The sequence below is a fragment of the Hippocampus zosterae genome, chromosome 6, assembly GCF_025434085.1.
Source record: "Hippocampus zosterae strain Florida chromosome 6, ASM2543408v3, whole genome shotgun sequence".
Classification (NCBI taxonomy): Eukaryota; Metazoa; Chordata; class Actinopteri; order Syngnathiformes; family Syngnathidae; genus Hippocampus; species Hippocampus zosterae.
This window is the reverse complement of record NC_067456.1, coordinates 16,244,886-16,384,356: the sequence shown is the minus strand read 5'-3', so window position 1 is coordinate 16,384,356 and position 139,471 is coordinate 16,244,886. Positions and strand designations below refer to the sequence as shown.

Genomic DNA, 139,471 nt, shown 5'->3' with positions numbered 1-139,471 from the left:
CCCTCCAGATTGAACAAACCTCATTTATAAAGTCATATTGTCGTAAGATGATGAATGTCAAAGTGTTTGAAGATAAGATTAAATGAGAGCCAGTTAACGTGTCAATTCAATTCTCAAGTCTGAAGATTTCCATGAGAACACAACACACCTACACACCGATTTAAAACGGATGCCATTTAAAAACAAACAAATAAATACCCATTTAATTTAATTTATTTACTCTATTGTGTGGAATACATGTTCATTTGATCTGCGGTTAATTGCATTTAAAACTACTGAAATGGAGTACGCAAATTACTAGACACTATTAGAGACTATGAGTTTACTTATGTAGCGTCATAGAAAGAAAAAGTCATACAATAAATATCTCATCTCATCTCAACTCATCTTCCGTACCGCTTGATCCTCACTAGGGTCGCGGGGGGTGCTGGAGCCCATCCCAGCCGTCTCCGGGCAGTAGGCAGGGGACACCCTGAAACGGTTGCCAGCCAATCGCAGGGCACACATAGACGAACAACCATCCACGCTCACACTCACGCCTAGGGACAATTTAGAGTGTTCAATCAGCCTGCCATGCAAATTTTTGGAATGTGGGAGGAAACCGGAGCACCGGGAGAAAACCCACGCAGGCCCGGGGAGAACATGCAAACTCCACACAGGGAGGCCGGAGCTGGAATCGAACCCGGTACCACTGCACTGTGAAGCTGACGTGCTAACCACTGGGCTACCGGGCCGCCCACAATAAATATTTTGAGGATTAAAAATAAGTATGAGCAATTTTGGCGCCACTTAAAAAAAAAAAAATTCCCACTTCATTTCCCACTCATGGATTGTGTGAGTGTGAATGGCGACCTGTCGCCATACTGTATGTGCCATGCGACTAACTGGCGACCAGTTCAGGGTGTCATTTGTCATGATTCTGTTTTTGTGTGTTTTCAGCATGTGGCAGAGGAGGGCTTTCCTTTCAGTATGCACACCTGCCGCACATCCCAATGAGCCATGGATTTCAGGACTGTCAAGCCGTTGTCGGATTATTCTTCAATTTGCTCATGACTTTGTCTCAAAGTGTAGAATTCTCTCGATGTTCTTTGTGATTCATGCCATGTAGTTTGGCTTAGTCTTTTCACGACAAGCTATTTACGTTTTACGTTCCTTGCCTTTTCCAAGTGTTTTTTTGGTTTGACTCCTTTTTCCTGTTGTTTGTAACCAGCATCATTTTTTTTTATACTTTGTTCGGTTTTGCTGGTTCTGTTCCTTAACCCCTGGAATAATTACATTGTCTCTCTACTGCACATAAATCAGCTGGGATAGGATTCAGCACCCCTCGACCCTGAACAGGATAAGTGGAACTGAAAATGGATGGAGGGCAAATCAGGTCCCATCCTCTCGATTACAAGAGTTGCAGATCCAGATGGGACCTCTCCCATTAACTCAAACTGTACTGTACTGTACTTACAGCACTCTGCATCCCCTTCCAACAACCAAGAGACTTGCGCTTTCTCTCTCTCTCTCTCTCTCTCTCTCTCTCTCTCTCTCTCTCTCTCTCTCTCTCTCTCTCTCTCTCTCTCTAGCGAGAGAGAGAGGTGATTCAATAAATTGTCGGAGTGGGTGTGGCAAATTGAAAATCGAAACAGAATTTGTGGACTTAGATCAGGTGGTGTGATGTCAACAGAAATGCTGTTTCTCTGACAGCTACAGACTTAATGTGGGATAGCCAGTTGACGCATCTTAAAAGACAATACTGTTTATCCATCCATCCATTTTCTGGACCGCTTAATCCTCACTAGGGTCGCGGGGGGTGCTGGAGCCTATCCCAGCCGTCTTCGGGCAGCACAATACTGTTTATATGGAGTCCAAACATTTGAAGTCATACTGTACCTGAGACCATACATACTTGTTAAAGCAAGCCTTGGCTGGTTGATGATGTGCACCTTTAGGTGTGTTTGGCACCAAGTTCATTATAATTCATTAAACTGTAGCAGCTATGATACAAACCACGTCAGATATTTTTGATTGGGGCTATAACATAGAGGCCATTGCGGGACTTCCAGTTCAATGCGGCAGCCATTCAAGAGTGACATGTCAGCCACTCAGAATGAAGGCTTGAGATATCGATGCCTGAAATGTATGGGACGTGTTTATAGCCAAAGATTCTTTGAAGTAATTTTATTCAAAATAAACAATTGCGCTTACTCTTGATCCTCACCCACCATGCAATAACTCTCGCAAGCAGTCAAACGCACACCAGGTGGGGCCCACCTCTGCCTCACTCCCCAGGGAGAGGATTGGCGCACTGCTGCTCGCATCCCTTGGACAAATAAATGTATAGATTTAAAAAAATAAAAGCAAGAAGATAAGAAACAGATGGCCAGATTAGAACCTTGTCTTGGATATCTTCTGAAGACCTCCTTACTTGTTAATCATAGCCATGATAGTGAAAAGATAAAGACCTGGCGCTGATCCTCAAGTCAGTTTTATGGCAGTGGGAGGGTATTTTGTTTGGAGTGAGAATTTACTCACTTTTGTTTCTAAATTAAAAAGTTGAAAGAAAGGTTTTCCCTCGAGCTGCATGGAATTTGAAGACTGTTGTGGGTGTTTTGACGTTTTTCAGTGCAAAGGCAAAAGGTTTGTGAGCTTCAGCTATAGGGAGCAAAAAGGGACATGGGAATCGTTTATTATAGCTGCAGGTCAGCCCCAGTGTGATCAGAGGAGCAGATAGCTGCGAGGATTGTTTGAAGTGAAAATTGTTGCTGGTGCACGCTCCCCTTTACATGATTTGCTGCCGTGAGACCCCACAAATCAGGCAGCGGCATTTAGTAAGGTTAAGGGTTGCCTCCAGGGTCATGGTGCCGTGTCATTTGAATCAAACTGCTAACAAGGTTGGACACAAGGCGAGAGTCATCCCTGCTGGACCACATTATATGACATGAAAAGAACAATAATTCATGCTGCTCTCCGATGTGTGTTTCCACCCAGTTTCGTTTCGATCGGGCACCTTTCACACGGGCTTGCTAAGTGCCGACTCCTCTGTGTCAGACGAAGTCACACACTTGCGCCATGGAGCCAGTGGCACACCCCCAAAAGTGCGAGGGCGCTGCTCCTGCCGAGGAGTTTGCTGATTGGCAGTACACCTTGCTTACGTGCCAGTTTGCTCTCTTGTTTGACCATACAGCGATTTGTACTCATGTATGTTTACATTTTCAGGGCATTAACAATTAAGCATCACCTAATAACTAAACTACGACTGGTTGTTTAAACTTGGAGCAGTTTTTATTTTGAGTGTCCCCCGTTTAAACTCTTTAACGTGAGGGCATGACACCACATACTGTATATTCCTCACACCTGACAACTCTTGACCTCCATCAGAACTAAACTCCAGCTCCTGCCATCTAGTGATCATTTATATTGACACCCTTTTGTCTTAATAGGCAATGCATACTGTGTTTAAATAGCATTTTATAAGTAATGCATCATCAAGCTCAAACATAAGTCGCATATGTGTACCTTTTTTATAGCAATCAAATGTCAGATTTTTTTTAAAGCCCGTGCTCTATTGTGGATGATTTCATTGTTGTTCAAACGCTTTTGCAGTCACTGAGCTTAAATTACCCCTGAAGAGGGGGGGCGGAGGGGGGGGGGGGGGGGGGGAATTAAACTTTTATCATGCACATATTGTATGACAATAACATGTTCCAAATTACCGGTATGTTCCACAGCAAGTACCTGTACTTGTGACAAGCTCAAGTAAGCTTCATGTGCAAAGGGGTCAGCAACCTTAAATACACTGAGAGCCATTTGGACCATATCCCACAGGGAAAAAAAACAGAAAAAAACAAAAATGCAGAAGATGCAAAATCCTTTTGACACCTCAATTATATATAATACACACACACACACATATATATATATATATATATATATAATCACATTTTAATTAATTAATTAAAGCCGCTGGAATTCTCAATGTTTATTTGAGTCCTCCTTATATTTATTAAACTGAGCCAAATTTAAATTAGTCACTTGCAGGGAGCCAACAATGTTAACAACAACAAAAAAATGCTGACTGTTTTCCATCATCATCACATGTCGAGCTTCAAGTCGTCAACTTGAATTAAAAGGAGCTATTTCACCTAACAACGTAAAATATATATTCATGTGAAATAATTGCCAAAGAAAATATTTATTCACCCTGGTTCATTTGATTTTGACACCTGAACTTCAGCGCAGAATATGGTATCGGGGCTGTTGACATCACCTTCATGTAGCAAGTAAGGTGCTCTCCTCCGATAACATTTCTTTTCTTGGAAGCATCCATAGTATACCTACGAGGGGACCAATAGCTCAATAATCGGTGCTTGTGACTCTTAAAATGATAAAAAAAAATGTTTAAATGTTACACAAGAGCACCAGAACGTTCACACTTAGAATTACATTTGAAAAATGAAATAACTAATGTAACGTCAGAGGCAGCTACAAGGACGAGAAAGCCACGTGCGGCTTTGGAACTGCTGGTGGCAGACCCCCGCCCACAGCGCAAATAGAGACTGCAAGTAAGAGCATCACCAATCAACCAATTAAAAAACTGCCCGATAATCAAGAATGCACAGGCTCAAAGTATTGTTGGTGTTCACCCATACTGTTGATTCCAAAAAGATCTTAAGCAACATCTTGGTTCAATTCTTGGGGATAATTCTGTATTATAACCAAACAGAAATACTTATTGTAATTATTCACGTGTACAACTACGCGGACAGTGTAGCGTGCATCAAAAAGAGTGCAGGATGAATCCAAAATGCGCCATGCATGTGGGAGACACCCGACCTTCCAATCCACATGAAGGGCTGCCAAAACAAAGCTGCAGCAACCTTTGTGAGTTGAAACTCTTGATTGTTTCGCCCAAGCTCTTGCTCCTTTATCATTTAAATGATGCGTGCATTGTTTCTCTTGCAAATGTTCAACTCTGATCAATTCAAAATGTGCACTTTCCTTTGCGTGCTGCATCAACTCTGCAGTGCTCCCCCATTTATGTTGTTCCGCACCCATAGTAGCTCAGTCAGGAGCGACAAGGTCAGAAGGTGTTTCCATTCTCGCTATTTTAGGCACCAACCACCCCCGCAACCATCCTTTCGCCCATCGACAGTGATCTCATCCAATTGCCTTTATTTATGTTACAGACTGACTACCCACATAATATTATACATGAGATAAATAATACCAACCGGACACATTTGGTTGGGGTGCCACACAGGAGACGCTTGGGTTCAAGGGGACGACCTGGAAGGAAACGGTGTAGAAAACGCAGAGGAAGCAACAACACGGGAGAAAATAAAGAAGCGGGAGATGAGCCAAATGACAGAGAGGATGTCGGGGAAGAAATACAGGGACAAAGGGACAGTGTTGACGTTGATGAGAGGGCATTGGCTGCCAAGGCGGCCCAGTTAATGACGGGGATTAGAGGCCCGGCACTGCTGGGATCTCGGGGCTCTGCTCCACTCCATGCCGGGACCTCCCACCCCAGGAGACCTGTGAGAATCTGACACCATTTGCTCTTAAATCTCTTGACAAAACAAAAACCCCGTGGCTCACTTAAGGGGAATTTGGTCTCTTTTTACATGAAAAGTGTGACTTGAAAGCTTTCATATCACGTTCAATCCCAAATGGGTTACTTTCTGTTTTGTAAAAGTGGATATGCTTATCCTGCTGGCGAAGGGACCATCTGGATTTCATGATTAATAAGAACGCCGAGCCGCAGGTGTGATTCTTTCTGCTTGTTGTAAAAAATGCACCCTTACACCCCAAACATGTCCCCTGTTAGGAAAATCCAAGGTGAAACTGTAGGCCACGTGAAAACCAGGGGCTGTTCAGACTTTCCAATCCCCTCAAAAGTCTTCTGACAACATCTGACCGCAATTTTTCACTGGAACAGTAATAATTTGGTCCAGAGCACGAATACAAGAGCTGTCACTGAGCTGCCTGGCAGGGAGAAAGACCAGAAGCTAGCACCTGAGCAAAATAATCTGTGTGCCAAACCACAAACACCGCAAACTTATCACTCGCAAGTTCCATTTTAATATCGCTGCAGACTACAAAGCACAGATGGCTTTTGGACGTCTTCCAAGGAAAACAAAGTATTATTCCTGCAAGCTGCTAAAATGAGAAGTTGTGTCCGTCAATATGGGCCCAGATGGAATACTGCAGACTGTTAATATTAGCCCAAGATACACCCACGGATAAGGAGTGATGTGTACTCTTATTTTTGGTCAAGGTCTGTGATTCGCGTGTGATGGATGGTGAGCAATCTTGGGTTAAAAATACATTTAAAGCTTTCCTCAATGTGGATCTTTGCCTACTGGCGGTAAAAAGAATTGTGCACGATGTTCGAATGAACAAAAGTAGAAGAGTAAAATGTTTAATTTTGTTGTCCTATTTTTGTATTTTGTGCAGTTGTTGGTATTTTCCTATCTTGACTTTATCGATTGACTGGAACCCTCGCGAGGATAAAGCCGTTCAGATAATGGATGGATGCATCGATGTTGCGGTTGTGTTGCATTAAAGTTTGTACTCAGCATGGCCAAATGGCCTTGTTGCTTTTGCTGTTGCGTTCGGAAAAATGTGGGTTTACTTTTAGTTCCTTTATGATAGACTTATTAGGAAAGTGATTTGTATTTACGTCTAAAAAGCTGTGTTTTTGAAAAAGAGTTTTTGACCCCCCACCCCAAAAAAAAAACATTGCTTGGCTTGATTTCGATGAAAGTGGGTGTCAGCGGTAAAATGTGTGTCCCAGAGTGAGACCATTTAAGAACCTCTATTCTTGGGCAAGTATGGATAAAATATGGAGATGCATATCTTAATTAAGTTATCATTCAACAATAAGACATCACAGCCCGTGAAAAAAACAAGAGTTCAAACTCTTATTCCCACCCTTTTAATTAATCTCCCAAGACCATATAAACAATGAATTGACTTTGTGGCAACAATTTGGCAAGGTCGTGCTTGGAGGAATTTGGTGCGGAAGAATCTGAGAGCCCTGAGCCAGATTAAAAAAACAAATATGGCATTAACTGGCAAAGGGATTGATTCACTGGAAGAATAGCCCCAAAAAACCTCACCCCGACAGCTCTTCTAGAAAAGGGGCAGCTCAGTATTCGCGCCACTGATGGAACCTCAAAGCACGTTGCGGTGACGGCGCTGTGTCGAAGTTTGCACTGTTTCCCATCTGTCAGCTCTTTGACAGACACCAACAAACTGTAAACTGATCAACTCTCACCCCCGACCGGCCCTCTCCCTGTTCGAACAAACAAACCGAGTGTGAGCGTGTGGGTGTGAGCAAGTGAGTGTGTGCGTGTGTGTGTGTGGGTGCGTGTGTGTGTGTGTGTGTGTGTTGTCCACTTTCTTTTACCTATGTCATGTGGGGCCTAATTTCTGCATTACCATAATGGTACAAGACAGCAAACAGTTTATACAGACAAAAAATAAATGTTAGCTGTGTCTATATAGCATACATTTTTAAATAGGTTTTGACACTGTGCCCTATGTGAAGGGAGTCTATTCTGAGGCTGTCAGCTTGTCTGCAGACAGAGGCCAAGACCCCGGGATCCGACAACTGCTTTAAGGGAGCAAACAATAAAATCAACTTTTACACTCTGTTGACAACTTTGATGTGCAATCACAAGGCGTGTGTGTGTGTCTGTGTCTGTGTGTGGGATGTTGGTGGCTGGGGGGGGTAGCAGCGTAGAAGTGAAAACATCCTCTGACTCCTTCTAATTGTTTTGGCAGTTGTTTTGCTGTTGCTATCACCAAGACTCGCAACGAGGAAAAAAAGTTACCACGGAGTCCATTTCCTCTAATCAATCTCCCTTTGCAGTGATGAACTGCCATGCAACAATTGCTTCATATGACTTTGGCCTTGTTACGTGACTTACAGAACGACCCCTTGAAGGTCATCAAGAGATTTTAACATCAGGCCGAGAGCCTGATGTCAAAAAAGAAGATGAAGCTTGCAAGCAGGTTAGCATTGCCTAGAATCCCCCCCCCCCCCCCCCCGATTCCCCATGGCATGTTCATGAAATTAGAGCAAGTGGGTGAGGAACGCGGCCTTCCCATTAGACGAGAACTTCAGGTTTCTAAAAGAGGAAGCGGGACACTGTTAAAACACAGTAAGGTCCAGATACGAGGCTCCTTGAAACACTTTTCACCATCTCTCTTGTGGTGAATGCCGACAAATTGGCTTTTAACGATGCTAAAACAGGCTCTGAGTCAATGTCAAAGCCATGTGTCACTCTTGAGAATCTCGTTCGGGAAGGCTGGCTGCCTCCAAAACGAAGCTGGGACTCTAAGAAAATATTTGGATAAAAGCCCTGCGCTATTTCAGCCCTTAAAATGGGCTGATCCAAATCATCGCCACTCGGCCCGTGTTGTTGCACTTTCTCTTTCAGGGACTGAGGGCTTCAAAACACAGATGGGGGATTTAGCAAGACATTTTACATCCATAATAAATGCAGACGGCATTTTTAACCTTATGAGAAGATTTACGTGTGACCACACACTAATTTGGCATTTAGTCTAATCCTTCAGCTACTGGGATGTTGAATGATTTCTTGCAGAGAGTTTTGTTGGCCGTGAATAACTCCAGCAACTCAAGCCAAATGCCTCCATCAGATATGATTTGGCTGCAAACCGACCCCAGGTCAGTACATGCACATGGAAATTATCGATGCATTTAGTCACGTACACACCTTCCATCAAAATAAAATACTAAGGAGACATATCCTCTTGATCAGTGCACATTTCTTCATAGGCTCGTTATACATCGCACAATTCAAGTGACACAATTCTAAATTTATTTCATTACTTGTCGTGTACTTCTTCGAACATGTCAGCGACCATTAGTTCTCTTTAACTCGCCGCGATTATAGCTTGGATTGGACTTGAAAATGAGCGTAAAATAGGACGCGTGTGAGATGATGAAACTCTTCGGTCTAGTGATGGGTTGGTTGCAAATCGTCCTTTGCGAAAGCGCCAGTCGGCCCTTGAAAAGGTCTGGGTTTGTACATACCAATGTTAAGAGACCTTTTTTGTCAGTTTTAAAGAGAAAATATATATATGTTCTCGGGGGGGGGGGGGGTGCTCGATGGTTCAGTGGTTAGCACGTGGGCTTCATAGTGCAGAGGGATTATTGAGTTCAATCCGGCCTCCCTGTGTGGAGTTTGCATGTTCTCCCCGGGCCTGCGTGGGTTTTCTTTGGGTACTCCGGTTTCCTCCCACATTCCAATAACATGCATGGCAGGCTGATTGAACACTCAAAATTGTCTCTAGGTGTGAGTGTGAGCGTGGATGGTTGTTCATCACTGTGTGCCCTGTGATTGGCTGGCAATCGGTTCAGGGTGTACCTCGCCTATTGCCCGATGACGGCCGGGATAGGCTCCAGCATGCCCATGACCCTTGTAAGCATAAAGCGGTTCAGATGATGGATGGATGGATGTGTTCGTAGGAGTTTTCAATGAAACTCAAGATTCTTTTTCAACGTGGCCTCATAATTCATTAATATCTATATTCTGAGCCATAATTTACAATATATATTAAAGTGAAACCAGAAATAACAAAATCATTTTTTCTCAGTTCACAAACAATGTAGATGTCTGCTTTTGTGGTTGACCTCTTCAAATGTTCTTATGGATTAATGGGCATACACATCCCACAGACACACTCAATATTTTGAGGAAAGTCTTTCCAGAAAGTGGAAGCTACAAATGACCAGTTGATTTTATGTTCTTCCATTTTCTCTTCACCTGTCGATCAAGTATCCTAATAGGCCTTGTTTTTAAGAGATATTCACTGAGAAACATACTGTATTATGCAAGTGGCATACTGTACTGGGTACCCTGAATATGAACTATTGTGTCTAATGTCTCACTCATTCCAAGTCGTCCATATGGCCAGTCCGCAATGGAAACAATCTGGAAGAACAATTTTGAAAGACGATCTCAAAATCCAGCTGGGAGGGAGGCACATTCACCGCAGTTGAGCACCTCTCCTTCACCTTTTGCTTTTATCTGTAACAAATTGCGTTTGGTTTGAACTTAATACTAAGACCTGGATTTCGTCTGTCTGAGCTATCTCGACTTCAGCCAATCTCTCTGTGCTTTGAATGAACCCACAATTTTTTCACCGCATCAGGAGGATGAGGAAACCTTCCACAATCTGCCAATGGAATACGCGGTGGAGGGTAAAAGTGCAATGTTTGTATGCATTTTAGAAGAAATCAAAGTTCATGATCAACTGCAGTTCTTCAAGAAAATATCTACATGTGAGATGCTGACCGTGTTCAAAGCTGCTAAAGCGAACATGCTTAACCTTTTGGCGGGGACTGGCAAACCGCAAATTTATCAACAAAAAAACGCTCTCTTTGCCCAAATCATGTTTTAGTTCGGAAACTGGGATTTTCCGTATATGGTTTCACATTGACTTCAATGCCAAAATGTGATCCTGCACAGACCACAAGGATCCACTGAGACCAATGCACCAAAGTGTTTGACAACAACAAACTTTGACATGCTCCTGGCACTAAATCAAACATCAATAAAAGTGAAGCTCTTCCACGTTAAAAGCCACGCCTGTCGGAGCAATTTCTTCGAAGCTGTCTCTCCCGAACAGTAAAACATCTGACATTGGGCTGCCTCACCCAAGAAGCATTAAACTGTGTCCATTTTGACCCGAGTGTTCACTCAGGTTGTTTACGTTGCAGTGCAGACTCTCTTGGAGCCTCTGCCTTCACATGGCTTGTCCTCTGAGAATAAATTCCCAAACAGGAAAAACAATCTTTCTTTGCCCATCACACAGTACTGACACCCGCCAACCGTGCAAGGGAGGATTTGGCCTGGGTATAAGGTTCAGCGGCTCAGCCCTTCCTGTCTTTGTTGGACTTTGTTTATGGTGGTACATCTTCATCAACCAGGGGAGGCTGCTTGCGTGACCCCTGCTCCACAGGTTCCTCCAGAAAGTTCAGTCTTTACAATACATTGTAATGTCAGCTCATTTCAATTGTAAATTGGGCAGAACCTGGAAGAGGTAATTTTCTTGAGTCCCATGGAAACTGACAGCTTTCTCAACAGAAGGTTGAGCTGGTTACAACCCTGAGGGCTTTTGAACATTCGGGCTTAGGGGGCAAGTCTAAACCTGATCCCTCACCTCCTGTTCAGCAAATACACACTCGTGGACATCAGCACAAAAATGGTGCGGAAAGTATTGAAAATGTGAACCAGAAGGTATTCGATAAAAGTGTCTTTTTTTATGACGCGTGGAGCCCAGTAAATACTTCCCGAATATCCTCCCCGTTACACATGCAAGTGAAAGCTTGTGTGGGGACGAAACGAAAAGCAAGATCAAGGCCACAAAGGTTCACAAAAAAGTGAGCCGGTTGGCCTGGGGGTGGTGATGTTGGGGAAAGAAAGGACGACACCTCGGCTCCTTTCAGAGATAATCTCCAGCTTCCAAACTATGGAGTGACAAGCTTTCACGGGCCCAAAAAGGCAAACAGCTTTCAACATTCCAACATGACAATCAGACCTGTCTATTCATAAGCCCAGTGACTGGCGACTCATCGCCTCACTAGTCCCGACATTTGAGGTGGGAGGGGGTCCAAAATGGAGCCTCACCTGTCAGGGTAAAAAAGCCAGAGGGCCAAGATATGAAGCACCTAACTAAGTCTGAAAGGACATACTCATGCGAACGGGCGGAGCTTGAGCGCCAAATCGCAAAATGTGATCGAAACATATACAAGAAAAAAATATGCAAGAGTAAGCAAGACTGACTGAGGGTCAATACAGCCCAAAAGCAGGATCAAAACCTTGGTCTTAAGCCAATATAATATGACATTTCCGATACCGTCAGCCGTAGCAAAATACGCATGTGACGTGTTTGTGTTTCTAACTTCTTTTAATTACACAAGAGTAGAAACTCACTTCACCACATTACTAGATTAATATTGCTGCCCTTTATGTTTTCCCTTTGCTCCGAAGTGTTTAATTCAGTCCGTTTTATTGTGTGTATGCAGGGTGGTGGTGGTGGTGGTGGTGGTGGTGGGGGGGGGGGGGGGGTATTGCTTTAAATAAAACAATCATAAATCCTCTGCAAAGATGATCAATCCTTTGCAAAATGTTGATTTTTTTTTTAATCAATTGGAGAATCAACACACAATCCATCAAAATCTAAATATTATTTGGATGTTTGTTTATCAGTTTGTCTTTCAAGCACTGCATTGTTAAGTGCTCTGTTTGGGAAGAGAGCGTTCATTTGATTTGGGGGAAATGAGAGTTTGTTGATTTTCAATATAGAAAATCAGAGAGAGACTCCAACTGTTTTCGCTCCCACTCCCCCTGACCGTCTGCGACTATCAGCACGTCTCTGGAGAAGGGCTGGTTTCCGTAAACGTGATGGGGAGATGCTTCCTGTGGCAGGTCTGTCTGCTGCTGATTAGAGGGCCATCCATCAGCCAGACCTCCTCGGAGCCGAGAGGTGAGCATTGGTCAAATGTGCCACCGCGTCCACAGAAGCCATCCCACAGAAGTCTGCACCCTGCCCCCTTTTGCACTGGACAACATGGCCTAAAATCCCCCGGGGTGTTACATATTGGAGGAAAGAAGATTTAAATATCGAGGTGCACTCTCACGAAGGAAGGATTAACAAGATTGAGCTTGCAAATGCAAATAGAAATATAACTATCTCAACGAAGAACGGTATGGTAATGATACAAGTATGAGTAAAATGTACTGTATATATTTCTAAAACATGAGCTTTGCTTTCCATATTTATATGCAGACTCTGCATTGTTTGACAGCTAAGTGTGCAACCTGATGGTTTGTTCTTGACAAAAACCATTGTTTTCATTCATGTGATATTCAGGTGGACATGAACATCGCTATCAGACTACAAAAATGATTGCTTGTTTTCCCTTTTCCTCGATTTAACTCGACTGTTACGAGCTACAGTAAGGTGGGATCTTGATGGGTGTGGCACCCAAAAGACGGCTGCCTAAAAAAAGACCCCAGTTTGTCCTTGGTGCCCCAAATTTTTGTTGGGCTCCAGTATAAACAGGAAGTAGTGAGGCATCCTCCTTGAGCGGGCGGCGCAAATCACACAAGGTCAATGTCAACTGGAAGGCCAAACTGTGAAAGTATGTCACAACCTACTCGGTTTATTGTGCTGCTTGGATGTTATTTGCGAATAGATGTTTAAAGGGTGTGACCGGGCATGAAACTTTGCTCCCGTGCTGGCACCGGTGATGTTCCATTATAAATAAAAAGGGAAAGACCCCGGTGGATATCAGTTTTGGGCATTGAGACACAAACAGGATATACAGTAGCTAATTCAATAACAAAGCTGCTCTAGCTATAAGTGTAATTTGACTTTTGTCTCAGGACACGAGGCGTTTCCCTTATAAAACCTCAGAGCTGATAAATTGGGCTGCCGTGTAAAAAATGATGCTGTGCTTGCTATTTTAAAACTGAATACAGTGAACCCTGCTAGAATGCAGATTTTTTTTTCCAGAATCATTTTTGGAAGTGGTTTTGACAGTCAGCAAGCAAGTCTGAATTTGGAGTTGTGCACCTTCAGATTTTATATGGATTTTAGATTTTCTTATATATACCGTGTTGTGCCACAAGATGCCAGGTAGCACAGAGGTCTACTGGAAGAGATACAGCATTATTAACAGCAAGAGGAAGTGTAACACGGGATCGCATTTTGCAGTTTAAATCTCTGTTGCTCCCAGAGGGCAGAAAAAAAAACAATCTACACCCATGTGTATTGTTCTATTCTCTATTTGTATGTGTTGCTGCTCCACGTGTGTTAAAGTAGCATTTTTTCGAAGACTTGAAATGATCATAACAGCCAGGCTAATTGATCTGCCGTCTATGGCATTTGTCATTATGTATGAGCATTACAAGGAGTGACAAAGAACTTCAAAAAAACTTTGCGAGTGAGTCTTTTTTTGGGGGGGGGGGGGGTCCTCAAAGTGATCTCCCGTGATCATGGAGGTGCACCGCAGACATTAAAGTTCTTGTTTATACAGAAAAGCTAGTCCAACTGTGTAACAACACAATCTCAAACTCATTAGTAATACCATACTGGATTTATTTCTCTATCATGATGCATAGTGCCATTGATCCTCTTGTCTATTTCTGTTAAAAAAATGTGTAATGCATGTTTTCTAATAAGTGTGTACTAAATTGTAAATAAAAATATTACTAGTTTTGTAATTTTTAGTAGCGAAGAAATAAGTAATTTCTAGGATCTTAATGATGACTTTAGACTCCAGTGATTTAAGTTGCCCCTTCCAGGCATGTTTTTATGGATGTCCACACAGCACTAAATGAGGGAGCACCATTGACCATTTACCCCAACCTGTCAGGCCGTTGATCCTGAGGGTGACTTGAGACAATGCTCAGGTCAATGTGGCTCCATCACAATAACTACAGGCCGGTGTTTCCATTCCTTAGTTATGACCTCTTGCCTTTTAGGGAATGTTTTGAATAATCAGAAAAGGTGAAAAGTGTCAAAGCATTAGTCTCATGACAAAGACTATTGAGGAAGTGGGATACGTCTATAAACGGGTGCCCTGAGGGTGGTTACATTTCTTTTAGGCAGGAAAAGTTTTCCTTTATCTTTTTAAACTTTCATGTTCAGACAACAGTGTTGTCAATACAAACCACGTGAACACAAATCTACAGACATCCCAAATCTACTAATCTACTGACATCCCGAAATAATTGGATACATAATGGAAGCACCGTTACATCAATCTCTGGTTATTCTTCTCCCGTACACAGATAAAACCAACTACAATTAGATGCTTGACTACAGCCTGTGAAAGAATACACGAGCAAGGTGAGTTGAAAACCAGCCTGAGTAATGAAATGGTAAAAACTGTCAGAGGTGGGCATCAAAACAACAAAAAAGGTCTTATCTGACAAAGAGACAGAAGAACTGCGTTCTTCCCAGCTCCACTGCAGAAGTGGGGAAATAAGAAACAAGGTTGGAAGGATTTATAGTCTTCATAACAAATTTCAGAGGAAGGATTACAGCACGTCATGGTGAGTGTGGATATAATGGAGGAGGCGGTGGGATGGTTCTGTTTATAGCTTGGCCACTGGTGCTGGTATTGTTTAGGGGACGCTACAGCAGGCAGACGCGCCTTTAGATCCCGTCCAATAAAGCAGATGTTAAGATTTCCTTACTCCCATCCAGCTGTTGTCTGCCATTAATGAGGGCCACTGAAGTTTCAACCAGCTGTTGCTGCAGATCAACTCCATATATTCTGCCTCACTATAGCCGTCTGTACAGCGAGACAAGCCATGCCTAGTGTTGGAGACATAATATATGGGGATATAATTTGGACAAAACAGCTCCTCAGCAGCCCATTCCTTGCCTCTTAAAAAGGGTCCACATATCTGCCATTCCGGTTCAACCTCGATTTGACCTCGATTTTGCACCAACAGTCTCACCAAATTCCACAGCTAACAAGCACCATGGGGCAGAAAGGGAGGTACGCCCACCGAGTTTTCACAGAAGAACATCTTATCACACAAAATTCCAACAGCATGCAATTAGCTTGCAAGCTTGGTCATTTACGCACAAAAAATGCAGTAGTACAAAGTTAATTTGCTGTGATAAAATGACTTATGCACATTCCAGTCCTCATGGGAAGTGTGCAATTTTGATGCCGTATCTGCAGCCAAGCCACTTCGAGTGGCGGGCTGTGCATTAAGTACCCGGACCTTCGGTCAACTTAATCCACCTAATCATGTTACAGAAACCATCACTACTATTTAAAAATACAAGATAAGAGCATGCAACTGTGCCATCGAGCAGTTCAGAATCAAATGCATCGAAGAGAATAACAACATCACACTCAGATGCTGATTATTAATAAATGTATTAATCATCTCAGGGCCCTTATAGTTAAGGAAAACTAGCCAAAAAAACTGAAACAAAAATGGAAAAAAACACTTTCGTTCATGAAATAAAATCAACAATAAATGACCTTAAAAGCCAAAAACTAACGGAAAACTACATCTTACCTTTGTAAAACTCAACTCTCAACTCATTGCAAAATGTCCTTTGTTTCTGTTTTTGTCTCTTAATATTACTCAGGAGATTTTGGTTTTCATTTTAAATTTATTGAGGTACAGTATTGCTGTATCTCCGTATATTACAAAATCTGACACACACACACACACAGACACACACACACACACACACACACACACACACACACTATATATATATACCTGTATATATATATATCGGTACTCGCCATCCCTAATTACAAGCCTGATGCAGATCGCCGCAGTTATGTTATGCTCGTCGAAATTGGCTGTAACATATTTTGCTTTGACGAACCAATCAGATGGTGGAAGATGAACATAATTAGACATCTGATTGGTTAGAGAAACAATTGCGTTGATAAAATAGTTTAAGTTACATCTTTCAGCACGACTGATTCTCAAGGCATGACTGACAAGGCATCATAAAGAGGCTGAACTCTGATTGGACCGCCTACACAAAAGCCCACAACAACATCCAAATGTACTGTAAGCAGTGCAACCATGACAATTGCTATGAAATGAATAATACACTTTTGGGAATAAATGAATACAATTTCATGGAACTAGATTGTAGTAAAATTTAGTCTGTGCTTCTGATACAGTTTAGGACAGAAGAGAAGGCCCTGACTGCTCACCACTATTGGAATCACGAAAGACAACCATCGAGAGTCTCATTAATGTGGCATACAAATTCGATCCAACAGCGGTGAACATAGAGAATGTTCCCAGTTCACATCTGCCCTCTCTTCTATTGTTACCCAGGCGTGGGTTGTCACATTGCATGTCTACTGGCTGTGGCGCAAGCTTGGTGCGAGCTGCAGCAGCAAGCCGGCACCGTGACCTGACGCTGGCCCCTGACTGCCACCCAATGGGATGCAAGTTCAGTTACAAGACGCCACGATCGACATGACAGCGCCCACTGGGTGGAAAGTGGGCCTCACCCGCCTGGTAGCAGCCTGAATGCTTCACATTCCTGCAAAGGTCCAGAAGCCCATGAGATGGGAGGTAGACCCCCTCTGGAGCTACTCAGTGAATAACACGACAGTGTGATAAATGAACCGAAAGAAAAACATTCATGTTTGCAACTGGTTGGTTGACACACACCTTACAAGGCCCACATGCATCAGCACGTTTCAGGTAGCATGTCAAACACATTAAGCTCACAATATTGTCAAGGGACACAATGCCCACAGCAAGAAGTGCAGCTCGGGGGCTGGAGCATGCCCTGAAAGCAATTATACTGACACGTGCGCGCACTCACACACACGCGCACTCGGACGCAAACACACACACACACACACACACACTTGGCCAGTGAATGGTGGACGGCATGACTCCTCAAGCTCTGCTTCTCCAAACACACCCACTTCCTGTTTTCACAAGGAGAGAATGGGAGCAGCAGCGGAGAAGAAAAGGGCAAAGGTGAGGCTGCGGTGTCACAGCACCGCAAGGTGCATTAAGTGTGTTTGGCCACTTAACTCTTAGGAATGCTATTAAATATCATCATTCATTACTGAACCTGCGGTTTTGGCCTCTTGGCAAAAGAAAAAATGTTTTATCGTCCCAAGTTTTTAATTCCATAGGGGACTAATTCAAATTGAGGTACCGGTATATGCTTGTGTTGCACGCATTACTCTACACAAAGAACCAATTCACATAAATGCAGCCAAGCAGACAGAGTCATGTTAGATTCAATGTCGTTTTGTGTTGGGACAATTCTCAGGAAGGAGACGAGTTACTTGTTTTTTTTGTTTTTTTTTTGCGTACGGCAGCTTCTCGGTAGCACCTCGACTCTAATATTGACTCAGAGGAAAGTGGTGCTGTGTCTGACCAACTGAAACATTTTCTTACTTCTTAAAATCCATCGGCGAACTGCTAGCCAATAGCATAAAAATTAAGCTATGATGAAATGAAGCAAAAATGAGGAATCATAAGGATAATGTTGGGTGTCAGTATTCTGTGGTAGATGTTAAGAAATGTTCTGCGTCCTGGTTTAAGCCAGGTAGTTACACCATGTATATTAATCACTGGAAGCTCTGTGCAGCGCGCTCAGAGCTCAATCAGGGAGACATGGAAGGGATTGGGTGAAACAAAGCATTTTTGAAACAAAGGTGGGATGTGTTATAATTATGTGTATTACAATTACATTTCAAACAATTACTGGATGGTTGTAATAAGTTTGAAAAACCTTACTTCTCGCTTGTTTAAAATTGACATACCAGGACATTGAAACAAAATAAATGAGTTACTGCTCAAATTTTAGGGCAGCTGGCATTTAATTTGGGGTTTAAAAATGGATTAGAAATGCCTGTGTCTTTCTCTATCTTAGTGCGGATTTTTTACATTGTATCATTGGCCGTGGAGGTCAGACGTAAAAAGGGTACAGTATTTTGAAAAAGTAACAAGTAGAAATCACAGGGCGGCCCGGTGGTCCAGTGTTTAGCGCTTCGACCTCACAGTGCAGAGGTCATGGATTCAATCCCAGCTTCAGCCTTCCTGTGTGGAGTTTGCATGTTCTCCCTGTGTCTGCGTGGGTTTTCTCCGGGTACTCCGGTTTCCTCCCACATTCCAAAAACATGCATGGCAGGCTGATTGAACACTCTAAATTGTCCTTAGGTGTGAGTGTGAGTGCGGATAGTTGTTCGTCTCTGTGTGCCCTGCGATTGGCTGGCATCCAGTTCAGGTTGTCCCCCACCTACTGCCCGAAGACAGCTGGGATAGGCTCCAGCACGCGACCCTTGTGAGGATCAAGCGGTTAAGAAAATGAATGGATGGATGGATAGAAATCACAGATATCGGTTTTAAAATACAAGGAGGGAAAGTTAAAGGTCATTAGAAAAATAAATATTGAAATAAAGCACATAAAAATATACTTCAAGACAATAACTTCTCACCACTTACCATGTTCAACATCTACTAGATTACACAAGAAGTGCAAGACTATTGTGTCCTTCTGCCTTTTACCAGAGACACCAAGGAGTACAAGTACATTTTAGGTTCATATAACTGAATGAAGGAAAATTCATTTTCAGTGGTATCTTGCTTTAAACACCTTTTCCCGTTTGGATTGCTGGATTGGTAGCTGGCAATGGTAGACAAGTACATATTGCAACTCAAAATCTTAAATATTGACAAAAATCATTGAACCTGGACATCATTTTTTCATTTGTTAAATATGACCATAGAATATCATGGTGCAGTGTTTTACAGAAGATGTATGAAGCAATTTCAAAAACAAACAAACACTGCTTATCAATAATTGTTCTGTGCAGATTCACAGATTTTTTTTTTTTTTTGGTGGAATAGCATCAAATTATTGTTATAGAGTTTTTTTTAAAGCACATATCACCCACCCTTACTCTGCATTTAACCCAGCATAGCAACAAACGGAGCAAACACATTGTTAGTGAATGGAGCAGGATGACTTATGTCGAGCCTCGGGGAACAGTTGAGGTTTATGGTGCCTTGCTGAAGGATGATTGTGGTAATGGTTGGTCCATCGCAGTTTTGAAAAGATATAATTTGTTGGACCAATAAGATACCTGACTTTCATAGCACATGAGAATGGGGCAAATGAGAATAGTAAAGACACCAACCATGTTTTCGCAAACTTGTCTTCTTGTAATAAACAGCCATTTGAAAACAATCTCTTTTTTTTCCGCTCGCATTCACTATTAACGCCATAATGAATAATATACAATGGATGTACTACGCATTCAGTCATTTTCTGGCACACAAAGTGATATAGACAACACTCTAGTGATTCTAGCTGGCCTGGATAATGCCATTTGAGATTTCCACATCATGCAAAAAATAAAAATAATAATAATAATAACAACCCCCCCCACTCCCAAATAAAAAAAACATCTGAGGAAAGAGGAGGAATCTGTTAAACATTAGTACTTGGAGATTGACGTCATGAAGTGACACAGGTTTGAGCCAAATGTGTGACATTCAGCAACATGGTTCACCCACTTGAAAGCAGCAAGAGATGAAAAACCTCCGAGCTTTCATCTCGAGACATGAGGCGAACAGACCCAGAGATTTCAATACAGCGTCTCGAGGGTATCACACAACATTGATCCGAGCTATGACAGATGTTACTACTGTTTTCTTTGCGGGATGTTGCGCACTAAACCAGGATTTCGGCGTGATGTATTACAAGCCTGAATTTTCAAACTACCAGAAGAGGACTGAAGCGTAGCTGCCATTGACCCAATCTGAGCTCGTGTTCATCACTGAGCTAGACGCCCAACTTGAGTTAAGGTTGAGTGCATGATTTTTAAACATGAACATGAGTTCATTTCATTTTATCCTTGTATTAAGAGTTAAGAATGTTAAAACATTTCCCGGTATAGATTCCTTTGACTCGTTTTATGACCTTTTCTCACCTCAGCTCAAATTGTATCATCGCTAATTCAGATGTCGAATTCAAGGGATATCTAAATAAAATGGGAGCTCACATTTATTACCTTGACGACGCCATTGGGGTCGAGCCCTCCTTCCAAAGGACTCTCATGTGTGCTGCAGATGCTCCCACAACCATGGTACCAACACTGGGTTAGTCATGCTAATGAATGGGCTACTGTAACTGACACATCATAGTCAGTTAAGTAGTGACAGAACCTTGGTAGAATATATTTTGCTAACAGTTAAAGCTAGCTTATTCCATCATACCGATGAAGTAAGACTTCAATAATAACAGAACACTTTAAGTGTAGTGAATGTTTTCAGTGATTTATCAAGAATGTTCTCCAACCTTATGATTATTTACTGTATATTATTTATATGGGTGGCCAGGTAGTCCAGTGGTTAGCACTTGGACTTTACAGTGCAGAGGTAACGGGTTCAATTCCAGCGACTTGGAAAATGAATGAGTGAATGCATGAATTATAATACATTGTTTATATACTTTTTTGTCTTCTACTTTCTCCCTTTCATAATTTTGCAGCTATAAATTGGGAAATTCTCCATTTTCTTATGTTATCTTATCAAGACGCCGCAGTCCACAATGGACAGCTTTGAAATAATGAATTCATTCCATTAGGGAATCCTTTCCTCTTCCCTTTGTCAGTGTGGAACAAATGTTTTGCAAGAAGGAAACATGACACTGATGGTCACAGAGAGCATGACGTGACCTTTGGCTTGGACTCTGCTTCATGAGCTTCTGTAACTCAGTGTAATCTCCAATAAGAAATAGGGAATAGCAAAAACCTGCGTGGAATTGACAGCCCATTGAGAAGCCTAGAAAAGTATAACCCCACTCCCTCCCCCACCAACACTGACAAAACTCCAATATGCGTTTTCCATGAAAAACGGGGGGTGTATATCTTTTTCACAGCAAACCCTTTTGGATGGATGAGTGAACTTTTTTCAAGAATAGCTGTAGCATTTGTTTAGGGGACTTAGTCTAATAGAGAAACTGAAAAATAATTATTTGGTCAGTACCGCATGCAATTATGGGCTCAGATTTTGGTATCACTATACTATATCCATTGTACTTATCATGGTTGCCTTATATTTCTGCAGTATACCCGTATGACAGAAACAAGTGTTACTTAAATGTTGCTTGCACAGTTGAAACCGTTTTATAATTTTAATTATTTTCTATTGGGAAAATTTAAAATATAAGAAAATCTGAGGTTGATCAGAGTCATACTGGACAGATTGTGTTTCAACCTTCCTGAATTTATTCAATTTTATTTCATTAAGTGATTGCATTAAATTAAAGTATTTGGATCCAGATATATATTTTTAAGCAAACTACAGTATACATCAATTTAAAAAAGGTATCTGGATCCAGAAGATTTTATTTTGTACAACCAATGGACAAAATAACAACGGAATAAATTCCACACGCCGTTTTTTTTTTCAGTGTTGGAGGTTGCACAGATTTTTGTCTGAGCGGCCCTGTAATATTACAAGGATAGGTTCACATCTTTCATTAGCTGCTAGCTTTAATCAAGCAAGACTTTTATGTGTATTTGTCAGTTCATTAAATTCTACCCACACTCTTTCTGCAAAGCTTAGCTAACTTTTAAACGCCAGTTTAGGCTGACTGGTCCTTCTGTAAACAAAACAGCTGGGTAGGGCATGTATGTGAACATATTAAAGCTTGTGTGGGAGTTGAACTTCACAAAGACTCTAAGATTGGTTTATACCATATATTGACCCCATCTGGCCACCAAAGCTGTTGAATGTGCGCTACTGAGGTTTGCTTATTAAATGAGCTCTCTCGTCATCTTATTTCCTGTAATCTTTATTCACTTTCTGCCACAACTTCTATTAGGAAATAATGAGCAATAACATTTTATTTAACCTTAAAGCAAACTTAACTGTCCACGGCATTTTTTTGTGGGTGGTATGTGTGTGTTTTTTTAAATGGTTTAATCACTCACAGAAGCTCCTGCAAGATGTCTACCCCCTGTTGTTCACACGCCCAAATATCGCCAGCGGACCTGCTGCACACTCCGCCTTGCTGGTTCTACTTCTTTGATCAATCATTGCATGCTACCCTTTCAAGCCTTCAACATGTGCACCAACTGCGGCCCCATTGTCAACTAATTACAGGCCTCCAACCAAGTGAGCAAGCAACTTGGCGAGTGCGGTTAAAAGTCATCCGGATTGCGCTCTTTCTTTCACCTGGAACCAACAGCTTGGCAACAGAGCGGAGGCAAACAAACTTTCTTCTGTGCACGGCAGCTCGGAGCATCCCATTTTGGGAGCACCTGCGACATCTGGATGGGCTCAAGATGAATAACACATGAGCTCATCTTTAAGAAGTGGAACATGAAGACAATAGTGAATATAACCAGGATAGAGACAGGGACCATTTGAGTCATCGTCAGGCTGGATGTGAGATCAAACACAACAGGATCTCTTTACATGTACTCTATAAACCTCCGCATGCATTTATTGTACATCGGCAGTGTTTTGTTATGGAACTATACTCCTCTTTCCTGTAATTAGCAAAGATGACAAAGGCTTTATTTGAATTGAAAGCTGGAAGTAAATCAGTTCAGGATGAAAACTGAGCTTTAGGCAATGTATGGGCTGCAATAAACGCAATAAACCCAAAAGAGACAGAAACGAATTTCTCCTGAGGTAAGACTTGGCAGAAACTCTCTCCGGTATATTATCTTTCGCGGTGTTATCACTGGCAACACCATCTTGCTCTCTTCTCTCTTTTCTAATCTGCATGTCCAGCGCCGTTAGCACGCCATCCCAACATAACTCCTCTTTGGCAAGGGCTGACTCCCTCAGCCCTTCACCTTTGTCTGAGGTCAGTCCACTCTATGTCCCTGCTGTACACTGTATAAGTCACAAGTTGATAAAAGCAGTATCACAGGTTGCACAACTTGGAAGTCAACCAACGTTTTTGAGAAAAAAATGCCTCTAAAATCTCACAAAGAACAAGAGCTTGAATTATTATGTCTGTTCATCACAAAAAGTCAGCCAGGTTAAGACTCGCCTCTTTCAAATAAGACGGCCTGAAAAACTATCAAGTTCAAGCTAATAGCTGCACAGAATTTAGTTTTATTATTTAGTTTTTTTAATTGCAGAAGCATTCTGGCTGTAGAAATGGTTCCACACAGAATCAAGCTCCTCCCATTCCTGTTTCAGTCCCCAGATCTAAACCTGATTTCAAACCCGTCGAGTGAGCTGAAGAGGAGAGTGCAAAGGGCCCAATAAGAGCCTATTTTCTTCAGGAAAATATAGTGCAGCTGTCTTACTCGAAGATTAAGAACACATCTTAACCAGAGGTGCCAATAATTATCTCCATATTTATGAATGATACTGGCCCCAAGTGGACAAGCCATGCACCAGAAGAAGCAGTAGGAATGAGTTAACCATGATACACAAACTGTTTAACTCTTTACATTATAAAAGATATATTATCATTGTTCTGTTTTGTTTTTAAACAAAATACAATATTGTACCGTAGTGTTTTTTTATTTATTTAAAAAAAAACATATTACAAATGTTGTTCTTGGGAAGGAAGGCTGTAGTGGCTTATTGCCATTCCCATTCATTTCGATCAGGAAAGACCGTTTGAATTACAAATGTTTTAGTTACAGCGTACTCACAGAACAAATTAAATGTACCAAGGCACCACTGTCTGTCTCCTTAATAGACTGTTTAAGAGGGTTTTTTTGTTTTTGTTTTTTATAACCACTGGTTAACTTGTTTTTACACATGTAAGACTATTAGAATCTTAAAATGCTGCTTGAAACATGTCTGTAAAAAAGGTAAAAACTTGACCTTGGAAAAAAAAAGATTTTTACTATTTTCAGTTGGAAAAAGTGCAAACAGATTGGAGCCAAACAGTTTAGAAAGAAAAGCAGTATCACTATGCATCGCAAAATATTAGGTGTGTGACTGCAATGTATGTCTATGCGTCACTCTGAATATAACTTTTATCTACAGCAATAAGGCTTACATGTGTCAAACTCGCAGGTCAAAAACAGCTGGAAGAGTAGAGTTTCATTTGGGTGAAAAGCATGCAATCGCGTCTATAGGAAGATTTATAATGTGGGAAAATGAGTTTCACACGTCATAATGTCCTTCGGTTACCGGTATACGTCTCTGGCTTGACAGACGTTACTAGGTCCTATGAGGAAGCTGGTTATTGTCACAATGCAAGTCAAAAAAAGGTCAAAAACATCAACCGTGATGATTGAAAGGCCATGTGAAATTTCTATCTCCATTTACAATAATGCTGTACTTAATGTGCCGTTTGATACAACGTATGAGTCTCTTGTCTGAATGAGGGCTTTATAGTGTTGACACAGTACACCACAATGTGTGATGAATTCATTACATTCAGATAAAAAGGGCACTTTGGGGGATTTACACTCCGATGTTAATGTAGCTGGAGCTCCACAGTCTAATCCATCTGTAAACCGCAACACTGCACTGTTGGTCCAACGTGAAGGATCACTGCTTGCCATTAAGAGGGCATACAAAGAATATTTCATATATCTTGGCAGGAATGATTTAAGGAGTGCTCATGAAACGTGCAATTCTGTGCATAGAACAGGATTACTAAAATTATGTAACAATCAATGCTTGTGACTCCTAATCCTGAATAGACCGGGCATATTTTGCAGCCAGATCCAGGCCGCGGGCTATAACGGGAGTCTTAACAAATCCTGATCCCCGCTACTCACACCTCAGCCTGGAGATGAAGAGACTTCATTCATGCACCTATCAATATGCATGAATGAAGCCATCCTCTGTGTTGACACATAACATTGCTATTTCACCTCTATATTAAACATGGTAAGCCAAAGTCCAGCTTGGTATGAAGGAAACTTCAACCACTTGAACCACATTTTCCATCACTCTAGGTCATCGGATTATGAGTGTGTTTTCATATTTGATAGATGTGTGGTGTATCAGCTATGTAATAAGCATTAGTGTAGACCCCGAAAAAGGCGAGATCTTTTAAAAACACATTTTGCCATTTGAGTGACTACGGCGCTAACGGTCCAGTCCAGTCCAGTCCAGAATCACAATACATTACAGTAGTTTCACAGTATCAGTACTGTAATTTTAGGACTATAAATCAAACTTTTATTTCATAGTTTGGCTGGTCCTGCAACTTAATACTTTAGTGTGACTTCTATATAATAAAGTTAGAGCTCGGACTGGCATCCAAAATCCCCACTCCAAGACAGTGTTGCCTTTTTCTATTTTTTATTTTTTAAACGCTTGGCAAACACTTTTGGTGCATTATTGTCGTTGGACAGAAGGTGGCATTACAGCACCCAAAATACTTGCCAACCGCCAAAAGACAAAGAAGAAGAAAGAATGAAAAAGATGGAAAAAAAGCCGAACAAAAAATATGAAAAATAAGAAAGAAAGAAGAAAAATGAAGAAGTAGTATTCATACACGCTGACAACATTCTTTATAACACGCCAAGAAAGCTGGTGGTAATGCACCATAAGTATTTGCCAACCTCCAGAAGAAAGTTGAAGCAAAGGAAGCAAATGCAGACGAGTAGTCAGGGCAATTAATGTCTGACTGCATAAGCAGTTCAGATAATGGTTTGATAGTTTAGCATGCGGCTTCTTTATCCAATCAAGAGTCTTGAAGAAATCTATGCTGCATGTTTTTGGAATGTGGGAGGAAGCCGGAATACCTAAAGAAAATTCAAGCAAACATGAGAATGTCTCGTGTACATGATGGTCGCGGTGTATCTAACAAGCATGAGTCTGGGGGAGAAAAAAAACAACTCCCCAGCAAGGAGCCATGTAAATCATCTGAAGCATCATTGTTTTGGCAGTTCTGATTATGGAGCTGTTGGCTTAGAGCCTCAATTCCAAAAATATGTATTGCGGCTATAGAAAAGAGCGCTGGATGAAAGCATCAAACATTCAGGTGTTTACGTAAATCCTCAAGTGTAGAGAGAAACCGGTCGGTCCAGCCGGGTGTCGACAGCGGGAGTCATCAAAGAGACTTTGCTACCAACGTATCTCACAAAAGACCCGGACAATGGCAGGAAGGGGCTGTAAGTCTTCAGGAGATGAGCCACACACAAACATCTTCAAGCACAATTCATCCGACTGGCGCTGTGCTTGAGGAAGAGTGTGGCGGGTCATTCCATTTCCTGTTTTTACCTCTCGGCTAAGTGGTACGAGGGCCTGCGTGTGCCAACCCCGCTAATGACTCAAACGCTGCGCGTCGTCATTCACACAATCCTTCACTACTCAATCGTGCCCACAATGGAAGCTGTGGAGACATGTACACATCCCGTGGTCCACATGTACATTATCTCATCATTAATGGCGATGCCAAGTGAATGAACACAATGGCTAGTTAAGAGCCTCCTCACGCAGAGGACATCCTCCCCATATGGTGGGGGGAGTCTGGCTCCACTACTAATCTTCTCCCACTGTTTATAAAATAAACAGCTCCCTGAACGCTAACCTACAGGCTGCCCCAGTCCCCCCTCCTGCCTGATCCCTCACATTGCATCTGGCTGACCTATGGCCTCCACCATTTTTAACTACGTTTCCTGTATGGCATTGTGGCAAAATCTGCACTGTAGGCATTTTCCATACATCGGAAGAGGAGATTGCCAAGATCCCCGTGGAGGTGGTACACACCATTTTCCACCCACTGAAGGTTAAAGAGTACATGTTGGATTATGAATCATGAAGTCACACCGCAAGGTTTAACAGTACAGATCCTTCGATAAAAGTACAAGTAAGTCACCATAGATAAGTTGCAAAATATTTCATACTACAGTAATAGCATTCCTTTAAACACACATTGATCCTGAGCCTGCTTGGCCCAGCGGTGGTGGAATGAGACGAGATAAGCCCATGGTTGTGCTCCATCAACACATGAGGCTTGCCAAAAAGAGTAGAGTTACAGACAGCCACTCCTCTGGGGCTCAGTAGGAGTGGGCTTGTGGAAGGGGGCTACGGCAAAGACGCGGCAGGCTACTAATCTGCCGCCAGCCAGCCTGCCTGCTGATGCCCACCATCTGTGTCTGTTACTCATCACCTACCGGCCCAGCCAGGAGCCTCCGCTACCTCACAAATGAGTAAACAAACACCCGGAGGGAATCATTTAAAGGCTAATTCTCTACCTGGCCACGTGTTAATGAGAGTGCCACTCAACAAGAGCGGCGACTACAGCAAGTACAAAGTGTGTACTGTATATAATAACTTGCATATTACCATGTAGGCAAATGACATAAAAGTTAGGACAAGGCACTTTGCATATGAGGCAGGTTTCGGACCAGATCTATGTCTGAATGTTTTTCATCCTTCGTTGAGCAGGTAGTAGCCCGCTACCTAACAATACGGTACGGTAGATGGACACAAATATCACCCTCTATGAATTATCTTCAATTTTACCAAGAGTTCAGTCTTGGTGGATTTCTACATTCTAGTTATGATGATTATTCTGGCAAAAACGGAATGCTGGCCAATAGACTTGCAGCGTTTTGGTGAGAAAAGTGGGCTGAGCACAAACACCACAACGGCGCTGTGCTCTGTTGTTGTATTTTTGTTTGAGACATTGACCCTGAAAACTGAATATACATGCGTAGATCCTCCACTGACACCCTTGTATCTTTTCAGTTTTATTCTCAAACTTCCACTCCGAGAGCAGTTTTGCATTTACAGGTTCCAAAGGAGTGTTAGTAAGGCCAAATCCGCAGATTATTCACTGACTTCTTCAATAAAAACGGAACTATACTATCATTCTAAAGGCTTTTGATACATCTGTAGGGTGACAAGTGCAGGATGCACACCACCTCTCGCCCAAAGTCAGCTGGGATAGGCCTCAGCCCAACTGTGACCTGAGTGACGTCAAGCGCGATAGAAAATGGATTGATGATCCATCTCTTGTACTGGATCTACTAATCGGATTATCTTCCAACCCACCCAGACATGAGACGAATTCCCAAGCGACCAAATACCGAATTCATTTGATCATTTATACATGCATATAATACCAAAACATGTACATCAGTGAGGTGCAGTTATTAATATTGCCCACTTGGCGTTAACATCCTCACTTTCTACACTGCACTCATCTATAATGCTGAATGTGTGTGTGCCTGTAAAAGGCGGTCCTGGTCTGTTGAGTGACGCCTAAGTCACAGAATGACGATGCAGAGTTGGCTTGCTGTTAACCGGCTAAACTCTGCGTGTTCAGTTCTGGTGTCAGTGGAAGCCATTGGCAGGTCATCAACAAAAGTGTGTTTACTGCAGTCCAATAAAGCAATTGAAATTGTATCAAGCAGCTGCGTCTATCCTCCCTCTATCCACTAAACAATTTTAGATGGATTACATTTCATTCTAACTCATAGTTGTAGGCTACATCATATTGACTAACAATGTTTTTTTTTTGCATACTTAGATGCAGGTATGTCATTTAAGACAGTTGTACTTGAAATGAAATAATACATGAAATAATACCAAACTTTGGACATTCTCTGTCTTTTACACACTGTCCTCTCCTGACTCGTGTTGATTGCTACGTGAGGGTGTAATAACAGCTAGTGCGGAAAAATAATTACAATAATCCACGATATCGGTCCGATTAAAAATAACATTTCTAATGACTGCATGGCAAATACTGTAACATTTGTTTCTAAAAGCCACCAAAAAGTAAAGCGTGAAATAGTGAGTGATGACTGAATACAGATTGCGTAGGCGCGACTCGTTTTGTGACCAGTGAGTGTAAATAATTTGTAAATTTGGCTGCTTCGGATTGACTCATCTTTTGGAAAAACATGTCAGATCAATCAGCACAAACCTCAATCAGGTGTTGGGAAATAGGTATCCCTCTCACGCTTCATTTACTGGACGAGACCGGGTCGTGCATGCCTCTGGCACTGCTGTGGCGGGAGGCGAGGAGAGCCGAGAGGTCAGGAGGATGGGAGGGGGAGAAGTGCACTGATGGAGATTAAATGAATTGCGTGTAAGTCCTCAAGGAGCAACGCAGGTGTGGAGTACTTACCCGCCGCATAACCCCTACGCGCCCATCCTTGGGGGGAAACTATCCTGTAAGCATTGAGTCAAGCAGGTAATTAGCAGGCACATTTTCTCCGACTCATTTAACTTTATACTGTCCACTAACATTCACACAAATGACTTGATGTAATGCTAGGTTGGGCAAATTCACAATAAAGGGAGATCTTGCCTTGCATCCAATTTCAATTTCGACCTCAATTCTTAAAAGTGGTGGCTAGACAATGTACAGCGAGTTAAGTTTTCTGTCAGTTTGAAAGCCAGATACAATCTCCATTTTGTATTGCGTTTTCTGAATTGAATTTATTTTCTCATTACAGCAATGGACAAAATATCAGTCATGTACTGTATGAGTTATTGCTTTGTCGAGGTGTTTGAGGCTGTCAGACATCCTCGAGAATATGAAACATTTCTGTCAATCATTTATAAGATAGATCAGATGGCGATCCCCCCCCCCCACCCCCCGCTGCGCCATCTATATATTAAGTTGTATCTTTCTTCAAATAAAAAGCAACAATAAAAATCAAGCAGGCTCCTCGACAGCATTCATCTGGTCAGTAATCCAAGCAGGCCTGTGGGAATTCCAGGAAAAGAGAGCCATGATGATATTTTAAGTACTTTGCTAAATACGCCCATGAGACTGTTGGGTTGTTATCCTACGTTAAATTTACCATCTACCAGCCATATGTGCGGCCATTTGCGGACCATAAATGGAAGCGAAGCGACGCAATGGAAACATCACAGGTGTTAAGACTCCATTTCAAAGGTTCCATTTGGAAGAGCTGCGCAAAACTTAAACATTAACAAACATTACCAGAACCCCCCCCCCAAAAAAAACATGCTGCAATATAGTTGCCTTTTAAGATGGCCAGATATACTTCATGAATATTTCTGAGGCCATAAGTGTACGTGAAAAGGGCTGTCATGTTCGCATACAGGATGGCTGCAGTGTAGAGAAGAGTTCTCATGAGAAACAGTAATCACAGTGCGGAAGTACAAAAATGTATCGGAAAATCTGTAAACACAATAATAATCTTGCTGTGTAACAATGTGTCATGAAAACTCAAAAGAAATAATTTGACTTTCCACGAAACCTGATGGTCAGAGAAGACTCCATCAAAGGTTGCTGGTGATTCAGGTAAAGGTCGAGATTAAGATAAGAAGCTTTTCATCACTTTTCTTCAGCATCGTGAAACAACGTTTACATTTTCAGGGCAGCGCAGGGAATATACGTAACTCAATGTTAGACATTTTGGTCTGGATCCAAACACTAATTCGGCAGTGACAGATTTAAAAAATGTTTCTCTCTGTCCTCGATTTATTATTCTCTTCGTCATGTTACTTGCGGTCGATTACACATTGACTGATTAAGCAGCTATGGCTGGTTTGAGGTTTGTGCTTTTCTGAGGGCTGTTTAATTGTGCGCAATAACATCATCGATATGGTCATGAGAAATCATAGCAAGTCCAAAACCCAGAGGAGGGAAAATAAAAGCATTGCCTTTTCCCTTTGCATATAAACACATGAGGTCCACAGTCTGGGATGATTCAATTATCCACCTTGGCTCTCGCACTGGGATTCCCTCCGCATGCTTCCTTCACAAAGATGAATGATTTCCCTTATAGAGCAATAAATCTTGTTTTATTGCCACTGCTAGCCGAAAGCTCACCTGCACCACAATGGCCACAATGTCTGCCCTCACATTTGTTACTTGTGCCTGTTAATTTGACCTGAGCCAACCTGTTATGCTCCATCAAACGTGGGAATCGGATACCTGGTGAACGCGGGGGCCTTTTGCTTTGCACCCCCCAGCTCAATGCCTGAACACATTGAGCCTCAGAGCAGCGAGAATGTCAGCCGCGTCACATGAATCAAGCATTGTGACAGGGGGGTCCGTTGGGTCTGGGATCACACGGGGCATCACAAGCCTCTCCTTTAACCGCTCGCTCGAACCGGGGACGGGAGGCGGGACGGCCGAGTCGAAGCGTATATTTCCGTTGATGAAGAGATAAATCAGATCATCTCTGGAGTGAGGAGCGGAGCACAGAGAGGGCCTTCTTGCTCGACCTCCTTTGACATGTAAATGCAACGGTGGCACTGAAAGAGGGCCAGGTGTCCCAAGCAAAGAGGCAAAGCGTGACGGTGCATGCATTCCTGCGGGACCTCCGCCGTTAACTGTTGCTGTGCCTCATATGGGTACACACCAATGCGATCTCACAGGCTGTGAGGGAAGGACCCCTTATAGCATTGTACTGGTGGGGAGAAACAAAGTATAAATACTTGGTAACCGCAATGCATTAAAGTAGATTTTTTAAGTATCCATACTTCATTTCAACTCCCTTTAAAACACATGTATGCAATTTCTATGCCTCTTTTTGTGAAAATAGAGGCTCGTCACCTTTTTTCAAATGATGCGAATGACCACACAATTGGGAAAAAAAAGACTTGATGGAGAGAGATCAAGTCAATCTTGGGGGATCTGATTGATTGAGATCTGAGGGACTCACAGTCTCTGAAATACAGTTCAGGTCCTTAAATATTGAGACATGGACCCAATACTCATCTGTTTGGTTTTCAACACAACCATAGTGGATTTCAAATTAAACAAACAAGATGCTCTTTAACGGCAGACTTTGAGCTTTAATTTGTGGATATTTCCATCCAAAGGAGGCTTTATGTTGTAGGATTTACATTACATTACATTTAGTCTGTATAGAATGTGTGCTGACCAAAGGTAACGGGACAAATTAAGAAATTGAATTCTGGAATGCAGAGATATCATCAGATGCTGGATTTCATCCTTGGTGATGCTCTATCAGGCCTCTCCTGCAAGTGTCTTCAGTTCCTGCTTGTTCTTGGGGCATTTTGACGGCAGGTGTTCTCCGTCGAACGCAACACATAAAATGTCTTGCTATGAAATGTAATCGAAACAGAAAGCCCCGAGCTGTGTGAGATACACCGCTTCCTTTTGTAATCCGACCCTCTGAAGACCAGAGGGTCAAAAGTCAACAGCTGCAGCTCACGCCTTGCTGGACGATTAGGAATAAGTTAGCCGGCTTACCTACATCATCATGGTGGCAACTTGTGTGAATTCTCTTTGGTGGCCTGGGGCAACAGACTAAATGCCCCACACCTCCAAGAGGAGAAAATGGCTTGAACAATTCAGTCACGAATTAAGGAAACAATGAAAGACCGTCATTAGTTTAAAGACAGGGGCTGACACCGGGAGTGACCTCCTGAGCGAGGGTGGAGTCCAAAGTCTTGATGTCAAAAGGTTAAATACTTGTACAATGAACGAACACACTCCTCACACGCTACTGTCCAAATCTTGCTGTCTCATTAGCAGGATGAGCAGAACTAGACGCCAGACCAGCAACGGGTCAGAGATAAGAGTTTGTACCAGGCAGTCCTATCTGCGATGACACATTTGACACTGTCCGGTTGCATGGAGAATTTTATCACTATTCAAGGTTGTATAGGACAATCAGTCAGACAAAGACAACAACAAAGGTATTGCGCAACTGTTGTTATTCCAGCTATGCTTCTACAACCACCAACTCCATTCGAGTTGGGATGTAGTATAAAATATAAATAAAAGCACAATACAATGAATATTGAAAATCTCTTCCAACCTATATTCAACTGAATACACTACAAAGATAAGATAATTAATGCGCAAACTGATTATTTGGGGGGGGGGGGGGGGATTCACTCAATTTGAACTTGATGCCTGCACGTTCCCATAAAGTTCAGACAGGGGCATGTTTGGGACTGTTGCATCACCTTTCTTTTTAACTACACTCAATAAGCATTTGGCAACCGAGTATACTAACTGTTGAAGCTTTAGCGGTGGAATTCTTTCATAATGCGCCATACATTTTTAATGGGAGACAGGTTTGGACTGCTGGGCAGTCAAATACTTGCACTCTTTTACTACAAGGCCAAGTTATTGTAACATATGCAGAATGTTACTTGGCTCTGTCTTGCTGAAATATGGAGGGACATCCCTGAAAAAAAAAAAAACATTGCTTGGATGGTTAGCAAATCGTATGCTCCAAACCTGTGTGCACCTTTCGAAATGAATTACACTTCCACAGATGTGTCAGATCCATGTCATGGGCACTAACCTCCATGATTTATAAAAGGAATGTGAAATGTATATTCATCAGACCACAGCATACTTATGCACTTTGCGTCAGTCCATTTCAGAAGAGCTCAGGCATTGAAAAGCCGGTAGCGTTTCTGGGTGTTATTTGGGTTTTGCTTCACATGGAAGGTTTTAACTTGCATTTGTAGACGTAACGATGGTCGCTATAGTTGACAATCTGATGAAGTGCTCCCAATATCTTTGATACAATGATGCCAGATTTAATGCAGTGCTGCCTGAGGGATGATTTTACTCTTTGACGATTCTGTGCAGAGATTTCTGCATATTCCTTTTATCTTTTGATCGTATAATGGACAGTGGATGATGAAATTACAAAATTCTTTCCAACTGTATGTTGAAAAATTTTGAATTGTTGGACTAGTTGCGAAATGAATCAACAATCTGTGCTGTTACACATTCAGTACATTTGACAATAAAGTTTATCCAATCCAAGACAATAACATTCAGGAATTTGAACATGACATATTTTGCCTTAGTATTCAACTGAATATAGGTTGAAAGTAATTTGCAAATCGTTGTATTTTGGTTGACACAGCAAAAAAGGAGGCTAATTTCAAGTCAGATGCATATCTACGTGCAGTACTTACCTGAAAAAAAACCCTCCGATATAGAGAGCTCTAGGAGAAGAAAATGTTTTACTTACTTTTAGAGACATGTTTATATATTTTAATTATTTTTTTCTCCTTTGGCTAAAGTGATTATCTATGCAAAATGAAAAATCACCTGAGAATAAAAGTGTGATCATCATTCCAAAAAATCTTAAACAATGTCCTTCAACAGTTAAAAATGTGTAAACCATGTTTTGGTTTCTTAGTACAAGATCGCAGGCGAGGTTATTAAATGAATGCAGTCATCAGGCTCATCCGGTGTAAAACGTTCTCCATAACTGAAGCTTCGTTTCTGTCACGACTATACTGCGCCATCTACTGGTGATCGGAAGATATCTGGCACATATTGAAAAAGCTCGTCCTTCTATTGGTTGTAAGGGGAGACATAAGTAACCTCACAGAGCTGTTTTAAAATTGAACAAAATTGAAAACTTTTTATTAAAAAAAAAAAGCAATAACATGTTGCAAAGCGCTTCTTTCAGAACCCACCAAAGAATGGTATCGTACAATGAAACTATTCAGAATATTTTCCAGATAAATGTTTATTTATAGCATAAACATTGTTTCCCAATTCAATGACAGTCACGTTTTTCTCTAGTATTGCAAAGTTGATACAAGGTTGAAAATATACTGTTTGTGGATATAGTGAAGATGTTCCAAAGTAGTTTAAAAATGTGCGGTCTCATAGAAATGACAACTACCGTGGAAACATGTAAAGATGTTTGAAAACATCCAGTTGCTTAGTAAAAGTGTCACCAAATATCGTTCAAAGTTTTACATCTCCCAATCAAAAAGAAGCCTAACCACAAGGCTTGAAATCAAAATTATGGAACAAATGGATCAAACAAGGAACAGGTGGGGAAAGGGCCAAGCAATTGCAAAAGGAAGGTCAGCACCATTATGCCACTGGCAAGTCTCGAGAGAAAGCACATGCACAAAGTCATTAGTTATACTGATTAGCATTTGGCAAACAAGCACGTTCAGGTTAATTAGCTCTTAAGACGCCAGGAATGTTGGTACAGTTTTCTTGTGGCTGCTGCCAAGACACCAGTCCTTTTCTGCTGTTCCAAAGCTACAGAAAGTGGCACAGTGTTTGTGGGTTAAGTTATCCACGTTAAAGAAAAGAAAAAAAAAAGCCAACCATTTGTGCACCACCAAGGCTTTTGTGACAGAGTAGAAAATAAATAACTGTGATAAAAAGATCCCAAGTACAATGTCTGGACAATTTTTTTAAAATGTAAGACTGTAAAAATGAAATGCTCAAGTGTTCAATGTGCATGTTGAAAACAAAGAGCACTCATGAAAATAAGATTGTCTCCCAACAGACTGTGTGGTGAGAAGCTTTCCAAACAGGGAATGTAAAGAGGAATTGCAGCTGGACTGCAGACAGACCAAACCATCTGACTGAAAGGCTGCCCACTGCAAAAGGAAGTGTTTGCGTATTGATTGCATCAAAAATCCACTGTAGTGTTTTATCCGAGTAGACAAAAAAAACAACAACACATCCCCATTACTTTGGCAATTTACTTCCACGCATCAAAAAAGACAATGTTGTCCCAGGAAGTCAGGTGTTGCGATGTAGAGAGCATCAAGGCAGTTTTACGCTGTAGTTGGACATCAGTCTTATCATAAGCCAAACTGGTATTTGAGGAGGAGTCAACAGTCTAATAAACTCATCCATGGCTGGTTGTTGGCTGAAGGGTGCTGGTGCTGCTATTACGCACACACTGCGCGCGTCAGAATTACAGGTACGTATCCTGGTCTGTGCTGCTGAGGCTGTGTGTGGATTGCTGTAGGGGAGTCTCTTTGGCAGGCGGGAGGTCTGCAGAAGGCGCGTGGTCCTGGTGAATTGGGTCTGCTTGAGTCTGTGGTACAGTCTCCGGGGCCTTGTTTAGCAGTGGAGGCGGGGCTGGTGGATAAGACGGTGGGGGTGGCGTGGCGTTGGGAAGAGGGTAAGGGTTTGGAATCACCTCAGGAAACTGCGATTTCTTCAGGGTTTTCTTTCTGCTCTTGTGCTCTTTGCCCTTCTTCAGCAGCGGGCTAAGCTCCGCCTCTTCCAGTAAAATGGTGGGGTGCTGCTGGAGGTCCTGGCGCCTCGGGGGATCGGCCAGCATGATGAGTCGAGCGCCGTGCATCCTCGGAGGAGATTTGAAATTGAGCTCGCCGTGGCTCTTCCTCCAGCGCTTTAGCTGGGTGTGATGTTCCCGTTCCACGTCTCGCGCCGTAATTGGCACTTCCAAGATCTATGTCAGGAAGACACGCGTCATTCGGATACAGATGAGTCATTGAGATCATTTTCCAAAGAATAGACGCGCCCTTTATGGGAAATACAGTAAGCGCCAGCCATGTCTGGTCTTTGTGCTAAACGTTACAACTGAATAAGTGAATGCCAAAGTGCTCTGGCAGGGTCAGCAGCAGTCAACTCATACAGACAGCTTATTATAAAGACTGGATGAGCCCTTTTGGATGTGAACCCCCCCCCCCCCCCCACCCCTTATGTGCTGCAGTTTGTTAAGTTACTAATACAGTGCACTCCGCTTAATAGAACACCATTGGGCCGAAGCGCTTCTGTTCTACTAAGCGGAGTTTCTATTAACCGGAGACACTTTATTAGGTACACCTTCAGACACGTCGACGACCAAGTTATGCACGCAGAAAAACCCCTGCTGACGAGTTAGAAGAGATATTTCGACTGTGGACGTCCATATCTTTAATCAAACAACAAAACAACTTTAATCAACTTCAGTCAAACATCTCAAATCACGAGAAAAATTTCGTTACTTTTGTCTGGAAACAGGAGTCCGTAATTTTGCGGTTGACTTCCCTCTCAATGCGCTGGATAAGAGGGAAGTCCTGGAAACCGCGGGCGTACCTTCTGAGAATCCGGCAATGCATCGTATCGTCTGAGTATGTCCTTCTTATCCGCAGGTGATAGCCCTCGTCTCTTGAATGAAGTTGAAGCCATTGTGACGTGCGTGTGTCTATGTGTGGAGTGACGCGTGCTACCTGTTACTGTATACGGCTAGAACTACCGCGTTTTCTCGCGATAGTGGTACAGTATCGCGATAGCTACACTTCGAAAACCACTAGTTTACAATGTTCATTGCTTACGGCCTGTTCTACTAAGCGGAGTATCTTGATAGGAAATTGCATTAGGCAAATCCGTTCCAGATCCTTTTGCTCTATTAAGCGGATTACTCTATTAACCGGTGTTCTATTAAGCGGAGTGCACTGTATCCATTCTCTAAGGGCTCTGTCTGTTCTGCCCTGTTTGACATGCAGCTACAAATCACAATTCTGGACTAGAGTGACAGCAACAGTCACAGTTCAAAAGTGACAACTTCACATTTCAGTACATTTTCAGAGCAAGTAAATATAGAAACACTTAAGTTCACTCAGAAAAATTTTATATTAGTGAGAATTCAGCAGTTATTCTGAAGCAAGTAGACTACTGGCATGACAGTCTAGTGACTCATACAAAAAAAAAAAGGCCCGCAATTTTGTGCAAGCACTTACTCAAGAGTCAGCTATAATTACTGTCATTTGTTTTGAGTTGATGCATGCTGCAATGGAGCTATATTCTAAGTTCAAAGCGCTGTCCGCAAGCTCGCCTGTTGGGGACCAGTACACAGTGGATGAACTTATTTCTTTCTTTCCATGACTTTCTATGACTTCATTCGGTGATTTGTCAATCCCACACAATCCCCCCATGTGTCATGTGTGGGATTGTGTGCATTTGTACGATGATGACTGAGTGAGTTTCCAGTAGTTCTGTTGCACAGATAATCCAACACCCACTTTGCTGACTTTATCCAATGAATTATTTGTCTTGAACCTTGCACTAGCTGAGTTGATGGTAACGAAAGGATCATCACTTAGAGTTACTATGCTTTGATAGTAGCATCCACTCTGGTGTGGCATTAGAAAAAGACTGAGCTTTAATCAAACCGACTCAATAACGTTGCTGCTTTTACCTCTCGGACGAGGAAACCCTCCTGCATGTATCGAGGCTCCACAGCTCGGAGAAGCTCCATGGTTTCATATTGGCCCTGGCAGGCCTTCAGCTTCTCACGACTTCCCAGCATGCACTTTAACAGCACCAAGCCGACTCTGAAGATTATTTTCACACCTGATTTTCACAAGAAAAAGACAAAGTCTATTAGAGTTATTAATCGGGTGTTTCTTGTGTATGATTTTTTTTCCCCAACTACACAGTCCTTAAACTTTTTTGTTCTTAATTTTGTGTTTAATTAAAAAAAAAAACATTCTTAGATACCCGTAATCAGGAGGTGGTACAGCGTATGCAAACACTACTTAAGCCATTTTAGCCAGTTGTTCAGCCAAATTACTTGGATTAATTGTGTAACATGGCTCTTCCTTGTATATTTGCTCTGTGTTCTGAGCATTGGTCGGTCCAAGGAATGCTGCTGGACCAATTGTTTTTATGTCAGCATAGAAAATCCAGGCTGCAGTAAAAGATGATCTTTAAAAATAGGGCTAGGTTAATAGGGCTTGTTAGGTTATGCTATTTAGAACGTTCAACAACTTATCCAAAGCTCTGAGTCAATTTAGGTGCATACAGTCGGCTCCATAAATATTGTGACATTGACAGGGTTTGAAATAAATTAAGATGAATTTTAACTAGATAAACCTCCAGCTTTAATTTTAGGGTATTTACATCAAAATCAGGTAAACGGGGTAGGAATTACAACAGCTTGTCCCTCTGTCTCTTTGAGCCGTGATGTATGATTCTGTCCCTAGCTAGACTGGAAAAAATCCTAAACAGGAATAGTATTATCACGACAGTCTGGAAAATGAATTATTCCAATAAAAATACATCAAATGCCCCAAATATATCAAAGATTCTTGCACATGATGAGTGGATATACAATTCTGGGAGTTACCGTCACAGAGGAACATGTCCCAGACACGCAACACGGAGGCCCATGGCAACGTTCGAGAGAAGGCACACATAAACCATTCAGTCATGTAGAGGATGGGGTCAATCTTGTGTTTCTCCAAATGGCGGAAGGCTAGTGGGGAGACGCGTCGCAGCAAAGCAAAAAGGATCTCTCCATCCAACTGTATAGCTTCCTAAGAGACACAGAGAAGAGAACCATTAATGTGGGGTTTGGAAACCAAGTGCTCCTCTGCATAAGCGTGTGGATGTTCCACGATTAAAAACCAGTCCAGTCGCATCATGTTGCTGCACGTTTCAGAAAGACAATGGAGATTACATAACATCATCTTGATGAACAATAAATCCTGTTTCCACTTGAGAAAAATCACCGCTCATGCGATATCAAAAGGTAGGATTCATCATCCATAAACCACATTCTTGTTACACAATTACATCGTGACCATGCTTCTTGGTGTCGGGCTGATTCAGATCAAGTATTGTGTCAGCCTATAAGATACAAGCTGTGCTCTTGTTTCAGTCATAATCACATCTGTTGCGCAGTGTCTTTCTCACCAGGCCGGGGCTGTAGTAGCCGGGAAGGTATTTCTCACATATTTGTACCAGCCCCCAGAAGGCATCCTGTAGGAAATAGACAATCAGGTCAAGCAACCAAATTTTTTACACTGGTACCTCTACTTACAAAATTGGTTCTGGAAGACATTTCTTAACTCGAAAATATTGTAAGTACAGTAGACGCGTTTTCCATGTAAATGCCCTAATACGTTCCAAGCCTTTCGATTTTTGAAATTTCTTTTTTAACAAGAGGCAATATTTTCCTGTTGAGGCGTTTCGTAACTTGAATATTTCGTATAAAGAGACGTTCGACAGTAGAGGTATCACTGTACATGAGACATTTGATATTTTCATGTCATTTTTGACACCGCTTCTCCTGTACAGGGTCGCTTCATAAGATGGGAGCTTTCATTTTCAATCAAGCCACAGTAGTGACACGTGACTTCAAGGCGTTTCCCTTCTTTCTATAGGGGAGCAGAATGTGGTGTTTTTGAGATGTCATCTAGCAAATGACATCCACGTGTTATTCCCAACTCTCACATTTAGAGTAAGGCGTATCAAATTCATTTTTAGTTACGGTTTCACGCAGAGGGCCATTATGGCTGTGAAACCATACAAATGTTTAATCTCCTCATATTACCGTATTACATATACACCACAACTAGCTTGGAAATCACGTCAAGGATAATCATTTATTCAGGATCGTTCAAAATACCGTAAAAAGGGGCTTGGGAACAAAAATCACTTGCAATCTCTCTCTTTTGTTTTACATATGACATTTGAGAAATTTTGGATGAGATTTCTGCAAAAATCATGGAAGCTGACGCACAAGATTTGGTTCTGCAGGCCACAAAAAAATTACCGGTAAGTTGCAGACAAATTCGACTCCCGGTCCTAGAGTTTGACACCTGTGATTTACAGTGACAAAAAGAATCTGATCAGAATCGGCGGATTCTCGAGCCTGCATTATTGATATTGGCATCAGATATGAAAAAGTAATTCAAGCCATGCCTAAAATAGATCTGCAAAAAAAAGGTTTGTTCAAAATTCAAAGACATTCATCCCCAACACAGATTGGTCCCTTCATTACTACCCCTGAGCAGTGTAATAATATCCAATACTTCACAAGAATTTGGCCTGGCTGTCAGAGAAGTATTAAATATACGTTTATTGCTTGCTGTACTCGTGTCCCGAAAGTAAACTGTACAACACACTTTTTTAAACCTAGAGGAAGTGGGAGGTTGGTGATTAATCTCAATGGAGTACATTGTGATTACAGTGACAACCAATGGGGGCTGTAAATAATGTTGACATGCAGCTGGGAAATACATTAGCTGAAGGGTCAGCAAGGTAGCCCTCAAGGACCATGTGAGTAGCTCGAGGGTCTGTTCTAACAAGAGCTCACCAGTCATGGGGACAGTGTGAATTTTTAGGAAGGCTGTAGAAGTACTCATTCGAAAATGCGAACACTGGCAGAGATTTATGAAAATAAAGTTGTGCGTGATGATATTTATCTGTTTCATAATTATTCTGAGGAAGTCATTAAAACATGAGCAATGTCTTCGCACAAATGATTACCACCAATTATTAATTCCGTATAAAAAGTGATTTGAGTAAATGTGTGATTTGAACCAAACTACCACAGTAGTATTAACATGAGTTAGTACCAAAAAAGTAGCACTCTATTTCAAAAAGGCTGCGTGGGGACCCCTGCATTAGTCTTCTAGGTTACCAAAACACCCGTTTTGTCCAGAATTATTGAGTGGGTGAAGAACGTGAAGAAGAGATACTGATCAGATGAGCTCCCTGAGCAAACTTCGCACTGCTCCCACCTCCACAGCACTGATGGCTCAAGGTTATATTAAGTCTGAGCTGTGCAATAAAAATATTTTATTTAATTATTGTTTTGTGGGAGTGATGTACCTCAGCAGGCATGTGCATGAGTAACACAGCAGCAATGGGAGCTTGTGCTTGACAGTATCCCTCCTCTGGTCTGTACAGAGTGTAGGCCTTCAGAACACGGAAAAGATCCTTCTGCCTGTGGACAGATTCACAACAGTGGTCACAACCACGTACCAAACTGGAATTTTTGTGCATGTTCCTTCTGGTCTGGGGTCTTACCCGTGTCCTCCCCGCGACACAAACATCTCGTGGAATGGGAACTGTCGATGGAGATCTTTCTGAATCACGTCGCTCCATTTGGGATCCCCTGGCTGGCTATCCAACTCCTAAAATGAAACACATGGACGAGGCTGTAAGTCTGGTTTTGTACAATGCACCTAACCAAGAAATAAGTCATCCAATTTCAATAAACACTTTCTACGAAAACAAACTAAGCGCTTAAGCAACATATTAAAAAAAAAATTGGTGTCAGGGGGTGTTCACTCATGCTACATTTTAGGAACTATTTGTATTGAAACTGAAAAATGACATGAGACCAAGAATAGAGTGGAAGTGAAAGGAGGATGTCCCCGACCTGAAACTTTCCTTGGTTTTGCTCTTTCTTGCCCTTTCCTCCTGAAAGGTAGAGCCACGCACGGCCTCGGAGAGAGGGAGGAATTCCTTTCTGGCTTCGAAGTCTCACCTGGACCAGGGTGAAATATGGGGTCACAAAATACAGCACGACAAAATAGAAAAGTGCAACCAATGGTACAGGTTTGTCACACTAGCCGTTCAAAGAACGAATGAACAACATAAAAAGGCTAAGAATGTAGCTTGCATGCTGCTTGTGCAGCGTGATCATGTCACCATGCACAAGTCCGTGTTGACAGAAGTGACGGAAAATTTCCCAAAATGCATTTCTTGATACTCGGCACAACACAAGTTGTATTGCGGGATCAGAAAACAATGACTTTACATCCTGAAACTCGCAGTAGCTGAACTATCAGCATTATCTCCACAATGAGCAAATAAACTCATTGTTCTGTGCAATTGAATTTGGTTGTTGTAGTGTGGACAAACAGTCTACATACACAGAGGTTTGTTTGGACAATGTCTTCTATCAAGTCAGTTGAGCCCCACCCTAAACATGACTCTAAACTGTTTTTGTCACAAGGTGTGTATTGTGTGGCAGGGATAGGTCAAGTTCTTCCCTACTGCTGACTCATAAAAATGAGGCCAAGTTGCAGCAATGTGTTAGATTGCTTTACAGTCTCTCTCACTCAGTCAACTCGCAGTAAAAGGCAGTCAGTAAAACATTAATGTGATTACAGAATATGCTATTTTATGCACTGCATGTGTGCTCATTATAAACATTTACCATTTATTATATCACTTTCACAATGAAATTGTCAATCTTTTTTTATTATTATAATATATACCGGGAATATAAAATGCTGGTTGCGATTTTTAATGCAACTTTTGCTGTACCAGTGAAACTCAAATACAATTCATTTTGTAATGCAGTTTTCATAGATGAAATAGTTGAAAGTGAATTTATTTGATCCAGGGTTAGTGTTGGAATTATGAAACTGTCAGCAATTTAGCAGGCAAGGTTTTGTAACTAACAGTTCACATAAGGTGACCACTGCATTATAAATAATGTCATCTTTAAAGACCGCAAACAGACCCATAATGGAGCAGTAAAGGCCCATATAGCTTACCGAGTGATGAAGGTTTGCAAGTGCGAATGTTGTTTTTCTTTCGTCAGGGTTTGTTCTAGGTCACAGTCACAGACATTCGCCAACAATTTTAATGAGCTCTAGCAGTTTTTCTAGTCGCACAGAAATTTTTAACATGTTCAAAATTTTTATGCTGATGAGAAAAACTGTTCGCGACCATTAAAACTGCAAAGGAACGAACATCTTTGCAACATGGAATGAACACTGACGAAAAATAAACATTCGCTATGCACGCATACTTGCAAACCTTTGCCACTCAGCGAGATACGGCACTTACAGTTATTTACAGTGTCGCCTAATGACGTTTTGAAGGTATTATTGAAATCAATAAGGGTATTGTGAAAATGTATGCCAGGGATTCATAAATATCCATATAAATGTCGTGGTTGTTGAATGTTACTTCTGATATACTGAGCAGCTTGATAATTTCCTTGACAATGGTCATCAAACTTGTTCCAAATAACTGCAACAAAAAAATTTAATGATTAAAAAAAAATAACACCCTAGTGTTGGTTAAAAAAACAGTCACTGAGAGTACAGTATATGGCATAAATATCTGGCCCCCTGTTGGCCACTTACAATAAACAAAGAAACTCCAGAAAATATGAGAGTATGGAGATTTGCAAAGATATTGGCAGTACAATAAACTTAGAAAAGACGTTTTGATGGCTTGCCCCAAGTGAACCACAGGACGTTTTATGCTTCAACAGTTTAGAATTTGTTTTGTCCTACCTTATTGAATCTCTTGATCATCCACTTGTCCCAGTGATTGAGCATATCCAACCACTTCACCTCCCTCTGCCTGAGCACTGCTGTAGGCACATCCTGAGCCCTGGAGACACACAAAAGAGAACATGTATCATTTCACTTCTTATAAACACATGTTCCACTTTTAAACAAATTGAACTATAAAAGGGTTGAAGTAAGCATTAAGTGATCGTCAGTTATAGAGTATGAACATCCAGTCAACAGTTAAAAGCAAAAGCTTTGAATGGAAGGGAGTTGTGCTTGTGTCACTTAACAGTTGATTTTTATGGTCGTGTGAGTGCAAGTTTGAGAATTAGCAGTATTTATTTAGATCAAGGATGTTTAATAGAATACTTTACGAGTGGCAGTATTTGCCTGATTCGAGTACGTATATACAAGCGTCCACACTAAAATAGACCCACATTAAAAGCTTCAGTTGAATAAAATATAGGAAGATCAAGCATAATATTGAGGGAGGTATGATGTTTTTTGGAACTATGCAATTACCTCATCAACTAAAGTGCGTAATTGTAGGCTCACACTGCTTCAAAGGGGCTACTTTTAGGCACTCCTCTTTGATTTATAGCGGCTAATAGAAGATGTAGATCATAATGTTTTTGGAACAAATATGGATCCCTCAATAAAACGCCGTACACTTGAAACGTATTTATTACCAGGAAAACAGTACAGTACAGTTACAACAACCAACCGATCTTGAGAAATTCACTGTTGGCTCGACATTCTATGTTCCGGGGGAAAAAACACAGGGTATAATAACCACATTGTGCCACGCAGCTCGTGGGTCGAGGCATCCAGGCAGCGCACACAAACATTCTGGATAAATGACATTTTCTGCACCATGTTCTCGTGCATTCATGGTTGAAATGACCATAAACATCGTGTAGGTTATTTAAAGCACAACCCGGCGACCAAGTAAAATTAAAATGCCACTTACGACTCCTCCGAGTACTGTTGCGCTCCGCCAATAAATCCATATTTGTCGGTTTGTTTATCGCTGGTGAAACCGTTGATCTCAGAGTCGGACCCCAGTGAACTTTCGTCGTCGATGTGACTGCTGCTGAGGGTCCGGATGCTCCTTGTGTCCACCGAGCGACGGCCGTTCTCCGTGTTGGCCATGTTAGCGTCGACAGCTAGCAGGCTAGCGAAGTTGGCCAACGTCAGCGAGGCTGTTGACAAGCCCAAGTCAGAAATTGCTCCTTAAACATATACCACGTTCGAGTCAAACATCTCCGACGCCATTTGCTTATTCATAGAAATGAAAAATTCACTTCTACTGGTCCCTCGCTAACCATTAACAGGCGCCACAACGTAACAACACTAGCCAGAAAATAGACGTCAGGTCGGAGTTATAGAAAAGCGAGTTAACGTAAAATCAACTGCAATCCGACGTTTAGCGTTAGCTAACTGGCATGCTAAAGCAAACTTACGTTAACAGCTCGGGACTCGAACCCTCAGTATTCCTACACGGTTTCCACCGTTCCCTGCCGTTAGAGTGTACTTCATTGCCAGGGGAATAAACTACAGAAAGTAGATAATTGAAATGTCAACGGCCAGCAGTGATGGCTGAGCTCGACGTCCTGTCAAATTTTGCTTCGACCAGCAGTCTTGCCCAGCGGTGCGAATGATTTGTCTTGGGATAGCAAGGCTAATGTTACTCCTAGTGGCTTCTATTGTTACTACCATCTGTAAATGGAAGGGGGGATGGCGCCTCCTGACACGTTTTTTGAAGTACAGTACTGCATTCTGCAGGCATCATGTGTGACAGTTATGCGCATGGTTTTCTCTCGATCTGCATTCACATTCAATAAAACAAGTATTCACAGACAGTTGGGGTTCTTTTTAAAAATCTTTATTAAACGGAAACGCATCATGGAGAAAATGAGTCAATGATTTATAATAACAGACACTTGGAATTGCCGGTACTCGAGATAACATTACATTTAGGAAAACAAGATGTATGAGTATGCATAATTCCAAATACAAGAACAATTACAAATAACATTTTGACTAAAATAAATTGTTACACAACAAGGTTAAACATCTTGACTTGAAAATGTGATCCACAAATCTTGTGCTTCTTTCAGAGATTCACTTCTTTCTTCCACCTCTCTCCTTCAATGCCAAATGAATGATCGAACCAGTGCTCATGTTGTAATAAGCCATAGAGTTGGAATCTTTGATGAAAATGCCCTAAAATAGGAAGAAACACAGATTATACATACACATTTATGTTCGAGTAGATGCTTGAATTATGACCAATGCTCGTTTACAGGTGACAGGTCAATGAGTTTTGTTTGGAATTTCTGACTCAACTAGTTTTCAACATGGCCAAGAGTAAATTTACCTCATATTGTAACTTCTGCTTTCCTGCTGGCATGCCTGTGGCTTCATGTATTTTCACTTTGATAACAGAAACCTGAGGAGAAATTATTTTGATATACACATCCATTATGAGAGTGTTAATACAGTGCACTCCGCTTAATAGAACACCATTGGGCCGAAGCGCTTCTGTTCTACTAAGCGGGGTTTCTATTAACCGGAGACACTTTATTAGGTACACCTTCAGACACGTCGACGACCAAGTTATGCACGCAGAAAACCCCCTGCTGACGAGTTAGAAGAGATATTTCGACTGTGGACGTCCATATCTTTAATCAAACAACAACTTTAATCAACTTCAGTCAAACATCTCAAATCACGAGAAATATTTCGTTACTTTTGTCTGGAAATAGGAGTCCGTAATTTTGCGGTTGACTTCCCTCTCAATGCGCTGGATAAGAGGGAAGTCCTGGAAACCGCGGGCGTACCTTCTGAGAATCCGGCAATGCATCGTATCGTCTGAGTATGTCCTTCTTATCCGCAGGTGATAGCCCTCGTCTCTTGAATGAAGTTGAAGCCATTGTGACGTGCGTGTGTCTATGGGTGGAGTGACGCGTGCTACCTGTTACTGCATACGGCTAGAACTACCGCGTTTTCTCGCGATAGTGGTACAGTATCGCGATAGCTACACTTAGTCTCTCTCTCGTCTCTTGAATGAAGTTGAAGCCATTGTGACGTGCGTGTGTCTATGTGTGGAGTGACGCGTGCTACCTGTTACTGTATACGGCTAGAACTACCGCGTTTTCTCGCGATAGTGGTACAGTATCGCGATAGCTACACTTCGAAAACCACTAGTTTACAATGTTCATTGCTTACGGCCTGTTCTATTAAGCGGAGATCTGTTCTACTAAGCGGAGTATCTTTATAGGAAATTGCATTAGGCAAATCTGTTCCAGAGCCTTTTGCTCTATTAAGCGGATTACTCTATTAACCGGTGTTCTATTAAGCGGAGTGCACTGTAGTACATGTTTTGCACAAAATAAGAACAAGATTACTCTCATTACCTGGTCAGTGAGTGGTACTGTAAAATTGAGCACTTGGCCATTGAGCTTCCATTCTGTCTTATCCTGCATGTTGGGGACCTGGACTTTAACTGCCACGGGACCCTTGAGAGTAAAACAATAGTTAAAAAAAAGTCAGAAATTCAGACACAGTTTGATTTATTCGAATGAAGCACAAAGTAATAACATTGGCGAGAGTGGCTTACTGATGAGAACTATGCTATTTTATTTCATCATTGCATAAAATACAATTGTAGCAATTTCATAGGTGTATAAATGTATTAATTTTCTATTTCAAATGGTTACCATTCATTTGCATAACATACGAGTGCAAACACTTTGAAAAGTAACCTTTTTATCCCTTTCTGATGAACATGAATACTTCCCCCCTACCGAATTTGGTGGTGACTGCGGTTGTGAATCAGATTTTTTTTCAAAGAGGCTTTGCAAGAGTTTTATAGGTGTGTATTCGTTTTCAATCAATGTCACACATTTTCATGAGTGTACTGCAATGCAGTATGTTATAGGAAATAGTAAATCTGAAAGAAAAATACAGGTTTTGTATGAAATCTGTTGGGCTGTACAAATGTATATCAAGCAATGCAAGTAGTTGTAGCTCTTATTTTAGACCAGTGGTTCTTAACCTTGATTGAGGCACTGAATCCAACCAGTTCATATGCACATTCATTGAGATAAGGGGGCGGGAAAAAATCAATTATTTTAAATGAATTCAACACGTAAAAAACATATTTACTAAGACTGAAAAAAGTAAATAACATTTCTAGACATAAGTATACATTTTTTTAATTGTGCACAAAATGAACCGTGCATGATGTACGATCACAACAGTCACACTTTGACTACCGAGTGAACTAAATTTCCCGCAGGACTGATTGGACAAGCAATGTAATGTGATCATCTGCAGCCAGTGATGGCCAGGCGGGTGTGTCATAACTAATTGACACGTTGAGTCGGGTGTGTCTTAACCGCAATGGCAGAGGCTCCGTCGAACCCCTGGGACCCATTCACTGAACCCATAGGGTTCGATTGAACCCAGGTTAAGAACCACTGCTTTAGACAATGATGTTAAAGAAATTCAGGGCAACAACAGTTAACATGCAGAGAGCCGTATGTCAAGTATTGCAAAATAAAAGAAAAAATACTGACCTTGTGTCTGCGAATAAATTCATCCTCTGGAATAAGGTTGTCTTCTGTCTTCATCTTCTTGTTCATTGGCTCATCGTCATGAAGCGGCGGCGGGTGTGATGGCGGTGCAGGAACAATATTTGGGGGTTGTGGTACAGGAGGAGCAGGAACAAATGCTAGATTGTAACAGTGGGGAAATTAGTGTCCAATTTAACACAAGGTAACATAACGTAACAGAAACTGATCTTACTAGCTGGAACGACCATTGGAGGTGGTCTGGGAGCCATCATGTGAGGTGCAGATGGGGGCATGGGAACCACATTGATGCGAGGGCCAGGAATCATCGGAGGCATTGATGTTAACACTTGTCCTGGAGCCAGGCGCACAACGGGAGCCACGGGCGGCCTTGGAATTACTGGCATAGCTGACAGAAGAGTGGTGCGCACTGGGGGCCCCACCTAAGAACAGGCACATTACACTGTGGGGGAAGCAACAACTTGCCACAAACATGCTTTTTGTGTGCACAACTGACATTGGAAGGCGGGCGAGGCATTGCTGCAACCGGAGGGCTAGGTTTTGGCACAATGGGTGCAGGGGATGGCATCGGAGGCATGTGGTGAGTGTCGCTGGGTTTGCTCGGACCTATCTTCTCTTTCGTGTCATCCTCCCCTACCAGCCCTTTAGCTTTGTGAATCGCTTCAATCTGCTCTTGGAGGGTGATGTTAGCTTGAGCTGCTTGCTGGGTGCGTGCCATGCTTCCAGAGTGGCCATCCCAGGTGACCTGAAGAGAGAACACCCGAATTAGTTTGAGGCAATCATTAAAACAAAATAAAATAATAAAAATATATAATAATGTCCGTAAGAGCACAATTGCGCTCACCTTTTCCTCCGGCTTCTGGATTTCTTCTTCCCCAATTTTCTTACCAATGGCTGTCTCCTCCACACCAAAGATATCGGTACGCCTCTCAGCCAGTTGCTTCAAGCTGCTATCGATGTCCATACCAGGCGCATAAACTTCGTCTTCAGTCTGCCTGTCTCTGATGCTGCGGTCCCTTTGCTCCAGCCAGCGTGGATCCAGCAGACCAATGCGCATGTGCTCCGGTATTTTACTAGCCGGGATCTTCTCACCAGTAATAGGTGAGATGAGATACTCATCTGAAACAACTGCTGGTGCTGGAGCTTTGGAAGCTGATGAAATAATGGCATCGGATCATCATACACTGGAAATGGTGACATTCTGATGGCTTGCCAATGAGATTAGCTCAAATTAAAAAAGAGGCAGTCCTCACCTTTGGGATCATAGTCTTTACGAATAATAACTTGGTCTGGAGTTGGGGGCAGTGGGGGTGGCATTGGGTTGCTGGGAGGCACCGGTATTTTCATGCCTTCATCCTCTTCATCAGATCCCTAAAGAACAAGAGTGACAAAGCACTTTCGCGTTACAAATAATTTGTTCTTTTTAAAATGTGATAGATGATTAATCATAAATCTGTCTGCAGTGAGAAGATATTTGTAGTCTTTTTAGGGGGCACCAATTTATTTACAAAATCTTCTTACCTCATCCATGTCCTGGACCTGTGTGTCTTGATCAGGTTGCACAGAATGGCCTGCATTCCGCACCTCCCTCTCATCATTCTCATCATCGCTTTCGACATCCATTTCGACTTCCTCACTCTCGCCATACTTCTCATAACGCTCTTGGATGAGGATGCGGGCACCAAGCTCCTCCGGGGTGGTGGGTGGGGGGAAGTGGCCTGGAAAATCATAATGTCCCCATCATTTTTGGAATGTGGATGGAAACCTAACTGGAGTACCCGGAAAAAAACCCACATAGTCATCGGGAGAACATGCAAACTCCACACAGGAAGACCGGAGACGGAATCCTACCCTGCACCTCTGCACAGTGAGGGGGACGTGCTAACCTGTCGACTACAATGTTGCCCGTGGAGTATGTTGTTTTGCATGTTGATATTTTTTTAACCATTCCACCAAATTAGTGCCAATTTATTATGTAACACTCACAAAATAAATAATTTTGGTGACAACAGTCGTCAGAAGTAATCAGACGGACTCTATTACCTTGCTCGTTGGGCTGGAAATCCACCGTCTCCACTACAACAAAATCATGCCAGTCGATTTGAGCATATGCTACTCGTTCCTTCTCTCTTTCCTCTTCTTCCTTCTTTCTTTCACGCTCCTGATACTTGGCCCACTCAACACGATATCTCACCTGAAGGTTTTACCATTGCAAAGGTTAAAGGCTGTTAATTGCTTTCATTTATGTGAAACAAAGCAAAAACCAAATAAGAATTGTTCACCTGGTCCATAACCTCTTTCGGATTCTCAGACTCTTTCTTCAGCTTTATCAGAAGGCCTTTAGGAGGAATTAAAATCTACACGTGAAGAAAACAAAGAGGAATTAATCCAGCAATGAAATACAATCTAAATAAAGTTTAGGAAAATTGTTTCACCTTGGTATACTGCTCAACTAATTTGGTGAAGTAGTTGAAAAGGCTGTGTTGCGGGCGTAGAAAATCAAACTGGTAGTTTCTCTGTTCCTTTTGCATGAGCTGAGTGAGGAATTGGCGCCCATTGCGAGCAACAAACTGTGCAGTGAGCTTGACGACATCCAGATCAAATGCAGCAATTGATGGAGGATCAGCAATGAACTCAAACTCAGGGGGTGGCTCTTTAGGAATGATAGCTTCCTGGATAACCTGCACCTTTGGACAGCCACAAAAATATTTTAAAAATTAATACAGCGAATAGGAAAACTATAATAAAATCATTGTGAAATGTGAAGTGGTTATACTTTCTGAGGAAGCTGCTGGGTCTGTTGCATGGTCTGCTGCATAACCTTTGGCACAGCTGCTGATGGTTCCAGGGCTTTACCCTCCTTGAACTCAGTAACCTTGTGTCGGTAATAAGCATGGTATGGGTCATTGGGGTTGAGGAAATTGAATTTAGGGTTGTTGATCTCATTCTGACGGATTCTTGCTTCAAATTCAGGCCCATTTCTGAAAATGGACAAATCGTGATTAAGCATTATGAAAGACAATAGAACAGTAAAAATCCAGATGTGAACAACATTTAACTTGAAAACAGAAAACAACCTGGCAACAAAGCTGGCGGTTTTGTCAACAATGTTTCGGACCTCAGGTGGTGGGTATATAATACCAACAATAGGTTTGGTTGCTGGAGTTTCTTCAGCTGCATCAACCTGTATAGCAGACGTATAGTTGTGTTAAATTAAAATTAACAACAACATACATTACCGGATTGGCATTATATTACGTAAAGTTAATTATGTTGGTCACTATTATATAAGCAACAGAAACTGTTTAATACGGTAGATCTAAGCGTATCCAATGTTGCACAATGCGGTCTTATCACACAGGCGGCGGTATACAGTTTTACTGCAGCTCACAAACAAAACAAATTCATCGTATTAGTTTTAGTATGAAACACCCCACAGCAATTAGAAAGCACAAACAATAACCCCGTTTATCCTGCTATCCGGCAAATGACAGCTAATTGGCGGGTGCCATAAAATATATGATAAATACGGCCATGCAAAAAAATTACAAGCTTCTTAATATTGAGGTACTTCGACTACATTTGGTTTACATACCAATTCTTACCTATATTAGTGCAACTAAACGAAAACTGTACCTTCAGTCGCTTGCTAACATCAGCTAACTAGCACAGTGTCGTCGTTACCTTGTTGAGCTCCGGCTGGACAATTTGAACAGGGCCAGGCGGCATGATTGCGACTTTTTAATGAACCCACAAGTCACCTAAGAAAACAGATCAGGATAGCTCAAAACTTGCAGTACATGTGCTATCTTACCGTGCTAAAAAATGAGCCATGAATAAATGTTAACAAATTCTGTTATTGAAAACTTACTGCGTGGTCGGTCCTCTTGCTAACTGCACTTCAATGGCGGAGTATTACTTCCGGGTAGATGCCGCAAAGTACCTTGGGACTTGGAGTGCCGTGCTGCCAGGTTGCCGCGGAGACGAGACATCAACACGCCACCCCTTTCGCCGGGACGGCAGTCAAAACTGAGTGTTTAAAAATGTCTCAGTTTCTCGGTCGCCAGGACTGTATAGAAAGTCTCCAAAAAGATATCGCCGACCTTCAATGTGCAATTGTGGACGCTTTTTCCACAACCGGCCCGGTGCATGTTTTCTCGTGGAAATTCCCGGACAAACTCTCTTGTAATCTGGATTTGGATATGGAGCAATACAGTTTTCTGGACGGCGAGGATGAATTTAACCAGCACGTCCATATTGTTTTACTGGAGTTAGTGATAGACAGGTAAATAAAAGTTTCTTGCACGTCGAGAACGGTTTTTATAAATGCAACCTGCAACTTAACACAATTCTTTTTCTAAATATATAAAGGCTACTGCTTCTTGTACAAGCATCAAATGCTTATGTTGAAGAACGGAGCAGTAACAACAGGAATCAACAAACCGATCAGAAAGCCTGCACGTCAATTGGACTCGTTGTTAAAAAATATTGGCGCAATTTACTTCAATTTTCCAACATGAAGGTTGATTCACTTACAAACTGTATCGCAACTTATCAAAATCTCCGTATGTATTTTATTTATTTATAACTTTCTCTGTCTGCTTCTTCAGAAGGAAAACAAGTTCCAAACAGAGATGTCCAATCGTGATGAGTGTGTACCTTCAATGCGTGCACATGACATTTCTGCTTCAACAAACACCAGCTTTTTACCAGATGAGGATGCACCCACCCCTCAGTGCCACTCGCAACCCCCCAGTACCACGCACAGCCTCCCATGCAATCCTAAAGTTGGCACGCACAATGTATACTCTCAAACCGATAGCCTCACATGCAATCCTGAAGTTGGCACGCACAATGTATACTCTCAAACCGATAGCCTCGCATGCGATCATAAAGTTGGCACGCACAATGTATCCTCTCAAACCGACGACACGCCCGCTGCTCCCTGCAGTGTATGTCATCAAACACAATCTACTATTAGAAAGACGGGCAATGTCCTGGCCGAGCTACTTCAGCGTGAGGGATTGCCCTCTTCTTTACACCCACTCGTAGATGCTGTGCAGGATAGTGTTATGGGAGAAATGAGAGCCGGTGATGCTGCACAGTGGGCCAGTGAGCAGCTCAGTGATATGCGCCGACTGTCAAAACATGTACAAGATGTGAGGGATACAGTCGAGCCTCTTAAAAAGAAACTAACAGCAGCAGAATCAGATCGAGATAAATTAAGGGGCGACATGGAACGTGCCCAGAAAGAACTAAAGGAAAAAGTGGAAAACCAGAACTCCATTATTCTTCAGTTGGAGGTAGCGTCACAGAAAGCACAGACAGCCAGCAAAGAAACTGAACAAAGACTATCAGATGAGTATGAACAACTCAAGAGAGGTGAGGTGACAACATAAATCATGTACTGTACAAGGGATGGGAAAACAGATGAGAAGGTTAATGTAATTTACTTTCCAACAGAACATACATCCCTAAAGAAGAGTTATTCCGATCTGACAGAAGAAGTAGCAATAGCGCAAGATAGACTGCAAGATCTTGGTAAGAACCATATCTGTATCGATCAAAATTTGAATCTGGGTCCTTCTGTGTCTAGGTTGCATAATCTGCAGGTGCGTGCGTATTTTTTTCTCTGTGTACTCCAGCATTTATTTTAGTTGAAGATTTTTAATGGTTCATCTTTTCTGTGTTTATGTCTCTCGCCCAAAAGTCAGTTGGGACGGGCTCCAGCTCACCCGCGACCCCAAAGAGGACAATCGGTTTCAAAATTGTAATGAATGGATATATTTTTTAAGATATATCACCGTGTGACACTCCATCCAGTGTTGTTTTTTTTCTTCATTTTAGAGTATCAAAGGAATGAGCTGCAGGAGAAACTGAAAACGCTGCACATAAAGGAGAAAGCTTGCGCTAATCTACAAGAGAGAATTAAGCAGTTTGAAAGTCAGCTCTGCGAGGTGCATCTACTTCTCGAAAAAGAGAAGGCCAAATACGACAGTGCATGTCATCACCAGGAGGTAAGGCGGCAGTCTCACATGCCATGTTGGTTTGGTCTTTAGTACTTCAGACGAATGAAGTTTCCAATCACTTTGTGCTTGCCACTCCCATGTGAACAGTCAATGGAAACAAAACAAAAGTCTTTGCTACAGAGAGTAGAGGCTCTCGATGAAGAGTGCGAGGAACTGCAGAAACAGTTGGGAGAGGGGCAGGAAAGAGAGCTGAGCCTCAACAATCAGCTACAAAGGATGTCTGAGGATAATGAACAACTGCGAACACAGTTCACTTCACAACGGGTATTTTAAGATCGCCCTCAACCTCCGTTTCACATAATGACAGCACCAAATTGAATGTGTGGTTTTCAATTCCGAATAGGACACTTGTTCACAGCTACAGAGTGAGAAGCAGACACTACAAACTCAAATAGAACATTTCCAGGGCAGTGTGGCTGAGCTCAAGCAAAGTGTGAAATCATTGAAAGAGACAGAGAGGTTGCTGGTGGCTTTCCCAGAACTCAGCCCCCTGGCTCATGCCCAACCAAAGAGTACGCATGTCATTATTACTTTTGCACACGATTGGTTACATTTGAATCATCCTTATTGATGTCTTGGTTCTTGGAATCTTTACAAGGTACGGGAAATGTGCTTTTGGATATGGAGCAACAGTTGCAGGCAAACTCCATTCGCATTGGCGTGCTGGAGAAGGAGAATGCTGCCCTTCAAGGCAGTCTTGCAAAGTTAAAGGAGGCAGCCCAGCAGAATGCTGCTAAGGTAGGACTGACCAACTCAAACTGGATTGGAACTGATAGAATGGAGATCTCCATCAAGGACGAGCCCTATTTTTGTATTAGCAGAATAATGTACGGTAATGTGTTTCATCAAATATAAATTTACTACTGAGAAATTAAAAAGCTTAGCAATGTTAACTAGAGCTGAACAATTCATCTAAATCAAACTTACATTGAGATGTAGGAGACTGCAAATCTTAACCATGCCATTAAATCAAATGTCACCACCTCCTGTTCTCTCTCTCTCTAAGTTCTAAATAAATAAAAAATAGACATTGGCACGAAAATCACATGAGCATAAAATACAGGGCAAAATGCATCTGTCCGTCGTTTCAAATACACGAGAAGAGGACCTTGGAAAAAAATAACCTACAATTAAATGGCAATATTGAAGAGAAAAACATGATCACCATTGGATTACTGTCCAAAATCCCTCAGCCTTGTTCAAGTGAAGACTATACCAGGGGTCAGCAACCCAAAATGTTGAAAGAGCCATATTGGACCAAAAATCCCCGAAAAACAAACGTGTCTGGAGCCACAACAAATCAAAAGTCTCAGAAAGAAGGCAACACACGCTGTATGTATCTATATTAGCTTAGCTATATTAGCCTACTATCAAAATGACTAAGTTGACTACAAATACACAATGAGCCTTCCCGATTGAATGTTTTTTTCCCCCAGCAGTGCATCCTGTAGAGCAGGGGGGGCCAACCTTTTCTGACCAAAACTCTATTTTTTGATCAACCAGCCTCCCGCAATCGACCACTACACCATCTTTTTCCATTTTCAAACATTTTAAAAAGCTCCAGGGAGCCGCTAGGCAGCGCTAAAGAGCCGCATGCGGCTCCGGAGCCGCGTGTTGCCGACCCCCGGACTATCCAATGATGTCCCACATTCCTCTGCTTTGTTCTGACACACACTGGTTTTTGGATCACATTAATTCTTGAAATGCTTATAAGTCATCCCTGGTTCATTTCTATAAAACTCTAAGCAACCTCTCCCCCGCATAACTAACTAAATAATTAAAAAAATATAATTAAAATACTTAAAACAACAACAGCAACACAAATACAAAATGTCAGATATGTTGTGTAAATATGGAACAGATGGATACTAAGTGTGAATCTCCCTCTTACAGAGTTTAACAAAAACATACCTGCATATCTGCAATTAAATCACACATACCGTGTGCTGCAGTGTCTTTGGGCTGAGGGTTCATGTCTGTGTTGGTGTCAGGCCTTGCAAATGACCCTAAAGTGTTCTAATGCTGGTTTGTTCTCATCAACAGAGCACAACTAATGAACAGGAAAGCTCACCTCTGCAAATATGCAGCATCTCCCCAGTCACCCCACCTGTCGAACAACTGGCTGACCAAACACAGACGCAAACGAGTGCATTGTAAGTACTTAAAAGCATAATTCTAGCAATGTTTATCATTGATGAATCTTTTTTGTTGCTTTATTTCCTCCCTCCAGTAACAGGCAGAACTGCAAGGCACCATGGTTGGGAAACAATGACAGAGTAATCCCAGTAGAGCGTGATTGGGCGTCAGCTAGTGCAGCAGATCGCATGCCACCCACTTGTGTGACCCCCTCATCATCCACCACCATTTCTCTTCAAACCCTTAACTTCAACATCAGTTCCACTGCTGCTAAAATTCAAACACGTAACACACGCAAAACCTCTCACTTACCTCAAACCAGGAGCTTAAAGCAGAGGAAAAAAGTGAATCATTGACTTTGGTTTGTATCAAGATGTGCAGTAATTTTGGAACAGTTTGCAAATATTTGTCTGTAATGTATGCTTTGGTACAGTGTGGCTGTTGCTGAGTATTTGCTGCAGAGGGGGAACACCACTCTGTGTGGAGCTTCTGAGACACACACGCACACACACACACACACACACACACACACACACACACGCACACACACACACACACACACACACACACACACACACGCACACACACACACACACACACACACGCACACACACACACACACACACGCGCGCACACACTCTCCAGTCCAGTTGCTGGCTTGCCTTGTTGGCTGGGGTGGGCTCCAGCAAACGTGTTGACAAGTGGTATGGAAACTGGATGTATAGATGTAATTTGCTTTAAGTTTCCAAATGCCCCGACTTAAGAGAGTGTATGAATAATTAGTCAAATGTTTTCAGAGCTGAACCTATAAATAACAGAACAAAAAAATAGAATATCCAAAAATAGCCCCAACAGATTAGGAGTGGGTACCTTGTGTGGGACTGAATTTACAAGACTTGGGGACGGATGTGCTTTGTTGTTTAATTATGGCACCTTGCAAAGATGGTGAATGAGTATCCATGGCAACACAAGTACGTACTCAGAGGTTTCATGCTGTGCACAATGACTTCAGATACTCTCCCTCTTAGATGTTAATTTATTTGAGTAACCATAGCTAAACAATCTCTAATTTATAACAGTGTGAATTACATCAAGTAGGTTTTCTTTCACATCAGTAATTTCACACATTTTGCTTTGTTGTGTAACATCCCATCAGACTAATGCAGAGCGCTTTACGATGTTTATGACTATTTTTAACTCAACGTAAACATCAGATGAACATAGTGGGGACTCTCTCGTTACAAAATGTCCTAGTATTGTTCTAAATACTTAAAGGACAGGTCATGACCTTTGAGTTAATTAATCCCTGACATCGGCACAGTTATGTAGTTGTGTCATCAGCCGTGTAATTCAAGGTTTTAAGCTCTTTCACTTGATGACACAGGTCTGTGATTAAATCATAGTAATTAAGTCACTTAGACTTGTTTAGAAAAGTGAGTCCTGAAATGTCAGCAAGTAGACATCTGATATGTAATACTAAATATCAGTCAAGGTTCATGGAATTGTTGCGAGTATTCTACTCCCAGTCCGTGTGTGTAGATATCTGAGACATATCAAATATATTCCATTAAAATAGACATACATGTATATGTGTAGAGATAAACCATAAAAATACGTTTTGCAATAAGACCAAAAATAAATCTGAAATGGTAAGGAATGTAGATTTTTCTTAATAAAGCTTCAAACCTTTTATTTTCCAGACAGTATATGACACAGCACCTTCATACAGACAGACGTGAGAAATTGAGACTGATGCGCGGGAAAATCCTCATTGGTCGTTTGGAAAATAATCGAGTATCTGTGCACCCTGTTAAAAATAAATAAGCAGAGAATTCAAATCTTCTGCGGCCTCACACCTTTTTTGTAACAATACTAACATTTACATTCTGTTCCAGGTCTGTATTTGGTTTTACACACAATAACAAACAATAAATGACAATGTGCAAGTGCTGTATATAAATTTATTATAGAATCAAGCAATTGTATACATCCTGATAACTTGATTAATCTATCATCTTTTATTCACATGTTTAAGGCTGTCAGTTTTATAAGCAGACGTGAAAAAAAACCCCCACTGTAAACTAATATTAGACACCCGTCAGTAAGCACAAGTGCAGATGTGGGAATGTATAGTAGCCTGTATTAGGAGACATATTTCTGTTGCAGAGGTCAAACCGCAGCCTGGTGATGCCTCCAAATCTGAGATGAAGAAGACCTCACAGAGAGAAAACAGATTTAACGATAACCTGTTTCTGGAAAAAATATTCTCTGAAAAGATTTTCAATTTGTGCTCAAATTTCCTGAATGTAATAATGTGCTCTGATATCTACAGTGATGCTATTGACAAGGGAAAGGACTGCTGCTTAACGGTGCATCAGGGGGAAAAAAAAAAGAATTGTGACCAACGAGATCAGGGTCATGTGATGCAGGTGATTAGGTGAAGCACTGAACTGTTGCACTTTCAATTGTGTGTGTTCATATTTTCCATACAAAGACAAACGAAAAATCAGTGTTGATGGAACACAAAACTTGAAGGGAAAACAACATTAAAGAAAAAAAAAAGAAAGAAATTGTCATATTCCATTACAACGAGGGCAGTTGAAAAGTTTCATAGGGAGATCCACATTCTCTAAATCTGATAGTCAGCCTTGCGATTAAAGTGAAGAATTGATAACAGTGTATTTCTCTGAACGGCTCCAAAAATACAACACGTACTACGTACGCTTAAACTGTCCTATTGAGATTTTTGGTTTGCTGTGAATGTTAAAGGTACATAAGAAAATCACAATAAGAACCCTTGATCTAACAAAAGGTTGTCACAGAAAAAGCACCATACAGCATATGCCCGACAGCCTCGTATGATTTTCGATGTCTTTGATGTGATACACCTTACGAAGAAAGGTCTCAACTTTGCATTTGGGTATGACAAGATATACAAATATGCTTCACAACAAAACAGGACAGAGATACTATGCTTTGGTGTACTTATACTTGCAGAGAGACGGTACAGAAAGCAACAGGGCAGTCAGCTGTGTAAAAAAATAGTGATAAGGGTAGGAAAGAGCAGATATCAGGCAGATGTAATCATTCGATTCAGTCACGCATCATCTTCTTCCAGCAAACTCCTCAGTTGTCATGGCAGGGTTCATGCAGGTGGCTGTGGCGTCTGCTTGTTCGGGCTGGACGGACTCCACAGTTTCGACCAGGCTGCCACTGGGGAGCACGACATACCGAGCCGCCAAGTCTTTGGGATGCAACTCCCTCCTTCCCTCTTTACTGTGCCAAATTCCATAGCCAAAATACACCAAGAGACCTGCAAAGGCACATCGTGAAAATCAAAGGAAGAGGTGAAAAATATAGAAAGTGTGATGTTTTTTTAGACTAGAGGATTGAAGAATGTTACATTTGTCAACAGTTGGAGTGAAGGTGAAATTAAAAAAAATATTTAAAACATATCTGTTTGGATTAGATTGTTGTTGATGAGAGAAAGTTTTTTTAATGATCAGAAATCTTTGCATCCTTTTTTGTATTAAATTACAGTTTCGTAGAACTGCATGTGTGTGTGTGTGTGTGTGTGTGTCTGAGGCTGTGTGCGTGAGTGCATGTGCAAGCAGAATGCAATATTGGTGAGTACATTGGCCTCATAGTTCACTCTTCCTGTATGGAATTTGCATGTCCAAAAACATGCATAGTTGAAGAATTGGCAATATATGTAAATGTGAATCCTTATTTGTAAATACTGGGAGTGTTCAGGCAATTGGCTGCCCATCCAGTCTTATCCATGTTAGGGACAAGCGGTGGATGGAACTGGTGCAACTGTGCAAATTGTAAAAGAACGTCTTTATTCTAACAAACATCAAGGCAGAGCTTATTTTCAACACTAAAACTGAGAATTGTGGCTCTCCAGCGTACTGACAAGCTCAGAGATTTGGGGTACCAGTATTCGTATTGTATAGTTCTTGAAAGTTTGAAAATCTGTTAAAACAATGTGAATGGTAGAGCACTTCACAAGAACATTTTTAGTTATGCGGATCCTCATTTGACACACAAAGAGAATGTGGCGACATTTACAATGTTGAGTTCACTGACTAGACAACAGAATATTTTATATCTACATATTTCCAAACATTATTTAATATCTGCCATATGGAATTGACCTAAGGACTAATGAAAGAAAAGATAGGATACACTTACCTGCGGCAATCCAGACAGTGAACCTAATCCAGGTTAGAGCGCTGAGCTTCATCATAAGGAATACATTGATGAGGATACTGACGCCTGGAGTAAGTGGTACCAGAGGTACCTAAAAAGAAACAAAACAACAATTTAAAGTCTAAAGCAGTTAACATTGAGTTTGTGAAACTGCCCGGCGCCTCAGGTCTGTGGACCAGTCTTTGCTAGACGTACCAAGAACTAAACTGAGGCTCAGAGGGGATCGAGCCTTTTCTGTTGCTGGTCCATCTCTCTGGAATGACCTCCCACTGAACATTCGGCAAGCCTCCTCGCTGCCCATCTTTAAATCCCTCCTCAAAACTCACTTGTATTCTTTGGCGTTTGACTCAGCATGACTTAGATTTGCTATTGGTTTTACTGCTTGGTGCTTTCTACCGCCTTATTACTTATTACTTATTACTGATTCGTCTTACTGTTTATTGTATATGTTAAATCGCTCCATGTACAGCACTTTGTATGCAGCGATGGCTGTTTGAAAGTGCTCTATAAATACTGTTGACTTGACTTGACTTGACAATTAACATTTAGCTTTGACTGGAAATTAACCGAGGGTAATTATTAAGGGTAAGGGTAAATGTTGATTTATATTCTGTTACCGTGATGATACCCACTTGTCTGGATAAATGAATCAAGGTATAGCACATTAAAAACAATCGAGGATTGGGCTGAGCCAAGACGACATGACTGCACCCCAGTGCACAGAGCGTATGCGATAGTGAAGAACTTAAAGCGCTCTGGCCTCAGCCCCATCCTTTCCAAACTTTGAGATCAATTAGAGCGAAGATGGTGAGCAAGGCCCTTTTGTTCAACATCAGTGCCCTCAGACCTCAAAATTATTCTTCCAGATGAATGGACAAAAATGGTCACAAATACTAAGTACATCAATGGAAGTTACAAACATGAGCTCAACTTTTCACTTCCTGTTGGTGTTTGGATGAGTTATCTCAATTTATCCAGATAGTGTGCATTTGAGATGCACATACAATACAGTGCGCCCCAAATATCAATATGCAGTACACTTCCCGTTTTATATCCTATTTTGTTTCAAGCATCAATTGGCTAGAGGTGAGGCCATCGGACAGCTTTTGTGTTTTTGTTGCAGTTTGGGTGAAGATATCAATGATGTGCCTGCCAAAAGCTGATGACCTCACATCTGGTGAAATGATACCTGACACAATAAAGACAAAACGTGTATAATGACTTTTGAGCGAATGTAGGTGTAAAATGATTGCTTTTGATTATTCAAAGTGCTTACCTGGAATGTTTTGGTGTTAGTCTGTGGCTCATGAACCCATATAACTGCCATGCAGAGAACATAGGCAAGACTAAAAATCACCAGCAGGGTGATATAGCTCCAGCTTGGGAGCTGCAGCTGCATGAGGCCAAACACAAGCACGCCAGAAAAGGAGACTGAGGTCACTAACAGGCCCAGTACACTGAGGGCCACCACCTCCCCTGGCTCGCAGTTCCCCAGTAGCCTGCCCAGGTAGGGTTCCCAACAGGCCTTTAGCTGTCCTACCGCCCTGCGCTCCCTTGTTTGCTGCTTGTCCACTAACTGCAGCTTGTCAGAGAAGGACTCGTACTGTTTCAGATCCTCACTGTCCTCTGATATGTTCTGGCATTCTGAGGGAGCAGGGGAAGGCTCTGCATTTGGATTGGGAGATGTGGATGAAGTCTCTTTGGAGTGTTTTTTCTCTGGCTGGAAGCGAAGGACGATAACGCTGGCCGCTACAAAAGTGTAGGCCAGCAGGGTTCCAATAGACAAGAACTGAACCAAAGCCTCGAGATCGAAGATGAGAGCCATGGTGGCCATGAGGAATCCAAAAACCACAATAGCATTGACGGGGACTTTGGTGATTGGATTGACGCGTGCAAAAATTTGAAAGAACAACCCATCTTCTGCCATGGCGTACACAATCCGAGGGAGGGAGAAAAGATTGCAGAGAAGCACAGTGTTCATGGCTAGAGGGAGGAAGAGAGAACTATTAGCCAACTATTACAAATAATACATTGGGAAGTAATGTCTAAGTTCTTTTTAAGATAAGATATCCTTTATTCTTATCTTAAAAAGAACTTATATTATCAATGTTAAAAAAATCCTGTATAGTTAAAAGTACTTTTGTTTGCTTTTTTTTTTTTTTTTTAATGGATTCCTTTGGTAACAACGGATTCTAAAATCAAGCACATTGGGGGTTGACCCTTGGCCGTTCCCCTGTCTTTTAATACTGCATACCGTCATTATCTCTGTTAACTGAAGCATAGGTTTTCTACTCACCACAGATGGAACCCACTGCCACAATAACTCCAGCCCAACTGTAACCTCGACGGAAAAAGGCATCTGCCAGAGCTGAGTTGGGGTCCAGCGTATGCCAGGGAACCATTAATGTAAGCACTGTGGACACCAGGATGTAGGCTGTTGCTGCCAGTCCAAGGGATATTGCTGTGGCAATGGGAACAGCCTTTTGTGGATTCTTGGCCTCCTCGCTAGAGGAGGCAATCACATCAAAACCTACAAATGCGTAGAAGCATGTGGCTGAGCCTGCCATGATTCCGGACCATCCAAAAGGTGCAAACCCTCCTTCCTTCTGGCTCCAATTAGCCGGTTCCGCCAACATAAATCCAAAGACTAGAATAATAACTATTACACACATACTGATCGTGGAAAATATATGATTAAGATAGGAGGACACTTGAACTCCGAAGGAAATAAAAAGTGAGGCAACCAGTAGAATCCCTGCTGCAAGCATATCTGGGTATTGGGCAAGGAAGGGCACATCCCACCGCATTATGTGGGATTCAGTAAAGTTCTGGATGGCATGGTTAAAAATTGCGTCCAAATAGCCACTCCATGCCCGTGCCACAGCTGCACCACCAATCATATTCTCCAGAATCACATTCCAACCTATCAAAAAGGCCCAGACCTCTCCCACTGAGACATAGGTAAACATGTACGCTGATCCGGTTTTGGGAATTCGTGCTCCAAACTCCGCGTAGCAAAAAGCAGCTAACAAAGAGGCAAAACCTGCAAAAATGAATGACAGAACGACAGCAGGCCCAACTGTGTCTTTGGCCACTGTGCCGGTCAGGACATACAGGCCAGAGCCCACCATGCCACCCAGACCCAACAGAGTCAGGTCCAGGGTGGAGAGACAGCGTTTCAGTGACGTGGTCATCATGTCGTCATCCAGCGTCTTCAACCGGTTCATCCTCTGACAAAGGCGCACAGCTGGTGTGCAGCCTCGCTGACAAGAATCCATAGTTACCGAGTAAGATGGGCAAACGGGATAGCAAAATGGAGGAAGGAGTCACACTCGATCCATTACTGTCCCAAGAAGCTCACCTGGAAAACATAATACAAGCGCAATCAAAAGCATGTTATTGACTGCAGGTCTGGTTTGTTAGAGTTTTACGGTACATTGACCCAATTCTAAGTACTGGTCGGGCACAGAATTGATGCTGCCCAAGGATGGGTCTACACAATAGGGCTGTTTTGGTCCCGGTTTTGCCTGCTCCCGACCAAGGATGTCCAAAGCCCGACAATGTCTATTAGATTGTCCTACTTTGTATAAATCAAGTCAGATTGGCCACTCAGAATCCATTACAGCCTGGTCATCCTTGAAGGTGGATTCACCTGGTTCCTTTCTCAAGGATTCCCCTTACCCCAAAGGGAGGTTTGCAGTTTTTGCCCTGTCTGGTTTTGGGGTGTCAGCAGGAGATGTTGCTAATATTCCTGAACTGTGGGCTTTTGAAGCCCTTTGAGGCCCAGTATTTGAGGCCTCCAGTAGTACCAGTATTAAATGTGTTCAATATTTACAAACAAAAATCTTTGTGTGTGGGGAAAGCTGATTATTCCAATTTATTTGACTCTGTGCACTCAGTTGTGAAAGGAATGTAGCCAATCAAATGAGTGGCAGTAAATAATTTGACAGTCTTGCTTCTCATATTATCATACCTAGACTAAATGAGGTGGTAATCTTAAAAAAATGAAAATAAAAACAATATCCTTCCATTTTCTGATCCGCGTACCCTCACAAGGGTCACGGGCGTGGTGGAGCCTAACCCAGCTGTCTTCAGGCAGTAGGTGGGGTACACCTCGTACCCAAATAGCCACTCCATGGTTGAAAGCCAATCGCAGGACACACATAGATGAACAACCATTCACACAGTCACACCTAGGGAAAATATAAAGTATCCAGTTACACTACCCTGCATGTTTTTAGATTTTGGGAAGAGACGGGAGTACCAGAAGAAAACCCATGCAGGCACGGGAAGAACATGCAAACTCCATACAGGAAGGCCTGGATTTGAACCCTTTATCTGTGTAATGTGACGTGCGTGTGCTAACCAGTCGTCCACTGTATTCAATTTTCATTTTGTTTCAGCGTCAGAGGGAAGGGTTAGTTAAACTATGCTAAAAATTGAAACTGGTATTTGTCTTATATTTAACCGGTCTTCACTCACCCATAATCATGCAGATAATCCTGCTCTGCAAGAAGGAAAGATACCGATGCTCGTTCCTACCAACTGCTGTCAGGCTGCTGAATAAAAATAACAACAATAATAATAATAATAATTAAATGATGTGAAAGACAATTGTAAATAGCACTGCGATTTATCCATTTTGTGTTTATATTGCACTTAATTGAACGGTGTTTGTTGTTGGTTTTTTTTCTTCTCTCTTTTTTAAGATAAGATATCCTTTATTCGTCCCACAATGGGGAAATTTACAGCCTCCAGCAGCAAGAATGTATGTAGAAAGAAGAAAGGAGAAAGAGAAAAAAAACAAAGGTTCTTCTTTCTACCTACATTCTTGCTGCTGGAGGCTGTAAATTTCCCCAGTGTGGGACAAATAAAGGATATCTTAATAATGAGAGCCTAACAAATTTTCATTTTATGGCGTCATGATACAACGAATATCCGTTCTGCTCAAAACGAGGTGAACAAATATTTGTCCCCCGCCCACTTTTGGCGCTGCTAATGGATCTGTGTGGGAAACCAGTTGTCACGCCCATGCATATGCACTAATAAATATCACATTTTGTCGTTTATTCTCACTACATTTACCAAGTCCAACCGTTCAGCCCGATTCTGTAGGCATCAGGCGAGTGCGGGGAGGACAATGTTCGACTCCTGCGCTTCATAATGCAGCCGGCGACAACATACAATTACGTAACACTTCACTTTCCAACGGCAACAAGACATCTGCCATCACAACGAACCCCGGTACATCACTGCCCATATCCACGATAGACCGTTTATTACAAAAAAACGTCGTTTTAATGGAAAATTAATAATTCATAACAAGATGGAGACGGACGCAAAGAGGATTGCTTGGAAGGTAAACTGAGTCCGAGATGAAAATGAGCGGTCCAACATTTCGTTCATCCAGTAATGCCAACCTACAATGGAATTTATTATACATATATTTTTTGAGAGGGAGTGTATTCAGAAATATGATTATAAAATGCATTTACCGCTTCCAATCTGCCAAAGGCGCCCGCAGGTGTCAGATTCGGTGGGAGTTGATTGGAGTGAGATGGGGAAGAAGGCGAGCATCCTGGGTGAGGCGCGGTTTAAAGAGCCAGCCACCACCACGTCATCACATGGCCCCGCCGATAGCAGACAGTCTTCGCCCAAGTGAACAAGCATAAAATACGGCGCCGGCTATTTATTCAGACTAAATGAACAAATACAAATGATTTTGAGTTGAGAAGCGCTGGAATACAGCCTGCAGAACAAACAAACCCTGCTTCTTTCTGCTTTTCATGCTGATCCAAAAGTAAAGCAACGATGAGGCGATTCCTTTTTTTGTCAGTAGTTAATTAGATACAACATTTCCTGGTATACAGTATTCACCTGGATCTTATAAACAACTTAATTTGAATCCTGCATCCATTACTCATGTGAGCAATATCGAACATGCCACCCGAGTAAACAAACCCTTCTCGATTATTTGACCAAGGTAGAACAATTGCGACAACAGGATAAATGGCTTTCATTTTAGCCTTCTTAACTGTCTACCCGTTACATTTGGTGAATTGCTTCCAAAGGAGACGGAACTGTAGCTGTAATTTTTAACGGACAACATAAATAAAATGTTTTTTAAAAATATGTGAGGGCTAATGCTGACGACCCAGTGGTCCAGGGGTTAGTGTGTTGACCTCACAGTGCAGAGGTCATGGGTTCAATCCCGGCTCTGGCCTTCCTGTGTGGAGTATGCATGTTCTTTTCTTTTCTCCGGATACTCCAGGTTCCTCCCACATTCCAAAAACATGCATAGCAGGCTGATTGAACATTCTAAATTGTCCCTTGGTGTGAGTGTGTGCGTGGATTGTTGTTAATCTCTGTGCCCTGCGATTGGCTGGCAACCGGATCAGGGTGTCCCCCGCCTACTGCCCGTAGACGGCTGGGATAGGCTGCAGAATCCCCCGCGACCGTTGAGGATAAAGCGGTTTGGAAAATGGATGGATGCTGACAAATATGATTGATGGTCTGGCTAATTAATTTACCTTTCTGCTGCTCTGATTAGTGACAAACATGCCCTTTTGATGGTGAAAAAGCCCACAAAATATCTGTTGATGTTATCTGGCAGACCAGCCCTCAAGTTTTGCTAAGTTACGCCAACAGATTTCAAGGGATTCAACATGCTCTGCTAAATTAAAAAACAACAACACTAACAATCTTATTCCAATCACATTTATATACAGCGTGCATAAAAAAGAGAAAATCAAGTTGTCAAAAATATATATTCTTCAAGTTGGTTGCATTTATACAAAACCTAAAACACCAAAAGTACACAAGAAGCAAATTGTAATCAAAGAAGTGCAGTGTATCTCAATTATTATTAAAATATGTGTGTACCGGTATGTATAAAATCCTGATACAAACCAAAAGTTGTAAAAATATGTAAATATATGAGCCTTAATGGAGACTTGTTACTTTATTTCTTTTCTGATATAAAAATGATTTATTAGATATAAACACATAACACGGGGTAGGACGAGATACGTTTTTTACTTCTTCCTACTCCCTTGAACATAATTGTTGAATGATGACTGATTTCTCATTCCTTTTTACTACTTTATTTACTTTATTTTCTGTCAATTACTGTATATGTTTTATGTTCAATAAACAAACCAAACAAACAAACATACAAACAAACAAAAGAAATAAATACACAATCAAATTAAATCAAACAAAATCAGGCGCTGTCTCACATTTCCATGCTAAATTTAAAAACCTCTAAGCCGGAAGCGGACAGTGCAAGTCTTGTCGGTAAAGGCACCATAAGTTAACAAAAATCTAATGAGCTACATGAAGGTCATATGACTAATTTCAGGAACATCTCCAACTCATTTATTGATACAACCTGCAACATTAACAAACTTCAGCTCCAGTATTTTTAAAGAATTACAATTTATTTTTTATTTTGCAGAGGTGACTTTTTTTGTGTATTTTACATCTGATGGCACTGTCATAGAAATCCAGACTGGGATTCCTTCTGTTGAAGCTTCAGTATCAACTCCAGTAAATTCATCTGCATTGTCAGCTCCTGGGAAACAACAACATAAACACATCCACATATGCAATTAATCATTTCAGGTTCAATTACAATTTAACACTCATGGGTACAATTGTTTATAATGATATGAACAACAATAACGAGCTGAAAACCTGAGGATTGGCAGTGATATAAAACCCTGGAACTCCAGCCTTTTCCAGAGTGTTCTGTTGGTCTGTAACTTTTTGATCAATCTCAGACACAATCTTCTTATCCATCATTCTTTGTTCCTCTCGAACACGAATTTCCAGGGCCTTAATAGAAAAATATTCATGGGAAGGAAATAATTATGACAAGACCCGTTGCTATTTCTCCTCCATATTTTATTATGTAAGTTTTCGTGTACTGCTGGTTGGAAATTTTTGAAAGCCGGCCAGCGCCAGAGAACGGATTGTGGTCATACTTTGAAGTACCACTGTACTTCGGGAAGGTGCACAATGGGATTGGTAGCCCCCTTTACCTCTTGTTCAGCTTGCTGATTTGATTTGAGGAGTGCCAGGTTGTGAGACTTGCATGACAGCAGGGCTTCTTTGTGCTTCCTTGCTATATCTTGCTTTAGGGCTGCTCATTAAAACAAACAATATTGGCATTTGGCAAATGCAAATTGTTGCAATAAAGCAAACAGCAAACAAACATATTTAACTTTACTAAAGCTTAAGGCAAGTTAAAGTCAATATTTTTTAAATGAAATTTGAAATGAATTTTAAGAACAAATTTGGTGAATTCCGGGTCACTGAAATTGACGTCATTATTGGTATTAAGGTGGAAAAAGTAGAGCTGGGTAGCCATATTTTTTGTTGACTGCTTCACTGTGCTATGCACTATATATACACTGTATTACGTACATGTATCCATCCAGTATGTGTGTTTTTATTTTGTAAAGAATGTCAACTTATTTTGACATTTGAAACAACTTTATAGATTTGTGGATTTCATGCTTTTTTAAAGACGATATACAGTACCCCCCCCCCCCCCCCACACACACACACCAATTTGGTGTGGTGCCATTAGCTATTCAAATATGTGCAATGCCTGTCAGTGTCATGGCTCAGTGAAAGTTGAGAAACAGGAAAACAGGACTAACCTTGGTGTTCACAGTGCAACTTTTGCCTTTGGCTGTAAAGATTTTTCTCTGTCAGGTGCTGAATATCCAAAAGCCCCTGTACAATTTCATAAACTGTTCCATCTATGAGGGCCAGAGCCAGGTCGCCAAGTGTATTGTAGGACAGGCGTTGCTGGAAGGAGCTGCCCAAAAACATCATGAGTATTCAATAGTAGTTCTAACAAAAACAGAATTAGGTTTAAAGTGCTAAATATAAGTTAGCCATGAAATTAGTCCATATGAGAAGCCATGGCACGATGGATGACTGGTTAGCACCTCAGCCTCACAGTGCAGAGATGCAGGGTTTGATTCCGCCTTTGGCCTTCCTGTGTGGAGTTTGCATATTCTCTGCGTGCCTGTGTGGGGTTTCTCCGGGTACTCCGGTTTCCTCCCACATTACAAAAAACATGCATGGTAGGTTGATTGGGCATTCCAAATTGTCCCTCGGTGTGACTGTCAATGGCTGTTTGTCTATGTGCACCCTGCGATTGGCTGGCAACCTGTTCAGGGTGTCCCTCATCTAATGCCCGACGACGGCTGGGATAGGATAGCAGGCCCGAGTTCCTCGCGAGGATAGCTTATCGGAAAATGATGGATGGATTAAAAGCCATTTGAGCAGTTATTTGATACTGAGCAGTAATTTGATACTCTTAAATCCAGATATACAACTTTAGGCGCTATACCCGTTTACCAGTAAACATTTTGTTCTCACTAATAAGTCAATTCAGTACACTCATAAAATTACAAGTACACACTTATATAACTTGAACTCCTCCACTTGGGGCAAGATCTCCTCCCCGACCCGGAGGGGGCACTCCACCCTTTTTCGACTGAGGACCATGGTTTCAGATTTGGAGGTGCTGATCTTCATCCCAACCGCTTCACACTCGGCTGCGAAACGCTCCACTGAGAGTTGGAGAGCCCTGTTTGAAGGAGCCAACAGCACCACATCATCTGCAAAAAGCAGGGATGCAATACTGAGGCCCCCAAAACGGATACCCTCAATGCTTCGGCTGCGCCTAGAAATTCTGTCCATAAAGGTTATGAACAGAATCGGCGACAAAGGGCAGCCTTGGCGGAGTCCTACCTCCACTGGAAACGATTCCGACTTACTGCCGGCAATGCGAACCAAACTCTGACATCGGTGGTATAGTGACCGAACAGCCCGTATCAGGGGGTTCGGTACCCCATACCCACGAAGCACCCCCCACAGAACTCCCCGAGGGACACGGTCAAACGCCTTCTCCAAGTCCACAAAACACATGTAGACTGGTTGGGCGAATTCCCACATACCCTCGAGGACCCTGCTAAGGGTGTAGAGCTGGTCCACTGTTCCACGGCCGGGACGAAAACCACACTGCTCCTCCTCAATCTGAGGCTTGACTTCCTGACGGACCCTCCTCTCCAGCACCCCTGAATAGACCTTACCAGGGAGGCTGAGGAGTGTGATCCCTCTGTAGTTGGAACACACCCTCCGGTCCCCCTTTTTAAAAAGAGGGACTACCACCCCGGTCTGCCAATCCAGAGGCACTCTCCCTGTTGACCACGCGATGTTGCAGAGGCGTGTCAACCAGGACAGCCCCACAACATCCAGAGCCTTGAGGAACTCCGGGCGGATCTCATCCACCCCTGGGGCCTTGCCACCGAGGAGCTTTTTAACCACATCGGTGACTTCAGCCACAGAGATAGGAGAGCCCACCTCAGAGACCCCGGGCTCTGCTTCCTCCAAGGAAGACGTGTTGGTGGAGTTGAGGAGGTCTTCGAAGTACTCTGCCCACCGGTTCACAACGTCCCGAGTCGAAGTCAGCAGCGCCCCATCCCCATTGTACACAGTGTTAGTGGTGCAAACGTTGCGGACGTTGTATCGGTCTGTCGTGGTGAAGAAGGAGCTGAGCCAAAGGGCGAAGCTCTCAATTTACCGGTCGATCTACGTTCCAACCCTCATCTATGGTCACGAGCTATGAGTCGTGACCGAAAGAACGAGATCCCGGTTGCAAGCGGCTGAAATGAGTTTTCTCCGCAGGGTGTCCGGGCTCTCCCTTAGAGATAAGGTGAGAAGCTCGGTCATCCGGGAGGGGTTCAGAGTCGAGCCGCTTCTCCTCCAGATCGAGAGGAGCCAGATGAGGTGGCTTGGGCATCTTATTCGGATGCCTCCTGAGCGCCTCCCCGGTGAGGTGTTCCGGTCATGCCCCACCGGAAGGAGACCCAGAGGAAGACCCAGGACACGCTGGAGAGACTATGTCACCCAGCTTGTCTGGGAACGACTCGGGATCCCCCGGGGAGAGCTGGACGAAGTAGCTAGGGAGAGGTAAGTCTGGGCTTCCCTGCTAAAGCTGTTGCCCCCGCGACCCGGCCCCGGATAAGCGGTAGATGATGGATGGACACTTATATAACTTTTAGTGCCATTGTTAGCCTTTGGGTAATAATTAAACCTACCTCATAAATTGCTGTGCGGCACTAGTAACATTAGTAGACTAAACTAGAAAGCATGTGACACAAACTAGTAGCCTCATGGACACTACGAGTAACTATAAAACTCCGACTGATAGCTTTGAGTGCAATCAAAACGTGTGTATCATCCAACTACTTGGATTTCAGGTAAATGTTCAAATGGCTTTCTATGCCCTCATACAAGTCACTTTTTTTTCTGGACGTAATCTTACCTCGGTAAATCTTTTGCTAAAGCTTGGAGCTCTGACAACAGGTAGTAATGCCGTTCTTGCTGTTTTGTAGAATCCGCGTCAGTTACTGGAGGATAGTCATTCATGTTCGAATCGATATCAACACAGCGACAATTGACCTCACTGAACGGTTTAAAAAGGATATCGTAGAGAATACTTGGTTAATTAAGGGAGGGGATTTGACATACAAAAAATCCACGTCCGTGATCATATGTTCGATTTGATATGAGGAATTTATTCTTAAATGACTTCAGATTTGTTACGCTTGGTAGCCATGTTAGCTCTCTCACTAGCTAAAAAGGACCCCCATCGTGTTGCCCTTTATTATGCCTGTCTGGAAGTCACAATAAGGTATGGTAGTGGTTGTGTCAAGTCGCCAGGTGGCACCTTTTTTTTAAAATAAAAGAACATCCTTGCCATACTGGTATATTAATTTGTTTCTATTAATACCATGGTGCACAATATGTGAAACAGCATTACCGCAGTAACCATTGTTGCTCTAGCTCTGTACTTGAACCATTGTCACTGATCTCTAGTCCAGAGCACCAGACACTTTAAAGCGCTCAAGGACTTCTGTATAATTGCACACTTAAACTTGCTCTACGAATATTGCTACTGGTCACTTTAAAATGGTGCAATGAATATTTGCACCAACTGGACAACTGTTATAGTATTGCATTCTACCACTGATCACTTTAGCTCTGCTTGATGCTTTGCACATTGTCTCACAGCTGTCATTGGGTGATCCTGCCGCACAACGGTACCCTGACATTACATTACGGAATGTCTTTCCATACTTATTTTTCATGTCCTTATTTATCGTAGTTGCTTGTTATTGATGATACTTAGTGTAGCCTGTACCATCGGAGACAAATGCATTGTGTGTTCGACACACTGGGCCAATAAAGATGATTCAGATTCTGATTAATCGATCAGAATAAAAAGGTACCGAAAGAGCACCAGGGACACGTTTTAAACGCTGTCAAATATTGAAGCAAAAATGGCGTAATGTGTTGATTCAACTACGGTGGTAGTTTCTAATTGTGTGTTTATTTAATTCGTCTTAAAAATATGTAAGAAAGGCAAATATAAAATCGTGCTCAGCTCACGCCCCCAGTGACCGAGCTTGTTTGACACGACAGGAGATGCACGCGCGCTGCCGGCGAGCGTGCGTGGACTGTGGCGATGCGCGTTCAGGGTGCAGTGAGACGAAGAGAAAGGAGGAGAAACACGTTTGGATACGGAACGCGCACATGGGAGCATTGGATGAATAGCTTTTAGTCGTCGCCGAAATGGCCAAAAACACATCATTATATTTTCGCATTGTCGAGGGCAGGAACCTCCCAGCCAAAGATGTGTAAGTAATGCCTCTACAAGGCAGGTGTTTGTGTGCCTTGTTCATGAAATTCAATCTCAACGCTATTTGCTAGGTTTGTTTTCTATAGAAAAGCCCTGAGTCCCCTGCATTTTTATTATTTTTTTTAAAAATAAATACTGGTGAACTAGAAAGTCAGGACTGCCCGAGGTTGTACTCTAATAAATCACCACCATCATATATGATATTTAATCCTGTCACATATTCTTCTTGCCATCTCAAGGTCTGGAACCAGTGATCCATACTGCATAGTAAAAGTTGACAATGAAGTTGTAGCCAGGTGAGTCTCAACCTGTCTTTTTTCTTTTTAATCTGCTGTCACTGTGAAGATTTTTCATTGTACCAAATGTCGTACTGCAACTGCTATTCCACACATTTACGAGCCTGGGAGTAGATTGTGTGATTATGGTGGTGGTGTATGGGTACACTGCGGCTCCCCCCCATTGCAAAGAACCTGATACTGCTCTGGCCTTTAAAAGACCCGCAGGTAACCATGGAGAGAATGCATCAGTAGTTGCATGCAGTTATTAGTTGATGGAAGCTTTTTAGACAATACAGCTGAAAGAGGTTCTTGTGGTGAACCACTAGTGAGGGACATTCACCAGGAACCTGTACCTTTAAACGGAAGTCAAGTCAAACATATTTCTTTTCTGTTCTATCCTTCCCTACTAGTCAAAATCACCACATTCTGATTAACACTGCATTTGTGGAATATGAATTAAGCAGTTAAATCCAACATTTTTATCCATCCCAGGGGGCTGCCATTTTGCCTTTGACTGTCACTTGCTGTTGACTGAAAATGACCTCACAGTTAGTCAGAGCTCAGGTAATGACTAATCACAGCTCACGATTTTTGAGTTTGGTCATGTGACATTTGCAAGCGGAGCCGTGATTGGTTGCGAATTCACTGTCTGTTGAGAGCAAGTTGCAAAATGGCCATCCCCAGAGTTGGATGAAAATGGGTGGATGTTGCTGCCGAATTCAAATTCCACAAACACAATATTAATCAGAATAGTGTGTTTAAACTAGTGGTACTGCATAGAACATATTATTGTGAAGAGCATTTTTGATATGACTTCAACTTCACAGGAGAGGAGGGAGTTTAACATGTTTCCGGGTTCAAACTGATCGTAAACATCAAAGAGTCAGAAACCAGTAGCTTGCTACCTGCTGTGTAAAGTAAAGTTTTGTTGTGGAGAGTAGAGAGACATGACTCGGCTTTCTCTCCTCGTATCATGATTTACCGCATGTCGACAAATTGGGGACCCTGATATGAATAACATGTCAGATGTCAATGCCAGGGCTTACGCCCCAATGGTCAAGTTTCTCAAATGTTGGCAGCACAACCTACAGCCATGTTTTCAGCACGTCGAGGCCCAGTTCCAGCGAAGAGGAATAATGCACAATGTTACTAAATATGTTCAAATGGTGGCACCATTGAACACCTCAACAACAGCCAGGGTGATGTTGCTCCTGGAGGCTCCACCAGCAATCAGCAAGGATGATGCGCTGAGGACAATCCAGTTTTTGTTTTCTTTTTTTTCATATGATCAACTTCATGTTGATCATATGATCATATGTTATACCGGAGACAAATTCCTTGTGTGTTCTACATACTTGGCCAATAAAGATGATTCTGATTCTGATTCTGATGTTCAGCCGACATCTGCTGGTACACTCCAGCACTCAGTGCAGCATACTGACAGCACAACTGATAGACACCATGGCAGGTATACACCATTGCCCCCATATGGACATTGCAAATGACACACCCATACATAACAATGGTTCCAGGTGCGTAAAAGTGTGTTTTTTGACACCGTTTCGGCTGGAACTCTGTTATGGCATCTGCTGCTGGCCATAGAATTTCTCTGTGCATTTAATCCATGTTACAAACTGCCGGTTTATCTATGCCATTTGTTTGGCTACCCCTGCACGCTTGGAGCCCTCTGGTCTGCCACCTCTCATTGTACTGTGTCCCAGTGTGTCGCTGATGTTTTTGTCCCCATTCCGACATCCCGCCATGGCCTACCCCAGTTCTATGTGCCCTACCAGACCTACCGTGGGCCAAGTACGTCTTTGTCCGCTACGCACCCCGCCCTCCTCCACTGCAGCCCCCCTATGAGCCACCCTTCCATGTGCTGAAGCCAAGGGCAAAGAACTTTGTAAGGTACCTAGAGGTGTAAACCAGACCACATCATGACGGACCACCACAAGCCTGCTCATGTGGTCAATGACACCGCTGCACTTGGCCTTGGCACCACGGGCGGGGTTCCCGCCATCCCTAGTCTCCAGCCCGAACCTGGCCTCCGGACCCAGCCCTGTCCCTAACTAACACCCCCCTCTTGCAAATTGCAGCCCTCTTGGCTGTATATGCCGGCCTCCACCTTATTGAGTGTTTTTCTTGACACTGTTCCTGATTTCTTGTTTGGTTATGGTGAATTATGTGGGCGGGGTCTGTAAGAGAGAGACATTCACCAAGGGTGTGTACTTTTAAGGAAATAGAGGGAGTTTTACATGTTTCTGGGTTCGAAGGGATTCGAGACATGATAGATTTGAAAGGGAGTAGCTTGTTGCTTGCTGTGTAAACAAACAGTCAGTTTTGTTAGGGGAGTAGGATAGGATCTTCTCAGTTTTATGGGTTATGTTCTTCGGCACTTTCCACAAAACATTGTGATCTTCACCATGATGCAGTGCGACTCAACAAGAACACAAGCTGAACTCAGTGGTCATTTTTCTATGCGGATTTCTATTTCGGATTTGAGAAAGTGGCAAAACATTTCACTGCGAACACTGACGTCTCATTCACGATGTTCCTTGTTTTGTATAAGTGGGTGGATATGTTTGTCTTTTCTTCCAAAAACATTCTTTTTTCCATCTTGAGCAAATATGTGTCGTCACGAGTCTCAATTAAAATGAACCGTAAAATAATATGAAGTACAAACCTACTTATTCAGTCCCTTGCCTCCAAGCTAGCAAAAGCCTTTTCTGTAACATGCGGTTTTTATTAACCACTCTTCTACATTTGTTTTTGCAAAATAATCTTTTGCAGCCTCTCCAGCCATAGTTTCACTGAAAAGATGAAAATGAAGCAACGTGTTTTCCTTCGTGCGCAATTATGTCGTCTGTCTTGTTTATTTTGAGTCATCAGTTCTGCCAGGCAGCAATTGTGGTGCAGATCATAGGCATGCTAAAGCTTCACTTACATAATAGACCGATCAGCCTCAAGAACACAATGCAGGCTCAGAAAGTTGTCTTTTTTTCAAAGATAGTCAATTTGATACAACACTGTATTTCTGTCTGTCAAACAAAGTTGTCGTCGATATGATTCAGATTGCGCATTTGGGAGCAACTGGAAATCTCTTCACATGTTAAGACATTGTGAACATGGATGAAAGCAACCTGAAAATATGAAGTTCCTATAATGTGGATTCGTGTTTCTTTTCTGTTATCCATAAATTATACACGAGAGTTTTTGAGCTGCCTATCCACTCAACATAGATTCATATTGCTGCCTCATTTGAAGTGATTCTCTTCCTGTCTGCTCTGGTTGTTATGCTGTCATGTATGTGTGATTTCTTTGTTCAGGACTGCTACAGTGTGGAAGAACCTCAATCCTTTCTGGGGTGAAGAGTACACACTGCACCTCCCAATGGGTTTCCATTCACTCTCCTTTCATGTCATGGATGAGGATACGATTGGGTAAAGTCGTCAAGCCCAAAATAATCGCAACATGGTTCCAAAGTCAGACTAATAGAACCCTAATTTGATGTATGGTTTTCTCAGACCTCAGTGTTTGCTTCACCTTCCTCTTGATTTAGTTGGGTTAGAGTCCCACGTACGATTTGCATGTTTTGGAAAAGACCCAAAGGTTTAGAATAAACCACCATCGTGCATGGTACCGGTCTCGAGATTTTCCATCCCCTTATGCTCATCAACAAGTATCGTCTAATCAGCCCATCAACTCTTTTTATTTGAGTTTAGATTGCATCTCATCAAGCTTTATCTTCTTTAACAGCCATGATGATGTTATTGGAAAGATTTCGCTGACTAAAGAAGCCATTGGATCTCAAACTAAAGGTATGACGTTTGGTGGGAGGAGGAGGTCACAAAGGTTAAATGGTCATGAATTCACATGGCCTGAGTCCATAGTTTTGTTTGTTTGTTTGTTTTTTTTAAAACCAAACCTTTGGGAATGTTATTACTTGTGTATTCTCGCTCATAATATCTAATCTTGAAACAAGTTTTCAAGGACAACATTACCGGTACTTTATGCATGGGAACACAGAACACTCAAGAAGTAGACAGACAGGAAAGGTCACTTTAACAATGACGTTTTTCATGAATTTGAATAAATGTTGACATTGTGACAATTGAACAACTGATTCAAAGACTTCTAAAAAAAAAGATAAATATAAACTGAAAACGGCTCAATCTGACGGGACTGGGAAACGAACAACAGCTGTGATTCCAACCACTTTACCACTGCACATTAGTGTGCTGTGGGAAAAATGGGCCAATTGAACTATTGTTAATGTCAATATCACAACTTTTAAAACATTTATTTTCCAAAAGCGATGTCTCTTTGCTCATCGATTGAGAGCAGCGATAGTGACAGGCAGAAGAATGAAATGCGCTTCCACTAGATAGCAGAAAGTACAATGCACCTATGAATCCACCTGCTGCCATTGATACAATACAATGATAGCTTTGCTTCAACTGAACAGGCCCAGATTACCCATTTAGTGAATGTATGTGAAATTTAAGAGATCATCGTTATTTTTAGCACACAGGATCATCATTATTTTAGCATACTATTTTTTTTTCTTTTGGACATTTTTGCTTGGTGGTGTGCCGTGAGGTTTTTGTCATGTACAAAGTGTAAAATATGCGCGTCGGCTGGAAAATGATTTGATGGAACAATGACCTACAGTATATCAGTTCAATAATGCCTTTCATTGAAAGCAATTTTGCATACGATATTATTGGCTAACTTCTCCTTGTCTGCTCCACGTCTGTCATGATGTCATGATTGAACTGCAGTATTCGGAATTAAATGACAACCATGTAAAAACATATAAAAGTTATACCTTAAATATAGCTAACATCATGTCTGTGTGGACTGGTCAGTGCTAGACAGTTGGATGAACCTGACCCGGGTTGATCCCAATGAAGAAGTCCAAGGAGAGATCCACCTGACTCTTCAACTGCTGAAACACACAGAAAAGATTGTCCTGCGATGTGATGTGATCGAAGCAAGGTATGCAATTAGCTCTGCTCTGAAAGATGGCTGCCATGGTTTCAGAACATAGTGTCCCTAGGTTTTCTTTCCCTTCTACTATTATGTCCTTATGCCTGATACATCATCTTTGCGCTGAAATCTTGTCATCATCATCATAATGCCGCAGGCTTCCATTTTCCCTGCTTGAGTCAACATGCCACCCTCACACCTCTCAGTACCCCATCTGTGGGTTCCATCCACACTCACCCTCTCAGTAAGGGCGCTAACAAGCATATCACTCTGACCTTAACACTGCGTTATTTAGTCATGTTCTTTCAAATATGAATTGGTTTGAAAGGATGAGGTTGAAATGAAACGGCGTCATCATTTTTACAAGTAACTAGGACTATAGGTTGTTTGCGGTTTGCTGCGTCAAAAAAAATGTGTTTGTTGATTTATTGATATTAGAGACCTGGCCCCAAGAGACATCTCTGGAACCTCAGATCCATTTGCAAGAGTTATTTACAACAGCCACAGTGCAGAGACCTCGGTGAGCGCGGTCTTTATGATTACCATGCGCTGTACGAATTTATAACGAGGAGGTGAAGTCATACCCTCTGGGTTTCAGATTATCAAGAAGACCCGTTTCCCTCATTGGGGAGAAACCCTGGAGCTGGACTTGGATCCACAGGAACTCAGCGAGGAAGGAACTGTCATTGTGGAGGTTTGGGACTGGGACATGGTGGGCAAAAACGACTTTCTGGGAAAGGTGAGGAGAGGTTGACTCGAAATGCCCCAAAACATGTCAACATGTCACTGACTACAACTCATACATTCATGAAATAAGTCAAAGAAGTGTTTGATTGCTGCAGGTGGAAATCCCTTCTGCTTGTTTGCACCAAAAGACGCTATTGGAGAGCTGGTTTCGTTTGCTACCGTTGGGGAACAATGAGGTGGATGCAGGGTGAGGATTATGGGTGCGCGTGTTTGGTCGGTGATATTACATTCAGATGACTTTTGGACTTTTAGAGGTCGGTGTCCTTGCTCATAGTTTAGTCGGGAGGAAACAGATATTGACATCCTGGCCAACACACTGCATTACAATCTATTTGTAAAGGGCCAATATCAGAGAGTTCACTAACAACATTGTTGTTGTAATTTCTCATTGATTAATATTGTCTTTATGCGTTTCACTCCAGAAACCCCCCACCCAAATCTACTTTGTTAAACACCCCTGTGAAGATACAATTAACATTACAAATACAGCTCAACGAGCTTGTTTTCCGAAATTATTTCTCTGTGTCCAGAGGCAAGTTGGGAGCATTGCGTCTGAAAGTGCGCTTGGTCGAGGATCAGATTTTGCCGTCTTTGTACTATCAGCCGCTCATTGACCTTTTGGTTGAGTCAGTCATCTCCCCTGCTGAGGTTAGCCGCTTTTCGTATTCACAGCGTTCACCTGAGCCTTTCATCAGAATTTCCCTTCTTACCACTAAAAATGTCAAGCATGTTAAGATCAAACAAATAATCTAAGGTGTCTTCTTGTCAGGTTGAGGACAGCAGTGCATTGACCATGCTGGAAGAGGTCACCACCGTTGAGAGCCGACAAGATGTGGCCATGACCTTGGTGAAGATCTACCTGGGTCAGGGCCTCGTGGTTCCCTTTTTAGATTATCTGAACACCCACGAGGTCAACCAGACCAGTAAGTTGGGACACCCAACCGTTCAACGGCATTGAAACCTGTCCTTGTAATGTCACTACATCACGCTTCATCACGGTACCGTTTCGAATGGCAAATCTTGTTGTTTCCATCGAGGTGTGATGAGGACCGATGTTCATGGAAGACTTTCCAAAAGTGATACAGAAGCACAATATACCTTGTGTGAGACCTGCCTCGTTTCCTATGAGTCATTATTTATTTTAGCCAGAGTTTGGGGCATGCCTGCGTGCTCTCTCCGCGAATTGGTACAGTCGTGGTCTTTGTGCGGGAAGGTCAGGCCGCGGTAAATGCCAGTTGAATCTTTTCCGTTCATGCGTCTGCCTGCACATCACGTGTCCGTTTACCCTGTGTGCAACCACATATAATGATATCCAATAGAAGCGCTGTCTCAAATAATCAACCTTTACAAAGTTAAGGTCGGAGTGTAATGGGAAAATATTTACGTGCAGTGGTCTTGAACCGTACACCATCATGTTGTATCACTACTGTGCAAACCCCAATTCCAATGAGAGTGGGCCATTGTGTGAACTGTAAATTAAAACAGAATTTGCAAATCCATGCGCCTTACTCGTGATGTTGGACAGTTGAAGCCCATTGCAATTGTCATTGGTAGTGCCGATCAAATGAGCACATGGTTATTTTCATAAAGCCAGAATATTTGAAAGAAGCTCTTATCATCACATTATAATGTGCAGGTTCTCATAATGCTTGTACTGGTCAGTGTATAGGTCGCACAGAGTTGGGCTCTGGTATGTCTATACTCTTAGCTTAGTTTGAGAGAATGTGCCTCTTGCCAAGGTTTCCATGGCAACACTGCACAACCAATAGATGGTTTACCAGGACTACGTATATAATACTATTGAGTTAGGTCTTTTCACAACAATCATAATAATATCACCCCCCCCCCCCCCAATCCTTTAGAACAAAATGCTCTCATAGAATCAACTAAATAGCTTGTTTCTTCATAATCTGTGCCAGTGTTTCTGTTTCCACTAACAGCATTTCTTTCTTTTTTTTCTTCTTTTTTTGTCTTGCCATCATAGCTGATCCAAATACTTTATTTCGTTCCAACTCTCTTGCGTCCAAAGCCATGGAGCAGTTTATGAAGGTGAGTCAGTCATTTGGTGATTTTTATTTTTTTCTTTCTTGCTCCAAAATGTACATCTGAGTCTGTGTGATGTACTGTAAATGTAGATTAAAAAAAAAAACTAACCCATGGTCTTGTTTGCTGTCAGGCTGTTGGCATGTTGTATTTACATGAAGTGTTGAAGCCCATCATCAGCCGCATCTTTGATGAGAAGAAGTACATTGAACTGGACCCATGTAAGATTGACTTGAATCACACAAGGTAAGTCTGACCTAGACTACACCTATTGACAACCTGAATCACAATTTTCATATATCAAGCATGTAATTATGCAGCTACAGTAATCCCTGGTTCATACATGGTTCATCTTTCAGGGTTTTGCTGTTTCACACATTTTCTTTCGTGTATATATACCGGTCTATTTTTTTAACAGTGCATTGTGTTCTTCATCCTGATTGGCTATGGGACTGTAGACTAATGTCAACAGTCTCCGCGCCTCATCGTTGTACAGTTTGCCAAATCTTCTCCATGACAAAACCCACAATGTCAACAAAACCTGTACAGTATTTGTAAAAAATGACCGGACCGTCGTTTGTAAGAAAACATTTAAACTGTATTTTTGTTTCGTTTTAAATGCTTGGGCCTGAAAAAAGCTTTAATCTTTGGTTTTATTCAATACAGTATCATATTATATACTTAATAATGTAAAAAAAAAAAAAAAAAAAAAGATGACTTAATGGATTTCACTGATCTTTTTGGAACGTAATCCCCGCGATAAAAATGTAGATTGTATATCTGTAATTCACAATTCATGTCTGGCCTTGAGTGCTGCACATTCCCTTTACACTTTATCCTTGGAAAGAATACACAAACCTGAGAATGAAATAGAAAAGAATGTCAGAGCTGTTGCCTGGCAACTGCTATAAACCACATGAGATGTCACTCTGTCACACGGAGGGAGATCTTTCTTGCAGTAGCCAAGCATGCTGTCATTTTTTCATTTTTTAAAAATATCTATAAATCTCTGTTGAACCCCAAAACCAAATACTGAATGGCAAGGATCCTTTCTCCATAAACTCATGTGAACAACATGGTTATAATCGCGATCGTAGGCATGTCTATTGTGTTTATCTAATATCGATGTTATGTCGCCTTTCTTCCGCAAAGGCGAATTTCGTTCAAAGGTGTAGTGTCGGAGGCAGAGGTGCGGGACAGCAGTGTGGTGATGCTGCAAAGCTACTTAACCAGGATCATTGAATCAATCGTTGGCTCGGTTGAGCAATGTCCTCCTGTCATGAGAGTGGCCTTCAAACAGCTGCACAAGCGGGTGGAAGAGCAATTTGCCGAACCCGAGAACGAGGTCAGTGTGCACATCAAGAAAATGCCCGGTGTGAAATATGATCGTATGTCACAGCCTATAGGTTCAGTATACATCCCTTTGCAGCTTTAATAACGCTTGTCATCCTCACCTTATGTTGAACAGGATGTGAAATATCTCGCCATCAGTGGATTCTTTTTCTTGCGTTTTTTTGCTCCTGCCATCCTCACACCTAAACTGTTCCAGCTGAGAGACCAGCATGCTGATACACGTACAAGCAGGACACTGTTACTGCTGGCCAAGGTATAATTGACAGCACCCACACGTTGCACACACGTGCATGCCATCAGAATAATCCCAATTTTGATGCAAGTTGGAACACGCCCTTTTCTATCACTAACTCACGCAGTAGCAAAATAATGATTACAGTGAATATTTGTACGAAAAATGTACAAATACAACCAACCTGTACGGCGGTTAGTGCATGCTGTCTTGAGCTGCGTGATGATGTCTCTTTATGCTTTGCGCACACTAGTTCATTGTATGCCATTTGTAATCTTGAAACGTCGTACACTGGAAACTGCATAACCTGAGGAATTGTGACGCTCCCCTCTTATGTTGGCCTCACGGTCATGTCACAAATGAAAATGGCAAAACATAAGGAACCCGGTTCCTTGTATGAGTCCACTATACAGTATTTTTTGATATGACCTTCATTTGAAGTTACCCCCCGCGCGTGGGTCCTGACCTACTCTTACGGTGTGGGTGTCAGGCTTACACATGCAGTATTGCTTGATGTGGTTTTCATATCTGCTGTCCACCGTTCTGATATGCTGTTGCCATGGGTCCTCTTCTGCGGAAGGGACAGGCTATTTTTGCATATCTGTGTGCAGTCAGCAGAGTTTGTTCAAAGACAGCATCACAGAGGATGTATACAGGGACTTTCTTCTCTCCCACGGCTAGGTGGGGGCTGGACAAAAGGCTTCACAGTGTGCTGGGCTATGGGGTGGGACCTTTTTGATCTGTGACTTTAAGTTAGAATCGCGGTGGACTCGTGTTTTTTTATGTGGACTTTGCAATCTCCTGGTACTCTGGCGTCCTCCCCCGTTTCACAATATGCATGTTCGGTTTCCATCTAAGACTCCAAATTGTCCATAACGAACTAGGCTTGCTCCTTTAGAGGCTTGTTCAAGTGTATGCTTGTTGAAAAAAAACCTGATGAAAGTATGAATACACATGGCCTTGGTTCTTATCAGGCATTACAAAGTGTGGGGAACCTGGGCCTTCAACTGGGTCATGGAAAGGAACAGTGGATGGCACCTCTTCATCCCATCATCCTTCGCAGTGTGGCCTCTGTCAAGGACTTCTTGGACAAATTGATTGACGTTGATCATGAGATGGGTAAGGAACAACATAGGAGCGGAAAAGAAAGTTTCATAAGCGTCACGAGTGTCTTTGTGGCATCCGATGGCAGAATCGGTGAAACGGCTTGGTAGCCGAGCAGTGAAATATTCATGAACGCAGAAAAGAGTTGATGCGACAAATGAGTTGGCGGGGAGTCAGAGTGACACATGACTTGCCCGCTTTCTGACCATCATGCGTCAGCAAGGATAGCGTTGTGAAAAAAAGTTTCACCTTTTAATAATGTTTCATCTTCCATCTGCACAATCAACACCCGCACTTTTCTCTTAAAGGTCAGGTTGACATTTGATGCTCTTCAGCTGTGAACGTTATGGCACTTTGATATGATCTTGAAGTGGCAATAGACAACCATCGAAGGATATGTTGTGGTTGTTTCTGATCAAAGTCTTGAGACACACTTGGAAATAAATTCATTCATGAAGACGTTTTGGACATTTGGGGCAATTCTATGCTCGTAACTTTGGGGAAGGACCTCTTCTCACCAGCATGACTGGGCTCCAGTACACAATTATGCAAGGTCTATAAAAACATGCTTGAGCGAGTTATTTAATAATTTAACTGTGCCACAGAGAGCCCCGATCTCAATATCACGTTTGTGATGAACTACAACTGAAATTGTATTTTGTAGATTTTTGGTACGGTATGTCTTAAAATCAATAAAATGTACACCCTTGTGAAAAGACGGCTATCAAACAGTATTTATCCACTTACAATCCCCCCCAAAAGTCAAAATGAATAAATAAAACGACAAGATAATTAAATAAAAATGACTAAAAACATTCTTTCAAATATATGACACCCTTGTCGACAGGACCTGTGTGACAAATCCTGTTGTCAACTGCACATTTACACTTCTCGTAGGTATAATGGTCAGATACCTTTATGTTTGTGGAATCTTGGTTTGTGTCTCTTTTTCTCTTGCAGTATCTGAGATGCCTCAGCGAGCGGTGTTCCTCCCCACGGTCATCGTGAAAGAAGGATACCTCCAAAAACACAAAGCCGAAGGAGCCCAGCTGCTGTCTCGCTTCGCCTCCAAGAAGCGCTACTTCTGGTTGACCAGCGAGACGCTCTCTCACGCCAAGACCCCTGATTGGCAGGTCGGTAGCAAGAGCTTTACATGTAGCGTATCCAAATGCAGTGTTTGCGTGGAGCGTGGGTTGTTTCCTCCCACAGCCCCACAACATGTGCAATCGCTTAATTGAAGACTCTGAATTGTCCACAGGTTTAAATCAGAGTGTAAGCGGTTGTTTCTCTACACGTGCACGGCCAACGTTCACGGGCACCTCTTGCCCTCTGATGAGAAGTAGCAAGTAAATGGATGGGTGGATGGATACATCTCTAAGAATCACATCGAATGATGAATCGCAAATCATTTTGAAGGTTTTGAGTCACAAAAGTAAATTCAAGCCTTGTAAAATCCTCACCTAAGGTTATTATGAATGAAGAGGTATTTCTACTAGTGCCTTGCAAAATGTTAAATTTGCGTTCACCTCGACTGTTAGCTTCAATCCGTCATGTCTAAACTACGGGTGTTCAGCATCACTCTCTTCCGGTGTGAAAATCAGTGAATTGACATGAAACCATCTCACTCTGTTAAAAGAGGAAATGTGGCCTCTGGTGGTAAATGAGCTTTCGTGGCAACCTGGCCCCGAACAAGATGCACCATCTTAATCCTCCTCAGCTTGCTCTAATGTATTTTTGTTGATCACCTTGTGAGGCCGTCATTAGTGTTATTACCATGCGGTGCCTTACCTTGTGATAATGATCTCCTCTCATTCACCAGCCGGAGAAGAGAGCCGCATAAAGCTCTCTTTGAGCCCGCCTCTGCTTTGTGTGAGTGAGATAAAGGCGAGGGTTAATTGAAGGTTGTGGATATTCATGGTAACGTTGCAAATCAGATTGTAAACAATATCCTGGCCCATTTCCTCCATCTTGGAGCCGACCGGTCTCACTGAGCCAAGCTCCCATCGGAACAGGCTGATTAACACTTAAAAGAGTGCTTTGCCCGCCATGCTGTTCTCATCATCATGACGTGCTTTTCTCACACAATAGCCCCTGAGAATAATGCTTTCGTCAATGTCCTTCATCCACAACTGCCCCGTTGAGTCACGCCGATGTATTTTATTTCACTCCAACCTGCAAACGCTCAGCAGAATCCATCATTGTCAGCTCGCCTGTGCTCATCTTAATTGCTGCTGTGATTTGTGGCTCAATTGTTGCAGGTGCGCTCCTCAATACCCATCCATTGTGTGCGCGCGGTGGAGAGGGTGGACGAAAATGCCTTCCAGCAGCAGAATGTAATGCAGGTCATTACCCAGGACAATGACGGCCAACTACAAACCATGTACATCCAGTGCAAGGTACATTCTTCATTAATCGCGGCGCCAAGTAGTCAGACAAGATCTTGACCCCTTATACAAAATTGGATTTGGCCTCGGTACAAGTGCGAATCAGAGTTGGAATTGTTTTGGATCTTTCATTGCAGTGTAGTTAGTTTTAATTTTGCTTTGACTTTTGTTGTTTCATGAAGTTAGTTTTCCTGGGCTCACCACCTGCGGGAGTGGCCGAGGGGTTTGGGTGCGTAAAGACAGCTGGCTGGCAGCCAAAGGTGGGGGATTGCGGTGGTCCGATCTCTGGCTATACAGAAGCTGGCTCGAGGGACGTGGATTTCACCTCTCTGGGAGGCACGAGGCTTGAGCTGGTGTGTCAGATTAAGAAATTGTGACCAGATATAGTTGGGCTCACCTCAACACAAAGCTTGTGCTGTGGTCCTGGTCCTGGAATATAGAAGTATATTTCGTAATATTTATGAATTTAGGATTAGGTTCGGCAACAGGTGGATTTTATTTTCTGGAACATCAAAGGTACAATCTACAACGCATGGTAAAAACCATATTGTGAAAGCCTTTACATGTCAAACCTAAAAACAAACAAACAAAAAAAGAAAATATCTCAAAAATGTAATGTCCTCGAAAAAGAAGTACCAGTAACTACATTTTTTAAATTGTGCGTCAAAAATATGTTTAGGGACAGTCAAAGCCATCTCTGATTAATATTTACTCTTGACTGGTGTCATACAAGGAACAATGCAGTTAAACTGTTCGATCCTTCATCGCGCAGCAAAATAATTACTCAAAACACACCACAAAATAACAATTGTGTATAATTTAGCTTGACTCATCAAGTACGTATCGTGCGCACCTAATGACTTGTTGCTGTTTTTATCCACACAGAACGTGAATGAGCTGAACCAGTGGCTGTCAGCTATCAGGAAAGTCAGCATCTACAATGAGCGCATGCTTCCTTCCTTCCACCCGGGGACACATCGTGGGGGCAAGTGGACGTGTTGCCTGCAGACGGAGCGCAAAGGTAAAGCGTCCTTGTTTACTTCCAATGCTTGTTTGTGTACTTGACAGTGAGCGTTCAGGAAAAATGCAGCTCGCTGTTGAAGCCTACTGTTCCTTCAAATGTACTAAGTTTTGGGGACCTCTGGCTTTCCCCTACAGGAAATGAATATTGACATTTTGTGTTTGTGGGAATTTTTGTCCATGTCATATTGCATATGGAGCTGCCGAGTGAGGCATTTAGTGAGCAGGTTTGCATCTCTCAGAAGGTTGTAAATACAGTATTGGACACTTTGGCTTTCCTAACATTGTTCCTTGTCTGAATGACCAGCCCAAGGTATACCCGTTCCTCTCGCACAAAGTCAGCTGGCTCATGGGATGGATTTTGGACGTGTTAGCCTGGCTCGGAATCCCTGTAAACAGTGACTGAAGGTCAGGGCTCGTCCAAACCAAATGTCTCTAAAGTGAGGAAAAAGGCCTCCCTCATAGTGCCACAAAGTTGGAAGCATATGCGATGCATTTAAGGTTTGAGCCTACAGTATCCCTGATCCCCGAGTTTGTCAGACAACCGCAAGGTGCATAGAGACAAACTCCCTATCACACTCACTCACTCATTTACACCTGCAAATAATTTAGAGTCCTCATTGAATGTGATGTGCATATTTTTGGAATGTGGGACGTCACCACGGGGAGAACATCGCTCGCACAGGTAGGCCAAAGCTGAGATTCGAACCCCAAATCCCAGAAACGCTCACCGCTTTGCCATTGTGTCAAAACAGAAAGATTCAGCCGGAGCAAACTGGTCTCGTCAAGTTTCTTTGTCCCCGTCATAGAGGAAGAGTAGAAATGCATCGGGTGTTTAGCTGCGCTTGGTTCACAGTTCCAGGCTGCAGTCGAACCCACTCCGCTGTGACTCTGGGGGACTGGAGTGACCCTCTTGATCCCGATGTGGAGACTCAGACGATTTACAAGCAGTTTCTTCAGGGAAGAGACAAACTCAGGTCAGTGCTATACAGTATCTCTTCTGTAAGATCTTTGCAACTTGAAAGTCATGAGTCCCTGAGCAGCCCCAAAAAAGGCGAATCTTGGAGAAATGTGAGTCGACTCCTCGATCACCGTTGAGATTACCTTGGCCAAGGCGCCGACACCTCAATCCCAATGGCACCTCTTCATTTTTACATTTCTCCATGTGATGTAGTACACAACACAAAATACAGTGAAAAGTGAAAGCTTAATATGACCATGAGGGATAACAAAAAGTAGTAAGTGGGTTTTCAAAAAGAAAAATGACAGCCTCAACCTGGTTGCAATTCACAAACTGGACACTGGAGGTCCGTGTTTCACACTTTCAACTACCTCCTCTGTTTATATTTTGAGCAGTAATGAATCGTCCTTGTGATGAACTGCTTGATGTGCCCGTAGGAAAAAATACCTTCCAGAGGCAGATGCAGATCAGATGACCAGCAATAAAGAAGAGATCAACTCTGACATTCACCCAGGTGATGCCCCATCTTTACTGTACACAATGTAGCAAGAAACGACACAAAAAGGATGCACGGTACGCTAAAACACCAACAGTCTCATGTTAATTTACTCACAAATGTACTTACACGTGAAAATCCCGTTGAGTTGAAGAAGAAGCTGATATACTCAGAGGAACAGCTCAACTATTGGCTGTATTTGGAAATACTTCTTATCCACTATGTCGTGCCTTTTCCATTGTAGTCCTGTTTTGATTGTGTAGTACAGGTTATCCCTTGTTTCGTGCCCACACGACCCCCCTTTAAACCTTTCACGCACCCTGTAACCAGATCGCATGATAAGCTGTCCACTGTAGTAATTAAGAGTCCCTGAAAGGATAAAACTCTCCATTGATTCTCACCGGAAAATCAACTCTATCCCATGATGCACTACAGTGATACAGAAAAAAATATTGATGGTTTCCAGGGTGATCGTTTCATTTCCAGCACAAGACAAATTCATGAGGTGTGGCAAGAAAAAAAAACTTTAACATCTTGTAAGTAGAGCAACACATCACAGTAGATGGACATGAAGTGCTTTCTTTGCATTGCCTTTGTAAAATACACTCAGCTAAAAACAAATTATTTGTTCAATATTATTCACAGCTCCATCAGCTGACGTTGATTTCTGTACAACCATGTCATTAACAGAGCCCACAAGTAGTATTAGACAGCTGATCTTTAATTTAATGAATGAGCTACATACATGATTATTCTGATATAATTCCAACCATGCTGATGTAGAACCCTAATCCTAATGGAAGAGTTTTTAATTATTCTGCCTGTCACTATACATCACAGGCATAGATTGAATACAAAAGACGCATTGTAGAAATAATTTTGGGGCCATTTTAAGTGAATTTAGATTACCGGTATTTCCTGTGCCACACCTGATCTCTCATGATGATCTCTAGGGGTGTAGCACAACGGTAGGGCTATACTGTAACAAGCAACATGTAACTAAGTTCCTTCCCCCCACCCCCCCCCCACCCCATAGATGGCGCCGAATGTAAAGTGGACCACGTAAAGGCGCGTCAGAGCCTCGCCATTCGGCTCTTTACAGCGATTGAGGATCTAGAACAGGCTCACGCAGCCTTCCAGGGCAGAGGCGAAGAGGACGCCGCCAATGTAATTTTGAATCAGTAGACCAGACTACGAGTTGGTCCCAATAAATCCTTCTCAAATACAAGTGAGACTGAATTCCACCCTTGAGATCGTGATGGAGGAAACGTGGCTGAATGGGCGCATCCTTTCGAGAGCATTTCCAATATGTAGGCCATGCTTTGTATTCTGTGAGTGCCACCGACTTCAGCAATGCCGCAGAGAATTTATGACACTTGAAGATAAAGGGAGCATGATCGCTAGATATTTTTTTTTTGTCGCATGTCCTGTGTCCTCATAGTTGTATGTGGGGGTGGGGTGGGTGGGGACATTGAGATACTTTATAGGACACCAGGGCGCACATTTTTTATGCAAAAGCTTGTTCTATAACTTCTATGTGTTTAACTTTCTGTAAGTGCGTTATGATTGCTTTTGTGCATGAATTTTGGCACCTCATTAATTCAACGCGACTATGACTGCGGTGACATCGTCATGATGAGAAACACACATGCCACACAATAACCTGTGCCGATAAGAAGTAAACAAAGTAACATGTCTTGGAATTGTTGCTTTGGGCCCTTCATGATGGAGCAGTGTGCGTTTGTTTGGTGCTCTCAGCATTTACTTTGATTGTTTTGTACTTGCAGCTGACGATGCATTGTGGTAACTTTCCACTGATGTGGGGAACATTTATCTTTTACATATTATATCCAGCCACCTAAATGATCATATGCAGTATAGATAGATGGGACCAGATCCTTCATTGGTGGTATGAATAAGATGGCTAAATTGAGTAGTTTACAATTTATATTTTTGAGGTGCCATCAAGTTTGTGAATTGAAAGGGTCCCGCTTGGAAAAAGCTAATGTATATTAAGACCACCCCCCAAAAAAAAGATCTAGATCTAGATCTGTTTTCCATTTGTACATTTAAAATCACACATTCTATTTTAAACAGTTATTGCTCTTTTGATTTGGGCACAGATTAAGTGTTCATGTTAATGGAAGCGCACTGCGTGTGTTGGGAGGGGAGGGGGTCGGTCCTTTAGAATAGTGACTGTTGCAGAAAGGGCAGTCAATAATTAGTTTTCATGTTGTGGTATTTCTGCAGTCCAAAATGTTGAGTGTGGTCTCACATCACAAAATCCCAATTGGAAACCAGAGTGAACGTAAACCAAAAACGCCTTTCCCTTTTATTTTAAAATCTGTTCTTCTACTGGAGTGTCATCTACGGAAATCATGACAACACTCATTCATTAAAACACGACTGTTCAATTTCCTATTTGTAAAGATATGCAGGTGCATCACAATATTTCCATTAAATTTCCCAGACTGTGTACAACCAGGTGATGGGGATTTGGCCCGTTTTGTGGGCTCTTTAGATTCAACTCCAAAAACCGAAGGCAAGTTGTCAAAAATGTTTGATTACTTGGCTCAAAAAGACTATAAAGTCAAAATATCTCTTTTCGGTTTATAGCATCAGTCTTTTACAGCAGAAATTTTCTTAACTTCAATATACAAACATCCTACATACAAAAGAATGACTTTATAAGATCACCAAATGTCATATTAAATGAACTGTGTTTGTATCCACTGCTGCTCTGTGCCTGATTTAAATACTAATGAGAGCTGACCTACCTGCACCACGCAGCAGTTTCCCAGCTCTTCGGACGATTAGACAGGACGTGACCAATAAGAGGGAGCTACTGGGTCAGTGCTGCAGGGAAGGGTGCAGGTGTCGTCACGTCCCAACACAGCCTTTAGTACACACCGGCTTCGGCACTCACGCAGTTCAGTTGACAGAGGCTCCGAATGACCAGTAATGCACATTCAAATTCACATCATGAGCTGCAGGAAGTAACGCGAAACACAAATAAGACACACACAAAAAATTGAATAAAATGAATGCCGAGGTAACAAAGGTGAAACAAAAATCACCCCCACTGAGGGCACTTTATTTTTTCATTTTTGTCCACAAGAAAGACACAAACATGCAACAAGGTCAACGCGATTCAATAAAGACTGATTATTTGTTTAAAAAGCCCTTTATAGTGATCATTGTCTCCATGTCTCTTTAAGCTCATTTTGAGTTTGAACGAGAAAATTTTTGCTCAAGTCATGTCAAACCACAAAATTAGGAATTGAAAAGGTCAATTAAAACACGAAACATGTTGCACATGTCCCAAAAGTTGATATCAGCCAAACGCCATGTCTCCTTGAGTCGTGTAAAATGAAAATGTTCTGCGACAAGATAAAGAGCCGTGCTAAGATGACAACATCATCTGGTTGACCTTTCTAAAGAGGAGCTCGTAATGACTTCCTACGCATTGCCACGAAAGTGGCTCATATGCATCTCGGGCAGAACATGAACGTCTTTTTAAAGGATGACGCGGCCCGATGATTTTTGTCTTGCAAGACGCACACTCAAAGAGACAAAGAGATACCAACAGACAGTATAGCCACACTAAATGTCGAAGGTATATTTGAAAGAGGTGTACATGTACTATAAGCATTGAACATTTAGGACTTTTGATTACAGTAGTACAGTACTACATCTTGCGCCCAATGATACATTATAACTTCCCCCTTGGAATCAAATGACATAGTTATCGCAAAGACAATCGTTAATCAGAAAATACATCAAAAAATATATGCTTTCCTATATGCATATGTCAGCTTTTATTCTAGACAAGAGTGAGGCACCCCCACAAGGACAACAACTACTAACCCAAAAATATCACTGTCCTTGCTACAAATGAATCATTTCGAAAATAGTAAATTGCATAAACAAGCTCTCTCTGTCACTCAGGCATACCAAACCGCATTGCATGTTTCCTTTCCGCGAAAGTCTGTACACACCTGAAAGTCTAAAGGGCGACAAAATGTTCAAGGCGCAAACATTTGGATTTCTCTTCTTCAATAGACTTCACTCAATGTGGACGTTTCCCTGATAGTTCTGACTTGCTAAGGCCTCCAAAAGTAAAAGGAGGTCCAAACAATGATCGGTCTCAATTTATGTTGCCTTGTGACGGGGTAGAGAAAAGTAGACAGCCTAAATAAGATGACAAGTTGAAACTGGAATAAAAGGAACCTTTTTATGTGGCGCATTGGCACATGTGTTCCTCAGTCACAGGTTATATTCCATGCATGCACACTTTAAATTGACTGCAGTCAATATCCAAGTGGATGGAGAAGAAAAAACTAAAACAGAACTATTTTTAACGCCCCTGAAAAAGTATCTTTCAAAAAAACCTCTTTCGGTGAGGTGAACTGATGGAAAAAATAGTTCATGCAGCGATTGCTTACAGACGAATTCTTTGAGGATAAAAATTCTAGGAGGCTGATCATTTCAACTACAAAACATTTGGACAGACGCATTTTTGCATAAAAAGACCAGAGCTGTGTCATCCAGAGTGAATCAGTACACCAAGAGTCAAAGAAGATCCATCACGGAAACTCGCGGGGAAAAAAAAACAACAACTCACTTCGAAAGATGCGTTCAGCTCGTAAGATGTTGGTTGTAGACCATAATTTAAAATGAATTTGGTTCTCCCTTAGACATGAAATAATAATCCCTGAACTTTTGATCTTAGTTGAGATCTGCTTCACGAAGAGCGCAAAAGCAATGAAGCTCTATGAAAGTGGTGGACATACTCTCCATGGTCTAATATAACTATTATTAAATAAGTCTGAACTGCAGCAAATAGGCAGACAGGTTTTCCCGCTGGTGCGTCACCCCCAGAGAAAACTGCTGTTTTTGCTTAAAAGAGAAACAACAACAACACTTGCACACATCAGAACACACTCTCGGCTTGCTGCTCTTCAAGGTGACCTCCAGCTCTTCTAACGCCATGTTAGTCAACACAATAGTAACAGACATGCTGCTCACTTATATGTTTCGCCTGGCTGGATGTGGTTGAAATCATGACAACAGGCTGTATTGATTTAGGAGGCACCAGAAGCAGCCGCAGGCCCGCTGCTCCAGCAGCAAAGTGACACGTCACCCAGTTGCATACGTCTCACAATACAGAGCAAGCCAATATTACATTGTGAGTAAAAAATAAAAAAAAGGTTTCAGGGCCTTTAAAAAAATACAATAAAAAAGCCTTAACCCACCAATCTGTGGCTCCTGTTTATTAATCGAACAGAGATGATATCTGCAGCCAATTTTCACCCAGTTGATTACTTGTTTTTGACTGAAGGTGAACTAAAAAGTTGACTTCCTATCTAGAAAGGACCCTAAGGGAGGATGACGACGCTCATGCTGTTTAGGCTCCCCGACTAATGACAGAGATACACTGACTATATTTACTCAAGTCACCTACACACATTCTACATGAAGGTACGGACAGTAGCATACACTAACACTACTTATTATATTCGACGCCCATTAATATGTCATACATAAGTAAACAGTCCCTGAAAAACTGACAACATTGCCAGCTTTTATGTATCTTGTAGACATCTGCTTTTGTATCGCTAGGTTTATGGGTAATTGAATGTTTTACGGTATAAAAATAAACTGACCATACAAATAAACTAAGCTCAAATAGTCGGGCAGATCACCTCCCTAAATCATTTTTCCTCCAAAGCACTATAAGATGACTTTAGGGGGGAAATGTCATTTAAGACTATAAAAAAAGAAATAACAACTTGGAAGCAAAGCTGCTGCTTCAAATTGCTGTGGAAGACTGATTTGCTCCAAAATGAGCCCCACAACAAGTTTACATCAACATCCCACCTCATTAAAGTTGATCAGATGCTCTTGTGGAAAGTCAGCGCTGACCTCGCTTTCATCTGCAAGTACAAAAAACAAAAACCCAAACCATGAAGATCCCCAGCAGGGATCTTCAAACCATCTTTAGCTCTTGGGCACAACATCTTTGAGGGAAAGCGGAACACATGCACAGAAGAAATCAAAATACTTCCGATGCATCTTCCGCTGCGATAAAGCAACATTTGCATGTTTCCTTGAAGGGTGTCCGCTGCTCATGAAGAGAACATGAATCAAGAAGAGAACTTGCTTCACCGCTCCTCCCTGCAGAAGGAAAGCAGTGCTCACTGCAGCGTGTTCGATCGAGTCTTAAAACAAAACCCTCTCAGGAGAGATGAGATATCGCAAGATGGATCTCCTAGGGAAAATGCCGACACCTTTAGGATCTCAATGCATGCAGTCACATGCTCCCTCTCATGTATGGCAGAATGATGGATAGACCCAAGGCCACAATTTCCTCCAATTGAGAGCATACCAACATGGGGCTTCATGTTCACAGAGGTCAGCTTTCCCAGAGTGTCAACAAAATAAATGAGTTTAACCTTGGAATGTCGCAATGGTACGCTCCAACATCTCATAGCAAGCCTCCAAATTTTCAAAGGCAGCCCATAAGGTTAGCGATGTAACAAATGCCCATTGGAAAATACCTTATAGCTTCTGGGTCAGTGGAATCTATTTCATGTACTATAAAACACACTTTATTTAGCCCTTGCTTTAGCGATGGGGGCACACGTTTTCTGAACTCACAGAAAAGTCGCACTATGTGTTACAAGATTTCATTTTCTTCACTAAACAAGGGAGAAGCCAATCCTTAAGAAAAGTCATATGCGTGTCTTTCTTTACAATTTGTCTTCTCAAGTGAGATCAGCTTCATTGGCACCTCATCTTATTGCAGCAATTTCCTCGACATTCGTTATGCGGCGTTGGTGGGGCCACGCAATCACGCCTCCTTGTTGCGCTACAAGTGCAGATGTTTCACTTTGACTCGAAAGAGGTCAGTGACACATTTGTTGGCGGCAACACAGACATGACGCATGTGCCGCAAGTCTCTGAGGACCCATACATGCTGCGGGCATAATGTCAAATGTAATCAAAATGAAAGCAAAAAGATCACAACAATCGTTTTGTTTCTATCACTCTTGCCTTGCCACCACAGCATCTTAATCGCAGCAGATGATGTGTTGTGTTTCCGTCGTCCAGCTCGAGAGTCTCTCAGTCCTTTACGTTGTCCTCGCCCACTCCCTGGGCCGACAGCTCCGTCAGGACGTTGTCCAAGTAGTTTGGGTCCGGGTAGCCGTGCCCTGTCAGGTTGGAGCCAAATTCGGTCTTGTGGTGGATTTCGTTCCACACCACCGTGTCAGACTCGCCTGTGGTACTGGAAGTCCCGATGGTGAAGATGAGGCGTCGGTCCCAGGCTGTGATCAGCAGCTTGAGGACCTGTGGGATGCAAGGGGGCGGGGGGTGCTGTGAGGAGTTCATACAAGGAGTATTGGTTGTAGGGGCTCTTAACTACCTTTGAATTTTTTTTTTTTAATTAAGATTTCCACATAAATGGGGAATGATGGGGCTGTTTTATTATGGTAGACGGAGGCATTCTTCTGACCAAAACAGACAGTTTAAAATTCACAAACCACTTCTTGTGTGGATTGGCTCACCTTCCTGCCCTTCTCGTTGTCTGGCAGGTAACACTGCCGAGGGAAACCCCTTGCGCTAAACTTCTTTCCAGGGTTGGGATGCTCATTTGTCTGAAACATACAGTATATATAGTAAACAACTTTTATTTCCATTTACAATGGAATCGTCTGATCCCACAATATCACGACAAAGGTAGATGAACAATGCTGTTATCTGTAACCATGTTCTCATATGAATTTAGCCATTACGTGTGGTTGAAATAACAATTGCATATTGACTGACAATTGCAGTTTTGCTTCAGCTTGTAAAAATAACAGACTGAAGATGACGGACCTGCGGCCCAGCTGTTGGTGAATGACTGACTGTCAAATTTTACTGACCCCACCTCTGAGTAGTAGCAGTATTTTGTCGTGTGTGTGCATGCTTGCCGTGTGTGCGTGTACATTACATCTCTTCTAATTCTACATTTAAATCACCTCTTTCATCTTTTCTCTCTTTTGTGACAGCCTTTGTAGAAGATTGAATGTGACAAACACGTTGATCAATCACGAGCTGCTTGTAACTGTCACATTTACAAGGATCCACAATGTTTTAGGACCTTACACAGTGTTGTGACATACTGGGATCTCATCCAACGAACATGCCAAAAATCGGGGAAGTGGGCTGGGGGTTGGAGAGGAAAGAGATGAAGGTACACTGGCTTTACTATGAGAGCTGGAGGTGTCCAGCTAGCATGTGGCTGCGGTGCTAACATGACAGCTGAGCAGTGCTGTCGCCTTTGGCATACTGAGCCTGCTCTCAAAAGGTCATTTTAACATTTTACAGCACCAATGGAGAGTCATGTCAAATCGTCAGCCTTCTATTCTCTCAACTGTTGTGAACATAGGCTGCAAAAAACCCAACGTAAATCATTCGACATTTCAGCGTTAAAACACATTACGAATTGAGAAATAGATTTGACACAAAGATTGACGATTCAATTTTTTCCAGCCTCTGAAAATCTTTGACTCTTTGTTCTTAGCGACTCACATCGCTCACCTTGGTACAAGAATCATCAGACTTAAGCGGATGAAGCAGCCGCATTAGAGTTGGTGATTTAAAGAAGAAAGGAGGTGGATCAGAGCACAAAAAAAGCAAGCAGGATTAGTGAAGTCTGATAGTGCCAACCTGGACACCGGCAGGAATATCGTAGACGATGCGAATGGTCTTGTAGTCCGGGTAGCCGGGCAGGCAGTGAGGGATGACGTGGTATTCCATCTTCCCGGGAGGCTGAGTGCCTGTTTTCTCCCCGTAGATGGTTTTGCATGTTGGGCACTGAAGACTTCCATCCTGCTTGGGAGTAATGAGTGCCGATATGTGAGAAAAGATGAGGTCCTCTTTTAATCTATTTTAAGTAGTGGCCACCGGTCATTGCGAATTATACAGCATTCAAGACGGAGCAAGAGGACTCTTATTGTCGTATGCAGAGGCACCTGTAGAAGTTGACATGCAGCAAATGAAATTCAGCCCATCACTTCCCTACTTCAGCATCTATGCTTCAACTTAAGGAAAGAACACGGCTTGAGAGGTTTTTAGGCTTTAAAAGCGCTTCAATGTATTCCCCCTGTATTGTGTGACTCATTTGTTTTCTGCACAAAGCACAATAGCGGCTTTGGGGGAATGGTGTTTGCATTTTCACATTTATTGTCCAATCATTTGCGTAGCACAAATATAAGAGATAAATTAAGCCTCCAAACATTTGTCTGTTTTAATCTTGATTAGTTGTGATCATTGCACAAACGAATGTGCTTGCAGTTTCTGCTTCTGCAAAAAGGAGTACTGTTAATATTTCATGCAACTGCACCAAAATGAGCTGAATTCATAATGATTTCCCACAAGTCCCAGTGCTGGGCTTTTGAGATGGATACGACTGATCTGATAAGGCTCTCTGTCTCTAGAACAGTTGCAGAGTTGGATCGTCTGCTCGTGCCGTGCAGCCCAGTCAAGCCGAAAGATGCTGAGAGTTTGTCATTCCAGCCGAGAGAGTGACATCATAATAGCTGGCTCATAAGCTTTTCCCCACCTTATTGCCATTGTTGTACATGGCCACCAGGCACAGCAGATGGTACATATGCCCGCACTTGCCAAGTTTGCCCGCCAACTCTGGCTTGATGCCTTTATGCTGCAGGACGCCTTCATAGCCTGATGCCATGGTCAGCCTCTCCATGCAGATGGTACAGTCCTGCACAAGCCAAATAACACTTCAGTCACCATGCTCCAGAACTGTGGATTTTTTTTTCCCTCCATATTTTCACACCTGTGTCGCACGCGTGTGTGTGTGTGTGTGTTTGTTTTACCTCATCTGGTGCCACTTTAATTTTGTCGGTGTATCTTCTGACAACATCCTCTGGGGTTTTGCCTTGTCACACAAAACAGAAATTATATACAGTAAACTATAAGCACACACATGCACAACATTAAAAAGGCTAAGTGGACAGAATATTCTGTGCAAATTCCATTTCCACTCTGATAGTCATTTCTCCCCTTTGCAATCACTGGTAAATGTATGTGGTAATAAGATAACACACCCACACAAACACAAAGTAAAAACACACAGTTCATCTAAATGTTGACTATGCTGAATGCTCATGCAATTTAATGATGACTTGCAAGATATGCGGGAGTCTAGTGATGTCATGGAAACAAAATTTTTATCTTAAAATATGAAGTTGTACTCCGTATTGTATGACCTCAGAGGGGTTCACGTTTCGAGGTTCCATTGTACATGTTCAAGCCATCATTCAACTACTGCATGCATCATTATTTTATGTGTGCAAGCAGTGTGGCAAGGCTAAGAGCACACCCACATAGCAGACCACTGAAGCCAATGCGTTTTTCCGCCAGAATGTCTTTTTGTTTGGTTCAGCTAGGCAGAAAGAGATGAACACTGCACCACAATGTTGCCTCCTTTCAATTCATAACACCCATTGTCTGATGTCTCGTTCAATGTTGATGTTATCAGCCATCTATGGAACAGTTGTGGTGACGTCGGTGAAAATTGACACATCTCAACTCGCATCATATTCAATTGGACCAACCACAAACTGTAGAGAGCATTTAAAAAAATCTAAATGAAAACAACATACAGATGTGATCTTTTGTTACATGAATAAACTCTACAGAGGATTTATAGTATACAGCCTGAGAGTTTTGGCTCAATCCTCTTAGTGACACGGTTAATAACAAAACCTCACGAGGTCAAAGTGAAAGAGTACAAGTGGTGTACCACAATAAGAGCTGTAAAGGGCTGACTAAGAGGGCAACTGCAGTGTAGGCTCAGGATGGAAGCCTCACTGATCAATTGGGACAAAGACTCCCTTGGGAGGTCCAGAGTTTCCACGGCTTCTATCGACCCGTTTTCATTCAGGCCATGGCCTGTAAAGCCCAGCTGATGAGTAGAAAAGCTAGTTGGTTCCCGTCTGCCTTGTTTGGCCTGCATGTCGATCTGTGAGACTTCAGCCAATAAGAGCCAAGCTTTTCCTCCAAAATTTGGTTAGCAAATTGAAACACAAACACAATCTGCCAATAAATAAAAAAAGCAGTAAAACAGAAAGTCATAGTAACAATGACCAAAACATGCAGTTTAACACGCAGTTGACGGGCAGCCATGACTTGGACTAATCTTCGAAAGATGAAGCTATGTTGACAAGAGAAATTCCTTCCCATCGCTTGTGTGGCTGTATCACCAATTAGACATAGAGGAAGCATTTGCGAAAGGTATCTTGCCAAAAAAACAAGGCAATGCAACAAAACTGTTGAATCATTTGGACACGTAGCACCCCAGTGTTGAAGATAAAAGCATGAAAATGTGAGCAGCTTGCTCATGTCAACATGAGCAGTTTAGCTGCCAACAATTAGCTGCCAACCACCGGACAAAAGCAGCAATCAATCTTGTCATCTTTTGATCGTGCATTGTTCTACTGAATAAAAATGTGCACTAAAGCGGTCTGTGATGCTACAAAGGTTGAGGGCCACTGTTCTTTGGCAACTTTAAGGGAGAGCAGTCACAGTTTGGTTCAGTATATTAAGCTACTCCCACACAGGTGTGGGTGCTCCAGTGTGCACAAACCCTTTAGGCAGATTTCGTAACGAACAGAGCATTTGCCTTAATTGATACATTTTCCTCCGCTGCACCGCACAACTCCCGTTCCACCATCTTTGCCTCCAACTTACCTTTCCTCAGGTGCTTTTTCTTGGTCTTGCGCCGCATCCCGTTAACCCCCGGCACAGGCTTCATATCGCTCTTACTGATGTGCGGTGGGTGCAAAATAGGCTTGGGTGCTCGGGTCAGGCAAACAGGGAGACCTACAGCGCACATCAGGATACCAGTCATACCTAATGCGTATGTGACAACATACACACGCGCGTGCACACACACACACACAGAAAATGATCGTGAGTAATATTGTATTATCTTCACCACAAAGGAAAGATTTTAGCTGAGCCAACCTGCTAGCGCTGGATGCACTGGTCCAGACCCAGTCAAGTTTTTGACTGGGAGAGCAGGAACTCTGCAAGAGAAAGAAAAGTAAATGAGAAGGTTCTGTATTCAATATGTTATGATACAATGAGACAGTCTGACACATGGACGGGTCGAATCCATGCTAACAGAGTTTAGACTTGACTTTGCCGCATATGACAACAACTGTTGATTTTTGATATTTTTAAAGCCTATTCTGCAAAGTAGTAAAACAAAAGAGCAATACTCCAAGACAGCGGTCCCCAACCCCCGACAGCAGACTGACACCGGTCCGTGGGTCATTTGGTACCGGGCCGCACAGAAACTATAAATAAATAACTTCATGATTTTCTTTTTTTTTTTTTTTTTTTAAATAGAATCTGAACGTTGTTTTATTTTGAAAAATTACAGGATCCTAGATTACATCCGTCAACAGTATGTCACTCTTCAAGCAGGTCAAGGTGCGCTTCTCGGTCACGTGATATGTTACTGCCAAAATGAAACCCAGGAGCTTGCAAAGTGAGTAAAAAACAAAGGTCTTTGGAAAGTTTTTTTAGGAAGGGGAAAAGGCCCAACCAGGAGACAGAAGAGGACCTTACGACTTTCAAGAAAAAGAAGGCTTCATTATCAAGAGTCCTACTTAAAATATGGATTTATCTCAACGGGAGATTCCCACGCACCAAGCCCACTCCGCATAATACGCGCGGACGGTGAGTCGTATTTTTCAAGCACTTTGTATTTGTGGTGTACCGTATTTTCACGACTCTAAGGCACCATTAAAAGTCTTAAATTTTCTCCAAAATGGACAGGACACCTTATCGTGCAGAGCGTCCTTTGTATGCGGTGAGTTCCAAAATCTGACTGACAGCCGACACGCCGTTTATATAGAGAAAAGGCGGAAGTGACTGTGGCCAGGCATGCGGGAAAGAAGTCGGCCAATCAGGGAAGGGTGGGCGTGTATATATACATATATGGAGAGGGAGAGAGAGAGAGGACAGGCAAGCTGGGGAGCAGTCCGCCAATGGTGAAGGGTGGGCGTGTAAGTGGACGCTAAAGGGACACCGCAAGCAGGTACCAACACCTGTATAGAGTGTGGCAATGTGCATTGTTGCAAAACAACTCCGGTTTTGGTTTCTAAGAACCCCTGAAAATAAATTCGACAAAGAGACATGCCTACGAAGCTCAGTTAAAACTTAAAGCCACCGGTTATGCTTTTGGCATGCGTGACCATCTCACAGCAGCGGTGAAAAATCAAGTCAAGCAAATGAACTCTGAGCTTGCCGTTATTCCCGGAGGCTTGACTAAAGAACTCCAACCGCTGGACATTGGCATCAACCGGGCGTTCAAAGTAAAGTTGCGAACGGCATGGGAACAATGATTGATGGCAAACACAACTTTACAAAGAGTGAGAGGCAGCGCTGGGCGAGTTACGCCACAATACGCAACAACGAGAGGGAACGCGGCGTTTTTGATGGATTACGGTACTTGCACAATTGTTCAATTCTTTCTACACACACACGCGCTGCCACCCTGTTTCGCTCTGTTCTTTACTTTCAAATGTGGGAAAGCTTCACACGAGAGAAATGTTGACTTTGCTGTTGCTGCTCCTTCTTTCCGCTCGGCAATGCGTAGCAACTCACACTAGCATGTGATGCATTCAATGACAACTGGGATGTGCCGTCCTCTGCTTCTGATACAGAGGATGAGGATTTCTGGGTGATGATTGATCGGAAAACGTGAGAACATTGTACGATGGCTAAATAAAATACACCCGAACTCAGTTCTGCTTTCGTTGCCTTTTTAAAAACGTGTTTTTAGCTTGTATCTGTATGTCTTGGCATGCTACCGTATGCTTCAAGCTAACGTGTTAGCGTGCGCGCATGCATGCCGTATGTTTAAGCTTGCGTATGTTTTACCACTGTAAAACTGCGCCCATTGGTACAGTGCGGTCTGTCTATGTGTAAAATACAGAAATGTCACCCATTAATGAGACTGCGCCCAACCGTACGGTGCGTCGAACAGTCGTGAAAATACGGTATCTTATTTTGAAGGCACGTTTAAATATTCCCATGGCAAACAGAGAGTGTTGCGGCCAGATAGGACAATCCTCGTGTCATGATTGGTGTTTATTATTATGTTTCAAAAACACCACAGTTTTAATCCAGGTCAGATATTATTTTGTTGTATTTATCCGTCACACCTGAAAGGCCGGGCCCTGAAAATATTGTCTGACATAAAACCGGTCCGTGGGGCAAAAAGGTTGGGGATCGCTGCTTTAAGACATCCATCCATCCATTATCTGAAACGCTTATGCTCACAAGAGGCTGAGGGCGGACAATTTGGAGTGTTCCATTAACCTGCCACGCATTTTTTTGGAATGTGAGAGGAAATCAGAGTACCTGGAGAAAACCCACGCAAGCACAGGGAGAACATGCAAACTCCACACAAGAAACCGGATTCGAACACACGACCTCTGCATTGTGAGGCCAGTCGCCCACCGTGCCACCCTACTCTGTTATATGATCATAAATGCTCAACTTGAGGTTAACAAAACAAATGACACAAGTTGGATGTGTACAGCATACATACACATATTCATATGCGACTTCCTAACTCCTTGTCTTTCGTGACATCGGTCTCAATAAAGAATAGATACACATCAAACAACCATATTTCAATTAGGTGACTGCAGAAGAGACTATTGTATCTTTATTAATAGACAACAGCTCCAAAAATGACCTGCCCGAAGTCGCACGCAGTATTCACGTGTAAATGGGGTGGTGCTCACTTCATCCACTCAACGCCACCTAATAAAGCTTTAAATCACTCTGCTCTTTAGCCAGGAGGGACCTGAGGTCTTTGGCCTCGCAGCTTTGAGGAGTTTTGCGAATCCACATCAACTGGCTTCTTTGATGCCTCTCTTTTGAAGCCAGACCAAGGGCAAAAAAAAAGCAGGGCTTTCGCCTTGACACACTGTAGCCCAGCAAAATCCATCTTACTCCTGCTGCATGAGTACTCCCCCCTCCCCTCACATAGTTCGATCAAGACTGCAATTTACCTCCAGTACTAGCTTCCCATGAAAATACTTCAAAATCAAATAAATAAATAACGGTCCACTTGATGTATTTAGGCCAAACTCAGATCATCCATTAGGGAGTAATTGGGTATACAATTTAGGTTGTTCAGAGAACAGCAATCAAACAATTCATCAATAGGGTAAATGGATCTTATTCTCTGTGAAGGTCCAAACTTCACCATCAAGTGCAGAGAGCGTGTAACTTTAATTAGGGATGCTAGATCTCACAATGAGCTCCATAGAGGATTACATCACAAACATGCAATGTGATGATACAGCTGCCCACTTGTGACTTTAAAAAAATCAAAGAGAATGAGCCAGACTGAAACAAGCAGGCAAACATGTATGTATGCCGTTTGTTGATACAAAGTCAAGACATATTGCATCTTGCAAGCAGTGCACTGCAGCTCATCATGTTGTGAAACTTAAACTAGCAGGACATGAGTTTCAAGACATCAGTTTGGGGGTGCTGAAGGAACCCGATTTATTGAATTGGCTTTGATCAAACTGGACTGGAATCATTTTCAACTTTTAATTCACTATTAAATAATATCCATACAAACAGTATTCCATAATGCCAAGGTGGTTGTGTTTGGTCAGGTTGGTATTGTAAACAAGAACAGCACTTTGTTCTATCTGGTTGAGCGCACCTCTTTGAGCCCATTCAGTCAAAGAGGATGAACCCAACCACCTTGACAGCTCTTGCACTCTGCCAAATCAAATCGTTCTCTTCTGTCTGACCAGTGTTCATTTCCTCTTTACCAACGGTCTGTATTTTTTTAAGCCTCATCTTAATATGTGCGCGAAACATAAAAACTAAAATATAATTATATTGAAATTGATTTCCCGTCCAAGTAATCCTCCGCACTTTCCATGCCTCTGCTATCGTGTATTGGATTTTTTTTCAAGATCCTTCAAGATCTATCATCACGGCTTGTGGTGTTGTCCAAGTCTTCAAAATGGGTTACCTTGATGTCCCCTTGGTGTGTGTGTGTGTGGGGGGGAAGGGGGGGGGCAAAGCGAGTGCTTCATCAAAATTCAAACCCATATAATGTGTAATGGACTATGGGTTCTGCAATATCGGACCTTACTTTTGACTTCCTGTTGGACAAAAGTCTTATTTTGAAGGAATATGGAAGGAGATAACGGCTGATTAGACGGTGAAATGTCGTACATAGAGATGATTCAGAAGAAGTAAAACAGATTCACCGGTGACAAAATTAACAGTTTGAACATACCCTGTTTGAAAGCGGCAACAAGTTGAATATTTGTGTTTATCTGTCTATAGATTTATGTTTGTGATTAGAATATGCACTTAATCGCATGTTATATGTATGGAGACAAGCGTGACTCATGGCATCATGTTTGTTTTATTTTCTAGCTCTAGATGTTTATGTACAAGATAAACGGAAATAAAAGGAAATTTCAGACCACCAGTAAAGTTTCAATATTTCAACTGACACCACATCATCAATGCTTGGTTGACATTGGCACCTCCGAAAGGTGTTAATTTTTGGTATACAGTCGCTTTGATAAGCAAGATTTTCTTAAAAAAAAAAGAATGTGATGTTAACAGTAAAATGTGATGTAACTGTAAAAGAGTGACTCCACCACCCTCCCCCGGAAGAAACATCACAAAGGGTGCCCAGTATCTGTGTTTCTATATCCTCCAATCTGCTGTGTGCAAAAATCTGATGTCTCACATTCTGTGTAAATTCCTGGTGTCCGTTTGCCTCCCACAAGTGAGCGTGTGCGAGCGGTTTGTCTTTGTGCACATGTGAGTGAGTGTGCTGCTGAGGGTATGTAAACCACGTACATCCTGTATGTTGAGCCACTCGCTTGAGAATTTTTGTACTCAGTTTCACCTCAGCCTCTTCGGCAGCTTTCTCTCTCAGTCTCCACAAAATTGCCGGATGAGAAAGCCCCCGCACACCTGTGCTCTCATTGAATTCTTAGCATCTTTTTCCATCACCCTTGTAGGCTCATCATGCAGATACAGAACAGAGAAAATAATCTATTTGCTATTGAGTGAATACTGTGAACTCTCAGTCACGCATAATAAGTCGGCTTAAAGTTAATTTATGTGCTTCTCGTCACAGATATAAGCGTCTCTCTCTCTCTCCCCATGAAGGCTAGGACAAAATGGAATGGAATTAGACAAAGAGAGGGTTTTCATTTAAACTAAAAAATGGGTTGGGACTGCAAAATCACTGATAATACTAGAAAAACAGATTTCCCTGGTTTTTTCCATTGAAGTCAAACCACTCTGCGCAAACCCTAATTTTCCCTGATCCATTATTCATTTTTTCCCTGTGGAGCCTGATCTCCATGGCTGAAAGGTCCCCATAGCGAACCCACAGACCGCCTCTCATGCTCGAACCACTAAACAGACACACAGCTAATGAAAGCAGAAAGATGATGACATCACATGCCTCTACAACCCATGCTGCAACGCCACTGTGTGACAGTGACGTATGCGTTCAAAGAAGAAGCAAGAGAAGAGACTGGACCGAGGACCATAATCAGCAATGGCAGCATTTGCGTTGCTCATTTCATATTTGGTAACTTCTTGTGACCATTTGGTTTAACTTAACCCCCCTGACGTGAAATGTTGAGTAAGTGGTCAGGGATTGCAGAATAATGGCACGGTGTTTGCCGCTAGTGTAGTGCAACTCAATCAGGGATCAGCTTTGGTGCACACTCGTGCCATGTAGCTTAAATTTGGAATTTGTTTGCATTATTGTTTGCGATATTTGGCTTGGCTGAACACTTCAGCAAGTTAAAAGTAGCTCTACAATGTGATCCCACAGAGATCACCGTCATTACAATTACTATTATCAGTTGGCTTTTATGTAATATAACAAGCATCAAAACAAACGAGCAGACTCAGTGGCTACATTACTCACCCTGACATGCAAATAGAGTTGACTGTGAAGATGTAGTTCTCCTTTCTGTTGGAGAACTACAGGGCTTACAGTTTTCTCTCGAGTGTAAACACTTGGTTTTGACACTAAATAAAGATGAACTTTGTAACATCTTCCTCCCATTCTGTAATCCCATAAGGTTCGGAAACTTCATTTCCGTAAGGCGAAATTAGTTTCGTTTCTGTAGCTGGACCGCCAAAGTCTCTGGCTTTTGCCGCCGCCCAGCTCACAGGGCACCTGACTCCTTTGGCAACTCTCAGAGGTAATGAGCCCATGGGAAATGGGACCCAAGCTGCCTTTTCGGGCTGAGCACAGCCAGGCCCGATGGGTGCAGGCTCAGCCACGACGCACTCGCCTGTGTGCTCCACCTCCAAGCCTGCATCCAGAGGGGGTGAAACGCCCTCTCCGGGGCAGGGATGAGAGACTGCCCCAAGTGAAGGAGTTTAAGTATCTTGAGATCTTGTTCACGAGTGAGGGAAGGAGGGAGCGTGAGCTCCACAGGCAGATCTGTGCAGCGTTTACTGTGATGCGGACTCTGTATCGTTCTATGAAGAAGGAGCTGAGCCGAAAGGCAAAGCTCTCAATTTACCAGTCGCTCGACGTAACTACTCTCACCTGTGGTCACGAACGGTGGGTCATGACCGAAAGAAGATGATCCCGGATACAAGTGGCCGAAATGGGTTTCCTGCAGAAGGGGTCCGGGCTGTCCCTTAGAGATGGTGGAGAGGTGTGAAGCTCAGTCATCAGATTCGAGCTGCTACTTCTCCACATTGAGAGGAGCCAGAGGAGGTGGCCTGGACATCTGATTAGGATGCCTCCTTGGGGAAGTGTTTTGGGCATGTCCCACTGGCAAGAAGCCTCGGGAATGACACAGGACACACTGGAGGGACTATATCTCCTGGATGGCCTGGGAACGGCTTGGGGTCCTTCCAGAAGAGTTGGAAGATGTGGCCGGGGAGAGGGAAGTCTGGGCTTCCCTGCTAAAGCTGCTGCCTCTATGACCCGATCATATTAGCGCAAGAAAATGGTTTGGGGTATGGTATACAAGAACTTTTCGCAAACCTTAGTGCATATTAACGTACTCCGTCGTTCTTTCTGCTCCACAATGCACGTGCATCTTGATTATGCTATTTTTGTTTACAACCTGAAAATGGGTCTATAGAGAAACAATCGGTGGGCAAATAAAAGACTTGGCTCATTACCCTGGTGGAATGGTTCCTCTAGGACTGGCCATCGAGATGCGCTGAGTGCCTGGTCGGTTCAGGTTGTTCTGTCCGTTGATTGCAAGTGTGTTGTGCCCATGGGATGACATCACAGGAAAGTTGGCTGGGGACAATGGCACCTGCACCTGCTCACCTTTGGCTTGCCCGCCTCCTATACTGACATTATTGGTGCCAGGCGAACTTGGAGACCAAAGAGAGGTTCCAGCAAATGTGTTGCTCTGCCGCACGGTCGTCAGGGTCCCTGTGGCACCCGTATTGCCTGCTGCCCCTCCGTGGAGCTTCCGTCGCTGAGAGGCAAGGATTGCATTCGATGCGGCTCTCGTACTGTTGACCAGGATACATTGCTGGCAGGAGCAGGGCTGACCAGAGCTGGCACCCACAGGCCAAGATTGCGACTTGGGGATGGAACCCATGATGAGTGGGTAAGCAAGATCCATCCGTCTCCGAAGGCGCCGTTTGCGTTGGCTCTGCTTATTGGTTTGTGACATGCTGTTGAAATCGATGAGGTAACAGAAGCCTATCGAGGTCAGATCCAGCCACGGGTGCTGCTTCTCGTAGGCATTCTGGATGGTCACACATATCTCCATGTCATATGGAGTCCATGAGCCATTGTCGTTCTCCCACTCCCACACCACGCCTTTGCCCGGAGCAGAAGACGGTTCGTAGAAGTTCCTCTGCACTGGTCTCATGGTGCCTGAAAAGACAAGAGAGAATAGAAGAGGAAAATTATAATAGTCCCAATTTAAACTACAAGGGCGCTTAGCAAAGTATGAACAATATTGTTGCCTTTTAGAAATGACAAACAAAAATACTCTGGTTTAGCTGCTCTTTGGATCATTTGAACACTTTGAACGACAATTGAAATTTGGGGAGCTGTCAAGCATGTGAAGCTCTGTAGGTGTTAAATTTAACCAATGATTACAGTTCGCAAGGCCGTTAGTAAGAAGTGAAATTGCTATTTTGCCCTCAACTCAAACTCCAGTTACGGTAATCCAATCAGGAAATTAAAAGGTGCTGTGGCAGGAACTCTAGCTGCTAATCAGGATTACTTTGTGATAAATGTCAGCAAGGCTCAAGGCATATATTACTAATTGTTGCATTATATAAGTGGTTCACGTTATTTTCGACAGATCATCATAAAACAAGGTTGTGTAGGCTCAAAAAAGCTCAGGAGACTCAGCAGGACCATCAAGTATTCAGAGAATCATATCCGCAGTCCTTTCCTACTCAAAGCAGCAATGCCCTTCTACTCATGGTCGTTTAACTCTCTCGCTCATTACAACGCAGCATGGTGGTCACTTGGGAAATGTTATTCTTAAGACGTTGGCAAGTGCTGCCAGACAACCCTCCTTTCCAATTCGGGTAAATTGTACTGCACATTTTTCGAGTAACAATAGTTTGATGAGAGTGCATGCAGCGGCCTGATGACCACGAGAATGAGTACAAAAACAGCAGCATTCTTGTAGCAACTACGCATGGGCTGCAGAAATTAAATGCATACGCATAACCACCAATGTGAATTTGAGTCTATGCTTCAAAGATTCATCCGGATGGCTAATTTTATTTGGAGCTGCCCAGAAATTTGTGTCCACATAAAAAGTCAAATATGAGTTGTTGATGTCCTCACCGCAACGCTCCATGTCCTTCCTAACAGGAAACTGAGTGAAAGTGTCCACTTCCTGACTGGCCCGGTGTGATTTTAGTAGCCATCTTTCCTGCCATGCCCTTACTGTCCTCCAGTTGTCTTTAGCTTCCTATCAGGCGAGTGCTAGCTGTGTGATGTATTGTCTAGTCAAACTCCACAAAGGGACTATAACCCCACTGTCACTCGGAGTCAGGGCAGTTCAGGGACAACTCAGCTGTCCTTCCAGGTCTCAGCTGGAGGAAAACTTCCTGCAGCATGTTTGTTGCTGGAGGGCCAAGCGTGCTTCCATTGCAAATAGCTTTGTTTTCCTCTTGCAGTGACCAAAGACCTGTCAAAGTGACTCCTGAATGGCTGAACATGTGGAATGCAACTGTAAAGTCTATCCGCAGAAGCCAGTTGCAGGAAATGAAAACAGAGGCCATATGGTTTAAATACCACTAATCCGGAAGAGCATTTGCCAGGTCACAAAGGCCTACAATTTTCATTGTAATCAGTTGCAAAGACAGTTGACACGTTGCGATCGCGTTCTTTTAAACATGAAACACAACCAAGCAATAGAGCTTGCTTCTTGCCTAAAGGAAGTTCGACTAGAACGGGAAAATGTTTTCTTTCCCCAAATGAAAGATTTTTTACGTCTCAGTAAAAACAGGGATTCACATCCAGAGGGAACTGACTGCTGTTGCACACCAACATCCTCACATATACTGAGCCCGTCGGCTAATTTAATCTATTTGAACATGTTTCAAAATGTTACAGTGAGAAATCTAATGAGAAACTGGAGTTACGAATGTACTGGAGACAACATTGCAGAGGGGAAAAAAACCCCAATAGTAACAAAGTAATTCTTCATTGGAAGTTGATCTACATTTCTTTCGTTTGCTTTAATGTTGAGGATTAAATATTATGCAGAGGTGTACTGGAATAATTTTAGAGACAAATGACAGTATTTATAGTAATGGCGGACAATTGGGGTTGGGGGTCGCAAAATGTTTTCTTCGTAGGGCATAGCAGAAACTAATTGAGAAGGCCAACACAAGCAATTGTCAGGGGCCCGGAGATTTCCAGCCCCCCCCCACCCCATCTCATAAAAGGTGATTACGGTAATAAATTTTGATTTTGCTGTTTTAGTCTTACTACACACCTTTAAAAAAATAAACATCCATCCAATGGACTATTTTATCATCTCTCTTTATTTCGGATAAAGATAGCAAAATAAACTGGAGGTGTCAAAAATTCAATGAATAAACAACTAATAATAATAAGATAACTAGGAATAATTCAAGGAATGCTAATTATAATGAATACCAGAAAATTGAAATACAAAAGAAGAAATAACTAGATATATACAAATCAAAAGGTGTAGAAATAGAACAGTATAGTATACACAAGAGTAAAAATATTTAATGATATGTAGTTTTTCATTTCTTCTTTGTTTTGAAAAATGAACAATTCAGTTACATAATAAGGGGTAGGACTAGATAAGTTATTTACTTCTTCCTACTCCTTTGAGCATACAACTGTGATGATGTGTTTTTTTTCTTTTAACCATTTCTAATTTTCCTTTTATAATTTTTGTTTGACCTTTGTCAACCTGTTATCGTGTGTACTATATATGCACAAACAAACAAACAAACAAACTAGCGGTCAAAGAATAATTCCCCCAATTGAGCAGAGGAGAAAACAAATGATTTTTAATCAAACCAATCAAAGGTCTAAAACTTCCAATTTTTTTGACATTGAGAGTAAATGACCACGGCAAGAGCCAGATACTCTTGTAGGTTGTAGCGCTGCTGTTAGTGTCAGCTGAGGAGGATGTAGTAGAGATGATGTGGAGAGTGACGTTTCAGAATGAAAATATGAGTATTAAAGCGGTTCAAATGGTGAACTGTGTTAAATGTTGAAATATCGCTCAGATCATTCACTTGTTAGATAATCTTCAAGGTTTTACAGGACATGCAATTTTTTTTTCAAATTTACAATATTTAGTTGCTTATATTCATTCACCATTCATCTTCCGAACCGCTTGATCCTCACTAGGGTCGAGGGGGGTGCTGGAGCCTATCCCAGCTGTCTCCGGGCAGTAGGCGGGGGACACCCTGAAACGGTTGCCAGCCAATCGCAGTAGTTGCTTATAAACAATATCAAAAATGTAGTACACTGATTGTGAGGGCACCATCACATGACTTACCTTGGTCCCTGGAATTACTAAATATGCCCCCGAGTTTATCAATGCATGTGTGAGACAAACACGTCTGATGGAAATGACTAGTGTCTTATGTGCAACCACATGCAGTATCAAAAATCTTTCAATAAAGAGCATGAGATTTATGCGTGTGGTAACGAAAGCTGTTCCTTGGGCTACCCAGTGCTGAGTGTCATAGATAGTTGTGAACGTTAACACTTGTCCCTTCCCTGAGCAGAGTGCCAGCAGCCAACTTCTCAGTGTTCCCCTCCACAGATTAGCTTGGCTGTGCACCAGCACTGTCTTTCTGAGCCGTTCCTCACATTTTCCACTCAGAAGACTCCATATCCTGGTCACACGCAATGCTCAACTCCTGGACAAGGAGCAAATGTTTGTCAGTGAGTTAAGGCCCATATCAATGAGATGAGAGGCTTTCCTTCACTGACAGCCTCGGAGGGAAGGCATCCAAGAAGTAAAGGCTGCTTTGCTAGGGTGCCTTCCAGAAAACCTCATCTTTAGTAATCTTTTTTTTAACCATCATTCAAGAATATGTATGATATCTGTATATTTATTTTAATCTGTGGTCTATGAATGTATTTTACATGCTTATACTAGCCTAAGTGACTCTTGGGTTTCCCCCACATAATCTGAGGCAGATGAATACAAGCAAGCCGGTCAAGGTTGCCCGTGTTGCTGCCTTGGCGCATTCCAGTGAGTCGCCCTTTTACTGGCAAGCTTGATTAAGACATGGAGTGATACTGTAAACAAAAGCCTTGTAATGGTCAGATTGATTCTTTAATGCCTCAATGCCACAGAATCACTGATAAATGCCAATTTTATCACTGCTTTTATTTGTAAATCATTCTCTACTACTGTATCACAAAAGTAGCAATACCAGAATTACAGTAAAGGAATGTCAAACTATGTAACGTGCAATTGGCAAATTAACTTTAATCTTCAGCAGTTTTGCAGAAGGATGATTTAAATATTCTCCATTATTGATGGAAAAACAAGTCCAGAGTTTGTATATTTGATCCCTGTGCAAAGGTGATGCCGGATTTCCAGAGGATAATTTGAGAGGATATCAAGAAAACGTTGACAGATCTTGGGAGTGGTTGAGAATGCGCTGAAAAGATGTTATGATGCATTGCTCTGGCTGTGGATATACAAATAACACTGGGTCACACACTTACATGGTGCCTCTTAGCACCATCAAGCCTCATGGCATTAACACCTACATGCTTAACTGGAGCAACCTGTTGTTCCAAGTCCTTAAAGAGAAATGAAAATAATGCATATAAGCAGTGTGATTTATTCAAGGACGGCATTTGATTCCTAAACCCAAAACGAGCCGTTAACCCCCCCCCCCGGCAAAATAGTGTGAGTTCAGAATGTTCACCTTTGTGTCATTGCAGGGGTTGATATGAGCATTTGATATTTTCTGTATGAGTGTTCACAATCACAACTGGGTACAATTTATACTGTTCAAGTACCTTGCATGTTTTTGTAAAGTGGGACGAACCTAGAGAAAACCCATGCAGGCACAGGGAGAACATGCAAACTCCATACAGGAAGGCCGGAGCCAGAATCGAACCCAAGACCTCTGTATTGTGAAGTGGACGTACTAACCAGTCCCCACCGTGCCACCACACAAAATATCATATTCTCAAAAATAGAACAGCAAAAACTGCAGTCAACTCTAGATGATAAATGTGACAATTTATTGAGTTGGTTGTAAATAAAATAACTGAAGCAAATTAGAGGTTTGCACATAAAGAAAACAGTGCAGCACGGTGAGAGGGCTAAAAAACACTTTCCAAAAAACACCTCAAAAAACGCATCCAAGTTGGAAGAGAAGATTAAGAGACAGAATGTTGCCAAGCTGTTAAAAATACACCACACATGTACCGGGAGAAAACATCTGTCCGAAACAAATCGGGCATTAGAAATGGTACGGTGACATTTTTATTTAATTTAATTCACATACCACTGGCAGATAAGCACCCCGTTAGCCGCCATCGTCATACCTGTGCAGTCAAAGTGTTCCACAAGAGCATTTAGCTGCTCATTAACATCCGAGCTGAGATCACAGACCATAATAATGAGGATGACAGTCGGCATTAAGCTGGTTTTACAGCACTGTACGCTTCAATATCACAGTTCTGCTCTTCTTCTTTTACAACATCACACATTAAAGCTCATTTTCTACGCTGATATGACACATTCATTTGTAGCTCTTTACAATGTACTGCTGTAGTGAGCTGCCACTTGGATTCCCGCAAGCTTCAATTGGTCTTTGTCGGCAAACACGATGGATGCACAAAGCCAAAGCCTGGGTTTACACAGATGGTAAGAGGTATGAGAGAGGAAGATGGTAGGAAAGAACAGGAAACCAACAGATTTGGAAAAGAAAAAGGATGGGGGTGAGTGGAGGAAGGACGAATACTGGAGTAGGTCAATGACTGGTGGAGTATCGGTGCCAAGGAACAACAAAAAAAAGGAGGGAAGTTTTTCTTTGGCCTCAGCCTGGAAAGGGAACACTGCAATAGAAAAAGGGGCTCATCAATAGGTTCTGCTGCCAAATAATTGGTAGAAAAGGAGGTTTGACTACATCCGCGGGTCTTTCAACTCATGCACCCCCGTCTGGGTCTTGTGGGACAAGTCTCCTTTCTGTCCCCAGAGTGACAGCTAAAAGAGGCAGCGTTTACGCCTTATGCATCACATATCTGGAATAAAATTCAAGATTTGTAGGACCTCTCTGTTCTTAATTCGAACCCAGACTTGATGACCTGCTGCCTTTTATTAAATCAAATTCAAACGCACTTTAAATCGTCACTTTTGTCACATGTCTGATTTATCTTTTTTTTTTTAGCTTATTTAAAAAATGTTCTACCTCAGTAACGTATTTGTTTATGGTTAATTTGTTATGTTGTTTTATTTAATTCAAGATTTTGATTATATTGCAGATTTACTTTTAGATTTCTTGTATGACTTTTTGAAGCCCTTGGAATTGCATTGCCTCAGAAATGTGCTGTGCAACAAAAAAACCTTGCCTCAACCGAGCCAAAGGAGCAGAGCAGTTAGATGCAATGTATCCACAGATATTGGTGTAAAACAATAAGTACAAAAATATTTGGCAGTTATTTTCCAAACTCCATCAGAACAGCTAAGAATTTGTGGATTTTGTGACTGTCCTTGCCACTCACTGACTCACTGTGTGTGGGTATTACAACAAGGGACATGCACATGTGTTGGGTCTACCCTGTGTATGCATGAATGCTAAAAAAATAAAATAAAAATAAAAAAAAAGAGGCACGTGTCGAGGAGATAAGCACGGCTAAGCATCTCTTGCACATTTGAGTTGCACAGAACCATGAGTGCTCTACACCTCATTATGTTATTGCTTTGTCAGGGGAGAGAAACACTTGCAGTCCAATACAATCCACAGGTCGGCACCGTTAGAGCAAAACAGGTTTCTTGTTTGTAGTGTGGCGTCACATTGATAAAATGTACAGATAAGTCCAGCAAAATCTTCCTACGCACCTGAGCGAAAAATTGGCACAATGATTGATTTCTCCACACTCAACCTTATGTGAAACTGACAATTAAAAATGTACATATTGCCTCATCCCAGTGTTTCAATGAGGCTTTATTTTTCTCAGACAATACAATATTTGTCTCAGACAACAGCCAATTGATGACGAAAGAGTTTTGTAATTCTTAAATCAGTTCAGTTTGAAAGCAGCATTGCAAAGCAGAGAACAAACAAAAGTAGACAAGAATTATGAATATTTATACAATGGGGAGACGATGGTGGGACTCTTCCGGCAAAGTAAAAATAAAATTAGAATTTAAATTCACATTCCAAAAGTAACACTTGCACACGTATGCGCAATGCTCAGATCATCACAAACACTCATGGACTGCAACAAGATTGCAAGAAAATTGCAAATATAAATCGTATCAATTGACCTCTGAAGAGAAATGTTACATTATTTAACGGTTCTGTAGATCTACATTTTGAAATCAGGGTTATATTTTAATGGCTCATGCAAAAAAAAAAAAAACCCTCAGCAAGATACATTTGGCCCTTTGAAATGCTAATTCTGCATTGGTTACACCCTTTTGAATCATGGTAATGTCAAGAAAGAAAGAAACTACAGGATGAGGTGAGCTACACTGGCTTACTTTTCAAGAAGATTTTCTATCGGGCTTTTTGGTGTGGAAAGTACTTTTTTTTTTTTAAATAAATTGAGTGGCACAATTTCTCAAACATCCGTCCGTCATCCATTTTCCAATCCGCTTATCCTCACACGGGTTGCGGGAATGTGGGAGGAAACCGGAGTGCCTGGAGAAACCACGGTCAAAAATTCAGTTATCCAAATTATCCATAGTAATTGGATAGAGTGAGATTTCCAGTAAATAATTAAAATATAAGTCAGTTTGCTGAAACACCACTAGCCAATTAAAATTTCAGCACTAATAATTCCATTCCATTGCTTAATGCTTTATGAGCCAACGATGTGGCACAGTTTACACTGACTGTCATATGCTTTCTAGCAAGTGTGAAATGCCCACTGCGAGAGCTCACACTGGGACAATGACACTTTCTCAAAAGCACCTTGGGCTTTAATTTTGGATCCAACAATTTATCAGGCTGCCACAGCACAGTCATGGCCTAAGAGTGCAAAGAAATAGCAAAATAGAATGTGACATGCTTTTGGTTCTCGACAACTGATGGCAGCCCGAGTTGCATCAGTGTGGTTTTGGTTAAATGACGCTTAAACATGAGACTACACGCTTCAGTTGACCAACGTTCACTGTGTGTGTGTATATATATATATGTATGTGTATGTATATATACACACACACACGTCACCCCATGAACATTTGCTTTCTATAGAATATAGCCGATACTCTGAAAAGCATTATATTAATCTTGACAGGAGAATGCTTTCTGAATCAAGCCTTTGCTGTTGTAAAGCGGGAGAACATAAAACACTGAAATTCACAGCCAATGTAAACTGATGCAGAAATTGTGTCACTAAATGCCATACAGGGGCGGCCCGGTAGTCGAGTGGTTAGCACGGTGACTTCACAGTGCAGAGATACCGGGTTCAATTGCAGCTCCGGCCTTCCTGTGTGGAGTTTGCATGTTCTGCCCGGGCCTGCGTGTGTTTTCTACGGGTCCTCCGCTTTCCTCCCACATTCCAAAAACATGCATCGCAGGCTGACTGAACACTCAAAAGTGTCCGTAGGTGTGAGTGTGGCCGCGAATGCTTGTTCGTTTCTGTTTGTCTCCAGAACCCCCCGCGACCCTAGTGAGGATCAAGCAATGCCATACAGATGTGGATGGAAAGGACAAAAAGGACAACGACCCCAACATTTAGGTCATGCATCCCCAATTTAAGGTTAGTAGCAGTAGACAGATTTTAAACCATCCTTAAGAACCAATATAAAGCATATAAAACTATGTATGGATGGATATGGATCTGATCTGACTTTACTTTTGACATGAGGTACCTCAGTCATGTTTCAAATTGGGTCTAATACAGAAAAGACATTTTTAAATTTCCTACCTCAGCAATCCCAGGCAAATATCAGAGATCTATTTGATAAAACTTTTCATTGTTTCCGAGGAAAGTGTTTATCTGATTTCCTTCCAATATTTGCAACACTAAGCTGTTGAAATGAGCCAATTTTAAAAAGATGCCTGCAAGAGATAGCTTAACAGCAGGCAAACGTGCACTGCTTGACAGCGTCATTGTGTCTCCCTCCTCCTGGACTGTCACCTTCGATCAGGAAAACGCTCCACTTCGCACTCTGTTCCTCTTCTCACCTTGTCCACGTCCTGTTGACATCCAAATAGAATCCAGCCAGTTGGGCTACAATGACTTTGGCATTGCCTTGGCTCAGCGTCACTTAAATTCTGCTAAAAGCCTCGTCTTCGGTGCAGTGCACAACAAGTAGTATACCTCTACTAGATTAACCAACAGTCAATATTTTTAAATATACTACCAAGGACCATTCTCCCCCCACCCCCCTCCCATCCTCCTTACCCATTTTAGAAGTACAGAGCATCATGTTTTGCTCAATTTTCTGTCACATGGTGCTGATACATGCAGCACCTAACCTTCCACCCACAGACAGCCAAAGTTGTTCCCATGAACATTTACCCCATACACAGTAATATGAAAAGTACCAAGACAAAATACACCACCGACTTCTTCAAATATCAGCAGCACTGTACTGAATGTACACCGGAGGTTTTGAACAAGAACATTCTCAGCAAAACACAGCATACATGGGAACATGACGAGACGATGTCTTGGCCACATCATCATCACCGGAAGTGCTGTTACCAGGCTACGGATTGATTGATTGATTGATTGATTTTTTTTAACTATTAGCAATACAACAGCAATACATGCTCAATCGTACGAAAGCCGTATGAAAGGACACAAAGCATTGTTTCCTATCTGAATTTTTCGAAGGAAGATTGGACAAAAAGCGAATGGCTAAATTTGGGTTTCGAATGGTCTATTTCCAGCAGTATGAACGTAACAAAAGCAATATGAGCTCCAGTTTTATACGCCAGAGTGATGTACTTAAAATAAATGGTTGCTCCTGATGCATCACACTCCAAATACTGGCTAGCAGACAAACAATCTAAAAGGCTGCAACAACAACGCATGTTTAATAATCACAGTACATGAAGTCAGGGAAGGGACCCAAATACACTGCCATTTATTGTATATGCAGTATTTTGCTTCAATCACACACATCACTCATGCTCATGAAAAAGCTTAAGTGGGCATTCAGTCAACGAAAGCTTAGTCACATGCACCGATTGTTCAAGCACACACCTCGTTATCACAGCTTAGTGTTTCAAAGTCAGTGTATGTATGCATCTTGCCTTTTGCTTATCTTCTCGGTTTTATAACTCTCTTTCTACATAATTGGGAAATCCTCTCCCTTAGTATTGTTTAGGGAGACTGCCAGCTGCAAAGAAATACCTGACGTGGAAGCACAAGCTGCATATTTTTTTCCAAGCAAGATTTATAAACATGAGTGAGTGTGTGTGAGGCATGAGGATCAGGCTTTGTCTTTTAAAATCATCATTATGTACTGTGATATGGTTTTTCATTTTGGAAGTAGCTAGCAAGCTATTTTTATGACAGCTCCAGCTGCCTGTGCGCAGTGTCAGAATGCCCTTCTCAGGAAACCTTCCGTCACCCTGACCCTTCTGCCAGCATATAATTGCATCTGAGAGAGCCTTAAAACATCAGCAACTTTTTCCAGCGCCACCTTGACAACTTAGCAGTCGTTCCTAAGTGCACACTGGCGTGTCTGTGTGTCACTTCTGCATCGCGGCATTAACAAAGTCAGAAAGCAAACGCAGTAACTGCAATGTGAAACAGAGGCCACAAGAGTGGGTACTTGATGGCTATGGCAGATAAGCTTGTGTGCTCTACAGGTGGGAGTGGGTCTCGTGAAAGGCGATCAGTCTACTCAAGTGTTTAGAGGTTTGAGCGGCCCTATAGGGAACAGAACCAATCAATTTTGCTTGGCTGTGAGCCAGAAGCTGCCTTCTGCCAGATATTCAACCACACGATGCATAAAACGAAGCTTCAACTGTCGTGTATATGAAGCATTGAGGGGATTCCCCCAAAGGCAAATCTTGTTCATAAGAAGCTGTACAGAGCGAACTGGGGAAAGTATAGACCATATAATCTAGGAGATGCAATCGATTCATCTTTTATCTTGAAAAATTGTCCAAATGCTCAAAACCTCAGATTCTCAACAGTAAAAATTCAATTGCTGTTGTCCTCTCTGTCTTCAATCAAAAAGAAAACATTTGCCTTTACTTTGGAAACCAAGAACAGCCTATTTTCTGACATATTACAACCCAATTTTTAAAACATTTTATTGCGGATAATTCCTAGAGAGAAGAGTGAGACCATGCTACGACATCTGATGCACATTTTCCTGGTGGTTGATTTACAAACCACAGATGAGTGAGGAAAAGGGTGGGTGTGGGGGGGGACCAAAAACCAAAAAACAAAAAACACTTCAATCACTTGCAGATGAAGCCAACTAACAACCAACTATAAAACCATTTCTCCACTGGGACAGTGTCGGGAGCTCACCTACAGAGTCAAAAGGGTAGCGAACATTCAATACACTTTGAAATCAACACGCTTGAATCAATGGTTGCGGTCTGCAGTTCGACCATTTGTAAGACATGGGTAGCGTGTACACAATGAGAACAAAGAGGGAATGGGAGAAGGTGACTGGGCTGCTGTCCGTCAGAGATACATGTGACAGGTTTATATCAGCCGTGGGGGAAGGTAACACACCACATCACAACAAGGAGCAATAAACGTCAGGCCCCTGTCTTGTGCTCCTCTCCGACAAATGACGCATTAGCTCATCTTGCAGCCAACACAGACACACGGTGCTTTTCGTGCCTCCACCAGTCAGTAACCATGTCGACACTACACACAACCCGACATGGGTGCGCCCTACCTTTCCAACAAAAAGCAAAAGCAAGGATAGGTTTAATAAGGGAATATGTGCAACCCGAGTAGAAATATTTCAAAGCTGTCAGAAGAGAATTGTAGCATGTCGTCGTAAAGACTAAGTTTTATAGATATTTTTTTTGTATGAGCAAGGGAGTTACACCATTCAATGTAATAGAGTGGAATTTATAGCATGAGCAAAAACAAACATCAGCTAAAGGTGTTCTAAAGTGATTTGTAGTCTTGTTTTGTGTGCCAGAATAATATATGGAGCCTCAAAAAGACACTTCGGTGCACCTTCACTACCAAATAAAATATCCAACACAGGAGTATCAACACTTTTCTTTCCAAATAAAAGTGATCAGTTTTGATTGACATCTCAAAGTTCTTTAAATATTTGATATTTTCTATTGTACCCCAGACACAGACAACCATCTTTGTCAAAACAAACTGACATATTTGCAGATGTGCTTAATGTTGCAGGAGAACACATACGAATTAGTGCACATTTACATAATACAGATCGATGCAAATGCAGTCACCTTGGATGCACACGTTAGTCACTTTGTATCACTCCTCGAATGTTATGTAATACCATTAAGTAATCTCAGAGAAAGTTCCTGTTTTTTTTCTCCAGTTTGATAGGTCAGTTTCCTGTAATGACACTCACAGTACAACCCACAAAGTGGTCATGATAGGAACATGGTGGAAATATTTTCCGAATGCAACCATCTTGGCTCAACAGCAAAATGAAATTGCACATATGTGCACTGGCTGGTGAGAATGTACAAAGGTTTCTAGGAACACAGCAAAAACCAAAACATCTGGCCACATTTAAAAGGGGCAACTATCATCTGTCAAATGACACAGAGCCAAACAAAGACTGGCCTGACTGCTTTTGCTTTGAAGTGGCATGTGGTGAACTTTCATTGTATGATATATGTCGAACCTGAAACTTTGTTCCCGTCATCAGCGCAGTGGCTCACTCCTAAATGGCATGCTCCACTCGCTTCCAAATGGAGCCACATTCCCCACATGAAAGGAACATGATAAAAAGCAGCGCGGTTCCAACAGTAATTGTGTATTTTAAATCTGACTCTTGCATCTACTTCAAACTCATCACATGGATCTGACATCTGGAGAGGAGACCTTTGCGCCGAGCTACAGGCCCCATTTACTTGATGATTGTGTCTCCCCACGACACGGTGCCCTTCAGCAAGGTCACGGCATGCCAGCAACACGTTTGAATGAATAAATGATTGCGGCACCTTTTCATTTGGGCATCTCATGCCGTTTGGATGCTCCTAACGCAGAAGTCCCAAATCAGGCGGGGACACCGACGACTCTCGTTCATTCCCTTGAACGTTACGTAAGACTTGTGTGGCGCACACATCGAGGCCGAGTTTTAATCAGTCCCAAAGAGAGACAATGTGACATCATATGCAAAAGCAGCACGATTTCCCTAATTATAGATCCACATCATATTTTAACAACTGTGTATGGGCCACACTATCCTTGAGCAGGAAAAGTCAAAACGTACATAAAATGAGAAACTATAAATTGTATCTGTTCAGTAGCCATCTATTATTCTAGATCTGTGCTCTTTTACTTTCGGTGATAGAATTAGTATGGCATACTTTCATTCTGTTTTCAATGTGCCTTTCTTCTGAGCTCCGTTTTTACCCTCTTTCATTTGAGACCTGCCACGACATGGGGCTATGGTTTTATTGAGCCACAAAGATATGAAAGCAATTTCTTTTCCGTTTGAGCACCAAGATATTCTTAAAAAGTAATCATACTGGACAGCAGTGCCTTACAAAAGAAGGATATTATGTGTCAACACTTGTTTTAGAGAAGCTCGAGCCAGTGGTAGCTGACTTTTGGCGAAGAGCAGAGTACACCCTGTACTCAAACTCAAGGCAAACATGTTGATAAAAGACAACTATTAACATAATCATTCACACCTAAGGTCTTCCATAACCCAAACTAACATCTGTGTAAAAAAACTGACAGCTCTGTAAAATGATCAGCTTCTCTGATTTTCTTATTTTGCTGGGAATATTTGAAGAAAATGAATACAGTCTTTCAAAATGTATTTGCAGGAAAAAGAATGTCATCTAAACACTGAAAAAGGTCCAGTGGTTGATCTCTTCTTTTTTTTTTAACAGAGCTGTTGTTTTTGAATGCTAGACAGAAAAACCAACTGGATATTCCAAACATCCTTTTGTGAAAGTGACTCGTCTCTTACCCGTGTCCTGTCGAAACTGATGCATTGATTGCAGGTCGATGATGTATGGAGATAGCTGGCCATCTACCTGTCCAAGAACTACGGTTCCTCGGGCATCACCCTTCAGGATGTTCTCAATATGGTGGCACACCGCTGCACTGTAGGGCCTCCAGCGCCCATGTTCGTTCATCCACTCCCAGACCACTACTCTGGCTAGATTCTGGGGAGGGTAGCCCAGCCCATTTGTGGAAAGCAATAAGCCTGGACCAGGGCGAGCCATTGCCCCTTGCAGGTTAGAAAGAGAACCACCTGTCAGTCAAATTTCACTCCGGAACCTTGTCATCAGCGCCACACTGGAACCAGCTTAGATCAGCGACTTCAGTGGGCTGCTTTCAAGCAAGCAGCTTTGCAAGGTCCACGATCCTCTGCTGCTTTCCGTAGCAGGCTACCTACGGCTTGTTGCGGGCTCCTTGATCAAAAGAACAGCAGCCTCCAGGGTCCGACGTGGCAGATGTTAATAAGGAGCTGCAGCAGTTGCTCTTCATGAGCAGGTAGATGGGGAGGGGTGACTTGCTGTAAGATAACAGGAAGGTGCACTGTTAACAAATGCTGAGTTATGCATTTTTGAGAGCCAGTTGCATTGTACAGTATTCCATGCAGCGACTCCGTCTTCACTGTTTATGAGCTGCATGAAGGGGAAAATAATTGATGATCTTCAGGTTGGAGTGGGGTGACTGATGCTATCAAGAGCCTGGCAACGAGAATATCATTTTGCCAAGACAATGTAATTAGATTTGTACAGAAAATGACTTTGGCTCAGACGATTCAGATACAATGCCGCATGTTGGGCTCATTTAACATGCACTGTCGTTACGTTGAATTCATAATGCCATACAGACCTGTAGGTTGCAGATGTGATGCCTCACAGCTGTCAAGCAGCAGCTACATTTCACTGGCCCCGCTTTAAAAAAAATCACAAGGATAAAACGGGGGCGGTGGGCTAAGAGAACGAAAATATTCCAAGCAACGTGATGCTTCACAATACATTTGTTGATGTGAAAAATATCAAAACGGTCTTCTACAACCGCTCAGCGCAACAGCCGTCGAACATTAATGCAGAAAAAAGGAGTCGTCGCTCCTTTCGTTTCGCTTGTTTGCTTTGCCAGTTTGCTGCCCCGCAGTCCTCGAGTGCCTCGATGTGCCACTAAGTCAGCCGCGGGGACGCGAGAAGTCACCGTCCAAGCGCAGAAGTCCGGTTGACGTCACATTTTCTCAGCCTCAAACAATTATAACGTCGCTGCTCGAGCGCACCTGTATGTTGAGCGGTTGAAAATTTGGTCAAGCTCTGAATACCATATAAATGATAAATCTGTTTCCGAAAATTTATTTCAGAATAAAAGCTTAAGAATTTGACTCATCCTTTTTTATGTTTTATTATTATGATTATTCCTAAAGTGGCTATTATCGTGTAGCTATCAAAATGACGTTAGATCGTTCAGTATGTATGATATTCAGTCGAATTTTAGCTGGGGGTCTTTCTCCCAATTTTTGGGAGGAAATGCACGTGAGTGAATGTGCGTGTTTGTACGCGCACGTGCATGCGTGCGTTTGCGCGTACGAAGTCATGTGAAATTGATTATTATACTGATTATTCCCAACGCATGAATAATGCATAAGGTATATGCATAACTATGTAATGAAAGTGAGGTCATTTGAGCGACATGGAACATTCAATGTGATAAAATCTTAGCGCATCGACCTCAATTGCAGCTCCGGCCTCCCTGTGTGGAGTTTGCATGTTCTCTCGGTGCCTGCGTGGGTTTCTCTGGGTACTCCGATTTCCTCCTACATTCCAAAAACATGTATGGCAGGCTTATTGAGCAATCTAAATTGTCCCTCGGTGTGAGTGTGAGCGTGGATGGTTATTCACTGAACATGAATATCGGGTTAGTTTTCAAATGGGGTGGAGGCCTACTCAAAATGTGAATGGGAGAAACAGGACTGATTTTTGGTTTATATTTTGTATTTTAGATTAGATGAAATAAATCACACAACTATTATGATATACAGAATTGTGTTCGTGGGTAAAGCATGCGCACTCGGGGTACGTGAAGGCACTTTAGTGGGTACGTTAGATTATACAGTATATTTAAAAAGTAGTAGTAGTAATAGTAGTAAAAAAACGGGAAAAAACGAGCTTGATCACAGCTGTTACCTCCCTGCCTCTAAAAATGACACTCATCCTCAGTGAATAAGTTCATGTGTCTCACTGAGTGCGACCAGGACTGGGTCAGTAAGTTGCGATTGATCACAGCGACACTCGTGACCCTCATGAGGAAAATGAAAATGGATGGACAACAACCATGCCTAATTGGAAATAAATTGAAAGCTATGATGGCCTGCAGGGTTTCTTTTCCTTGTTACATTAAGAAGCACGTTTCTACATGTGGATAACTTTATTATTATTATTATTTTTAACTTTCACAATTGAATCAGGCGGCCTGGTAGTCCAGTGGTTAGCACGTCGGCTTCACAGTGCAGAGGTACCGGGTTCGATTCCAGCTCCGGCTGTGTGGAGTTTGCATGTTCTCCCCGGGCCTGCGTGGGTTTTCTCCGGGTGCTCCGGTTTCCTCCCACATTCCAAAAACATGCATGGCAGGCTGATTGGACGCTCTAAATTGTCCCTAGGTGTGAGTGTGGGCGTGGATGGTTGTTCGTCTCTGTGTGCCCTGTGATTGGCTGGCAACCGATTCAGGGTGTCCCCCGCCTACTGCCCGAAGACGGCTGGGATAGGCTCCAGTACCCCCCGCGACCCTAGTGAGGATCAAGCGGTTCGGAAAATGGATGGATGGATGGACAATTGAATCAGGTCGTGTCAGCCCTTGAACACTTCTACTCAGTGCACTAGCTTGTTGGCTGTTATTGATGCAGTAGCACCATCTTGTGGTCATATAATTAACAAAATAGCAGTCACATGGTTAATCATGGAACTCGGCGAGCATCCAACATTTATCGATCACATGATCAGTGTTAGCCGTTCTGCCGTTGCTGGGGGTCGAGATTGTGAAGATAAACTACTATATTTGAAAGTGAAATACGATGAGACCAATCCAAGTTGTGTGATGTCATGAGAAAACTAGCCTTTGTTTGCTTTGAAAATCAAGATAAACTGCTGAACATTCACTCTTTCATTCATTCATTCATTCATCTTCCTAACCGCTTGATCCTCACTAGGGTCGCGGGGGGCGCTGGAGCCTATCCCAGCCGTCTCCGGGCAGTAGGCGGGGGACACCCTGAATCGGTTGCCAGCCAATCGCAGTCACTCTTTCATATGGATGTATATTCTATTTTCTTTACAGAAAATGCAGGAAACGTGTCCACATACATTGAGGATACTGTCTTCAGAATGTACTCAATCACGTGCTCAGTCTTTTTAATCTCCGTTGTAAAGTGTATGGGAGGACAAATACACAATAATGACAATTACATTGTAACATAATATTACACATATACGTTGGTTGTCATACAGTTCTACACCACTGCAATCTACCGTCAGCATAAAACAAAGATAATTAGCTGAATATCTGTGTGACATTAAAACTTCAGCTCAATTTGATCTCGATATGTACACGAGTATCCCATAAAGGGTGTGTACAGTATGTACATCTTGCAATGTTTTGTCTTAATCATTGTAAATGTGTTTATTTAATTTTTTAAAATTTCATGCGTCGCGGAGACAGATGCAGCATAACATTTTTTAACTTCAGAATTACAGTTCATGACAATAATAACAAATTTTATTACATAAAGTAAAATGTAAATTTTTTTTCATCAAGAACAATTGCTGGCTATCGATGGCATTTATAATGCATGGAGTGAAGATTCTTATCACAGAATGATGTGAATGAAGAGAGCCATGATGGCAGCACTAATGAGACCTGAGATAGGAACAGTGACAAACCAGGCAATAAATATGTTCCCGAACAAATGCCAGTCCACTGATTTTCTTGAGCGCAGCCATCCCACGGCAACCACGGATCCCACCTGCGATCATATCATTTGACAACTGATAACTGAGCCAACATTTGATTGAGGCATTTATTCAGCCACATAAGTTTGTGTTTGCATTTTCATTACCTTGCAGTGTGTTGTGCTGACAGGAAGTCCAACATTGGATGCCACAACAACTGTTAGGGCGGAAGCCAGCTCAATGCTGAAGCCACTAAAATAGAAGATGATATGTACACACATTTCAACTATGTCATGTAATGATGAGTGTGAGGCACCGGAGTACTATGTCATACCTAGACGGTGTTATGGGGGTAAGATCTTTGCCCATGGTCTGAATCACCCTGCGGCCCAATATCCACAGTCCCATAGAGATGCCTATTCCGCCATATAGAACTAGCCAGATAGGAGTCGGTTCATTGGGTGCAACCGAGCCACTCTCATACAAAAGCCAGAGCGACACAAGTGGACCAATAGCATTGCTGGAGAAAAAAAATATGTTGTGCATGATTTAGCAGCATCTTCAGTAATAGCTGTAATTCACTAAACTAGATATACTGTACTAAAAATTGCCTGGATTACCTGACATCATTCCCACCATGTGCAAAAGAGCCAAAGCAAGCCGTTAGTATCTGAAGGAACTGAAAAAGGGAGGAAACAGCTGCTTGGTCGATCTCCAGCTTATCTTCCTCGGGAGGTTGCTCCCAAGTGGACTCCTGTGTCACACTGGCAACCTCCACTGAATCTCCTCTGGCCAATGCTGAACTGTCACTGCTGTAGCTGTCCACTCTGGACCACCTCCTCCCGTCATCATTGTCCTTTTTTTTAGGGTCTCCCTGAATGCCGTAAATGGCCATGGTGTAGGAGGTGTAGCTGTTGGTTCTCCGAATGGGCTGCTCTTCTGTGTCACTGTCACCAAGGCAGTCACCGACCTTAGCCAAGTGGAGCTTGTGCAGCAGGTCTTTGTAGAGACCCGAGTCTTTCTGGATCGCCTGCAATCGTCCACTGTGAGGGTCTGTGACCATCATGGGACCAACATTACTGTCTGTAAACATAAATCATATCATTTCATTTGAGAACTTTCCTATGGGTCAACTTCCATGTAATCGTTTTGACAACTTAAAACGTGTCTAAAAATGTGAACTAATTCAGTCAATCCAATCTTTCTCACCATTACTAGCATCCATGTCTTTGATCTCCATATCTAGATCAGCCTCTTCGGAACCTCCAAGTTTAAAAGCAACATTGTGACTGTCTTTAGGAGGGCTCTGAGGTGGAGGGTGCTGCGGTATTGATATGTCCACCACTTGAGCATGTTCATTAGTGTTGTTCTCCATCAGAGGAGTCTCACAGGGAGCAGCACCTAATTTTTCTTCTAAAGAACCACATGAGAGGTCTTCAGCTGCATGTACAAAAAGTCTGCAGTCCTTTGCGTTTTATTCATAAGATAAATACTCACGTTGTATTTTCCTCTTAAGGCGCGGGCAGACATTAAACCAAACGACCAATGCTGTGATGACACCGCATCCTATCGAGATGCACAGTGTACCCCACCATGGCACCCTGTCAAATCGCAGCACTATGCAGAGAACGAGCATAAGGCACATGTCCATTTTGCATCTTTTATTAATTCACAAACAATCATCTCTCTTCCTAAAAATGACACAGGTTAAAAAGTATATTCTTTTGAATAGGTGAGAAAAGAGTGTTGTTGTTTTTTTTACAGAAGACAGTTTTCGGTGGAAAAACACCCACAAAATTTGCCATTGAATTAAAACTATGTACAGTATTAGAAAGAGAAAAAATGTGCTACTGACAGTAAACCAGTAATGCATGTTCCAGCAAACTAGTGTAAAAAATTACGCCCCTCCGAGTTCATGACTTGATAAAGCTGCTGCATTTAGGTACAGTATACACTTTTATGAATTTATGGATTACTTTTTGTGATCAAAAGTAAATGATATCCTTGTTTTGTTTGTTTGGTGTTGTTGCAGTCTACTGACAACAATATCAGTGAAAGTACAATCATCAAGAGGAGAAGAGACCTCTCCAAAAATATCAAATACACACATATTTGCAGAATTTTGATGCAATGACTAAAAGTAAGAGTTTTCTGCAACACTCTCACAGATGATAAAGGCTGCAGTGGACATGTGCACAGGCGTTATGGGGTGGGATAAGATTAGTGTAAAGAGGGCCACTCCTCTGTGACATTGCAATAATTACTGTATGGTTTCTTACATACCACAATGATGTAAGTGCGTTTGAGTCACTCACTTGGTGCTCCTGTGAACATGATAGAGAAGAGGTTGATTGCCACAGTAAATGCGTAGAACAGTGGAAGAGCTCGGAGGCCATTGGGGAGCGGGTCAGCCTGCGGCATTAAATAGGTGAAGACTTGATAAATATATTTCTGTGTCAAGATTCTTTGCTGTAAAGCATGACATACAACACAATTGTCAAATCATTGCTGATTGCTGATTTCTCTACATTCTGAAACATTTGTCACTATAGCAACAGTATTTTACTTTACTGGGTATATGTATGTATACTGTCTATAAACCTGCCTTACAACAAAACCGCTTTCAATGACAATGACTAAATAAAAGACCTTACCTTATTAAGAATGAATTTGCGAACAAAGTAAAAAAGAACCCCTGACAAGATGCCAGACAGCACTGGTGACAGGAACCAGGAGGCCACTGCCCCCCGCAAAAAAACAAAACAAAAATGAACAGCAAAAACAACATATTCCTGAGATTTTAATAACATGTCCAATTCACACATTGCATATGGGTAGAAAAAATATATACTGTATATATAATCACCTATACGGAGAAGCTGAACCCATTTGACCCCATGCTGACCTCTAGCGACCATAGAAAAACCTATCGTGGCTCCAACAATGCAGTGAGTTCCAGAAATGGGGAGCCTGAGGAATGATGCAGCCAATTGCCACACAGCAGAGCCTGTAAAAGGAGAACAAGGCCTGGATTTCAAGGGTGGGAAATGATGTCTCCGTTTCTTGATTCAAATTTCAGGTACCGGTAAGCTCAAGTCATAAACTGCACTGGATTGAAGTCTTACCACACATTGCACTTATTGATCCCACCATGAGGACGTGTTCAGAGCCGTTGTACATCTCGACGTCAATGATGCCTTTTCGGATGGTCTCACTGACTTTGGCCCCCAGCAGGACTGAACCCACTGTCTCAAAGATGGTGGCCAGGACACAGGCCTGTCGCAATGTCACCACCCCGGAGCCGACAGCCGTACCGAAGGAGTTGGCCACATCATTGGCCCCAACGGAAAAAGCCAGGACAAAGGCAATCACAAAGCCAAATATCAAGAGCCACAAGTAACCGGACATGTCCGACTGGGAGGCCAGAGCCACCGTGGTTGTGGGAACAGTGACAGCCACCAGTGTGGTTGAATCCATAATTGCCTTGCAAAGAATGTTTAAATCATGAGTCAATTGAATGGAGTGGTGTGCTATGGCTGGTGTAAAAATATTAAGGTGAAGTAATCATGTACTACGATATACGTATGTATGGCTTGTCTACAGGAGTCCAAACAAGATGAAAGGCTATCTGGAAGAAAGCAATGGCATCCATTGTGACAGCGAACCTGTGGTGAGGTGTGCTGCAAAAACAGAAGTGCATGGGTTACTCAACAAGAATGCAAGAGCCATAAATGGGTGTTTCTTACATTTACAATATATTATCATGACCATAACATTGTACAAGTTTGATCATGACGACATTTTAATGTTACAGAGATGATTTAGAAATCGAGGGAAAAGGGAAGTTGTAGTTGATAAAGTAAAAGTAAATGTCATGACTGGCGAGAGAAATTTAAAAGCATAACTGCAGTGTTATCTGTCTCAGCAGTTTTAGGTGGGTGGGGGACCAGGGAGGCGGTTCATCAGGTCACGCTTCTGACTTCAGTAAGCATAACACACTTTCAGTCATGCCTAGAACAGCAGCAACAAGCTGAAAACCTCACATCAGGTGACATTGTCCTTGAAGATGTTTGAGAAACAGTAAACAGAAAAAAATGGTGTGTTCTATTTGATTTTGTCCATTTGTCAAGTGGCTGCACATAATAGAATCCATCATCTGGATTTAGATTCAATTTTAAGTAGATGCATAGTCTATTTAAAAAAATGTATCTGGCTCCAGATGATTTTATTTCGGGCAACCACTGAATGAAATAAAATTGAATAAATTCAACACACTATTTTTTGCAGTGTACTCTCATGTTGGAATTGTACTGAATGGAGAAGGTTATCTTTGTATCAGTTTGTCTGTGACAGTTTTGTCATGACAGTTGTAGTGGAACTACACCAACACTGTTTCTGCTACAAAATAAAGTGCTTGAGAGCTGTGAATAAACGATTCTTTCAGAGTGCCAGAAGTAACCATCAAAATAAAAAGTACTGCTATTTTAATCTCATTAACTGTTCTTGCATAACACAGAGTGACACATGAGTAACAAGATGGCAAAACAAACAAACAAAGAAAAAACGTTTTTGACTTACATTTGAATAAAAAGCTTGTACTCACATTTGAACCAGGAGTGAAAGTTGGCTCTCTTGGTTGTGTGTCCCACAGTTAGGAGTAAACCAGCTTCTACACCAGCAGTGGCTATGCTTGCACTGCCCGTCTCCAGTTTATATACTGAGCAGGTTGAGTGCACGCCTTTTTAATGTGGTCATGAGACTTACGCTGCCCAAAACTCTTTGCTTCATTGTTCTCATGGTAAAAAATAACGACAGTGTTCTTTCAGGAGCATCTGCTGAAAAGATCGTGGAACCCAATTTGGTTTCCCATCAAATTCATTAATATAATTTACTCTAACATAATAAACATACAAAAATAATAATAACACAGTAATGTATGTAATTTAGGTATATATATAAGACTTGAATCTTAAGGGGTAATTTTGCATTACATAGCAGCCCATATTTCTGAAGGTACTTTAGTACATTGAGTGTTTCTTTTCATTAGATTGTAGGGGAGTCAAAGGTCATCATAGTATATATCAATATAAAATAAAATACCAATCACGATATTTTATTAGAGAAAGAGCCCTAATGACCTTGATAACAACAAATATACACATTTATCAAACTGTTTTGTCATTGGTCCAGGAAAAGATTTTGATTCCCCTTCACATCACAGGAACTATGTTCTGTCATGAGAGTTATAAGTATCTCTGTCCTATGCAGACACGTACTGTATAATAGACTAGGGAGTCAAAGAATGCCTGTATGGATGATTCATGTGATGTATGTGTAGCTATGGAAAGAATGATGCCATCTCAAAATGTCTAACTGTTCAATCTGTTATCCACTAATGGCTTTTACAGAAAAAAACTACCGGTATACTCAAGTTCACTGCGCATCATCAAAATTTGTTTCCGAAATGCTACGGTGCATCCAAATCTGCTGATAGCTTCCTCCTTATTACTCATTTATTGAGTGCCAGTTTAGTTAGGTAAGAAATAATGAGCCGTGTGGAGGATGTGACCTCCTCTAAAGGCCAGTGATCCTTGACTGAGACTGACACGTTGAACACTGTTAAGTTTTAATGTGTATTCTAAGTCACTCATGAACAGTATTTGAGCCTAGAATTAGGTAACGTTGGTAATTAAAAAGATTTTTCCCACGTAATTACTTCTGTCTGGTGTCGATAAACACATGCAAATATTACAGCTGAGTTTACTCGGTTTTCATTGCTCCTATATCTAGGTCAATCAAGCTTCTGTTGTTTCCCCATTGACGATTGTGTTTCCTGGAAGATTTGATATTCTGAAAGTGGAGACGATGCAGGATGGGATTTGTTGACATGGTTCTAATTATGCTTTCCTTAAATTTGGCCAATATCCCCGGATTATACATTTACACTGTAATTGCCACTGAGTGATCATCTTTTGTTGCTAATGAGTCAAATACAATGAGCATTTGCTTTGCAGTATCGTGAGGATATGTTTAAAACGGTTTAATGCCCTATTACGTTTTTCAGTGTTCGGCATGAATGTATAACGATAAAGAATACAGGCAATACAGTTGGTATTTGATCATTTTGCGCTTACAGAAATTTCCAAAAATCACTCATCGGACATATAAGAGGATTAAATATTCTTTTTTATTGACACTTTATTTACACAGAGGAGAATACTTTTAAATCTATCCATATCAATGCAGATATGGTTTAATCTCAAATACAATCTCTTTTTTCAATCGAATTGTATTCACCTTGGTGCAATGAATGTATATGCCTCTAGATGGTGCTAGTGCATAGACTCGGAATCCCCACGGCAACCCGCATTCCAAGTAGACATAGCCAATTTAAGCACTTTGTGATGATCAGCAGCAGTCCTCTATTCAGTACCTTGTTTATCATATTTGATGTTGGAGGTGAAAAAAATGTATTTTGATATAGACGGGAGTTTGAGCCATTTCCATTCAAACATTTCACTCCTTAAACTGTGACACATCATTCATGAAACCCCACTGTTTGAAATATATGAATGAAATACAAACTAAGGCATGATTAACCTATTGAACGTGATCATATTTAAGGCCAGACAAGATAGGGCATGCAAATAAGTAACCGAAGCGCAACCCAACCCTTCCATTCCCCTCTTCCCTCCCTCCGATCCCTTGCCAAACAGGATCTGTAGGATCTCACAGTCATTTTCTCAGGAGACAGGAATGTCAGAACACAAGATCTTATGCATGTTTCTACACGTAGGCCACATTCCCTCATATTTACAGTAAAAGGTCCAGAGTGTGTGTTTCACACATCTATTTAATTTCCACTTTGTGGCAACACCTATGTAAAACACCACGTGTGCACCGGACGTGTCCCAGACACACACTGACTCACTGGACTTGTCTGCGGCACTGCCCTTCCCAGTTTTAAGAAGATCAACAATATTCACATTCCCAAAAGAGTTTTCTGCTTGATGTTTTGATTCTATTAAAATAAATACATAAATAAATAATTACCCATATCATGGGTATGTTGTGAATGAGAAGCTTTGTGTCCTGACAAATAAAAACAAACAAACAAACAAACAAAAAACAACAACTTTATTTTACATTTTTATTTTTTTTCCCAAAGTCTTCAAAGCCTTTTTAAGGTCTCTCTTCTGTATCAGAAATGTAATCACAAAATACATATCAAGTATAGGCCTGCCATGTAAACCATAAAGTGAAATTAATATAAATATAATGCAATGAAATGCAATGTGACATGACAAGAAACAAACATGGGAAATGTGAAGGAATTATTTGATGATTCTTCAATCATACCATTTGGTAGGCTGAAGAAAGAAATGTAATGATGCACCAATTGCCTGCATCAGTGAAGGCACGCAGTGGTCCAATCTGACATCACCCTTAAAAACTGCCCATTGGTCAACAAGCTGCGTGAAAAACTTAATATGTCAAAAGTCAATTCCCTGCCGAGGTCGGAGGTCAATTGTGAGTTAATTTACAGACCAATGACTGGAGGCTGGTGGCGATTTGCTCGCAGATTCTTTCACGGATGGATGTGGGCTTTGTATATAGGCCGGTGAGTGAGTAATGCTCGGACTGCTGGGGGGTGTAGAGGAGCAGGAGGAAGACTTGGACTTAATCTGCAGCCACTTATCTCCCAAGGCCTTGGCAAAGTGGTCGTCGACTGACACGCTGATAGAGAGCTGCTGGGAGTGAGTTTTCTGGTAATTTGCACCAAGGCTCCTCTGGAAATGCTCCTCAACCACATGGTCATAGTTGCATTTGGAGATTACTGAAACAGGAAACACGTAAAGATAAAAAAATTGAACACAGAGCCTCCAGTGGGTTTGTGCGAGGGTTAGTATAATTTCATTATTTGTGACGCATGATCAAGTGTATGGTTGCTCAAATCACAAGAGTGAGACGGACCTGATGACTGACTCTGGTGGGCATCGGAGCTCCCGGTGGGCTTTCTTAATGAAGAGACACAAGTGATGACAGAGGGACGTATCTGAAAAGAAATGTATGGTGATGGTTATTTAAAAATAAAATGCTGGTGTGACCTTTCCGGATTCATAACAATGCAACTCTATGTAGAAACCCCCTTCAAATTCCATAGCATTTCTTTTGAAATGATAGTCACTCAATTGTATTTCCATCATTCGGGACTGATATCGCATTCGACGATGAATATAAAACATCTCAATCTTTCAAAAGTAGTTTATGAATTTAACCTGAAGACAAGATGATTTAAGAACTGCTTGAACTGGTTTGCCAACAGAGAACAGATCCCACCCGCAGTACATAAACAGATAAAAGTCTGAGCTTTTTGTTTGGTCTTGTTGATGGGATTCTTTCCCTTCATTGCTCACATTTTCTTCCTGAATCTGGATGGGTTGCATAGCTTGGACAAGCTAGAGCTTGCGTGTGTACAACTGCATTCACTGACTGCACAAGACACTGGTGGTTATCCTGGAACTATGCTGAGACTGGAATGAAATAAAGTGTATTCTACTGTGTATTTGCCATAGATTATGACCCCCTGATTGACCTTGAAATTATATTTCTTTTTTCCCCCAACCTCTTTACCTGCATCTGACTTGAACTGGCATTTTTAGTTTTCTCTTTTGTGGTCTCTGGTTCCTGGTCCTTTCTTGGTTTCTTGATGAGGGCAAGAGGTTCATCAATGACTGGGGTGTAGTACACATGAGAGGGCAGAGGGCTGGTTGAACTGGGTGTTGGGCTCCAGGTGGAAGTGGGACTTTGAGGGCTAGTAATCATGACTGTTGGTGGTACTGGTGGTGCTGTTACAGTTGCTCCTCTCTGCGTAGCTTTACCATTGTTTCTGCCTAGCACCCGTTCGCGCCTGAAATAAATGAACAAAAAATGGTCATATTACCATGAGAAATGTTGGAAACAAAAAGTGTGAGCTTGAATGCAACCACTACACCAACCTTTCCTCCAGAGTGAGACATCTATCGTGGCTGCGCTTGCGTTTGGGATACACCGTGGGGGTCCGAGTTCGTTCATTTGACATATGTCTGAATCTGTCTTCACTTCTCAGATGAGGCTGACCTGAAAAAAAGAAAAACATTAAGAATGGGAACACAATATGCCATATATTGTAATCATTTGCTAAAAACATATTCTGAATTGGGATGTGTAAATTATGGGACGACTTCCATTTAACAGTCGAAAAGGGCTGCTTGTTTTGATCCACTGCTTGTTTTTTCCCGGGTTCACCGTTTATTGCAAACTCCGTTAAGTTGCAAAACTCGATCGACCTGATCTGTGAGCGTTACAACACGACACAGCTGATTCAATGCTAACGGTAAATGTTGTTTTCCTGCTTGAATACTGGCATTTGTCCCGGTCACGCCTTCGAAGGGGCAATCAACACATTTTGTATTGATGGAGGAATACACTTTTATCATAGAATGAATTTCATCTGAGACACCAGGTGACACATAGCGGCGACAATTGAATATAATCCTGTTCCACTTTGGTCATATTTATAATTTGATAATTTGTGTCATGAATACATGTGTCATGTTATGCGACAGCTTATTCAGTTTGCCCTCATGTTGTGAAATGACTTGCAGAGTAAATCATAGAATGCGTATTGAGACGTTTTCTTTGGCTACTGTTTATACCGGCTGCTTTGTTAACACGTTCAAATTCACCTTGATGCCAGTCCTTCGACTATATTCAAATCATGCAGTTAGTGCAACAAAAGAGAAGTAGCCTGCCACAAGCTTAGTGATTCAAATACAATGGAGGATGATCTATTTTGCATTGTATAAAACCTGTTCACAGAGCTTTAATGCTCCCTACACCTGTGAGCTACTCCCTGCCATTGTGGAGGGAGGGAGGTGGGGGCAGGTTTAACCACACCTTTGCTGATTTTCTACAGCCTCGGGCATGGATATTTTCCCTCATTAGGAAAGGAATAGGGTGCATTACTCTTTCATTTGTTCATTCAATGACGACTAATCTCAAAGAGCCAATTCGGGTTTCACATGACAACACAGCTGAGAGGATCTAATCTTAGACATATTGTCAGCATTATATTCTGTTTCCTTAGAAAACACATAATTTGCATGATATGATGTGACGGATTATATAGCAGTGACAATTTAACTTTAAAATTTTAAATGATGTTTCTGTGATCGTCGTGTGAAAATGACGCCGCTCAACCATAATATTACTGTATGAAGGATTTAAAAGCAAAGAGCAAAGCTTACCCTCTAAAATGTAGACCTTGAAGCCGCTGCTCATGCGAGTAATATAGTGGAAGTTTGCCACAGCCATGTCTGCTTGCCTTTTTTTCAAGTACAGTCCAAGACAGAGAGTAAACACCTGAGTGCTCGACAATGCGGGACAAAATGAGCCTCAGCGGTGGACCGTGCTGGAACAGGTAGTGAGATTGTGGGTCTGCGCTCTCAACCAGGTAGCGTATCAGGTGAGTGCAAACAGAGGATGATGCTTCCCAGGGACACATTCCCTGCATTCCTATTGGCTACTGGGAGAGCCAATCAAAGGCTCTACATTACATTGTGTTTGTTGTTTTCCTTCAAGAGGAAAGCAGACACAGGTTGAAGATTGGGACTCGAGCTCCGAGGCTGGTAAATGTCAGAATGCTGATGTTTAAATTAGAATTAATATAAAACCCTCTTCTGCATAAATTACACTCAAGAATCGATATTAATTTGTCCTTGAGACATGAAGAAAGTGAACTGAAGCTTTTGTGCCCCCTGTACCTGCGCCCCCGCCCCGCCTCCCCCCAGCCCCCTCTGGAGTGCAATCTCACCAAACAGCATTTTTTTGTGTGGTGAGCCCACCAGAGTTCCAAGCCCTTCTACAACTTGCCCATACACGCACACATCTGCAGTGTGGCACACTGCTAATCCACAAGCTTCTGTTCCTGGTCACATAATGACACCCACGTCTTGAACAAAGAACTGAACAACGCCTCATATATTATGACAGCTCAAATGTAAAATCAAAACAGTGCCGGATGTGTTTTGTATTTTATTGAAACAGTTGTCAGCAAGATTGGGTCAAACGTTGGAAAAAAAAGCTGCTCATTCATGCCCTGGAGTGTCAACATGTACAACATGATAGATTACATTTTGCTAAATGGCATCCTCCTTAGGCACTCTTTGCATCATCCAAGTTACATAGAAGTATTATTCTGTTGTCGATATGCGGACTCTTTCCCAATGGCAGCTCGAGACAGGTTTACTTGATGTGGCAAGTGGGTTGCAGGAGGTTCAGTTGGCAGGGCAGAGGTTAAACACACACACACACACACACACGCACACAAATGCACATATTTTGTAATTCAGGTGACCCTTGATATATAGATTCAATTGATGTCAATGCGGTTTGATTTTTTTATGCCATAACTACATTCATTACTGTACATCATTATCACAATGACATTCATCACATGCACTGTATTTAAATCTACACAAACAAGAAGATGGTAAATTATTTAAGGAAAAACACACGGGGCTACCAAAATATTTGAAATCTTAAATGAGGTCTACAAACATGACCTGACAATTGCGTCAGCTTGGAAAATTGTTACTACATGATATTCCATTTTTCCCCCTTCAAAATTTCCAGTGGCTTTACATCAAGTGTTGGACAGCTAGTCACAAATAAAAGTGTAAAGCTTCAATTCTTTGTTGCATAGAGTCAGTCCACACTATACACATTTGGCCCCTCATACTCAGCTCTGCCCCATTTTTGTCCCATATGCAAGCCATACTTCATAAATGTACATTTGCAATAAAGTTTTTGTATAATTGACTGAGTGCCTGCCTTCTTCTGCCTAAAAGTGATCTTGTGATGAATCAACCCTGAAGACAATGCCAATAGAATCATTGCGCTAACAATGTTTATCTAAATTCAGCCAAGGGACATTTTTTTTACATTTGAAAATTCTCACGTTCACATCGCCCCCAAAAACGCCACATATGTACTGCGTCCTGAAGTAAAAATGATCATCTCATCGCCAGGCGGCCCGGTAGTCCAGTGGTTAGCACGTCGGCTTCACAGTGCAGAGGTACCGGGTTCGATTCCAGCTCCGGCCTCCCTGT

The 139,471-nt window shown here is 42.1% G+C and overlaps 9 protein-coding genes across 15 annotated transcripts; 2 read left to right on the top strand and 7 right to left on the bottom strand.

The window, feature by feature from the left end:
* Positions 1–34,897: 34,897 nt before the first annotated feature.
* LOC127602623 (TBC1 domain family member 10A-like) lies at positions 34,898–45,899 on the bottom strand. The gene is made up of 10 exons (XM_052068872.1): positions 45,662–45,899; positions 45,169–45,400; positions 44,199–44,298; positions 42,323–42,430; positions 41,968–42,074; positions 41,770–41,884; positions 39,847–39,912; positions 39,278–39,467; positions 38,348–38,502; positions 34,898–36,616 (listed from the first exon to the last, which is right to left on the bottom strand). Exons 2-10 carry the CDS (start codon positions 45,348–45,350, stop codon positions 36,116–36,118), a joined length of 1,524 nt encoding a protein of 507 aa, XP_051924832.1. The 5' UTR covers positions 45,351–45,400; positions 45,662–45,899; the 3' UTR covers positions 34,898–36,115.
* Positions 45,900–46,067: 168 nt separating this feature from the next.
* Positions 46,068–52,686, bottom strand: sf3a1 (splicing factor 3a, subunit 1). Its single transcript, XM_052068867.1, has 16 exons — positions 52,668–52,686; positions 52,481–52,557; positions 51,874–51,980; positions 51,573–51,777; positions 51,232–51,483; positions 51,079–51,153; positions 50,840–50,990; positions 50,318–50,514; positions 50,050–50,167; positions 49,641–49,948; positions 49,293–49,541; positions 49,011–49,218; positions 48,782–48,936; positions 47,618–47,719; positions 46,579–46,650; positions 46,068–46,424 (listed from the first exon to the last, which is right to left on the bottom strand). Exons 2-16 carry the CDS (start codon positions 52,523–52,525, stop codon positions 46,323–46,325), a joined length of 2,346 nt encoding a protein of 781 aa, XP_051924827.1. The 5' UTR covers positions 52,526–52,557; positions 52,668–52,686; the 3' UTR covers positions 46,068–46,322.
* A 39-nt stretch (positions 52,687–52,725) lies between these two features.
* Positions 52,726–57,582, top strand: ccdc157 (coiled-coil domain containing 157). The gene is made up of 10 exons (XM_052068865.1): positions 52,726–53,081; positions 53,168–53,318; positions 53,407–54,178; positions 54,260–54,337; positions 54,644–54,813; positions 54,913–55,089; positions 55,169–55,337; positions 55,424–55,563; positions 56,869–56,978; positions 57,056–57,582. The coding sequence occupies exons 1-10, from the start codon at positions 52,726–52,728 to the stop codon at positions 57,315–57,317; spliced, it is 2,385 nt and encodes a 794-aa protein (XP_051924825.1). The 3' UTR covers positions 57,318–57,582.
* A 1,029-nt stretch (positions 57,583–58,611) lies between these two features.
* slc7a4 (solute carrier family 7 member 4) lies at positions 58,612–67,103 on the bottom strand. 4 transcript variants are annotated; one of them, XM_052068871.1, is made up of 6 exons: positions 66,669–67,103; positions 65,656–65,732; positions 63,470–64,534; positions 62,450–63,156; positions 61,156–61,264; positions 58,612–60,274 (listed from the first exon to the last, which is right to left on the bottom strand). In XM_052068871.1, exons 3-6 carry the CDS (start codon positions 64,449–64,451, stop codon positions 60,066–60,068), a joined length of 2,007 nt encoding a protein of 668 aa, XP_051924831.1. In that variant the 5' UTR covers positions 64,452–64,534; positions 65,656–65,732; positions 66,669–67,103; the 3' UTR covers positions 58,612–60,065. The 4 variants fall into 4 exon arrangements, with proteins under 4 accessions (XP_051924831.1, XP_051924830.1, XP_051924828.1 ...); XM_052068870.1 differs by lacking the exon at positions 65,656–65,732 and having other exon boundaries at positions 66,250–67,103; XM_052068868.1 differs by lacking the exon at positions 65,656–65,732.
* Positions 67,104–67,874: 771 nt separating this feature from the next.
* dgcr6 (DiGeorge syndrome critical region gene 6) lies at positions 67,875–72,873 on the bottom strand. The gene is made up of 5 exons (XM_052068602.1): positions 72,521–72,873; positions 69,840–70,000; positions 69,216–69,316; positions 68,869–69,009; positions 67,875–68,746 (listed from the first exon to the last, which is right to left on the bottom strand). Exons 1-5 carry the CDS (start codon positions 72,622–72,624, stop codon positions 68,669–68,671), a joined length of 585 nt encoding a protein of 194 aa, XP_051924562.1. The 5' UTR covers positions 72,625–72,873; the 3' UTR covers positions 67,875–68,668.
* A 493-nt stretch (positions 72,874–73,366) lies between these two features.
* LOC127602466 (rasGAP-activating-like protein 1) lies at positions 73,367–90,956 on the top strand. Of its 2 annotated transcripts, XM_052068601.1 has the most exons (22): positions 73,371–73,895; positions 74,137–74,193; positions 74,668–74,739; positions 77,502–77,615; positions 77,932–77,993; positions 79,044–79,173; positions 79,603–79,684; positions 79,763–79,903; positions 80,007–80,098; positions 80,442–80,559; positions 80,681–80,834; positions 81,896–81,960; positions 82,088–82,200; positions 83,107–83,299; positions 83,423–83,560; positions 84,514–84,658; positions 85,604–85,776; positions 86,902–87,039; positions 87,913–88,048; positions 88,904–89,024; positions 89,446–89,522; positions 90,541–90,956. In XM_052068601.1, the coding sequence occupies exons 4-22, from the start codon at positions 77,566–77,568 to the stop codon at positions 90,687–90,689; spliced, it is 2,277 nt and encodes a 758-aa protein (XP_051924561.1). In that variant the 5' UTR covers positions 73,371–73,895; positions 74,137–74,193; positions 74,668–74,739; positions 77,502–77,565; the 3' UTR covers positions 90,690–90,956. The 2 variants fall into 2 exon arrangements, with proteins under 2 accessions (XP_051924560.1, XP_051924561.1); XM_052068600.1 differs by lacking the exon at positions 74,668–74,739 and having other exon boundaries at positions 73,367–73,895.
* A 1,610-nt stretch (positions 90,957–92,566) lies between these two features.
* dtx1 (deltex 1, E3 ubiquitin ligase) lies at positions 92,567–124,729 on the bottom strand. Of its 2 annotated transcripts, none has more exons than XM_052068595.1 (10): positions 124,249–124,729; positions 123,371–123,922; positions 108,753–109,467; positions 101,541–101,602; positions 101,265–101,396; positions 99,389–99,450; positions 99,115–99,273; positions 98,220–98,381; positions 97,073–97,162; positions 92,567–96,854 (listed from the first exon to the last, which is right to left on the bottom strand). In XM_052068595.1, the coding sequence occupies exons 2-10, from the start codon at positions 123,627–123,629 to the stop codon at positions 96,630–96,632; spliced, it is 1,866 nt and encodes a 621-aa protein (XP_051924555.1). In that variant the 5' UTR covers positions 123,630–123,922; positions 124,249–124,729; the 3' UTR covers positions 92,567–96,629. The 2 variants fall into 2 exon arrangements, with proteins under 2 accessions (XP_051924555.1, XP_051924554.1); XM_052068594.1 differs by having other exon boundaries at positions 101,265–101,426; positions 124,249–124,718.
* A 2,020-nt stretch (positions 124,730–126,749) lies between these two features.
* slc20a1a (solute carrier family 20 member 1a) lies at positions 126,750–132,040 on the bottom strand. Of its 2 annotated transcripts, XM_052068592.1 has the most exons (11): positions 131,923–132,040; positions 130,445–130,999; positions 130,186–130,326; positions 129,974–130,059; positions 129,635–129,731; positions 128,817–128,936; positions 128,529–128,729; positions 127,940–128,402; positions 127,654–127,839; positions 127,487–127,571; positions 126,750–127,393 (listed from the first exon to the last, which is right to left on the bottom strand). In XM_052068592.1, the coding sequence occupies exons 2-11, from the start codon at positions 130,794–130,796 to the stop codon at positions 127,238–127,240; spliced, it is 1,887 nt and encodes a 628-aa protein (XP_051924552.1). In that variant the 5' UTR covers positions 130,797–130,999; positions 131,923–132,040; the 3' UTR covers positions 126,750–127,237. The 2 variants fall into 2 exon arrangements, with proteins under 2 accessions (XP_051924552.1, XP_051924551.1); XM_052068591.1 differs by having other exon boundaries at positions 129,974–130,326.
* Positions 132,041–134,444: 2,404 nt separating this feature from the next.
* vgll4l (vestigial like 4 like) lies at positions 134,445–137,840 on the bottom strand. Its single transcript, XM_052068599.1, has 5 exons — positions 137,609–137,840; positions 136,319–136,439; positions 135,954–136,230; positions 135,294–135,375; positions 134,445–135,156 (listed from the first exon to the last, which is right to left on the bottom strand). The coding sequence occupies exons 1-5, from the start codon at positions 137,673–137,675 to the stop codon at positions 134,855–134,857; spliced, it is 849 nt and encodes a 282-aa protein (XP_051924559.1). The 5' UTR covers positions 137,676–137,840; the 3' UTR covers positions 134,445–134,854.
* Positions 137,841–139,471: the final 1,631 nt, after the last annotated feature.

What these genes read in the sequence shown, in the direction of transcription:
- LOC127602623 (XM_052068872.1), bottom strand. Translation starts at nt 45,350, where the DNA reads ATGGCCAACACGGAGAACGGCCGTCGCTCGGTGGACACAAGGAGCATC. An exon ending in TGATCAAGAGATTCAATAAG is followed by an intron (nt 42,431 to 44,198) that starts GTAGGACAAAAC and finishes ACCCTGGTCCAG; the next exon opens with GTGAGACTTCGAAGCCAGAA. An exon ending in GCTACTACAGCCCCGGCCTG is followed by an intron (nt 39,468 to 39,846) that starts GTGAGAAAGACA and finishes TGTGTCTCTTAG; the next exon opens with GAAGCTATACAGTTGGATGG.
- sf3a1 (XM_052068867.1), bottom strand. Translation starts at nt 52,525, where the DNA reads ATGCCGCCTGGCCCTGTTCAAATTGTCCAGCCGGAGCTCAACAAG. An exon ending in CGAAAGAGGTTATGGACCAG is followed by an intron (nt 50,991 to 51,078) that starts GTGAACAATTCT and finishes TAAAACCTTCAG; the next exon opens with GTGAGATATCGTGTTGAGTG. An exon ending in AATTTATTCGCAGACACAAG is followed by an intron (nt 47,720 to 48,781) that starts GTCAGTATTTTT and finishes TTTACTCTCAAG; the next exon opens with GGTCCCGTGGCAGTTAAAGT.
- ccdc157 (XM_052068865.1), top strand. Translation starts at nt 52,726, where the DNA reads ATGCCGCAAAGTACCTTGGGACTTGGAGTGCCGTGCTGCCAGGTTGCC. An exon ending in GTGCATGTCATCACCAGGAG is followed by an intron (nt 54,814 to 54,912) that starts GTAAGGCGGCAG and finishes CCATGTGAACAG; the next exon opens with TCAATGGAAACAAAACAAAA. An exon ending in CCCAGCAGAATGCTGCTAAG is followed by an intron (nt 55,564 to 56,868) that starts GTAGGACTGACC and finishes TCTCATCAACAG; the next exon opens with AGCACAACTAATGAACAGGA.
- slc7a4 (XM_052068870.1), bottom strand. Translation starts at nt 64,451, where the DNA reads ATGGATTCTTGTCAGCGAGGCTGCACACCAGCTGTGCGCCTTTGTCAG. An exon ending in GGCAGTGGGTTCCATCTGTG is followed by an intron (nt 63,157 to 63,469) that starts GTGAGTAGAAAA and finishes TCCTCCCTCTAG; the next exon opens with CCATGAACACTGTGCTTCTC. An exon ending in CACTGTCTGGATTGCCGCAG is followed by an intron (nt 60,275 to 61,155) that starts GTAAGTGTATCC and finishes GTGCCTTTGCAG; the next exon opens with GTCTCTTGGTGTATTTTGGC.
- dgcr6 (XM_052068602.1), bottom strand. Translation starts at nt 72,624, where the DNA reads ATGAATGACTATCCTCCAGTAACTGACGCGGATTCTACAAAACAGCAA. An exon ending in GTTGCACTGTGAACACCAAG is followed by an intron (nt 69,317 to 69,839) that starts GTTAGTCCTGTT and finishes TTTAATGAGCAG; the next exon opens with CCCTAAAGCAAGATATAGCA. An exon ending in ATCAGCAAGCTGAACAAGAG is followed by an intron (nt 69,010 to 69,215) that starts GTAAAGGGGGCT and finishes TTTTCTATTAAG; the next exon opens with GCCCTGGAAATTCGTGTTCG.
- LOC127602466 (XM_052068600.1), top strand. Translation starts at nt 73,831, where the DNA reads ATGGCCAAAAACACATCATTATATTTTCGCATTGTCGAGGGCAGGAAC. An exon ending in GACAATGAAGTTGTAGCCAG is followed by an intron (nt 74,194 to 77,501) that starts GTGAGTCTCAAC and finishes TTCTTTGTTCAG; the next exon opens with GACTGCTACAGTGTGGAAGA. An exon ending in CCACGAGGTCAACCAGACCA is followed by an intron (nt 80,835 to 81,895) that starts GTAAGTTGGGAC and finishes TTGCCATCATAG; the next exon opens with CTGATCCAAATACTTTATTT.
- dtx1 (XM_052068594.1), bottom strand. Translation starts at nt 123,629, where the DNA reads ATGGCTCGCCCTGGTCCAGGCTTATTGCTTTCCACAAATGGGCTGGGC. An exon ending in ATATTCCTGCCGGTGTCCAG is followed by an intron (nt 97,163 to 98,219) that starts GTTGGCACTATC and finishes TGTATGTTTCAG; the next exon opens with ACAAATGAGCATCCCAACCC. An exon ending in ACAACGAGAAGGGCAGGAAG is followed by an intron (nt 96,855 to 97,072) that starts GTGAGCCAATCC and finishes TGCATCCCACAG; the next exon opens with GTCCTCAAGCTGCTGATCAC.
- slc20a1a (XM_052068591.1), bottom strand. Translation starts at nt 130,796, where the DNA reads ATGGATTCAACCACACTGGTGGCTGTCACTGTTCCCACAACCACGGTG. An exon ending in ATCAATAAGTGCAATGTGTG is followed by an intron (nt 130,327 to 130,444) that starts GTAAGACTTCAA and finishes CTCCTTTTACAG; the next exon opens with GCTCTGCTGTGTGGCAATTG. An exon ending in CCTTAAGAGGAAAATACAAC is followed by an intron (nt 128,730 to 128,816) that starts GTGAGTATTTAT and finishes GTTCTTTAGAAG; the next exon opens with AAAAATTAGGTGCTGCTCCC.
- vgll4l (XM_052068599.1), bottom strand. Translation starts at nt 137,675, where the DNA reads ATGGCTGTGGCAAACTTCCACTATATTACTCGCATGAGCAGCGGCTTC. An exon ending in TGTCTCACTCTGGAGGAAAG is followed by an intron (nt 136,231 to 136,318) that starts GTTGGTGTAGTG and finishes CATTTATTTCAG; the next exon opens with GCGCGAACGGGTGCTAGGCA. An exon ending in CCAGTTCAAGTCAGATGCAG is followed by an intron (nt 135,376 to 135,953) that starts GTAAAGAGGTTG and finishes ATTTCTTTTCAG; the next exon opens with ATACGTCCCTCTGTCATCAC.